This window comes from Herpailurus yagouaroundi, unplaced genomic scaffold, assembly GCF_014898765.1.
Source record: "Herpailurus yagouaroundi ecotype Mexico unplaced genomic scaffold, PumYag 139, whole genome shotgun sequence".
NCBI classification, from domain to species: domain Eukaryota; kingdom Metazoa; phylum Chordata; class Mammalia; order Carnivora; family Felidae; genus Herpailurus; species Herpailurus yagouaroundi.
Window position 1 is genome coordinate 59,183,785 of NW_024412394.1, and position 144,179 is coordinate 59,327,963.

General features: G+C 40.7%; 1 protein-coding gene and 1 non-coding gene across 4 annotated transcripts; both read right to left on the reverse strand.

The window, feature by feature from the left end:
* Positions 1-51,010: 51,010 nt before the first annotated feature.
* SIM1 (SIM bHLH transcription factor 1) lies at positions 51,011-121,423 on the reverse strand. 3 transcript variants are annotated; one of them, XM_040474256.1, is made up of 12 exons: positions 121,118-121,423; positions 119,795-120,411; positions 110,332-110,414; positions 106,812-106,901; positions 106,195-106,303; positions 105,965-106,050; positions 105,104-105,303; positions 104,802-104,908; positions 103,993-104,140; positions 80,900-81,068; positions 59,281-59,683; positions 51,011-56,848 (listed from the first exon to the last, which is right to left on the reverse strand). In XM_040474256.1, exons 2-12 carry the CDS (start codon positions 119,967-119,969, stop codon positions 56,118-56,120), a joined length of 2,301 nt encoding a protein of 766 aa, XP_040330190.1. In that variant the 5' UTR covers positions 119,970-120,411; positions 121,118-121,423; the 3' UTR covers positions 51,011-56,117. The 3 variants fall into 3 exon arrangements, with proteins under 3 accessions (XP_040330190.1, XP_040330191.1, XP_040330192.1); XM_040474257.1 differs by lacking the exon at positions 110,332-110,414 and having other exon boundaries at positions 106,195-106,299; XM_040474258.1 differs by lacking the exons at positions 110,332-110,414; positions 121,118-121,423 and having other exon boundaries at positions 119,795-119,900.
* Positions 83,592-83,695, reverse strand: LOC121030104 (U6 spliceosomal RNA). The gene has a single exon (XR_005790056.1). It is a non-coding gene; the product is annotated as a U6 spliceosomal RNA (small nuclear RNA).
* Positions 121,424-144,179: the final 22,756 nt, after the last annotated feature.

The window sequence follows — 144,179 nt, forward strand, 5'->3', positions numbered from 1 at the left end:
CCAATGAATAAACAGTCCATTAACACATATTTTATATGTTATATACATTATATGCTGTATACTTACAATAAAGTAAGCTATAGAAAAGAAAATGTTATTAAGAAAATCATATGCCAGGGAAGATACATTTACAATCCTGTATTGTACTGATCAAAAAATATCTGTGTATAAGGGGACCTGCACAGTTCAAACCCATGTTTTTCAAGGGTCAACTGTATTATACTTACAAAAGTTGTACTTTAAATACAATGATCCAAAAACCTTCAAAGTATATGAATTTTAAAAAATATATTCCATGCAAGTATCAATAAAAATAAAGCTTCTATATCTATAACAATATCAGACAAGGTAAACTTTAGGGCAACAAGTATTATTAGAAATAAAGATATTTCATAATAACAGAAGTGTCAACTTAACAAGAGGATATAACAGTCCAAAATTTATATATGCCTAGTAACAAATCATCAAAACATGTAAAGAAAAACTAACATTAAAAAGAAACAATAAACAAATCCATGATTATGAGATATTTTACATGCCTCTCAGTGACTTATAGAAGAAAGAGACAAAAACATCACTAAAGTTGTAGAAGATTTAAACATGATTAGCCAAATAGACCTCATTGATTTCTAAAATGCAGAAGAAATATTTATCAGAGGGGTGCTTGGGTGATTCACTTGGTTGAGCGTCCAACTTCAGCTCAGATCATGATCTCGTGGTCCGTGAGTTCGAGCCCTGAATTGGGATCTGTGCGGACAGCTCAGAGCCTGGAGCCTGCTTCAGAGTCTGTGTCTCCCTCTTTCTCTGTCCCTCCCCCACTCATGCTCTGTCTTTCTCTCTCTCTCTCTCTCTCTCAAAGAATAAATAAACATTAAAAATATTTTTAAAAAAAAGAAATATTTATCAGAATTGGCCATATACTAGGCCATAAAGTAAGCCCAACAAATTTCAAATTATTGAAATACACAGAGTATGCTATCAGACTAAACTATAAAATTATAAATTAATAAAAATGCTAATCATAATTACTTTAATGTCTAAGTCAAGCTAGGAATCAATAACACGTTTGGAATTTATTTATTTATTTATTTTTTAAATTTTTTTTTTTTCAACGTTTATTTATTTTTGGGACAGAGAGAGACAGAGCATGAACGGGGGAGGGGCAGAGAGAGAGGGAGACACAGAATCGGAAACAGGCTCCAGGCTCTGAGCCATCAGCCCAGAGCCTGACGTGGGGCTCGAACTCACGGACCGCGAGATCGTGACCTGGCTGAAGTCGGACGCTTAACTGACTGCGCCACCCAGGCGCCCCAACACGTTTGGAATTTAAACAATATTCTAAAAAATAGTGATCAAAAAATAAATGACAAAGATAGTTAGAAAATAACCTAAATATAATAAAAATGCAGCATATTATAAGAAACACGAAGGAAGCAGCAAAAGCTATGTCTATATCAGGAATTCTTAATCAGGGACTAAAATTCAGGAGATCCATGAAATTAGAAGAGGAAATGCACAACTTCATTTCAACTAATCTCAAATAGAAAAAGCAGCTATTTCCATTATGAATAGCAATGAACTATATTAGTAATGGTAACTTTGGGAAAATTTGCAAGATAATTACAAAATTTACATGGAAATGCTAATATAGAAATAATGATCAAGGGGGCGCCTGGGTGGCGCAGTTGGTTAAGCGTCTGACTTCAGCCAGGTCACGATCTCGCGGTCCGTGAGTTCGAGCCCCGCGTCGGGCTCTGGGCTGATGGCTCAGAGCCTGGAGCCTGTTTCTGATTCTGTGTCTCCCTGTCTCTCTCTGCCCCTCCCCTGTTCATGCTCTGTCTCTCTCTGTCCCAAAAATAAATAAACGTTGAAAAAAAAAACCAAAGAAATAATGATCAAGGAGAAGAAAATTAGAGGACATACACAACTAGATATTAAGACATTATAAATCTATAATAATGAAACAATGTGGTGTTGGAACAAAGATACACAAATAGACTAGTGGAACAAATGCTTGAGAAACAGACCTACACATATATGGTTATCTGATTTATAATAAAGGTAAACTGCAATGTGATAAGGAAAGGACAATATTTTCCATAGTTACAGATGGATCCACTGGAAATACATACGGGGAAAAAAGGAAATAAAAAAGAAGTCAAAGAAAAGAAACTTGACCCCTATCTTGCAGTATAGAGAAAAATCAGTTCAAGATTATTATAGATGACACTAATAGAAGAAAAGAAAGACAAATGTCCTTTTACTTAAGATAGGCAAATATTTTTTAAACAGAACACAAAAAACACCACATAGGAAAAGATTTATATAATAGAATTTATTAAAATTTAGAACTTTTGTTATCTAAAAGACATTAAGAGAATGAAAGGCGTGCCACAGATCAGGAAGAGATATTCCCAACATAGGTCCAAAAAAATATTAGCCAACAAAGGACTTTTATCTAGTATATAAAATAAATTCCTAGAAATCAATAAGCAAAAGACATACAACACAATTTTTAAAAACTGGGCAAAAGATTGAACAGGAACTTTATAAAAGAGAATATCCAAATGGCCAGCCAGCATATGAAAAGGTGGTCAGCATCATTAGTCCTCAGCAAAATGCAAAAGAAATCCACAAGATACCACAACACACTCATTAGATTGGCTAATGTTAAAGAATCTGGGGGCACGTGGGTGGCCCAGGTGGTTGAGACTCGATTTTGCCTCATGTCATGATCTCATGGTTCTTGAGATTGAGCCCCGCATCTTTCAGCATGGAACTTGCTTGGGATTCTCTCTCCTTTTCTCTCTCTGACCATCCCCGACTTGTGTTCTCTCTCTCTCTCTCCCTCTCTCTCTCTCAAAGTAAATAAACATTTTTTTAAAAAAAATCTGAAAATTCTAACCATTGGTGAAAGTATGGTGCACCTGGACCTCTTGATTAGAGTTGATAGTAATGTAAATTGATACAACCACTTAGGGAAACTGTTTGATAAATCTACTAATTCTGACCATACTTACACCCATGATCCAGCCTTTCAAATAGAAGTGTATAGATATGTACACCAAAAAATCTGTACAAGAATATCCATGTGCAATTAATTAAATTAATGAAAAATAAAGACAGCCCAAGGATCAATCAATAATAAATAGGCTAAATAATTGTGATATATTCACACAAAGGAGTACAATTATAGCGATGAAAAAAGGACAATTTATGGTTACATGAAAAAACATAAATGTTGAATAAAATCCAGACCAAAAGAAAAGTACCGTATGATTTTACATAAAGTTCAAAAACAACTAAAACTAACCTATAGCAACAATAATCAGAAAATTTTTTACCTTTGGGATATATCTAACTGATAATTTAGTCATCTCCTAAGTAGCTTTTAAACTTATCCTCTCTTCCCCATTTCCATTTCCATTGTTTCAGTGCAAGTTCTAATTATATCTCACCAGGATTTTTATAATCATGTTCAACCATCTTTTAACTCGTGTTGCCCCACTGCATCAAAGCCTTCATTATGTGGCTGAAGCAATCATTCTAAAATACAAATCTAATTATGTTTTCTCCATTGCTTCAAATCTTTAAGTGGCTCTCTGTGACCTTCAAGATAAAATCCTAGGCTCTTAGAACAATATACAAGACAGTTTATTTTATAGGCTCTGACTATTTCTCTAGCTTCACTTCCTATTCTTCGTATCTCATGCCTTAGACATGAAGTTTCCAAATCACACCCTGTTACATGTCTCTGTACCTTTGAATGTGCTGTTCCTCTGCCCACAAGACCCTCTATTCCACTCCTTCTCTGCCTGGAAAACTTACACATCCTTCAAAATGTATGAAGCTCAAGGATCACCTCCTCCAGGAAGCCTTTCCACCTGCCCTAAAACTAAGGAAGGTAGGTGATTCTTTCTGTGAACTTACACTTGCCTCTAATGTAGTTGTGCTCGTACTGTATCTAATTATCAATTTACTCAACTGATTCTCCAACCAGACTACAAGGAATTGAGAGCAGGCAGTGTGCCTTTTTTTCCTCAATACTGATTAATCACACAAAGCCAGCAACTAATAAGTGAAGAGTATTCATTTCCATTGGTTCAATGTACTCCAGTTAGTTACCTTCATCTTCTTTCTTGACTCTAAAGAGGACACACCATTTATTTTTCTGTAAATTAAAAGCTTATCTATAGATAGGAAAGATATTAAACAACTAAAATCATTTCTCAGAATTTTACAATTTTTTGCCCATAAAATTGGCTATTGTATAAAGCAAACAAAAAATGGAAACTCAAACTCCCAAATAGATTTGAATCCCATGTCTACAGAAGTTAAGGCATGGGCTCTGGTGTCTGACTGCCTGGGTTCCAAATTCCAGTGTTATCATTAGCTAGCGATTAGCTATGAACTATGTATGAAACAATTGCCAAGGTACTTAACCTCTCTGTGCCTTAGCCTCTGTTTCTGTCTCATACAGTTGTAAGGATTAAATGGGATCATACATCTAATGTGTTAAGCACAGTGACTGGAAAAATGAAATGTTTGATAATATCTACTGCCAATAGTAATAGCAACAGCAGTGGTGGTAATTTAGATAAATGTCTGTATAAAATGGAAAGATTCTAAAAAAATTGTGTGACAGAAATTTGTGGCTATAAGGCAAGAAAAACAATTGTTCTGTTGGTGCATCACTCCCTGAAATATTTCCAACCAAACCATCATCACTTTTAAACTATAACTTAGAAAGATACTCACATAAAAAGTTGAATCACTGTTATAGTAATTATGCAAAGCTATAGGTGTCTCAAAAATTCTTATGTTTAAAAAAAGATGAAGGTAAATTGACATTATATGTTTTTGACTTGTGTTTTCAAACAACTGATCAATTCGTTGCTTTCAATATATAATATCAAAGTCTTAGAAAGTATAAAACCCATTATTGGTTTAAAATTAAGATCATGCTGGGGCGCCTGGGTGGCTCAGTCGGTTAGGCGGCCGACTTCGGCTCAGGTCATGATCTCGCGGTCCCGTGAGTTCTAGCCCCGCGTCGGGCTCTGTGCTGACAGCTCAGAGCCTGGAGCCTGTTTCAGATTCTGTGTCTCCCTCTCTCTGACCCTCCCCCGTTCATGCTCTGTCTCTCCCTGTCTCAAAAATAAATAAACGTTAAAAAAAATTAAAAAAATAAAATAAAAATAAAATTAAGATCATGCTAAAATGCTGGTCCAAGAGTTGGAGTCATTTTTATGAATAAAAATCATTCTTTCACTTGAAAAACTAATTCATGTGGAATTTGATTAAAATGATCTGCAAATAAAATAACTTTCTAAACCCAGAATCACAAATACCTTTTTCCTCCTGCATTTCATACTAATCTTTGTGTCTTTATACTGAATAAAATTTTCAGAGACCATAATCTTATAACCATTTCCAGCAATTGAGGAACTGGATTTCCTTTAGGATTAGAAATGTGTAGTAGTAAAAGAAATCTTGGTGATACAGTGGCTTCTAAATGGTAAATGGCCTTCAATTTTCACTTTTGGAGATAAGACTTTTGAATCGGTCATAATATTATGTGAGATGTATAAAGAACACAGTGACTTATGGTTCTGAAGGAAACAGAAAGTATAATTTTCGACCAAAATGCATAGCAAAATGAACCTGAACTTAAATTTGATCTGTTCATTATTTCCCACAGGGCTTTTAATGACAATACAAAAAGTCGAAAACAAAATATATATTTAACCTTAATCCTGGAAATCTACATATCTATAAACTTAAAAACAAATCTTCTGCCTTAAAATCCAAGTAACAGTTTCACCATGCTCATTATCTATATGATGTGAAATTCTTCCACCAATTATTTTCTGCCTTCTTATTGAGACAGAAACAAACTTAATAATAACTATCTTATTTTTACTTACTTTACAGTATATACTTAATACAGAAATATGTTTTATTATTTTCTTGATTTATTGTTGCTTCAATGTGATATCAGAAAAGCTCCTTAAAAGTTGAAATATTCAACTGACCAGTTGCTTTGGTTAAAAATTTTCTGACAGTTGTTTCAAATGATTTGGTTACCAAATGTATCGCTTTGGCATCTTTTAGACACAAGCTAGCACTACATAATTCTGTCTTCTTTTGCCAATAGCAGAATATATCTTGGAAGTCAATGAATTATTACCTCACATGTATGTAGTTGTAGCTATAGCAGTTGATGAGTATTATCTTTGAAAGTTGGCATTGTTTTCAATTTAAAAAATCCTATTTTACTATATGGCAAAATTAAACAATATTCCTTCCAGATATTCAATGTATAACTATGAAATGGAGAGAATAAGAAATAATAGTAGATGTTATTTAATGACACCCAAATGACACTGTATAGTATCCACCGCAGAGCTATCATATTACACACAAATTCAGACGAGAATGATACGCCAAGCAAACGTAATGTTCCAATGAAACAAAGTTGGCAGAGAAAATCCTATCTCTTTAAATAACGCCCAATACAGGCAATTCCTATAGACTATAGAATTTTCCTATACATGACATTCTACTTCCCAAGGAGTTCCCAAGCCCATCAGCGGCAACTAGGCAATGTCACTGCAAGATTTCAGTATTATTTTTTTTCTAAAGAAAGTCAACACAAAAACAACTAAGTCAAGCAAAGTTCTGATCATCAAAATAGCCAGATATGAAACTGTATAGCAAGAAGTAGCACACATTTAAAAGATATTTTTAACCATGTGTCACTGCTCTTTGGTCTGTTTCCTAAAAGCCAAGTAACAAGGTGGCCAAACTTCAAGTTTTTAAAAAATATACTTAAATCTTCTGTACTTGGGAAAAAAATTACTAGCCAAAAAACTTTAATACAGGAAAATAGGAAAAAAAAGAGAAACGGTACACAGTTTCATCCAGGATATGTATTTTAATCATTGATTTAAAAAAAAATAAGGATAGAGCGCACATGGTTAAAAAATTCCAGCTGTTCAGAAGGGAAACAAAATAAAAAGTAAACATCTCCCTCTTCCCTCACCCCAGCTACCCTGGACTTTATCTAAAATCATTTAAAACTTTCTAGTATATCCATCCAGAAATGCATGTTTATATGTGTACTCACATTTATGAATACTCACCTACCATGGTACAAGCATATTTGTGATGTTCTTCTATTTCAAAACACAAATGCAGCAACTATTCCACTCTAAGCATTAGAGAATATTGCTGTAGAAAAATGTAAACATTATGATTACCTCACTACATTTTGTAAGAAGCATGATTCTGAAATAAATTCATGTGGTTTGTTTCACGCTGTCACAAGTCCCTGTCATTAATCCTCCTGACTCAAAACATGCAGCACATCCAAATCTCCACTAAAAGTGACAGGGAGAATTATCCACATAATTCTACACAGGCTCAAAGGAAAATGGAACAACAACAAAAACTTCAAATACTCGTATTTTTTTAAAAATAAAAACCTTAAAAGAGAAACAAGTCATAAGGAAAATCTACACTAATTGTCGGATTTTAAATTTCTTGTATAAACTAATACTTTAAATCAATTTGAAAAACCTAACTTCAAAAATCTAACTTCTATTGCATCGATTGAACATAGAAAGGTACAGAAATGAAGTAAGAAATGCACATATTTTAAAAATTGATATTCTAAAATCCACATCTATTTTAGATCATACATGTGAAAATAAGTAAGACCCTCTTTCTAAAAACTTCCGTTTAGGTTTTTTAAAAAGCAACTGAGGGGCGCCTGGGTGGCGCAGTCGGTTAAGCGTCCGACTTCAGCCAGGTCACGATCTCGCGGTCCGTGAGTTCGAGCCCCGCGTCGGGCTCTGGGCTGATGGCTCAGAGCCTGGAGCCTGTTTCCGATTCTGTGTCTCCCTCTCTCTCTGCCCCTCCCCCGTTCATGCTCTGTCTCTCTCTGTCTCAAAAATAAATAAACGTTGAAAAAAAAAATTAAAAAGCAACTGAAATTAGGACAAAAACCCTCAATTTTGTCATTTGTTTTGAAATCTCATCAAACTGAAACTTTATCATCTGCCTACTACATTTGAACATATTTTTAATATTTTTAATTAAAATAATTCATGGTCCTGTCCCTTATTTTTAAGTTCTTAAAAAAATCCCAATTCTGTTTATTTACATGAATAAGAAACAATTCTTTCCTTTCAACATATTCTGATCTGAAGCAGAATTTTTTATCTATCCCTAAAAACTTCATTTTTTTAAGTTTATTTATTAATTGTGAGAGAGGGAGAGAGAGCACAAGCAGGGGAGGGGCAGAGAGAGAGGAAGAGAGAGAATCCCAAGCAGGCTCCACACTGTCAGCACAGATCCCAATGTGGGGGCTCAAACTCATGAAATATGAGATCATGACCTGACCGAAAATCAAGAGTTGGACGCTCAACCAACTGAGCCAGCAGGCGCCTGTGAAACTTCATTTTTAATTAAGTTTCATTTTAATGAATCATATGATTCCCATTTTCATTCTTCTACAATTTATCTCATATGAGAAAAAATACCCTCCAAGTAAATCTGTAATTTTTTGTTATTTCAGAATTATTGATCAAGGTATCTCCTAACACTAGCAAATCTTGTCAATATCAGTACCATGATTCATGACGGAGTGAAAATCAAACTTCTGAATTGACACTCATATTAGAAAACACGTGGGGAGGAAGCTATAATTCAAATTGATCATCCAATGGGTGGAGAGAGCCTCTGAAATTTATAATCAACAGACAATTAAAATTAAAAAAACACTGCATTGCAGAGTATGTTTGGGAAGCAGATTCCATGCATTTAGTCTGCATAGTTCAGAAGATTTTGAAATCTCTTTCATAATTAGTAACGGCTTGCCTTCCATCAAAAATGCCCTTGCTGTTGGGATACAAGCGCATTTGAAAGTCAGAACACTTGCTTTTAAAAGTGCGAACTTTTTCTCCCCCGCCCCATCCCTTGTCTCTTTGGTAGCCAGATCCAACACCTCCTTCTCATCCCTCCAACTGCTGCCAGCAAGGGCCACAATGGAGAAGAAAACTACAGTAATAAGCCAAATTATTTTACCAACTTGACTCCTCTAGACACATTCATCATGATGAGTCCTGACAACCACTGATGATTAATATTGTCATTTGTAGTCAATGAGATAGATTCTTTCATCACCTTCAAAGCTGTACAAAAAAGAAGACTGGGGATGTATGGGCGGTGGGAGGCGATTTGTCTTTTATAATTTACAGAAGTGATACATTCAGCAGAAGAAAGGAAATATTTAGCAGTTAGTTAAGGGGCTCTGTCACAGGGCAAATTGAATCACCGGCTGTTTACAACAAGTCCCACACCAATTCTGCCTAGTTACCTGGCAAAATATTTCTAATTCTGATGCATTCTCATACAGAGTCCCTGCTCACACCTTGGCTGGTCACATTCCAGAGCAACTTAGAGACTATTTGCTCAGTCTTTGCAATGAACCATATGTTGCGGGCAATTTGTCATCAGTTTCAAGACATCAATCTCCTTGGCTTCTTTCAAGTAGAATTGATAGAGAAATCTCTAACACCATAAGCCAATATTGTTTCTGATACCATGATGTCTTTGTTAATTAAAATAATAGCAATAAAGCTCTGTGACCAAAAATGAATGACTTTCCCTCTTGTACAATTACATCCCCTTCTCACCTGTGTTTCTTCTTTGGAAACATAAAAATCTTCTCTCAGGTTTAGAGTCGTCTAAAATCAGCCCTTAGCATTATTCCTTTGCCTTTTCTCCTTTTTTGTCCTGAGTGAAAAATTCCTCTGGAAAACGACATTTTCTGCCTGAATTGATAGCCCAACCTTTTAATTCTAACATTTCAATACATGGACTAAGGGAGATTATATATGTGTCTTGGGTTTCATGGACTTGGGGTTGTGATAATTTAGGTTTAGATTGCTGATACTATTGGGGCATTATACAATATATAGTCTGACAGTGGCCATAAAATGGACATTTGTTACTGCAGTATGCTCCGTGCTGCTTAATGGTGTCCACAAATATTTGCAAAACATAAAAAATACTGATATTTTAATGATGCAGTAGGATTACATCAAATAAAAAGCACTTTAGCTATGGCTGTGTGACAACAAAATTTACTGCACAACAATGGCAACAGAATTTAAATGAAAAGTTCTACAGAAAAAAATAGCCTGGTTTTTTGAGGTTTATACGTGTGTGTGTTTTTATTGGTGTGCTAAATTGATTCTATACAGTAAATGGCATCATTGCCTTTACATAGCATTTTGATAATTTCCAGATGGTCTGTGTTTTCATTTTACATTGGAAATTATGAACATAGAATCATTTTCTGAAGTTTTAAATTTTTTTTTCAACGTTTTTTATTTATTTTTGGGACAGAGAGAGACAGAGCATAAACGGGAGAGGGGCAGAGAGAGAGGGAGACACAGAATCGGAAACAGGCTCCAGGCTCTGAGCCATCAGCCCAGAGCCCGACGCGGGGCTCGAACTCACGGACCGCGAGATCGTGACCTGGCTGAAGTCGGACGCTTAACCGACTGCGTCACCCAGGCGCCCCCATTTTCTGAAGTTTTAAAATGTGACATGTTTGCAAATCTCAAACCTAGGTAAACCCTATGACTATGTGAAAACACCTTTTCCATATAAATGTAACATCTATAGACCTATTCTCTACTAACTGTACAAAATCACTTTGTGCCTAAAACTAATAGAACTGTTGGCAATGACTGCATCAAAGACAGCCATTGGTGGACAGGTTATTTTATATCCCACCCATTCACTAATATCCCTTCAATCAACGCTAAAACTTCCCTCAAAAATTTTCTTTCGTTCTTTCCTCTCTTCCCCTTCCCCACAACAAGACTCTTGGCCTGGAAGGAATTTTTTCATTGCATCTGATTTCCCACAAGTCCACCTCCATAGACTATCATTTGATATTAAATCGCAGTGTTACTTCTGCCCACCCTGCTTGTGGTGATCTCGTTTCAGCTCAGTGCACGGCCTGCATTGCCATCCATTCTCCACACATGTCCTCCCCAAATATCTTGTGTTGCAGACAGCTTTGCCACAGGGTAGGCAGCCTGGCCGAGTTCCAGGAGCACGTTGTGGGTGATCCTGCTTTGCGTTTCATGTTAAGCACGGCTGGTGGATGATGCTGAAGGAATGGCTCAAGAAGCCAGATGTGACATCTAATGAAGGTTGGACCCTACCGTCATACCAGAGAATTTCCATTTGGTATGGAGCTGGATACCATGTTGGTTTCTGGCAGTCTTCAGTTTCACAAAGCACTTGCAGCTAGTATTCTTGATGTGATTATCTTTGCTGGGGAAACTGAATTAATCCAGGTTGTAAAATCCATACTGTGTCTCTAATATACTAAATAATATCATTTGTTTCATATTTGCATTTAAAGTCATAAAAAGTATATGTTTCCAACAAAATGAAAACATTCGCTCAATTAATATTAATCGAATCCCTGTTTTATGTCAGGTCCTGGGCTAGGCATGAGGGATGGGGCAGAGAGCAAGGCACCTAGAGTTTACCACTTACCATTGGATTGTGTGTGTATTTCTTTCCTTCTTCAGTGAATTGTTTTGGCACTGAAGAACTGATTCCAGAACGGTCTTCCATTCTGTTATTAATGAAAATGTTAAAGATTTGGGTATATGCCAGTATCACATCTTAACCCTGAGTTTGTTGAAGATATATCTAATTAAACCATTTCTTTTCTTGTTTGGGGTTAGTTGTCATATACCTAAAAATAGTCTTGCAAAATTGTCAAACAAAAAGAATCATACAGTGCAAAACATGTGAATTTCTGTTTCACTGCCTTTCATGCCACCTGCCAAACACACATACACATCCATACACACATGCACATGTTCACACGTACTCGCCTATTCCCCTTCCAGAAGTGACTTCTGTCAATAGTTTGATATGCATGCCATGCATTTACATACATATGTGTTCATATCACAATTATACTCCATGTCTTTTTTGTACAAATGGAATTATTTTATTGATCCATGCATTTTTTACTTAAAAATATGTCTTAGAGATCTTGCCAAGTCAATATGTGTAAGTCTACCTCTTTCTTTTCAACAGCCAAATAGTATTCTTTACCAAGGATGGACCATGTTGGATTTAACCCAGATCCCTATTGATGCATCATGGCACCATTTCTGAGCTTGAAGGAATAGCACTTTATTGCCAATTTTTTTTCTATTTTAAAGAATTTCTGCAGAAAAGCTACACCATACATATGATCTCCATTTTCAGTTTGCTATTCCTTTTCATTTGTAGTGTTTGAAATGTAGCAAAGCTCCATAAGAGAATTCTGGGTCTAATTCTCTCAGGAGTCTTCTCTGAAGTACTCATTGCTTGGAGGCATAAGTTTCAAGTTATACATTTGGTGGCAAGAATAATCTCATGATTACTTCACACTTACTGTATTTTTAAAGGATATTAATTAGTTTATGGTATCACAGCATTGAAATTTAAAACAATACGTTGGGAAAAAAATAAAATGGTCTTGTCTCTATATGACTTGGAAAAGAACATATCTCAAAAAAGTGAGAACAATAGTACAAGGCATTATTCACTTGATTGAATTCTGAAAATCTGGTCCCAGTATGAAGGAGGATGAATCAGGGTTAAATCTGTGTGCTTCGATTATAACTCTCACAGAGACCCAGACATATAATCTGCCCCTTCAAACTCCTTTTTGGCAAAGATATAAATAAATGTTAATGAAAAAATACATTATTGGGTAGGGATGATGATGTGGCTTCAAATAATTCCAAACAGCAATTTCATCCACATTGACTGTTACTGGTTGACCTTTGTCCCCTATCACAGATGATAAGCTGCTCAAAATCACTATTCTCTGGCAATCTCTCTCAGGTTGTGAGCTTTCTGATATCCCATTAGGACCAAACATGTCAGTACACACATAAGCATCAGTGATGTTTCAGAGAATGGAGTGAGCGGGGCGTTTTGTGAGAATTTCTAAGTGTAACATCATCGTTTTTATCATCTTGTGCTTGTCTTTTAAAGATCACCTGATTGAAATTATGTTCCCCTTATGTCTCTACATATTTTTACCAAGTTCTGAATAAAGCAGTTAGTTTAATTTTCAGGGTATAAGGGACTGGCTACACAAAGATTTTAGGCTCAGAAATAAGTCCCTGACCATCTATGAAGCACTTTGGAGAGTGAAAGTTTGGGGCATGATTATCACTGATTCCGGAGTATCGTCTTCTTGTCTTTTCCTTAACCCCTGTTCAGATTAGCCAATAGACTGGCGTTGTCCTTTCTACTACCACATCCCTAATCCAAATGTTATCCCAGCACACCAAAGCTGAGCAGAAATTGAAGGGGAGATCATTGTCCGACAATGGTAAATATTCAATTCCATCCCCTTTGTCCCTGGGTTTAGGAGGCGAAAGAGAGAGTCAACCTGGGAAGTGGCATTCTGTATTTAATAATGCAACCTCTATCAGCACGATGAGAAAAGCAATCATTCAGCCTTGGTGCACTGCCTCAGGAATGTTTGCCTGCTTCTACAGGCTACCTGCAGGCACCCTGCTGGTCTCAAAATTTCCCAAGCTGCTCGCGATGCTAACGCTGCCTCCAAGGCCGCATCTGATGATGTCTGGCGGCCTGTTCATTTCAAACAAATCAAAATATTCATATTTTGTGAAATCATCTTACATGATAGAGTCTATTTAATGTATTTTCAATTCCAGTGCAAAGTATGATTTCTTTTTAGCTTCTTTAATTTCCCATTATTTTCATTACAAAACTAGAAATTAAATTTCTATTATTTACTTTATACCATTTACCCTTATTTTTGATCTAATATTAGAAATTAAATTTTACCGCCTGGTTTTTACCCAAAAACTGTATAAAACAATCATATTAAAATTAAATGACCAACCACCATGACATACCGGTTCACATCTACTAGAATAGTTAAAATTAAAAAGACTGGGGGAACCTGGGTGGCTCAGTCAGTTAAGCGTCTGACTCTTGATCTCAGCTCAGGTCATGGTCTCATGGTTCATGAGTTTGAGCCCCAAGTCAGGCTCTGTGCTAACAATGTGGAGACTGCTTGGATTCTCTCCCTCCCTCTCTCTGCCCCTTCCCTGCTTATGTTCTCTCCTCTCTCTCTCTCTCAAAATAAATAAATAAACTTTAAAAAAATGAAAAAGACTGATTATACCAAGTGTTGGCAAAAATATGGGGCAATTGGAGCTTCCATCTATGGCTAATGAGAATGTAAATTGATAAAACCAACTACTGGAAAACAGTTTGGCAATTTTCTAACAAGTTAAATTTTTGCTTTTCCTGTCACCCAACAATCCTACTTCTGGATAAATGAAAACATATGTCCATATAAAGACTGCATGCAAATGTTTAGATCAGCTTCATTCACAATACCAAAAAATTAAAATCAACCCACATGTTCAAAAATGGATGTCAATTAATAAACAAATTGTAGTATATCCATACAATGGAATCCTACTCGGACAAACAAAACCAAAACCAAAAACAAATTAAACAACATGTGTAAATCTCAAAAATATTATGCTGAACAAAATAGGGCACACACAAAAAAGTTCAGACTGATGATTCCATTTATATGAAATTCTAGTAAAACTAGCGAAAGTAAATTGCTGAAGACAGAGCAGTGGTTGCATGGGTCCAGGGATGGGAGGTAGACTGCTTAGGGGCACAAAAAATTTTTGAAGAGCAGTGGAGATGTTTTATAGCTTGATTCTGGTAGTGATTACATGGATATATAAAATTGCCAAGATCTATTGAATTGTACCTAGGTGCATTTTATTTGATATAATTATACCTTAGTGAAGATTATTCTTTAAAAAATGGCCAATATTTAAAAAGAGAATTTCTAAAGTAGCAAGAAGACCCTGAAATGAACATACAAACAGGAAATCTCCCCAATCAATTGTTGGGTTGTGAACGTTGGCAAAATTTGGGGGAAACAATTAGGTCCAAAGAAGTCTTTGTACCCTTGAGCCAAAAAACATCCTGAAAATATTATGTAATCACTAGGAAAAAAAATCCATATATAAGAAAATGTTGACTTTGGTAGGAGAAATCCGTGTTATTTAGAGGAGCAGCAGTAAAATTTTAAAAAGCAATCGTCTGAATTCCTAACAATGAGAAAAAGATTCCAGAAATTTTAGCACATCAGTACAATAAGACTTTGAAGGTCATTTAGCAACACGAAAATGTGCATATCATGTTAAAGAATATAAAACTGTGTCTCCACATCACATATCAAAAATATTTTGTTTATATGTAGACAAGAATGGAACAGAAATGTGGGGAAATAAAGTTATATTTGCAGAAGTAATGATACCAGGGGAGGCTGTTCACTTATTTATGTTTATGTTACCATGTTCTTAGAAAAAGTAATAAGCAAATGTTAGAGGACTCAGGAGTGCCTTCTACATGTCTTTTTTTTTTAATTTAATATTTATTTATATTTGAGAGAGAGAGAGAGAGAGAGAGCGCTGGGGAGGGGCAGTGAGAGAGGGAGACACAGAATCTGAAGCAGGCTCCAGGTTCCAAGCTGTCAACACAGAGCCTGACCCGGTGCTCAAACTCAGAGCTGTGAGATCATGATCTGAGCCGAAATAGGATGCTTAAGTGACTGAACCACCCAGGCACCCCTCTAAGTGTCTTAAAAGCATCACAAGCTACTCTGTGGACCCTGTGCTGCTCATACAGCTGGCAAGGGGACAAATCAATGTGTCCAATGGTCTTTCGGGTACAGTTTGTGTACAGTTACCCATGAGTGAGAACGTAAGCCAGCCTTTTCTCTTCGTAGTCTGATGTCCATACTTGCTGATTTGTCACCAGTTTTTCTTTCATTTTCCCTCTATCATTTATGATTTAATGGTAATTGTGTTAGTTTTCTTCTGCTGCATAATAAATTATCATAAATGTACCAATTTAAAACAAAACACACTTATTATGACCATCTGTCATGGTTCACCATAACTCCCATGTCCCTCATTAAGTCTTGTTGATGAACTAAGTTTGGGGTTGACCACAAGTAACCCTCATATCTCCCATATGTTCCAAACTGTCTTTCAATTAAATATTCATAGGACACAGTAAGTATCTGTGTTCTTTTCTGGAGCTTGGGATCCTCTTCCAAGCTCATGTGACTGTTGGCAGAATCCATTTCCTTGAAGTTGTCGGATCAAGATCCTTATGTCCTTACCGGCTTCATTTGGGGCCACTCATGAGGCTCCTAGGGGCTGCCTTGGTTCCTTGCCACACAGCCCTCTCACAACACAGTAGTTTACTTACTTCTTCAAGGCCAACAGGAGAATTTTTCTCTGTAGGAAGGGCCTAGTATGTCTTTTTAATAAATTGGGCCCACTCAGATAATCTCCCTTTGGATTAACTCAGTCAACTGATTTGGGTCCTTAGTTACATCTAGAGTCCCTTCACCCTTGAGGAAATGTAACATAATCACCAGAGTGATATCTCATCATATTCACAGGACTGCCCACACTCATGTACACAGGTGCACTCAGGTAAGCATCTTGAGGGCCATCTTAGAATTCTGCCTACTGCAGAATTCTGTAGTATCTACAGTATTTGATAAAGAGATGATTCCTACAGAGAGTAAAACTAACCCTACATGTGTCCACTATATTTCCTGAAAGTATTGTCTGAAAAACAACAGAACAACAATGGCAGCACACACAGAGACACACATGAAAGAAATAACAAGAAATATTTCTTGCAGAGCTGATTTACCCATAAGCAAAGAAACCACTCACCTTCATATATAAACATAACAAGGCTCTCCACTCAAGAGATACGTTCTTGGCAGAAAACATGAATAGACACTTCTCTAAAGAAGACATCCGGATGGCCAACAGGCACATGAAAAGATGTTCAGCGTCGCTCCTTATCAGGGAAATACAAATCAAAACCACACTCAGGTATCACCTCACGCCAGTCAGAGTGGCCAAAATGAACAAATCAGGAGACTATAGATGCTGGAGAGGATGTGGAGAAACGGGAACCCTCTTGCACTGTTGGTGGGAATGCAAATTGGTGCAGCCACTCTGGAAAACAGTGTGGAGGTTCCTCAGAAAATTAAAAATAGACCTACCCTATGACCCAGCAATAGCACTGCTAGGAATTTATCCAAGGGACACAGGAGTACTGATGCATAGGGGCACTTGTACCCCAATGTTCATAGCAGCACTCTCAACAATAGCCAAATTATGGAAAGAGCCTAAATGTCCATCCACTGATGAATGGATAAAGAAATTGTGGTTTATATACACTATGGAATACTACGTGGCAATGAGAAAAAATGAAATATGGCCTTTTGTAGCAACGTGGATGGAACTGGAGAGTGTGATGCTAAGTGAAATAAGCCATACAGAGAAAGACAGATACCATATGGTTTCACTCTTCTGTGGATCCTGAGAAACTTAACAGGAACCCATGGGGGAGGGGAAGGAAAAAAAAAAAAAGAGGTTAGAGTGGGAGAGAGCCAAAGCATAAGAGACTGTTGAGAACTGAGAGCAAACTGAGGGTTGATGGGGGGTGGGAGGGAGGAGAGGGTGGGTGATGGGTATTGAGGAGGGCACCTTTTGGGATGAGCACTGGGTGTTGTATGGAAACTAATTTGACAATAAATTTCATATATAAATAAAAACAAAAAAAAAGTAATAAAGCATGAATAAAAAAAAAAAAAGAGAGATACGTTCTTGGGTTAAGATGAGGGTGATTAACACTAGCAGCAATTTCTCCAGTCTCCATCCGTGTCTGTGACAGACTTCACTAGCAGCCACAGTGACTGCTCACACTGTGCCCAGCCGTGGCTTCAGAATTCTTCTCAGCACAGATCTTCAAAAATCCACAACAATCAGTAGGAGATGACACACAATATGAATCCTATTTACCATCCCTGGGATGAAGTAATGTTTTCAGAAAGTGCCTATTAAAATCAAACAAATTTGAGTGCCAGACATGACACTTCTAAGAGCTTACACTCTCGTTTGGGAAAAATAAAGATATTTCATAATCCATGTGGCTTTTGTTTTTACTCATATTAACATTTACTGGGTATTTTGAAGAAAAAGACTAATTTCCTACCACTTAGATCACAAGCTTAATTTGATAGAACAAAATAGATAGAAAAAGTGACAAGTTTTTAGCTGCTAAGTGTGATCAGCAGATAGGAGTTAGTTTCTTTTAGTAAAAACCACACCCCCCGACAACCAAGAAAGGTGTGAGACAAGGACTCAGATATGAGAAAGTGCTTCAATAGAATTATTCTGGCTATAAGTAACACTAATTCACACTGGCTTTAAATAATAATGTACATCACATAGGATCAGCTATTTTGTCTGTTACGCTCTCAAGGTCTCAGCTTCTTTGTATCCATCTGCTATTCTGTCCTTAACAATAGCTTCTCCTAAAAAAATAGCTTCTCTTCTTCTTCTTCATCCTTTGTGTCAAAAGATGACTGTGACAATGACAGTAAAAGCTACGTCTTCATATTCGCAACACCTTTGCTTCAGTCCTATCGGGCTTCTAGGGTCATGTGTCCATTTCTGGGCCAGTAACAGTCACCAGAAAATGGCCATCATTTAGTAATCAATTCTCACTGGAACTTCCTGAGGGAGCCAGCTTCCCCAGGAGAACATCACTCAGTTGGGGAGAGGAAATCAGAACAAAATTAAGTTTCTGCTTAGGTCGGGGAAAGGGAAAACAGAAGTCAGATTGGCAATCAAAACTGTCCGCTTCAGATGTAGCTTCTGATTGCACCCAAACCTAACCTCCCTCCCTCAAGCTATGGGCCCTCCTCTTTTCTTTGGCCTGGCCAGATCTTGGATCCACCAAGCACAAGCATGGTGAATCATGCATCATGGAGTAGCAGCACCAGGCAGATTTGATACAGGGTCCAGACACTGCCTGCTCTGCCTAACCTGTCAACAGAGGCTCCCACTGGAGGTGAGACACCATCCATCAGAGGGCCTTCCCTCAAGCCCAATAATTTCCTGTTGCTGCCATGACAAATTACCAACTTGGTGGCTCAAGACAACAGAAATTTATTAATGTATAATTCTGGAGATCAGAAGTCTAAAATGCCTTGACAAAGCTGTGCTCCTTCTAGAGGCTTCAGGGGAGCATCCACTCCTTTGCCTTTATTACAAGCTTCCTGTATTTCTTGGCTTGTGGCCCCTCCCCAACTTCAACGTGCACCACTGCAACTTCTGTTTCAGTCTTTATGTTGCCTTGTCTTTCATCTTCCTGCCTCCCTCTTAGAAGGACCCTTGTGATTATACTGGGCCTGCTCAGCTAATCCAGGACAACCTTCTCATTTCAAGATCCTTCATTTGATAACATCAGGCAAATAAATGTTCCAGGGACTACGACATAGACATCTTTGGGGGACCATTATTCGGTCTGCCAGACCCAATTCCACCAATGGCAGGGTCTGTTCCTGGGCCTGGCCCAGGGATTCTGAAATGGCTCTTCTCTGTCCAGGAGGCCTGTAGGCCTGTTCCCACATAATTCTGCCTTTGAAAATCTACATTTGAGACTAAACCTCAAACTGGATTGCAAAATGAGCCTCCTAGAGATGAGGATGGTTCCAGTCTTACATTAACCCATGACCCTTCCATTCTCTTAATGGCCCACAAGCCTGGAATAAAAAAGGTGTGATGCGGACCAGGTTTAGGACAGGTGCCACAGATACCCTCATCACCACCATCACAGTGGGGATGGAGAAGCCAGAGGGCAGTATGAGTGCCTGGATGGAAAACAAGAGGTGAAAGTATAACCAGGTAAATTTTCCACCAGCGCTGCTCTGGGCTTGGTCTTCCGGAAGTATGCACAACCAGTAGAAAACAATCCATCTGATATATTCCACACCGTGGCTCAAGATGCTTTTTCCAAAACTCAGAAAACCACATACCACACATGTTATTGTTTTTCATAATAGTATGCAACTCACTTTTTTTTAAGTTAAATACACATATTTTAAAGAAAACTATGCATTTGCAAAGAAAATATGTATTTAAAGAAACCTCTGTGTAGCATTATAAAAAGGAAAAACCAGTACTATAAACAGAATGTATCATAAAACTAAATACAATTAAAAATGAGTAATGTCAGTAAGTTTTAGCCAGATGCCGTAATCTGTCAAGGCTCTGAGCAGAATGCCCAAGCTTTGTTTTATTAAAAAGGATCATTAGCAAGGTTAGAGGCACCATAAAGTCATGCCAATACCAGATTGAAACTTTCCCTTTAATATAACTTAACTGAAAAAAAAAAATTGAGAAGGGAAGAAGTTTCTCTTACTATAATTCAGTTTTATGTAATGTGATACTGAGGCACAAACATCATCTCTTGTGCCACCAGCAGAAAGACACCCACACTTTGGGAAATGCTGGTTGCAGGTATACAGCTGCCAAACCAATCTCTTGCTCAGGGAACACAGTGAGGGAAGGGGGTTCTACTATGCTTGGATCTTATGGACCATATCTCAGTCATGGCACATAAAAAACATAACAGCACTAATAAAGGAACTTGCTTTGGGTTACATAGCTACACAGCAGCCTAAAGAAGGCTTAACCCCAGGTGATCTGACTCCAAAGTACAGCTTATTTTGTGTCTGGAGAAGATCCAAATAAGGAAATAACTGCTTTAGGCTTTGGGCTAGAATGGACTCATTCAACTAGTTCCCTTTTTACGTGCACGTACATGTACACACACACACACACACACACACACACACACACACAGAGGGTCTAGAACCCAAGGAACATTTAAGCTCTATTCCAAATGTTCTTACCTTCTAAACAAGGGAGAGTGTCAAACTTAGCTGCCCATTGAAAACACCTAGGAAGTTTTAAGAACTACCGAGGTGTGGCCTGGGCATCCCCAAGAGTTCCAGTGATTCTGACGTGCAGTTGAGGCATTAGTCTGTAGAGGCCGTGGAGATCAACGGGAAGTGGGCTCTGTGGTTAAACAAACCTAGCTCAAATCCTGGCTGCTGTGCTTAACAGAGAAATGACCTTAAGTCATTGACTCTTAAAGCATAGGTGGCCCAATATTCCCTGTGAACATGTTAGAAATGCAAACTCTCAGACTCCACCCCAGACCTACTCAATCAGAAACTTCTGGAGTTAGGGCCCAGCCATCTGAGCTTTAACAAGTTCTCCAGGTGATTCTGATGTGCTGAAGTTTGAGAACACCTGGTATAGGCAGGTTTTCTTTCTGGGCCTCAATCTTTACAAAATGGAGATAATATCCTCTTTTGCTGTGTTGCTGTTTAAGCTCTACAAGATAATGTGAAAGGATCAAAGTTCTTGGAATACAGTAGGTGATCAATAAATGCAATAAATGTTTTTTATTCAAAGAGTAATAATTTTGAAGGGACAATCCAAATAATCTGGATGGCCCTGGAGCCCATCCTCTGGTGTGTTGGATTTTTTTTTTAATGTTTATTCATTTGTGTGTGTGTGTGTGTGTGTGTGTGTGTGTGTATGAGAGAGAGAGAGAGAGAGAGAGAGAGAGAGAGAGAGAGAGAACGAGTGGGGGAGGGACAAAGAGAGAGGGGACAGAGGGGACTACTATCCTAAGTAGTCTCTAAGCAGAGAGCCCAATGTGGGGCTCAAACTCATGAACCATAAGATCATGACCAGAGCCAAAGTTGGATGCTCAAGCGACTGAGCCACCTAGGTACTCAGATTTTTTTAAGCATAATTTTCATCTAGGATCTTCAGAAAATACATGGGACAGGTGGGGAGGGGGAAAGTGACAATGTTGTGCAATAAAAGATCCTAAAAATCCCCTCTCCCATCTCTGCCATTCTCCAGAGTCTCCTTACAGAAAGCATTTGCTCCCCACAAACCCTCTGATTCCATCCCAGCTTCCATCCGTTCACATGCCCTGAAACACTCCACTTTCCTTTTTACTCCTCTACACCTGACCTGCCTTTTATCCTTACAGACTTCTCTCTCTAGTGAACGCAGGATTTGGTCCTTTCCAATTCCTGCTTCAATGAAGAATTTCCATACAAAGGAACTAATATATTATTTACTCTGAGGTATTGAGATAAGCAACGTGCTGATAGATTTGAACACACTGAGATGATGGAAATATTCATGCTGTCCAGGTATACCTACAGAACACACATCTTCCAAAACTTAAGCACGAGTTCCCAAAAGCATGGACACAAATTTTCCAAAGTCTGATATTTCCTCTTTTACAATTTTGCTAAATCTGACTTTGAACACTGATCTAATAATTCTTTAGCTATGTATAAAATAAGTTCACACTTTCTGACCATTTTTCACAAGAAAAACTGATTGGTGGGGCACCTGGGTGGCTCAGTTAAGCGTCCGACTTCAGCTCAGGTCATGATCTCATAGTTCATGAGTTCAAGCCCCCACTGGGCTCTGTGCTGACAGTTCAGAGCCTGGAGCCTGTTTCAGATTCTGTGTCTCCCTTTCTCTCTGCCCCTCCCCGGCTTGCTCTCTCTCTCTCTTTCTCTCTCTCAAAAATAAATAATAAACATTAAAAAAATCTTTTTTAAGAATAACTGATTGGAGCCTTATACCAATTCTACAGGGCTACAAAACTGTGTATTGTCATCTCAATTCCATATGAGGCATTCTTTGCTCTTGTAGAGCCATGAGCATGATAAGCAGAACGTCCGATTCCTCTGCAAATTACAGCAACAAGTATTGAAAGTTTATATACTTTCAATATATAACAGTGAGGAGACTACATTCAAGAACATATATATTAATTTAAGATGCATATTACATCATCTATAAGAAGTAGACATATAATACATTATGCATCTACAGAGATTTATACTTTAGGACACACTTTCATATCTGCTCCTCCATGGTGGAGGCTGTCTTACTTGCTTTGTCCCCTGTGACCCTGCCACACTGGCTGGCCCTGCTCAGATCCAGCTGCTACCTGGCAGAAAGAACAATGCCTGCAGCCATGCACCATGCTGGATGGCACCTCACCAACCCATTACAACCCTAGGAGACATATTATGAGAGGAGTTCTGGGTGAAGCAGAAATGGAGAACAAATGGAAAAGTAAAGAAGAAAGGCCAAGCCACAGGAAGTTCAACTGATAGAGTTGCTCTCTTGTCCCAGAAAATGTCCCAGTCCTTACGGAGGTCTGGCTCTTCAATTCTGAGGCAGCTTCCCAGCTATGGACTCTTTCAGGTCAGCCCCACCACCGAAGAGCCCAGGACATTTTATTGTCCTTTAAGCTTGAAAGAGCCAACATACTGGTTTTATGAAGTGAAATGGTATTGAACTTTCTCCAGATTAATCAGAAAAATCCAATCTTTTCTTTTATAATTGAGAAAGAGATGGTAAAAATAATAAATATCAAGTGTTTCAGTATTGGAAGGGAATGGTTTTATTTTCCTGAACAAAAATTCTGTTTTCCACTACTGAAGGAGAGAAAACCTTTGGAGAGAAAGTGCTTTCAGCCTCTCTTCTCTTCCCCACCCTAATTCAAATATCTGTGTAACAAACAGAACAAACAACACAGTGTTGGCCAGAAAAGGACCAAGTACACAAGGTCTATGCAATTTCACATATTGGTCAGTTTTATTTAGGCCACTTTCGATTTTCATTTAAAACCGATCACATTTCATTTATTTTACCATTATTTCATGTACTGTATCAACATGCTGCTAAATTTGCTGAGTCTAAACAGAGCCTGTAGCATCCAAGGATCGGGGGCCAGATACTAGGTTCAAGTAGACCTGGCAAGTGTGGCTTGATATCCAGTGGCCTCCAGGCTCAGTGTTAACTTTCCAACACAACTCACTCTCTGAGTCAGCTCCTATTTTGTGAAACCATGATTTATGTTAAAGTCACCCTCAAGGCTTTGCTGCCCCTGCAGGGAAATATACAAATAAATATGAATACGCAAATCAGTAGGGAATAGACCATCTTGTACCTAAAATGTATATGACCCATGTGTATGTTTTTCTTCTGTTCCAGCTGGTTGCACGTGTATTTGGAATATGTGAATAATGAATCAGGAAGCGATGGTTCTTGTTTTCAAGGAGGCAAAACATCACTTCTTATCCATGTCCGTGTCTAAGACGTTACTTATCGATAAATGTTGCCACTTAGCATTCTGCCTGACCCCATGACAGCAGGCAAAGTACCTCCTTCTCCCCGACCCGTACTCACACCTGGGTGTAGGAAGCTCCTACGTGCCGTTAGTTGCAAACACGGTGTCTGTTTAAAAGATGATAAGTGAGTTATTCCAAGATAGGAAGCTCTCCTTTCCCCTCAACACCTGCATAAAAGTGCCAGGGGTATTTAAAACAAGTGGCTTGGTATTTATTTCCAAATAGCAATAGAATTACTGCTGCAGCTAGATAAATACCACGTGATGTGAAGGATAACAAACATTCTGCCGTGGCCTTCGATAGATCTGAGTTTACAGAGATTAAAGCAGACGACACTGAGAAACGCAGGCAAGTGAAGAACTTCAGATGCTTTAGATGTGACTTCCTCCCAACAGTGTGAAAAGCAGTGGAAAATTAAAAAAAAAAGTAAATGTCAAAAGCTTTGTAAAAATAATTTGGAGAAAATACTAGTATAGCTGTTAGTGTTTAAACACCTCTGGAAGTGGATTTTGACTCAGACAATGAGAAGTGGATTTTGGAACTGGGCCACTGAGACCAGTCGTTAAAAGTACATGACATTGGTGGTAGCAGGCGCGGATCTAGTAAGATTTCAGGGGCATTGCTAGCTGAAAGGATCTCTCTTATTTGCTGTTAAGTAAAATTTCTCTGTCACAGCTTTATTTCCATGGCTTATAGTTTGCTTCTCATTAACAGGCCTACATCTCTGAGGAAAATGTTATTTACCCTTTGGTGAAAATTATCTTGTTATTTCCCCAGGATAACTTTCAACTGGAATGTGGGAGGAAAAAAAGAGCAGGAGACTGTGTCAGCTATTATTTAAGCAGAAACATGTCTCTTTTTACATTGCGATCCCCAAAATAGCCATCATAGTTTAACTATGGAAACTCATTTTTGCTAAAAGTTCCATTCTTACTGATGTACATTCACAATTTCTGTTACCACCAGGAATGTATAATACTTAATGGAATGCAAATGAATAATGAAATGAAAAAATTAACAATACATTTTCTGGGGCTCTAAGATTGCACCATAAGTTAAGAGGGGAAAATCCAACGTTGGGGGTCAGGGCCCTCATTCCAGTTCCGGTTCTGTCTCAAAATGACCACAGGCAAGATTTTTTTTTCTTTTTTTTTTAAAATATTCTTTTCTACGTTTATTTATTTTTGGGACAGAGAGAGACAGAGCATGAACGGGGGAGGGGCAGAGAGAGAGGGAGGCACAGAATCGGAAACAGGCTCCAGGCTCCGAGCCATCAGCCCGGAGCCCGACGCGGGGCTCGAACTCACGGACCGCGAGATTGTGACCTGGCTGAAGTCGGACGCTTAACCGACTGCGCCACCCAGGCGCCCCACAGGCAAGATTTTTGATATCTCTAGAGCTGAACCCTCTCCTCCCTATAAAAAATAAATAAATACATAAGGTTTTTATGTCTTTCTGCTCTACCTGTCTCCCAGGATGCTGGGAGAATAAAAATTAACACAGAGTCACAAACTTTGAAAAGTTAAAAATACTATCCACCTGAAAAATGACTTTTATTAAAACCATAACTTGGAGTGCACGCTCTTCCAGAGGGCACTCTGGCTTTTGTGTTTCCTGTTACCAAAAGACAAAGATGACATAGCTGTATTTCTATGAATTTTCATCTGTTCTTATAAGAAAACTGAGACTGACCAACATTTTCATACAGTTAGAGATGGTTCTCTTTTTGAATCTGTATGACCAAGAAATCTAAAATATTAATTTGACTCAAAATCTTGCAGTGTTTCAATTCACATCAAAAATCTATACAGAGCAGGGCTTTCATTCTTTGAGGAAATCTTTTCTGAATGCCTGCCATGCACTAGGCTTGATGCTGAGCTCTGGAAATAGAGATACTATAGGAGGCATTCAGTAAGTGTTGCAAATTATTTGGACCCAAATGGGAATGAAAGAGCATTAAGAGATATTGTGAGGGGTGCCTGGGTGGCTTAGTTGGTTAAGCACCCGACTCTTGGTTTTGGCTCGGGTCATGATCTCGCAGTTGGAGAGTTCAAGCCCCACATCCAGCTCTGTGATGACAGCCCTTTCCCTACTCATTCTCTCTCTCTCAATCAAAAATAAATAAATAAGCATTAAAATAAACATTAAAAATAAACATTAAAAATAGAGAGATTGTGAATTAGTAAAGGTCTTCATTGCAGACTACTTTTTTAAATTTTTTTTTTTTTAACGTTTATTTATTTTTTTGGGACAGAGAGAGACAGAGCATGAACGGGGGAGGGGCAGGGAGAGAGGGAGACACAGAATCAGAAACAGGCTCCAGGCTCTGAGCCATCAGCCCAAAGCCCGACGCGGGGCTCGAACTCACGGACCGCGAGATCGTGACCTGGCTGAAGTCGGTCGCTTAACCGACTGCGCCACCCAGGCGCCCCAGCAGACTACTTTTTTAAAAAAGAGTTTATTATTTTCAAATATGACCGTAACTCAGATTGAGCTAACAAAAGTAACTGTTAACTATTATCAGAATTAAACAGATGTTACACACAATTAGGAACTCTATTTGAACATGTATATAAATACTTTTAAAATAGTCAAGAAATATTTAAAATAGACAAGAAACTTTACTCATCCACCATTTTGTCCACACTGTTAATTTATATATTCTTATAATTGACAGAGAAAAAAAAATTCAACTGTTTCTACCTAAGTAATCAAAATTTCGATATAGGTAGAGACCAAACCAAATCCATACATCCTGTTGGGTTTCTGTGTCTCTTCTACACTCTGCTCTTCGATTCCATTCACATCACATTGAGAACTTCCTTCTTAGTTATGCTTGTGATTAACTGTGAAGCTCCCTGGACATGAGAAGTGTACAGACACTCAGTGCTCCCATCAGAAGACTTCCTCACAGTCCAAATTATAAACATCGACGTTCTCACTTAGAATGCAAAAGAGGATGAGTGAGGAATGCAATTGAAAATAACTTAAAGCCTTCAGGGCTTTTTAAAGCTTTGATAGTTTCTTTTTAATGTTTATTTATTTATTTTTGAGAGAGAGAGCACGAGAGAGAGAGAGAGAGAGAGAGAGAGAGAGAATCCGAAACCCAGCTCCAGGCTCCGAGCTGTCAGCACAGAGCCCGACGCGGGGCTGAAATCCAAGAACTGCAAGATCATGACCGGAGCGGAAGTCAGACCCTCAACCAACCGAGCCACCCAGACGCTCCTTTAATGTTTAATAATTTTAATCATTATGTTCACAGAGACCTATAAATGGTATCAGCACCAAAGAAGATCCTGCCCTATATCATTACTTTATTATTAATAAACTTTTGTTTGTTGAAACTGTTTCGTGTAAAAATAATTGAGACACAGCAGGCCGTCTGCGATTTTAACAGACATTGTTTTGCTGCTGGAAGCTTCTGCCAGGATGTCATCTACACGTGACCCACAAGTACATTTTGTTACCGAAGGAAGAACGGGCATCGTGTTAGGATCCCCCTTCTCGTGGACCCCAAAGAAGGAGGAAAGACTTCTACTGATTTAGAAGTTTGAAAGCAAGTGAAAAAAGCTTTTCACTCCCCAAAGCATTCTTCTTGTTTAGAACACGAAGCAATTCAAATTCACGCCCCAGAATATCAAATCAGATCATTTAAGAGGAGGGGGGAGACAATTTAAGGAAAAAAGTCTGAAGGAAGCCATGTGTCATTAATTCAGTTATAAATTATTAGCCAAAAGCAGCCTCTCAGCATTTGTATTTGATGAACAAAAATTGATTGCTTCAAGGGCATTTCAGTCCTTTTGATGTTCCCATCTTTTAGCCCACCGCAAATCTGAATCCTTAACAGAATGATTATAGCATTATAGTAATCCTGAGAGCCAATACGAAAGGATTTGCAAGAGCAACGGAGATCAATAGTTTGAAAAAAGAATGTCTTTTTGAATCGACAGCGCTGTCTCGCCTGATCGTGAACCTGAACAAAATAAGTGGGGCCTGAGTACACAAGCCGTTGCTCTGGCCGAGCAGAGCTGCCCCAAGGAGCCGGGGCCCAGCGTGCTTGAATAGGCCTGAGCGCTGAATATTTCTAAAGGATTAAACTCCAACTAATGGCAACCCAAAGATATTTTGCAAACAATCGGCCTCTCCCCCAAATAGTTAAGATAATACATTATGGGTCCCAGTTTTGTATTCAAAAGACTGGGTTCAGCTACAGGTTCAACATTTGCTTTTGCACAGAGTTTGAGATTATGGGAAATTGGATTAGAGGTAACGTTGTCTTAATGGCTATCTCCTCTGGGCCACTTTGAAATCAAGGATCCGCCGCAGTATTTCAGGGTAGACTGGAGAGAACCCTGTCCTTAACACGCAACATATTAGAAAACCCAATGGGCCAGAATTGTTTAAAGACACAATCGCCTGCTTCTATGGGACTTCCAAGTTGTAACATCATTTGATACCTCAAAAGACAGAGAAAGGCAGCTGACTGTTCAAGGCTCCTTGAACAATTCGAGGATTAGCATAAAATTATACATAAAGGAGGGTAAGTACAGCAGTGGCACTTGCTCACCACAGTAGGGGCATTGTTAGGAAACGCAAATGGACTCAGTGAAAGTGTGAAGGCATCTTAACATTGTCTGAGGACCTGCATGTTTTAACATTGATGTATATATCTTCCAGTTCTTTGTTTCCTCAACAAGAGGCCAGCTTAGTCCACTGGAGAGAGGCGTCAGGAGATTTCAGATGGCACACATCTGGAGAACATCCCATGGAAAATTGTGAATGGCTAAGTAATCTCTTTCAGTACCAAGACAAGGAGTGGTAATTTATGGTTTAACAGACTACGAAACCTGACATTAATTCTGAATAACAAACCTTAAACCAAATGATTTGGAAGAGTAGAATATACCACAGTGATTAACAGAAGGAAGGCAATTATTCCGAATGACATGAGTTTCACATTGTCTCAAAGAGGGAAAAAAAAAAATCTTTTCTCCGTCAGAGCTCATGTTTTCGGCCACTCCATGGGACGGCCTTGCCGGCCCCGCTCTGCTGTGATGGCATTGATCCGCACGTTGTCCGCATCTATAAGAGTGGCTCAAATTAAAAGCATGTTAAAGTCACAATCCCCGAGAGGTGTGCTGGAGCAGATTACACATTTTATTTGGAGGCTATGCATGATAACATGTGATCCTTAAAGTTAACCTTTTTTTTTTTTTGAAGCCGTTTAAAATGTTTTGTAGCTGTTCTTGTCTAAACGAACCAAAAGAAGGATAAGCAGGAACTGGCATAAATAATAGCTGCCTTAAAAGGGGGCAGCAAAATTGATCGTTCTACAAATGGCAGCCACCTGTACCAGGAAAACTCAAAGAATGAGAATAAGTATTTGAAGAGAAAGAATAATTGGAGATGTGACAGCAAGGAATAGAAATCACTCCCCAGAAGGTGTTTAAAAAGCTCTTCTCTCTCCTACTTAATCACTGTTCCCTGAGGCCCATAAATTAAAATGCAGTGCATATGTTATATGCATTATAAGTATGAATACTTATGTTATCTAAAGCATCTTAACTTTGCCCAGCTTGTTTTCATACTGCCAGAGTCAATTCCATTAATGACCTAAGAACAACAAGATCTTCCAGGGAACTGTTCTGCATCACATCCTCTTACAATTTTATTAAATTAGCATATTGATGGTCTGTTACTTAAGGCCCTCTTATTAATGCCTAAGCAAAATCTTGAGTTCTCTAACTAATATAGATTTAGAATTCTTTCCTTTAGCAAGGGTATAACAGATATTTTACTAAATTTTGAAAGAAATTGGTAAAAAAAAAAAAAAAAAAAAGTAAAGCTCTTGCTGGCAATTTATCTCCAGGAATGAAGACGGTGCCACTTGAGGTAGCCAGTTTAGATCTAGCTTTGTTACATTAACACACATGTTTTAAAGGTATCTATGGTTAGGAAAAGAAATGCAGCTTCCTAATTGTTAAAAGGACGAAAACTATTTAATTCTAAATCTTCAGCAAATTAGGAGTTCAATTCAACCACTATGATAGGCATCAAAAGGCCCTGTCATAGAGATCTGAAGGCGAAGGAGATATTTCAAGGATTTTGAATTTATTAGGGTAACCTATGTGTCCTCAAATGTGCCATTAGTACTATTACTTCATTATCGCCAATGTCACCTAAAAGCTGGTACCAATAAAAAAATATGTGTTATTCCGAAGGGATTTTGGCAGCATTCATAAATGGAAGAGCCATATGGAAGCAATGAGAGAGCAGGACAAGCCAAGCGACACCAGGCAATGCCAATCTTCCCTGAGGACTTCCCTTAGGACAATACACCCAGGATATGTGTCATGGAACACTTGTCCTGAAAAACGTTCTCCACAGAAAAAGGATTCCATGGTCAACTTGTTCAGGAATGACTACAACTCTACACCAATTGGAGAATCACAATGTGTACCATTGTATAAAGTCTTTAAGACGCCTCAATAAAGAAAAGAGCTGAACTAGGTATAAATCCAGTATTTCACAGGATATTTGAAAATGGAACTTTTTTTTATTCATTACACTCATTAACATCTGAAAACAAGAGTCCTAAGGAATATACTTTGGGAAATTCGGCGATAGCCACCCTCCAGACTGGGTTCGGGGCTGACCCAAAGTGAGGATTACTCTGCTTTGAGATTCGACTTTAGTTGATACCAGAAATGTTACACAGTTTCTTTCTTAAACATGAATTAGCTCTCTTACAAATATTCTTCACTGAATTTGAACCATATCTCAAACACTGGGTTAGAAATAAACGAATGTAATCAATCCTCATTTATTAAACTTTCAGCTCAATTATAAAATTAGACTAATTCTAAATTTACATAACTAAACCAGATGAAATGTTCCAAGTGTTCCAAGTGTTTAAAAGTCCTGTTTGGGGCACCTGAGTGGCTAAGTCAGTTAAGCGTCTGACTCTTCATTTTGGCTCAGGTCATGATCCCGTGGTTGTGAGTTCCAGTCCCATGTCAGGCTCCATGCTGAGTATGGAGCTTGTATGGGATTCTCTCTCCCTCTCTCTCTCTCTCTGCCCCTCCCCTGCTCATGTACTCACTCCCTCTCTCTCTCAAAATAAATAAATAAACCTTTAAAAAAATCTGTTTGAAAGATACATGGAGATCAAGTTCCACTGAACCAAAAATGAATGAATGAATGAATGAATGAATGAGTGAATGAATGAGTGAATGAATGAATAGCAATAGAATGACAGAGGTCACAGGTGAGCAGTGGGTGCCTTTGGGTTGATGGTAATGGGCTTTTGAACTTGAATTGAAATCATCACTGGTCAGAACAAAGAGTCTTTAAGGTATTTGATTGCTATTCAACTACCTTAAGTAAAAGCTGAATTAATTATATAGACAGAAATGTTTCATAAAACTGAGGGGCAAGAATACAGCTGGAACTGCCAAATCATCAGGAATTCTGTAGGTCAGTTCTCTTCAAATCTCTCTGAATCACATCTTGTCTTTCTTTGCTCCATTTTTTTTTCTCTCTCTGCAGTCAGGCTTTTTCTACTTCTCTGCACCAATGATCCAATATGCCGGCCCCATGGCTCCCAGGTTTACATGTTACAGTACCAGCCATATGCAGTGACTAAAAGTCTTAGTCTCAACATCAAACTTTTGAAAGAAAGAATGGGATTGGTCCATTTTAGGTAAGATGTCCTGACAGCATTGACTACAGAGATAGGTGACAGCATATAAGTATGACCACCAAAGGCCTACCCTGTGGAGCTGAGAGAGGGTTCCCAAAGAGCCATAGATAGCACAGGGGTTAAGGAGTTGGCATTGTGAATGGTTTCGCAACGTGTCTTGAGAAATCAGGCCGTACAGTCCTACAGATGCAGGAAGATTACCAAATGCCATTACTAATACTAATAATGGAAAGGCCTAAGGAGCAAATTAAGGAGCAGAATTGCAGTGGTTTGTAGAATATCATAACCTCACTTCCGAGAAGAAGATGTAATGAGCAACTTCTTCCCCTTCTGTATGACTACATGAGCCAATTTTTAATAAGAAAAATGCTTTAAAAATCATCTTTTAGATATGGTCCCACTTAATACTAACTGCTAACATTTTCTGAGACACTGTTCTAGGTTTTTTAGGTGTAATAACTCAATTAATAATCTTGACAACCCCACAGTTAAGTATTAGTTTCATCCCCACTTTACAAACTGTGAAGCTGAGGCTTAAAAAGGTTAAGTAAATCTTCAAAGGTCACATAGCTAGCAAATGGCAGAGCTAGGTTTTCAACGATGGGAGTCACAGTGGAGCCCTCAGACTAATCAGTCTGTTCAATCCAGAGGCCAGGAGAAAACCAGCACAACCCCGAGCTGAGTCACATATAACTAAGTGCCTCTTCCATGTAGTCTAGATATCACCCACCTTTCCCATGAAGTAAAACAAACACCTTCAAACCTAAAAATGCGGTTTAAATCAGCGCACTAACAAAGGCTAGGCAACATGTAAAATTCACCAACAACACAAGACTTTAAAAATTACTGCCTCCGAAAGCAGTCAGGCACACCCTGTACACCATATGTAGAGAAACACTCAATCCACGGGTCCTGGGAATTAGATTTTCCCTCGTTCATAAGAGTTGAGGAAGGATTAAAAGAGTTTGTGTTGGGGGTAAAAAGCTTTCCAACCAGGTTCGTTCACTGGAGTTAGAGGACAGTTAATTTTAAAATATGTGCACTTAAGAACAGTGTTTGATCTGCCAACAAGTAAACCAAGAATTTTCAATAAAATGGAAAAAGTTTTAAAATCTGGAAGTGATATAAAATTGTCATGAAAAATAAAGTGTTTCAGTTGTGTGATAGCAGCTTGGTGCCAGGTCTGATAGACACTGCAGGATCCAGAGGTTTCCCAAACCAGGGGCATATGGCAAAGAATCGTCACGCCTACTGGTCCAGGTATACTAGACCAGCCTTTTAGCATTCAACAGCTGGGAGGTACTGGAGTATCAGTTCTCCTCTAGCTTTAGATGGAAGGGAGAGACGTTCAAGTAGTCATGAAGGGGTACCGGTGAAGCTCTCCTCTGTGTTTTTCAGAGTCATTGCTGCAATCCATGGACACACTGCCAGGTGACTTGGGTGGGATCTCGCTCGGATGGCCTCACATGGCTTTCAAAGAGCACATGTGCTGTCAGTGAACACAACGGTTTTCGAAGAAGTGACTCTGCTCTTGACTGCACGGTTTTGTTTATGAACTGCAAAGGCAACAAAAGATTCAGCAGCTGAGATGGAAAAACAAAAGTTGAAAGATTAGGAGGAAGGAGGGCAGGAGACACATTCAGGGAGTGTGTTCCTAGGACAACACAGAAGCATCAGGTGAAAGCGGAAGTCAGGGTACGATTGGCGCGGGCTCCCTAGAGAAGAGCCTGAATGGCAAATGGGGGCAAGAATGCGCAGCAGCAAGAGTGAAAATTCACTTTTCCTCTCTGGTCCTCAACAAACAAGCCTCCACATCAACCCCAGAGAACATAACTAAGTATTCTAGAAAGTTCCACTTCAAGACGAGGAGAAAGAAGTGCTAGAGAAACTCAGAGTTCCTGGAGTATAAACTATTCACAGCCTAATTAGAAAGTCCTGATTTAGAAAATACCATGATTATCATATACGTGTGCTCTAAATGGGTTATCGGTTTTCAAAGATATGACTGCAAAACATTACACTCACTGCATTACATGAGATACACTTCTTTTTCCCTTAACGGTGTGGCAGCCCGTTGAGAGTCTCATTCTGCTTCAGGCACATCATTTAGCACCATTTATCATTCAGCTGCAGATGTGTGAAATTGCTAGTTAGCACCATTCCCTCTGATGGTCTGTCAGATAAAAAACCAGCTTTCACTGTGTGCAATAGGTGTTCTCTATAGAAATTAATACATTATAACTGGAGTCAACCCACAACTAATATTGGTAGGTGAAGGACCCCTAAATACTCAGGAACTCCGTGCTTCAGGCTTGTACAGATAACATTCACGTTAACTAGCTCCATTCCTCCCTCCCTCTCTTGCCCCTCTCACCCTTTTTCTTCCTGACTAAACTTTTGAGTACTTTTCCATGTTATCCCTTTTTAATTTGGCGTGCTTTCCTTATTATGCTTTCCTTATTTTCCCATGGATTGTGGCATATAGTCTCTAAATATGAATGTAAAACTCAGCCCAGAAAGAATTGTTTGATAGAATTTGATAGAACTACTACTGGAAAGACCTGGGGCTGGAGAGGTAGGGAGTGGGCTGGGGTGAGGGTGAGGGTGGGAGGGAAGGGAATGATTTAATGCTTTGCAGAAAAATCATTCTTCTCCACAAGCAGAAAGTATAACCCATTAGCATTCCAAGCAGGCTGTTCAAAGCTTTCAAATGGCAAGGCTGAGCTGGTCTTGTCCTCTCCCCAAGCACACACATCCCAAGGGTGCATCCGACCTGGAGCCTCCACACACGCGGCTGGCACAGCATCTGGGATTTTATCACCACTGCAGAGAGTGAGTCTGGACAGACCCACTGCTGGTAACTCCAAATTTTTTTCGTGACTGAATGGCTTGATATGCATTAACTCGCATGGTATTCTTTGTAGTTGTTTTTTGCAGATATTTGCTCTTTCGACACGTTTGTATTACAAAGAAGAACATATGGCCCCCAAAAAAGCTATTTCTGTATGTACAGGCCCCAGAGTTTTCAGCTATTTTTGTTTCTGATTTAGCTTTACAAAAAACACCCCCCCTTTTTTTACACTTTAAAGGTGTTTGTTTTTTTCCCTCTGCAAGGACCACATACAATCATACTTTAAAATTCCTTAAGGTCAATGGAGTTTGAGTGTATACATTTTACTTAGGAGATAAATAATGATCTTCAGGAGGCTTAGCAAACAAGTACAAAGAATGGATTCTCACGGAGCAAAAGGTAGAGGGCTACACACAGCCACCTTGCCCCTCCTCAGGCATTTCTCCTGGCCTCCACCAGCCAAACTCACACAGACTCCTTCCATCATCATGACCAGAGCCTTGGCAATTGGGATTCCGAGGCTATACTCCCTTCACAGCTGGAGTGCAGAGAGTAACATGGGAGATGTAGAATTAATGGGAACAAAGAGTAACCCTGCCAAATCAAAAACAGAAAAGTGGGTAGATTCTATTGTGTAACATTTCAGTTGAGGTATCCTGGCCCAGGTTGGGAAAAACTATAAAGTTGATGCATATGTGTTTACATTGTTATAAGTGCTGAAATAGGTACCAGTGACCTAAGGACTGAGGTTTTCAGCTATGAAAATTAGTTACTTGTAGCTACATATCACAATATTTTTTATGATGATTGGGTAAAAAAATTATTTGAAGCTCACTTCACCCCATGATTTACCTCTAAAATGCAAAAATGATTATGATCGGTGCTATATTTCAAAGACAATATCAAAATTAAATGGTTAAAATGCATGAGCCTCAAGATCATTCTATGCAGCTTTCAATCCTGGTTCTATCACTCACTAGTGATAGCCTGATAACTTACCCTCTCTAAGCTTCAGTCCTTGCATTTAATTAATATTCAATAGATGTTACTCACTATTTTGAATCATTTCTATATTGGTAAAGAAGCATTTATACTAGCTGTTTTTGTCAGGGTAAGCAATGTTAGCTGGTATAACAAACAACTCCAAAATTTCAGTGAGCTTAACACATTCACGTCACAGGACAAACTGTGGGGGTAATTCTGCTCACCAGTGTGGGACTCAGACTCTTCCTATCTAGTGGCTTCTCCACAGTCTATGGCCTTGGGGTCCATCACTGTATCCTCTCCATCTAGCCTGCAGAAAGAGAGTTCAGGTAAGTGCAGGAGATTTAGAGGGCAGGCTTAGAAGTAGCCTGTGTCACTTACGTGAATTTTTATGGGCCATCTGCCCCCAACGAGATGCGAAGGGGCTAGAACATGTAGCATAGCATCATGAGCAGAGGAAAGGAGAACACAGTTCTGCAGAAACAAGGCATCCTTATTCTTACTAGTCATCCTTGATACATCCTTAACATTGTTTTAAGCTCACTCAAGATGTAGAAATGAGGGGCGCCTGGGTGGCGCAGTCGGTTAAGCGTCCGACTTCAGCCAGGTCACGATCTCGCGGTCCGGGAGTTCCAGCCCCGCATCAGGCTCTGGGTTGATGGCTCAGAGCCCGGAGCCTGTTTCGGATTCTGTGTCTCCCTCTCTCTGACCCTCCCCCGTTCATGCTCTGTCTCTCTCTGTCCCAAAAATAAATAAAAAACGTTGAAAAAAAAATTAAAAAAAAAAAAGATGTAGAAATGAAAAGAGAAAACAATTATTTTATAGTCTATCAAAGTAATGCCATTATTATATATTTTATAAATAATATTTATACAGTAATATATGTTTATGTACATATATTAAATATATAATATATATATAGTAATATATAATAAATATATATCTATTAAATGGCAATTTATATATAATATTTACCTAGTAGTACCATTGCTATATGGCTCAGCCATAGTAGGTGCTCAATAAATGTTAGCAGTTTCATTAATTACTGTATATGAATTTACAAATGTTGGGCACATGAGCCAAATACTCTGTGTGAAACTTTAAAATATTCTTTCCACAGGTCTCTCATAACTTGTGTATATATTTCACATTCTCCTTTTTATTGGACTCAGAGGAAAATAGAATATTCTTCACAGTAGAAAGACAAACCAAATTTCCAGAACAATATCAGGTTCTATATATTCTAATAATCCTACTACTTATTTCTCCTAGACCTCATCTCTGCTTCTCTTTGTTATTTGGTTGAGAGTATAGAGAATGCAAAAGGGTAACGGTGTAGAGGTGTTTTATGCAACCTGATAATGTTATTGTGTTATCGGTTAAGAACATGATCTTCACAATTTACCTATCTCATAGCTCTCATTCAAAAATGATCTAGAATTTCACCTATTTTGCAGAAGATCCTGAAAATCATTCAAATTGAGAGTATCATTTTAAAGAGAAATAAGTTTATGCCAACTAACCTTCACAAAACATAAACCTATAAATAGAAAATATTATGTGATTTAAATTTAAAAGTGACTTGTGTCTGTCAGGCCATTGAAATACACTAGCAAATTATTTCTTCCCTGGTGATACCCTATAAGAGTTAACTCAGAAATGTGTCAGAAGTGGGGCGCCTGGGTGGCGTAGTCGGTTAAGCGTCCGACTTCAGCCAGGTCACGATCTCGCGGTCCGTGAGTTCGAGCCCCGCGTCGGGCTCTGGGCTGATGGCTCAGAGCCTGGAGCCTGTTTCCGATTCTGTGTCTCCCTCTCTCTCTGCCCCTCCCCCGTTCATGCTCTGTCTCTCTCTGTCCCAAAAATAAATAAACGTTGAAAAAAAAATTAAAAAAAAAAAAGAAATGTGTCAGAAGTTATGTTTATTTTATAGAGGCTATAGTTATCAATGGGGGAGATTTTTCACTCCAAAAAAGAACACGAGTTGGTTTTTACAGAAAATTTTACTTTTTCAGTCTAGGAGAATTTGTTTCAATCATTTTCCAGCAAGAAGAATAAGCTACCTATATAATGTTGACAACATGGTGTCATGAAATAAAATTGAATTAAGCTTTCTAATACCTTATGATAAGAAAATACCAGCTAACCCATCCTGAATACTTACTACATGCCAGATAGTTTCTAGATCCTTTAGGGGAGGCGCTATTATTGTCTTCATTTTACAGTTGGGAAAATGGAGACCAGGAGAAGTTAAGCAAATTGTTTTAAGGTCACAGTGCGAGTTTGGAACAAAGCTGGAATTTGAATAGGGAACCTTGCTCCAGGGTCCAAGTGGTCAACTGAAACCAGTCCTAAACAACTAAGGGATGTAGAGTTCTCTGAAACTGACAGTCAATGTAATGTGTTAAATATTTCTCATTCCTTTTCTGTGTTGAAAGATTACCACTTGGTACTCTAAGCCAATAATTGGTGTCTACTCCTAAACAAAGGAAAAAGAGTTATGAGAATAAGTTACTTATTTACTAGTTATTTCCTGCCCCTCTCCTCACCAGAAAACCTCCCTCTAAAAGTGACTACATGCTCAGAGCATCGGACCGACTGAATAGTGTGGAAGGTTGGTGAGGGCAAAAAGAAACTAATAACCCAGTGTGTAATCTCCCAAACTGGGTTTGGGTGAGAGAGGATGACAGCACCAAAGGCTCTTCAGAAGTTCATGTTCACATGCCTCTTGAAAACAGCATCTCCTCTCCAAGATCCCTGATCCTACTTTCCATGGAGGAGTTGGCTTTGATGTGAAGTTGCACAGCAAGCGCCCAGGAGCAAGAGCCCCACACAGCCAGCCTCCTGGAGAGGGCGGGGAGCTGCTTCATGGAGGATACTCTCCCTCCTCAACACTACTGACACCGTCACCACCACCCTCCCCCCACCAAGTATAAGCAAAGCTCAAGCTTACAGGCAAGCCACAGAGAGGATGCACATTCTCCAACTCTTGTAGTGTCGGGTAAATGGATAACGGATGGATTGCAAGAGAGGATATTCAAATGTTCTTGGTTCTTTTTGCTTTTCTCAGTTGGTGCTTGCCATGAAACGAGTGAAAACCTTGTTCCTTTTTATTTTTTGCACACTGAAGGGTATTAACCTTTTATGGAGGGGAGATGGATTGGTCTTTTTGAAGTGCTTGCTTTGCTATTATAGCTCAAAGAAAGAAATCAGTTCCGCATTAAGCCGAGTCTCTCATCGTAGACTGGGAGGCCAGAGGGACATCATGTTTCCACTTTCTGAACTTAAGACACACAGCTAAGGGAAAGTCTTGGGATATCTCAGGTCTTCTCAGAGCCACTTGCAAATTAGTAGCTATAATCGGATCAAAACTAGCCAGCTGTTATTGGTGGCTAAATGGGTGCAGCAAGGAGAAGCCCTCTTGCCCCCAGCGGTAAAAATGCCTCAGTCAGACACAGATGAAACAAAAGTGAGATAATCTCTCAGGCCTTACAGTCTGTAGCTTTTACTCAAACTTTCCAAATTGTGGCGTAATGAGAAAACTTGGAAAACCACTTGAGAAATGCACCCAGACACTCAGATTGAATGAGCAAAGCGCTGTCCTCCATTGGTCTTCTCCGTCACCACGGCTGAAAGCTCTGCGCGTTCCTTCCTTCAGCTGTGCAGATTAAGTTCCACAATGAGACACAAACTCTTCCTGTTCTCTCTCCCACTCCCCTTCTCTCCCTCAAAACTCTCTGGCCACCCACCTCACACTCCCACTTTGATCTCCTCACAGCCACTGTGAGAGTGTAGCTTTTCCCAATGCACCCGAGGGGCAGGGCTCACCACCCTGATACATGTCCACAGCTTTAATCACAACCCAACTGTAGTAGTTCATCTTTGGTGCCAAAAGAAAAGTCTGGGAAGTGACCTAGAGTAAGTCATTTAAAAATCTCTGAGCCCCAGCTCCCCCATCTATCAAATGAAAATAATAAGGTATAGGAGGAAAGCAATCATGAAAATCTATGACAGGTTTCTGGGCTTGTTGTGGTTCCTCTTTCTTCCGTCTATCAGGTGGCGATGCACTCCACGCTCTGAGCACAGTAGAGTTCTGCTTGCATACTGGGCCAGTTATCCAACCAGAAGTGTTCACAGCTGTGAAGGACACCCCACTGAATCGCTAATTATCTATAAAAACTTAAATGTTCATTTGCTGTCACATTTCTTAAAGCTTTTACTTTCAGCAGTAGGGGAACAAATAACATGAAGATAGAAAATGGGTTGATGACATCATTACCCCAAACTTCATCCCCTCAAAGGGTTTTGTTCATTGTTGACATCTTGGCCAAAGAACAATATATCCTTTAGAAGAGGAGGAGACAATGATAAGTGACCTACTGCCATTTCTCCACTTTTTCTTCATGATGGCTCCCTGTCCATCTTTGGTAGGAGGCTACCTCTGGGATCCCAAGCAAAATCCTATCATTAGAGGTAGAAAACAGTAAATTTCTGTTTCCACTCTAGGCATCACAACAGCATATTTTATAGTGGGCTGCAGATGCTAAATTATTTGAATCTTCGTTCAGATGTTCCTAATTTACATTGTCTGTGGCAAATAAAAAGATAAGTACAATCCATATTGCAAATGCATCATACTATGATAAATCTGTAGCCTTCTTTCTCTGGGTCTTCTTCACCTCGTGGAATTTATATTGCAGTCATAATAATGTCAGATCTACACTATGAATATCTTCCTGCTAATTATGCCTAGTTTTTAAAACAGTGCCCATTTATGAAGACAGTATTATGGCATTCTTGATTATACCCTAAATAATTCTGTAAACATAAAACATGCTGAATAATATTGGAATTCCACTAAAGAACTACAATAAAAATAAAACTATCACATACATTCCAACATTGTTTTCTTTTTATGAAGAATGCTTTTGATGAGATGCAATGTCCTTTAAAACTCCTGAACTAAAAACATCCATAAATATTCATTCTGACATCAGTTTAATCCTAGAAATATACATTACAGAATTTAGCTCAAAGAACAATATCAAAATAATCATGACCACAATAATCATAGTACTAATCATAATAAATAATATTGATTGAGTACTCAGCTAATTATGCCCTAGGTATAATTAGGCCATACTTCCCTGCTTTGAAGATATTATTTTTTAATCCTTTTATCAATCCTTTCAAGGAGGGACTCTTCTTTTCCCCCATTTTATGGTTGAGGATACTGAGACTTGGGGAGATCAAGCACTTTGCTCAAGGTCACATGGCTGGTGTGATAGAATGTGATTAGCAAGTCTTGGCTTGGAGGTCTATTTAAACTGCTTGTTTTTGTGAGTCCTCAGATTGCAAGAAAGAGCAGAGATGGTGGAGTGTTTCTCCAGCTAGGCTTTCAGCCTATCTCATCAACTTTTTTTTTTTTTTCGTGCATGTAAAAGACCCAGAAGGCAAACTTACACTGTTGGGTGTTGCAGGCAGGGTCTCAGTGGCTACAGCATTAATATAACGTAAATGTCAGAGAATCAGGCTCTGATTCGAGATCAGATGCGTTGGTATACAGGATACAACTGGATGACCTACAAGACTGCTTGTTGTTTCTCTCCTAATGGTCCTAACAACCCAACCCTGTCTCACTTCACATACTGTCACTGAGTTCAGAACCTCTCTCTAAGAGCTTCTCAGAACACTGGCAGCAGCAGCAGGGTCCCCGCCTCCCCTGTCTCTTCAACATGATCTTACGAAACCAAGACAACTGATGAGGATGTTCTTCTGACATTGAAAAATTTTTATTCAATTTCCAAAGCTTAATTTATACCCGTCTTGGCCAAGGTTATGATCCTAAAGAGAATGTTCAGACCAGCAGCATGGAACAGAGTCGGGGGTGGGGGAGGGGATTGTTACTCTGCATCTGTGATGGTCACCAGTACCTACGACATGCATGTAAATCTGGAGCAGTGCTGTGGTTTGACAGGAAAGTGGAGAGTGGGTTCTGAGTACTTGGAATTAAAAGTATTCAATTTCTTTCAAGTGAACAATCCTAAACCTAGTGAACAACATTAATAATTAAGATATACATGTGCTAGCGACACTAAAATGTAATTTACTCTCTTTGACATTCAAAATGTAATTTACTCTCTTTGATGTTACAAAAAAAGACAATCCAAATTTCCCTATAATTTAACTTTTAAAATCTAATGCAGTAAAAAACTGAAAGGCTAATAGCTTCATTAAAAACTACATTTATCCCCACAAAATTATCTCAAATCTTAATGTAATCAAGTGACCTGGCAACTTCTATACAAGGCAAGTTGCATGAATAGCCTCTGTGCTACTCCACACTCCAGGACATCACCACAAATAAAATCTTACACTTAACGAAAAGAGAATGATTCCATGTGCCTTGGGGAAAATTGGAAGCATTAGCAGAGATCTGTGCAAATGAATTTTTTTGTGACCAATTATAACTTATTAAATAGGACTTGGTCTGAAATGAATATTGCAAGGTTTGGGGTACACTAATTTTTCTTAATACTTAAAAGGTTTATATCCTTCACAGATTTTTTTTCCAGGGGATAAGTGAAAACGAAAATCCAGTTCAATTCATTTCCTCCGATATAGCACACTAGGACTTCCTCATTTAAACCGCAGACGACATCCTCTCTAGTCTCCTCCTCCCCTGAGCCTGAATAGAGGGATACTCTCTCAATGTATGCTCAGCCACCAGCTACCACAAGTCACTTAAGTAAACACGGAGGCACCTTGGTGAAAGCAATTGCATGGTCTGAATACCATCAACTGACACTTCTATTCAGTGACCCTCTCAGGTCTCAGAAATGGTCTTTTCAAATTCCGGGTCTTGAGATATTGATTTCAATCAGCAGCTTTTCCTAAGAGCATCATTTCAAAAATAGCCCTGTCACAATTTCTACTATCTCATCTCAGTTTCATCTGGGTTTTGTATTCCTATTTGAAACCATTCAGCGAGATGACACCAGAGGGCTTTACTGAGGCATTGATTCAACTTCATGCATAAGCAATCGAATTTATTCTTCTGTATATGAGAAAACATTAATATTTAAGTTTATAGAAGGAGCTTTCAGGTTTGAACAGGCCATTTACTTTTTTTTCCTCTTCTTGTAGAAATAAAAGGGCCAAATTAGACCACTCTCATTATAAAAATTCTCAAGCTTGCTGTTAAGCTGGTGACTTAACAAATCAGCATCAACTCTGCCCTTTCAGAACATATTCGAGATGAACTGGGGAAACAGCAAAAAAAGATGTGTGGGATGTGTGCCCACATGGAAGTAAAGCAGAAACATGAAATAATGAATTCTAATTTCAATATAAATTTCTTACAGATGGGTCCCTGACATCTATCCAATATTAAGTTTCTCTCAAGTTGTAATTATAAGCTGTCCAACAAATATTTACTTAATGACAGTAATCAAAAGAAGGTTGACATGCATCATTTCACTTTGCAGTGAGAATGTGGAGGCTTAGGGTCACCCATAATCGTATCAGTTGGAAAACTCTTATATGGCCCTGATAACTCTCCCATGACAGATAAATTCAGGTTATTTTTCTATTTCAAAGGGAAAAGGAAAAGAGCCGATCTTAATTACTTTCTCTGCTCTAGCCCTGTGATAAATACTTGATATATGTTCTTTCATTTCATCTTTATATAGACCTTTAGAGGAAGTAATATCACATTTTACAAATGAAGAAACAGACTGATATTAAGTGTCAGCTTGCATCACTTAGTAAGAGGTGGGATTAGGATTTGAATCCAGTTCTTCAAAGCACAAATAGAGGCATAGTTTTAGCATCTACTACGTACCGGGTGTTATGTGAGATGAGGGGCATTTACAGCTGAACAGCATTCGGTTCCTGCCCTCAAAGAGCCCATATTCAAATATGGACAAATGCAAGAAGCTGAGGACCACTGAAAATACAGAGGAAAAGTTCTGAAGTTAAACATTAGCACACTGAGTACAGAGTATATGAAAAGAATAATGTGAGCAGGTTTCAGCCAGGAATGCAGGATTTTTCAACATTTGAAAAAATGTTTCAAATTAGGAAATTAAGAAAGAAACATATTATCATTTTAAATACCAAAATAGCATTTGATAAAACTGAGTATCTGTTATTGAGGTTTACAAACTTACTAATATATTAAGTCAAAAATAAATAATTACAGGGGCTCCCGAAAGGCTCAGTCTGTTAAGTGTCCAATTTCGGCTCAGGTCATGATCTCATGGTTGGTGAGTTCAAGCCTGGCATCGGGCTCTGTGCTGACAGGTCCGAGCCTACAGCCGGCTTAGGATTCTGTGTCTCCCTCTCTCTCTCTGTCCCTCCCCTGCTCGTGCTCTGTCTCTCTCTGCCTCTCAAAAATGAATAAACATTTAAAAAAATTAAAATTAATTAATTAATTAATTGCAAATATAGAAAAATAAATATTGTCAAAATCCAAAAGAATGAACTAAAAATTATTAGAAGTAATGAGTTAAATATCATTAGTATAAAATATACAAAAATTAAGCACTTTCCTATACACTATCAATTCCAAATGAGAAAAAAGTTACATAAAAAGATCCATGTGTTAGTGGATCACAAAATTATTCAGTATCAAAGAATAGAGCCAAGAAATACACAAGTCCTATTTGAAACAAGATAAGAAATTGTATTAAAGGATGAGAATATAGTGTCATATACTATTGGGGGGAGAGTACACTTTTACAACATCTGTGGAGGGAAATTTGGTAGTATTTATCAAAATTGAAGATACCCTTTGACCCAGCAATTTTACTTTTAAAAATCTATTCTACTGAAATTTGTTCACAGATGCAAAAGGATCTATTTGCAGAGATGTTTATTATATATATGTATATAATGTAAAAATAATAAATAAAAATTAGAAAGTAGATCTCTATCAAAAAGAGAATAAATAAACCATGGCACATCCATACTATAAAATATTGTATGTCCATTAAAAAGAATAGAAGAGATATATAGAAACTGACATTGAAGGGTGCCTATAATACATTGTTGAATGAAAAAAAGGAGTTTGCAAAATTGTATTCTCTTTATTACTGTACACATTTCTGGATTATGTCAATTTTTAACTATTGTTTTCATAATTCAAGAAATATCCTATAACTCACAGTATGTTCTATAAATATTGTAACAGAAATATGAACCAAGCACTGTGTGAGCCCAGAAAGGAAGTGTAAAACTTTCCCAAAGGGGAATCAGGCTTCAGGCATCGCATGAGATCTCAGTGCCCTGAAGGGTGAAGAGGAATTTTCCCAATAAAGATTAGTTATAAAGCAGTCCAGAGAACAGCCCGTGCCAAGGCCTAGGGGGGTGAAAGTCATGGCACATTCCAGGAAGAGGTAAAACTCAGTGCAGCAAAAACCTAGGGTATCTGGGGGGCCAGATGGAGCAATGACGGAGAAGGTAGTTTGTGGTTCAGTTGGGAAGCACCTAGCGTGACAAACCAAGGAGTTTAAATTTCATTCAGATATAATAGGGACACAAAAGAGCTTTCTAGGCAGATGAATGATATATAATCTGTAGAAGACCCCGCCAACAGTGTGAGAGATACATTGTAGAGACAGGAGGAGGGAAATTGGAGGGAGAAGAAAGGGATTTTGGAAAGAGAGTAAGGAAGTCACATTGTGGTGGTATCTCATACAATGACAGGGGAAGATCTGAGAAAAGTGTTTTTAAAAATGGATCTGTGTCATGTAATATGTAATATGCATCAGAAATACAGAAAGAGACCTAGAGGCAAATCAGGGGGAAAAGTAGATTGGCGGGGGTGGAGAGAGGTGGGACACAAATGTGCTCATACTTGCCCTAAGCCAGGAACTGATACAAAGTATCACACGTATATCATCTCCTTTAGTATAGGAGTCATAGGAAAAAATCATTACGTGGATGAGGCTGTTCAAGTCTCAAAAGCAGAAGGTTGAAAGAAGTTGCAAACCCCCTCACCCCAAGAAAAGAGAGAAAACATGAAGCAACTCTAACGATGTTTAAAGGATCCAGAGCCTTAACGTTGGGTAGCACCAGTCACAGGAAGTTTAATAATAACTGTGTTACTACAGTATTACAGAGGCGCCTGGATGACTCAGTAGGTTAAGTCTCTGAGTCTTGCTTTCCGCTCAGGTCATGATCTCACGGTTCCTGCCTTCTGCGCCAACAGCGCCACTGGGACCCTGCTTGGGATCCTCTCCCTCCTTCTCTCTCTCTCTGCCCCTCCCCCACTAGCGCGCACGCGTGTGCACATGCGCTGTCTAAATAAAATGATAATAATACTGTGGAATAAAATGAAATAACCTGAGATACATCATCGTCATCTCCAAAGGAGCATTTATTCACTCTTCTGACACATATTTACCATGTTTCTATGATTCATGGGACACAGTTCTGGGGCCTGGGGCTGCAGGTAAGTAACACAAGGACAGGGTACAGTCCTTGTTTTGAGGGTCTTTGCTGCTAATGAAAGGGCCCAGACAAGCACACCAGAGAATGTGAGGGGGTAACTGCCAAGTTGGCTAAGAACATCAACATGGGAGTTGGGGATAAAGAGTCCTGAGGTGGGAGGGGATTGCGCTGGGGGTCAGGCAAGGGAGGTCACAGGAGGCAGGCTTCAGTGGAGGGGGAGTACTGGAGGAAGTAGAGGAGTGCAAGGGCTCTGGGATTCTCCCTCACCACCGCCCCAACCGTGAACCTCTACATGTGTTGTTTGTATTGGCAGTGGCTAGCTGAATGTCATACACGGAGGCACATGCTAAGTGTTAATTGGACGCTGACTGGATGATGAATGAGAGGAAGTGGAAAATGGCACAAGCATATTCTCAGAGCCAACATCTACTGAGCAGTTGCTCTGCGCCGCGGGCTCCACGGGCATGGCTTCTTCCAATGCTCAGCAACAGCTTGTGGGGAATCCAAAGCCTTAACGTAATCTCCTCATTTGACAGAGCAACGTCACCTGGTTCATGGATAAGCAGGCAGAGAAATGCAAAGATACAGATATATTTTGAGATGTGGGGATAAGAAATTGAGATATTTCAGGAAAGCAAGGACCCCAGAGCCCTGGGTCTTCAACTCAGGGTAGGATTCAGATTGCTCTCCGAATTTAAAACAGCAGCTGTGAGAGGTGAGCCAAAAGTAGCTGAGCAGGAATGGGCTGATCTGGGAGTGTGTGTGTGTGTGTGTGTGTGTGTGTGTGTGTGCGCGCGCGCGCGCGCAAGCGCGCACGTGCACGCACATGTGTGTGCACGTGTGTGTTTATATACCTAAGTACGTGTGAAAAGAATACTAGTATATGTAAAAATCCAGGGGAGGAGCTGGGAGAAACCAAAAAGGAAAAGAAGGAGAGGAGGGTAAGTAGATAAAGAGACCTGTGGATGGGTTGAAAGAAGGGTCCAAAGAGGCATCAAGACCGTAAGACATAAGGGCAAAACTTCATGCTTGATCTCCATCTCTTCCTTTTAAAAAGTGTCACCTAAGAAATTATTGTTAATTTTTGTAGGTGTGCCAGTGGCATGACTATACATATATTTATAAATATAAATATATTATTTATATAAACTATATATATGTGTACATATATATATATATATATATATATATATATATATATATATATTTAAAGTCCTTATTCAGAGAGGAACCTGCGTGGCTCAGTTGGTTAAGCATCCAACTCTTGATTTCAGCTCTGGTCACGATCTCACAGTTTGTATGTTCAAGCCCCGCATGGGGCACTGTGCTGACAGTGTGGAGACTGCTTGGGATTCTCTCTCTCTCTCTCTCTCTCTCTCTCTCTCTCTCTCTCTCTCTCTGCCCCTACCCTACTTGCTCTCTCTCTCTCTCAAAATAAATAAATAAACTTAAAAAATTTTTAAGTGCTCATTCAGAGATGGTCACTGAAGCAAAATAACATGTCTGTGAGACGAGGGAAGCTGGAGACAAAAGTAAAAATTCAGAGCAATGCAATATGCCATAAAGTCTCAAAAGAAGGAGACCTGGCCATAAACCAACCAAAGGGAATGTGAAAGGGTGCTAGAACTTTTCAGGCATCTTATTTCCTTTTGGGAACATTAAATGGAACAGCATCAGTGTCCGTGAAAGAAAAATAAATTTCAAAAATAAAACATTCTATGTCTTACATTAAAAGCCACCTTCTACATATTTTAATTTTATGCAGGAAAAAATATCAGGGTTAATTATATAGCAGATGTAGGTATTTAAACAAGGTATACAGGTGACTGAAAGAGGTTTTTAAATGACGTAAAAACTTGCTAGTTTCTCCACTTGTTCTCTTCGCCACCCTGAAAAAAAATTTCTTAGCTATTGATAAACTTTAATTATATAACAGAATTGCAAATGCTTATTAAAAATGTGTCTCTGACCTTTTAAATTAAAAGGTTTAGCATGACGCCATAGATAAACCTGTCTAGCCTAACTAATGGGGCATGCGACTAACACAAGGGCTGAAATTAGAAATGTAGAAACGACTGAATAACGAGCCTCAATTACTGTCTGAATGATTCTTCTCACATTAGATCCCAATTATATGTTCCCATGTGAACTCTGAAGACTTTATCCATAAAAAGACTCTTTTGGTTCAGCTTAAAAAAAAAAATATATATATATATATATATATATATATATATATATATATATATATATATATATACCACACAAAGCTATCAGAAAATCCTCACCAGAAACTGAGAATGATTTCCTTATGGCTCAGGAGATACTGCCAAGATTTCCTTTCAGGTTGACTTAGATGGCACTCAAGTAAGATTCCCATATGGAATTACTCCCCACACAGGAGCCTGACCTGGGGGAAGCTGAACAAAGCAAAGATTATTTACAAACTCCCAAAGCAGGGGCTGTTTTACATTTCTCCCACCCTGGATCTAATTCCATAAGTAAATACAGCACATGTTAAGTTATAAAGCATAATTATGAAAAGGCCAAGAAGGGCTACAAAGGATCGACTCTCAGGACACTGTGAAGCAGAGGCCAAGGGCCAGGGATGGCCATACAGGCTGCGTGGGTTGCTGGCACCCGGGAGTTACTACCATCATCATCAGAGACAGACTGATCCCAGCAGGCTCATGCTGGTGCTTAAAGACTTCTTATAGGAATCATCTGTGTTCTGAGAGGGCGGCCTTCCTGTCAGATCACTTTTGAGCAGTTTCCTTCAAATGAGGAAAACACATAATGTGGTAGTTGAAGCAGCCCAGTAAGCAGTAAGCTCTACCCTCAAAGTACCCTCGAAACCAGGCCCTTAAATAATACAGGCAATACTGATGCATCTGTTCTTGATGGTGTGGGCTTTGGTCTTTATGCAAAGAGGAAGGAAAATTTTTCATGAAATAAGACAGAGTATTTAATGACAATTATGAGTAATACTTTTATTTTGGTGCATATCCTGAAAATATTGGGTAAAAAATGTATAGTTTTTTTTAATGTATAGTTTTTAATTACTATTTAAGCCACTTGTATTTTATTGAAAAAGCCTCAAAACATTCTCAAATAATAGGAAATCTGTTAAAATACTTTACCTGTAATTAATTGTGCTCTAGACTTTTCTTGGTATCACGTTCATGTAAAAGAAACATCAGAACGTTCATATGGCAGGAAGCAAAGTATCACATAAGGGGGTAGCGGGCTTGGCCTCTGTCTCCTTCAGGCTGGTCATCATGTGTCAGTGGAATGATGGAGAAATAGCATCCCCAGCCCTAAGACCATACATGGGCTACTGGAGCCACCCTTGACTGAAATGAGTGGTCTGTTTTGTGCAACCACCATTTAGACAATGTTTCCTTTCACTTATATTTTAATTACATAAGGAAAGCAGAATTAAGTAAAGTAAAGTTCTGGAGTAAACCTTCCTGGGTTCAATTTTCATCTCCATCACTTATTGCTTGTGCCACTGAGTTACTTAACCTCTCTGAGTCTCACTCTCCTCATTAATGAAGTGAAGCATATTGATATTTCCTTCAGTGATGGTCTCTCTTCAGACTTCAGTGATAATCTGAGCTTGGTTCAGTGTCTGTTACATGGTGATTCAATAAATGCTTGTCATTTTTATGATTATGTAAAGAATTTACAGTTTCAAAGCACAAAAGGAAAGTCAATAAGCCTCTATATGTGCTTTGCTATAATGCTGTACAATGAGGAAGATTCTTGGTGTCTATCCCATTTGAGGCATATACTAGTATCCCATAAATGTAGATTAAATTCAAATAAAGTAGGTGAAAACAATTTTACTTTTAGAAAAAAACGTTAAAACAATTATTTACAAAATCATGTTGGAAAATATCTGATAAATGCTATAATATTAATGGTGATGATACTTGGGGCAACTTTGTCAAAAAAAAGTTTTTTGAAATACAAACAACATTTCTATTGAATTAATAATATATTGTGTAAGTTTGTCAAATTGGCTAAGGTTGACAATTTCTAGAATACATCAAAGTGTATCAAAAATCCCTGAAAGAAAAAAAAAAACATGTCAGGTGCTGTGAACTACCTGGAAATTTATTTCTGTTTGACCTAAATTACTAATTATAGATTTAAAAAGTACTTTGGATTCCAAAATCAAATTATTCAAGATACGTTTTTTATATGTTTTTAAGTGACAGAAAACTAAAAAATCTCCTATTTGGGTTTTCTTTTCCCTTGAACATTAAAAATGTAATCTGTACTTTTTGGGATGCCTGGGTGGCTCAGTAGGTTAAGCTCAGGTCATGATCTCGCGGTCCATGGGTTCAAGCCCCACATCAGGCTCTGTGCTCTCAGCTCAGAACCTGGAACCTGCTTCAGATTCTGTCTCTCCCTCACTCTCTCTGCCCCTCCCCTGCTCACACTCTGTCTCCTCTCTCAAAAATAGACATTAAAAAAATGTAATCTGTACTTTTAAATTTCTTGCTTTATTTTAACAAAGTGGAGACCAAAGAAGTCCTTCTTAAGATGTTCTAAATTGAGAAATCATTTTCTAGTATCTAGTGAAAATCAGACCCATTACTTAATAGTTAGTGTGTATATATGTAAGCTTCTATTGCTAGGCTCCTAAAGTGTGTGTGTATGTGTGTGTTACCTGTTCCAACAGAATTTGGAGCTCAAATGGTTCTTATTTCTTTACAGTTCCATCTTCTAGTTGACAGTCTGTTTTATCCTATGGACTTATCATGCAATGAATAATCCAGACTCAAACTGCATATTGGTAACTATATTTTAAACCAAAAAAATTCCTCACATAATAAATACATTTTATGCACATTAACTTCGAATTTACTTCAGAAAGCTATTTACAATATAAATAATTATAAATGGGAACACTTTGCAAGATATCATTGACATAGCTAATATTTTCTACTTTACATTCCAAAGCAAAAGTTCAAATTACAGATTTATACTACGATGTCACTAAAAACTATACATTGCAAGATGGTACTTGAAATATCGGCAATCAGTATCTTCTTTCACAAATATAAGCCTTTTTATAGCATGTCAGTCAAAAAACAAACATAAAATATTTTATCTTTTTTTGAAGTGCCTACTCGTACATTTCATTTTTCTTTCTGAAATAATTCCCTTTGGAAAAAAACGGAAAAAAGTTACAGTACTTCTAAAACTTTTTCCACGCCAATTTCATTTCTTTTGAAATGTAAACACATCAGGGTTGTTGGGTGTAAATTCAACTGTGATTAAATGTGTTCCAGATCAGCAAACTAGGACAAACTCTCCACTATGTAGGTGTATGAAAGCAAAGTCCCATGCAGCAAAATTGCAATAAATAAAATTATAAGTGTTTGGTTTGAAATTATTAGGATTTCTCATGTGAACCATCAGTTTTTAAGGAGCACAGTAGAACAGAATCTTGTTACTTGCTTTACAATTGTGTGTGTATGTATGTGCGTGTACACACACATACATACACACATACATACTCACACGTATGGCCTTTCTGCATACAGTGCTAGAGAAGGAACTCTGAACAAATCCCCATTTGGATATGAGCACAGTATCACGTTTTAAGTTGAGCGCTACCCGTACAACTTTTATGCACAAGAAATGAGCACCACATGGAAATTTCCCCCAAGAGTATTTTCTACATAACATACCCTTTACATGTGTCCATAGTTGTTCTGTTGTTCATTTAAAGTTTAGAACGATAATTTATCTGCAATGCATGTCCCAATAAGAACTAACCAATAGATTTGCTGTCTTAGAGTCAAATTCCTATTCACAAAAACACATTTACATTAAAATTGAATCACTTACTTGGAGAGCCATAGGATTTACATTCTTTGTTAAATTATTCAGAAAATAGAATGTATATCTATGTTCTACGGTTTGAGTTGAACTGGGGAACCAAATCTGGACATTCAAACTTTTTAAATCAAAGAAAGTATATTAAAGTGTAAGCTATTCCACTGGGAAAACTAAGTGACCCCACCCCCCAAATAGCCAAATCCTCAATTTTCCAAATATCAGCATTCACTCTGTCACTTCCAAATACTACTAGAACTAACAGAATTGCACTGACTATCTTAGTAATGTCCTACTCTTGAAAGAGAGAGAGCTATAAAATAACATATCTGTATTCAGAATGTCTCTTCAGCTGTAGTGTCTTCTATCAAACTTATTTGGTCTAGGTCTTGGGGGGTAAAAAGCCTTTCATTTTATTTTAAAATAGCTATGCATATTTTCCAAATGACCTTTTATTGAATAGATCCTTATCCCTCATTTAAAAAATAAAAGAAAATGGAGCATATTATCCTTTTCTGGACGATCCCATTAAAGCTCATTTTAAGTGGGATTCTCTGCCCAAAGGCAGCATGTGGCAGCAGGGTGTAGAGAGAATTAAGAATAGTACCCGATGGAAGTATTCTAGCCCTATAAAATATAATCAAGAGAGAATAAGTGGGTTTTCTGTATAAACACTGAAGGCAAGCAAATCATTTATTGCATCCTGTCTCATTTTGAATGTCACATCAGCACTGTGTCATATTATCCTGGATCAGACAATTACAGCTTAGAAAAGCTATCCCATTATATTCAGCACAGTATGTCACAAGACTTGTGAAACTGAAGTACACTGAATTGTCCGACCTGTAGTGATTATAACATTATTATCATGCATCTAAAAATAATACATCACATCTGTATATTCTCAAAGGTTTTAATGGAATTTTCTCAAGAAACATTGGGAAAATATTTATTTATTTCTTTGGTCATCCAAATTTTTAAATTGGGTATGACAGGTACGTAAAATGGGCAATAAAGATATTCTTACTGCTCCTAGAAAGCATGAACTTTGTATCCTCTAATGGAATTGCCACATATGATACTAATAATTGGATATAGCACATTTTTATGAATTCCAAAGGTGGTATAAAAATCAGACTTCTCTATTTCAATCTAGTATCATGATTCTCAACATTTAGCAAAGTTATGGAAATCAAGGATTAAAACTAAAGCCAATTTAACTTTAAGTTATTGGGAACATACGCATTTTACATCCCATATCTCAAGAAGACACAGATGCCATCTTCATTAGGAGGAAATATGTTATTGGACAGGACAAGATAATGCAGATTATAAATAAATTTGAACACATTTTTGTGTATATTAAAAAGGTACTTTGTCATAAACTGTCTCATCTTATTTTGAGGTCATTTTGTAATAATTATGCCACATTGCAAAAAAGGTAAGCTATATAATATTATGGGCCTATAAGGCATTATATGTAATGTAATAAATCTGCTACTATAAAGTTATTGACCTGTAAACTAAATAAATGCTTTGTATTTAAAACTGGGCCAAAATTTTTAATTAAGATCTAATGTAGTTAATTTTGTCTTCACTTAAAAATATGGGTCATATCATTTTAAAGAGCATTATTCCTTCTGATTACCCCCATTTGTAAAGTTCATAATTTATTTTTCATTACTTAACTATATCATTTTAAAATTTAAGTGAAATCTCTTTAATGACATTCTTTTCTTTTACATCAGTTCATTTCCCTTGATTCTTAAGGTTCTATTTATTTTATAGCATCTGTCTCTGAAATTTTTGGTAGAATGTATATCCATCAATAAAACCCATCTGTATAGATTTCCTTTCCAAAATACACCATATTCTTCAGATACCTGTGTCTTTGAACCATTTACCCATCTACAGAATTCTCCAAACATGTTAGCATTCCTACTTCATGCTTCAAATTGAACAAAAATGTATTTTATGTATTCCAGGGTTTTTTCATAAATATTTGTCTCAAAATTACTGAACACTTTCGCTTCTATGGTCCAAAATGTCATTTTTATTGTTCTTTGAAGTTTTTTTGACAGTATATATGATAACCACTAACTTTCTCACTTGTGAGAAACTTTTTCCATTTAGAAGACAAATGTTGCTATGTCATACCCAAGAAATACTTACTCAATTTCATGTAGCCTCTTTTCTTCTATACAAACATCCCGGTCTTCTTCTCTCCAATTATCATCATTCAGATTGTCACCTACCCATAAACTGTCAAATAACTGTGTTAAATGATGAACATAGAGTTCTAATCCCTGAGTGGTCAATGTCATGTTCTGCCTTCAAAATTATAAGTCAGTTTCTTCCAATACATTCCCCTCCTTGCATATGGCAAGAGTTTGAGAAATGGGACGCCCAGGAAATACTACCTATGAAATTTCTCTAATCACTTGTGTCACTTTGCTTTGATTGCTAGAGAACAGCGCATTAAATAAATCGTACTTTTTTCCTGCTCCCTCATCAGTTTCTACCATCTACATTTTGGCTGAACCAGAAAGTTGATCACAGCTATACATGCTTAAAAGAGCCCCTGTACCTGCTGAAGTTACAAAGCACCTAGACCTCTGTACGAGGGCAGAAAAGCCAGAGTGATCAGTCTTGACAACTGACAGCACAGAGTTAACTGGTTAACAAGTATACTTCTGCTGCACCAACGACCCACAAAACCATGAAACATCAGAATAGCCATACAGACAAAGAAAGTAGGGCCCAGGCATCAATATTCCCCAAATGGGTTACAGGTAGTGTCAAAACTGGAACCCAGAGATCTTGCATTCCAGTCTGCTGGTCTTTCTACCGTATCACACGAACTTAACACCAAGCTTGTTGTTTTTGCCATTTACAAACAATAAGGAAAATGAGCGCTTTGCATGTTCTTTCAATCGAAGTATACTCGTGCACTTTTAACCACTTGTCTATCAGCCCATGCTTTTATCTGAGGCTCTTTCCTGAGGCTCTCCACATGTTGTCATATTTGCACATCTGTGCTTTGAAATGTTTTTCAAACACTTACACCGCTGCTATGTAGCACTTCACTGGCTTCCCTTACTTATTTTCTGTAGTGATCGACCTTTTTTTTCTTGGTGAATTGGTTTGAGGATTTTATTCGGTTGGTTTCATAAGCCTCAAATATGTTGATTACATATTCTGAGCCTTAAATTGTTGTGTTGAGATATCATTTCATTTCTTATGCCTCTGGCCTTTCCATCTTTAGTAAACTATTTCCAGTTAGGCACACTAGGTTTTTGAAGTGTGTCCCAACATCTCGGTGCTTTTACTTAGAAAACCCTCACTGCTATGTCAGTGTGATCCTGCTCCTTGTCTAACTCAAAAGTAAGGTGAAAAATCACCACTTCCTGATTGCTTATAATGGATACCAGGTGGAAACTCATTCTTGTACCATATCCAGAACCATTTCCCTAATTTATGCCTGAATCAAATGAGCTGGCTGGTCAAAACCACAATTAAGAAACCGGTTTACAAGATGTATCTCTCTCTTTCTCAGTTATTTTAGGAAGGAAAATTTCTTGAATACGCTTAATGTGCTAAGGTTAAGAAAACTTACCCGTTTGGGTTGTATTTAAGGTGTATAGTCTATATTTCTGCATGCAAAGTGTGCACAGCAGTCTGTGGATCATGGTTGGTCTGTGTGTATGAGGTTTACTGGATCCTCACTATGCAATGCTGTCCTCCACCAGTCTTTCATGTGGTGTATATGCTCACTTAATCTACAAGAGTACTTTTCAATTCAAAATTTATGTATTCTGGCTCCCATATAATTAGAGGGGCAATTTATGTATTCACTTTAGCTCCATTATCTGTGTGTAACCCTGAACGCAAGTGCTCTTTTCTTTGATTTCACAGGAACACATGTCAAATACCCAGTAACTTAAATTATCCTCTCTAACCATCTGTGGCATAGTAAATGCTAGTAATGGGGTATTAAACTATAAATATGTTTCAGAGATCCTTAAAGAACAAAATATTTTGGAAAAACATCAGCTTCCATTGGTTATTATAACAGATGTTCCCTTGTGTCCTTGTGCTGGGTCTGGCTGCATCCTTAGATGGGAAGTTACATCAAAGTGTGAGCCATTACAGCCCAAGGAATAGTTTCTAATGGTTTCAGTGTCATATAAGTGCTCCAGGGCATATCCAGTTAATGTGTAAGCATGCTTATCGAAATACTGCCGGTGAGAACCAAAGCAGTTTGGAGAGACGGCGGGATGGTCTCCCGCGGTCTGATGTGGAGACATTTCCGAATGTAGATAGTCTTTAGCTAGGATCAAACTGGATTTTGAAATGCGATCCGAATTGGGACTACTTATTCGAGACAGTGCAGTGGGACTGTTGTCATAGTCATTTTCGTGGGGGCTCAGCATCTTTCCCTCTCTCTGCTGGATGTGGTCACATGGTGAAGTGTTGGCAAGAGCAGAGCCGTGGCAGACTTCCCCTGTTGGTGGGGGCTGTTGATAGTTTGCAAAACAGAGGGAGTGTTTTTTCCCAGCTCCATTAATGGAGGCCAGTTGGTCTGGGGGGGCTTTCCTTAGCTGCAATCTGTTCTCTTCTTCTTTAATCATTTGCTGGGTGGCTCTTATCAGAGTTTCAATTTTGCTAGGTTCATGTGGGCTACTTTGATACTGCTCAGTGCGGTATCGGTCACCTGATTCGCTGGCAGATCCAGGGTCTGGAGAACTCACCACGCTATCTTCATCCCAGTGACCTCGCCCTAGAAATTAGAAAAAGTAAAAAGTGGTCTCAAAATTCACCCCCCAAAATGCAAGGGCATTTTCTTTTTCCTATTAAAAGAAACCTTCATCTTTCATTTTAACTATATGCACCAATATTTGAAACAGACACAGGCTTTCATGACAAACAAAGCGTCAATCTATCATCCTGGCATTCATGGTTTTCAGCGGCTTTTAAGTGGAGAGGAAGTTTATCACAAGTTTTTTTAGAAGGTAAACCTTGTTCATGGGTTGTGGATGTCAATTAGCAAAATGGTAGCGTGTTTATACTTCTCCATGTATGCATATCATTGGACCTGCCTGACTGTAAAAAATAAAATTAAAACACATAGCATTTGGTTTATGTTATTTTCTAAAGAAATGTTATGTTAAACTGCTTTTCATTGGATTTGAGGAAGACAATGATATAGGCTGGACTACTTTCCCAATTCTAAATAAATCATCTAAAATGTTAAAATTATTACGTGTATCATAAGTAGAGTTACAATAAAGCTCTAATGCTAGTTTTATAACTATTTGAGGGTCAAATATATTCATATGTGTATGTAGGGATATATATATATATATATATATTTATATATATACATACAAATATATCTTGTCCCAATCAAAAACATAAATATCTTTTTCTCAAATCTAGAGGTATATATCTCAGCTTCACATATACTCATACAGTAACTCTGGTATCTTAGATTGTTTCTGAAATAAGGTGAAGAATAAATGCTAAGCAAAATAAGTCAGTCAGAGAAAGACAAGTATCATACGATTTCAGTCATACTTGGAATTTAAGAAACAAAACAAAACAGAGGAACATAGGGAAAGAGAAGAAAAAAAAGATAAAAACAGAGAGGGAGACAAACCATAAGGGACTCTTAAACACAGAGAACCAACCGAGGGTTGCTGGCAGGGTGTTGGGTGGGGAGATGGGCTAAATGGGTGACGGGCAACAAGAAGGGCACTTGTTGGGATGAGCACTGGGTGTTAGATGGAAGTGATGAATCACTGGGTTCTACTCCTGAAACTAATACTACACTGTCTGTTAACTAACTTGAATTTAAATAAATAAATGTTTTTAAAAAATAAACAAATAAATGTTTTAAATGTTAATAACAATCTGTTCTGAACCAAGGAGAGAGATCTAATATAGAGGAATAATGCATCCAAAATATATTCCATAAATTCCACTAGTCTCAAAGCATTCTGAAGTCAATATAAAAAGAGAGAAGAAAATCAGGAAGGGGCATACGAAAGCTGTAAACTGCTTAATGCAGCAGAGAAGCCCTGGATCACACTATTCATTGCTTTCCTTTTCCTTTTTCTTCTTATTTTATTTCTAATATTTTCTTCCAGACCATGTAGGTTAAGCCAGGATTTTCACTTCACTCCATTCTTTGGCAAGCAATTGCCCTTTGCCCTGGGGTTCCATTACCAGTCCACCATACTAGAGATACTCAAAGCAAGAGCAGAAAAATAAAAAAGCAAAAATGGAAACAAATTAAAATCCTTCACAGAAGACAGTCAGTGCCTGGGTGGTATCTGACAGGAGACTATGGGTGAGTACAACATTGTCTAACACATTTCTCATCCTAAAGACCCAGCAAGAAGAGTAACATCATCGTGTCAGGTCAGTCTAAAGGACACTGACTTGTAATGAAATAGGGAGGGTGTCAGAGACCTGCTTGGACCCACACTTGGAATGGAAGGGGCTTTCCTTCACCAGTGAACTTTGAAATGAACAAAGAAGAGCATTACTGCCACTGAAGACTTCAACCATAGTGCCCATTTCTGTGTGCTCGTAAAACTGTGTCATAATCCCAAGGGGAAATTTTCCATGGGTTCTCTCTATCACTTCATCCTTTACTCACAGGGACAAATGGGTTGTCCTAATAATGGGGGAAAGGGGTGGTTATCAGTATTTAATGCCCAGAGGACCAGGAAGGGTAAATCACCTGTGAAGTGAGTGACAGGCCATGAAGCAAAGCCTGGCCTCCCCAACAGTGGTGTCCTTATTGAGAAGCACTACTACACGAGCCCCAAAACTACCGAGGTCCACATCTGAAGCATCAGAGTACAGAAGAAACTAACACGCAAGAAATTTAAGTGCATACCAATTATAAGTTCAACAGACTTCCTAAAAAATTGGCCTTAATTTCTACACTTTCTATGATACTTAAAATGGGAATCATTTTTACTCACCTGTCAAAAATAAATGCATTTGGCAAACATTACCAAAAATTAATACACTTCAAATGAGTGGCTCTGGTTTGTAAAACCCCCCTAGTGTGAGTTGCTGGTGTGTAATTTCAAAGGAGAAGACCACTGGGTGAGTCACTCCAGCGTCAAACCTAGAATATTAGAAACCTGCCCAGGGGCTCAAAGCTGCCGGCTCAGGAGTCACTTCAACTACCCTTACCGTGGATCCTGTGCACTGAAGCGATGTGAGGCATGCTGTTTTCATAGGCTTCTCTGCTTTCTGGGGAGGACTTGGTCAGGGGCAAGGCTGCACGAGAGCCCCACCAGGGCTCCCTCCCGGCCTGCGGCGTTCCCAGGAAGTACCTGCCTGCCTCACACCGGCCTCCCTCGCAGGCCTGGGTGTGGAAATGCCTCTCCTCCACCAGCCTGGAATGGTCCAGCGCAAAGCCATAGCAGAGAGAGCTGCGGTCAGAGAATTGTCTGTAGGCGCACGACGCGTCATGCTGAGATCCTGGCCTCTCCGCGGGGTCCAGGAGCTGCGGAGAGGCTGTGTCTGTCAGGGGACTTCCACCCCACTGGCTGTCGTGATCAGATTCAGATCTTTCCGTGTGAAATCCCGAATACTGAAACAAAAAGAGTGAGGAAAGTACATTTCAAAAAAAAAAGAAAAAATAGCCTTTTTACTCTGCAAGCACCACTAAGGTCACATTGGGCTTAAGGCACCAGGTTAAGCTCTATGAACTCTAGCACCACACTGGGCACCTCTGACTTGGAATCAGTTAAAGAGCCATAGTGCCTCAAAAGAAAATCCTTTTGGCTGCTGAAAGGAGGAGATGAAAATAATAATAACAAACAGGGGGGAACTAAATACCACCCACTGCTGGAAGTACTTCCTGTGAGTGACTTCACCTCGTTTTTTAATATTAACCCTTTCATGAAGATATTGGTAACCCATTGCATGAATAGAGAAACTAAGGCCCAAAGAGAAAATGATTTGTTCAGGCCCAGGTTAGTGGGTGGCAGTCAAGATTGAAACCCAAGCTCTTCATCACTACCCAAATGGGAGTGCCAAAGGGAGAGTCCAAGAAAGCTCTATATTCTATTTCAATTTACTGTTCAGAATTTTTTTCTTAATTAAAAGACAAAATGAAAATAAGGTTTAAGTTCCAAAGTGCTGCACCCTCTTCACTCTTCATGCCAGACTTAGTGCTCTGAGGGCCATGCTTGATACACAATAGGATAATTAATAAAGGCCTAACTAATTCAATGGCAAACATACTTTTAAAAAGCCTTGCCCATACAGACTGAGTCTATTCACTAGGATGTGTTTCTTGCTTCCTAAAGTAAACTTTCAAATATGCATAGGATTGTCAGGGCAAAACAGCCACAGGCAATACTGTGCTGGGATCACACTGTTCACCTGTTGCCAGAGTGTGTGATCTGGTGTTGAAAGAAAACGTAAATGGTGTGACAGACCTCCCTAGGAGGTATGCTCAATTTGAAGTTCCTCATGAGCCACTAAAGAGTAATACGATTTCTACCAGTTTTTGCTTACTTATGCCAAACACAAATCTAGGTGCCGTGTAGAGATTACCTGCCAAGATCATAATAGATGCCATTTATTGAGAACTTACAGTGTGCCTGGCAATTGCTAACCATAGTACATACATTATATCATTGAATCCTCACAGCCTCCTGGACAGTAACATATCTCCATTTCCTCGATGGGGAAACTGCGTCACTGGGGGGTTTTAACAAGATGGTATGGCCACCCCACAGTCTATCTGGTCTCAAAGCCTGCACCCCAAACTATGATTTTACCCTTGAGAGAGGACACTGTCAAGGAGAGAAAAAAGGATCCAATGTTAGATTTCCAGAAAAGTGGCAGGAACCAAAATACAGTCTCAGGAACTAAAATATGAGTCCACTTACATGTTATTTCTTACCCCAGAAGAAAGAGGGATGGATGTGTGGTGCTGTGGGGGAGCCTAGGAGAAATTCAGGCAGCTCTGCTTGGGGCTCTTAGAGCCAGGGAGATGAGGTACAGAGGTTCCCCTGGGGGAAATCCAAAGTATGCTAATAACATAGCAAGTTCAGGAAAGAGTGCTACACAAATTCTAAGCTCAAGATTTTTCTATTACCATATCTAATTATTATTTTAATTATTTTCCAAAGATACACATGGACTATCAGCATATTCCACCAAGAAAAAAAAAGGTAAATGCAACTTCTCTCCCTGTAGAACCATAAGATGAGAACAACAAGGGATCCTGAGTGCCATTTCCCTACATCACACCTCCACCTGCCATCAGTCTTTTCTCCCCATGCATGCCAGCCTCTCTTTTTCTAAGACACCACATTCACCTTCAGCAAGTGAGGGTTGGCACACGTCTCCTTACCGAGGGGGGATGAGAGTGCTCGACACTTGCCCTTTGGTAACACCATTTGTGCACTTACCTAGGAAAATTTCAGATCATCAGTGCTCTTCCAAGGCAGGAATTGCCCAGACTCTGCTTGTTTTGATAAAAGTATAAACCAGGTCTATTTCTGAAGTACTCCAGTCAAGACTTTTGAGCCTTGTTGAGAGGGGAAAAAGCTTTCCCTGAGTGCATATGGGGAAGTGCTATTGGCGCAGCAGAGAAGAACATTCTGTCCTTCGCTCACAAAGAAAATTCAACACAAGGCAACCCCGGCATACATGAGGTATACATTTCATGAGCACCCAAAGATGAATTTGATGGATAAGCCTCTTGTCAATAGTGAGGAAACCATGACAGCAGGCGTACTGCCCTTGAAGCAGGCAAAAGTTGGGTGGTTGAGTTAGACCGAGATCTCACACTGCTTTAGAGGCACAGAGGAAAAGCCTAACTGCAAACCTTTGTTTCTCAAGACCTGTATACTTGCACCTGTGTGCACCATCAAATCTCTGAGCCACATTCATCCCATTAAAATGAACTGCAGTAGGTGTCAACTCTGTGGAGAACACTACAGACCCATAAATTGATCTGAAAAATTTCAGGTGTTCATCAAGTCTTAGGGGAAAGAGAGAGAGCAGAAAGGAAGGAAGGCAGCCAATACGTGCAGAGCATGCTGTACAATCAGTGAACGCTGCATAAGAAGGCGAGAAGCCTCTGGGTCTATCCTCACACCATTTCATGGAAGAGGAAATAGGGACAGGGAGCCAAGAGAACCTGGTTCCAGGTCCACCCTGCTAGTAACTCTCAGAGTAACCTTAGGCAAATTGTCTTTCTTAACCTCGCCTGAAGAATGATACATTGGATTAGATTAGATGCTAATTTTTCTTTCAGCTTTAAAATTCTATATGATATAATCATCATTTGGTATCCTTTCTAGTGTTAAAATGGAGGATTCCTATGCCTGTCCATATATTTCACTTATTTAAAGAATATAAATTATTTAGAACTATAATCCAAGTCCAAGAATTTTTATTGCCATGGTATAAAAAGAAAGTTGTTATGTAAGTTTTATTTTACTATTATGTCAATTTTCCCCCAAGTATCCCCTTGTGGCACAAGTTTTATAGGGACTACATGATGCCTTTTGGTCAATAAATTATTATATTCTAGAGTCTTCTGAGTATGAATGAGCATATGTCAGCCATTTGAATATGTACCTCTTTGCCCATTCTACCCCCATACTTATATGGTCAACAAAGAGCACAAATTGAATCACCCATGACCCATCCTATTGGCATTACAAGGAGGCAGAGAATATGCTAAATGTCAAACTATTTATTAAAAAATAAGAATACAAAGTCAAACAGCAGCTGCTATGAACCTGCAGGTGCAGAGAGTATGGTAAGGGCAGGTGTAAGAGACTCCAAGAAACACAGAGAAAGAGAGAGAGAAAGAGAAGCTTAGGACATTGGGAAAACAGACAAAATCACCTGCAGAAAGAAAACAGTTACCACAAGTAAGTGCCAAAATAAGAACAGAAGTCAGTATCTGGTAGTTGACAGCACTGGCCACAGGAAAGGGGCTCAAAATCAAGCAACATCTAAGGTGGCAGCTCGAGACAAGTGTCGTTTTCATAAGAGAAGAGTATAAATTGAGAATGGGTCATGTCCATAAAACAGATAGCAGTGAAAGGAAAGGAGGACACGGAGGAAATCATGGGTCCAGAAGACAGGAAAGAAGAACAGTAACCGGTGAATCCCATCTTCCTCTGTACCCTCTCTACCAGCATCGTCATCCATTTACACAATTGTATTTGACAAAACTGACAAGACAGAGTGCTTTTTAATTAGTAACCCAACTCATGAAATGCTAAGGAGTAGGGAGAAAAAATTAAACTCCCTATAAAACTCCTGTAGGAAAAAAACATGAAATGGAAATAACCATCTCATCTGATAAAAATTCTCATCAAATAACCGACTATGCCATAAGGGAAAGTTGTAAGACAACACACCAAACTGAAATAAGTACGTCCAACAAGACACACGGATGTGCACACACCCAGAATCAGAAATTTTGAAACTAAGAAATGGGCCCCAAACTCCACCCAACAATAACAACAACAACATCAAAACAGGAAAAAATGCAATGAAAACTGACCAAATTCAAAGAAATCGAATAAGTGAAGAATAAGTTACAAGCTGTGAAAAGGAGAATAGATTTGAATAAAAATTTAATGGGGGAGATTGAAGAAAAGCTGGAAAACATGCAAGGAAACAAAATTGGAAAGAGCAAATTAAAAGGTCAGAGAAAGTGACTAAAAGGAGACAGAAAAGTTTCAATAAATGCATAGTGTTTATGTAAAAGGCAAAGGAACTAGAATTGTTAGAACAATTTGAAAAAGAAGAGTAAAGTGTGAGAGAGAATCTGTCTACCCAACTTTGAGACTCACCACATAGCTATAGCTATCATAACTGTGTGCTATTGTTGGAAAAATACATGCACGGATCAATAAAAACAGAATCCAGAATCCAGAAAGGAACTCCATACAAATATGCCCAACTGCGTTTTTATGAATATGCAAAAACAATACAACAAAGCAAAGACAGATTTCTCAACAAACAGCACTGAAGTACTTGGACATCTACAGGCAAAAATAAAATGAACCTCAACCTAAGTCTCATACCTTATATAAAAATTAACTCAGATGAATCATAGCCTTAAATATAAAAGGTAAAATTGTAAAACTATCAGAAAATGACAACAAAAAAAGAAAATCTTTAAGATCTGGGGCTAGGTAAAGATTTCTTAGACTTGATACCAAAAACACAAAGCATAGAAGAAAAAATTGACAAATTGGACTTGATCAAAATTAAAAACTTTCACTCTACAAAAGACTCTGTTAAGAGGATGAAAGGACAAGCTGTAAACTGGGTGAAAATATTTCAAAGCCACATATCCAACAAAGGACTAGAATCTAGAATCTATAAAGAACTTCCAAAACTCAATAATAAAAAAACACATGGGCAGAAGACATGAAGAGACATTTCACCAAATAGATATGCAGGTGATAAATAATCACATGAAAAGATTTTCAATATCATTAGCTATTAGGGAGATACAAATTAAAACCACTATGAAATATCACCACATACCTATTAGACTGGCTAAAATTAAAAATAGTGACAACAGCAAATGCTGACAGGAAAACTGGGTCACCTATCTATTGCCGATGGGAAAATGGTACAGCTACTCTGGGAAACAGTCTGGCAGTTTCTAAAAAAAAAAAATACTGAACGTACAACTACCATATGTAATCCTGCACATTTTTCCAGATAAATGAAAATTATATTCATACAAAAACCTATATACAAATGTCTAGAGCAGTATTTTTTTTTCCACTTTCTGGTCCTTTTTAATTGTTATTGTGCTCTTCCTTTTATTAAATTATTTTTAACTGTGGTAAAATGTACATAAAATTTTCGATCTTACCAATTTTAAGTGTACATTTCAGTGTCACTGAGAACATTCACATTCCTGTGCAACCATTAACACCATCCGTCTCCAGAACTCTTTATTTTGCAAAACTGAAACTCTATGCCCATTAAACAATAACTCCCTATTCTCCCCTCCCTGAAGCCCTGGACACCACCACTCTCTCTTTCTGACACAGGAAAAACAAATGAACCCCAGGAGCCCCCAACATCGGCTAGCATTGGGTATTCCCAGAACCCGGCTATCTCAGAGACCTTTCTGAAACACTTATCTAATCACACCACTGTCTTGTCTAAAACCATTTTTTATGTCTTTCTGTCTACGCATCAATTAGCACAGCAATACCACCTATATAAAGAAAAAACTATAGAAGATACAAGGAGAAATAGGAGACTAAGAAACCACTCTCAGTATAGGACAAGTAGATTTATAAAAAAAATTTTTTTAATGTGTATTTATTTTTGAGACAAAGACAGATGGAGTGCAAGCAGGGGAGGGAGAGAGAGAGAGAGTGACACAGAATCTGAAACAGGCTCCAGGCTCTGAGCTGTCAGCACAGAGCCTGACGCGGGGCTCAAATTCACGAACTATGAGATCGTGACCTGAGCCAAAGTCGGACGCTCAACCGACTGAGCCACCCAGGCGTCCCTAGATTTTTTTCTTAAAGACCACAGAAGACTTAAAAAGAATAATTAGTTAACTTTTAGGGCTATCTATTGAAACTTACACACTGATAATAAAGAATAAATCTTGGTGTACATGACTAATCATCAAAATTGATCAAATAGTAGTTCACAAAGAGAGTCTCAGTTAATTTCACAAAGTATAAATATCACAGATAACATTGAAAACGATGAATAAAAAATAAATTTTTTATAAAGCTCTTTCACCTAAAAAAAATTATTCAGTAACTCTTGGGGGAAATAGGCAAATACAAAAATAAATTATAGAATTTCTGGGAGAAATAATGAAGATATTATATATCATATACATCCATATATATGATATATATCATATATATTATGTATAATAATATATATGATGTATTTATATATATTATTATATATCATTATATATATTATTATATATCATATATTCATATATATTATATATCTTCATTTATGGGATACACAGCTTTAGACACCTAAATTCATAAAAATGAGAGAATCAAAACAAATTCAATTTCTCAATTCAAAAGCTAGAAAGAGAAAAAAAAGCACAATGAAAAATGATCAAAAGCTATGAATGGACTACTCATGAAAAATATAAAAATAACTCTTAGACATATGAAAAGATAGTTAACTTCTTAATAAAATAAATGCAAATTAAAACAGCACTGAAGGGGCACCTGGGTGGCTCAGTGAAACTCTTGGTTTCACCTCAAGTTGTGATCTCACGGTTTGTGGGACTGAGCCTGAGGTGGGGGTCACTGCTGTCAGTGCAGAACCTGCTTGGGATTCTCTCTTTCCCTCTCCTCTGCCCATCTCTCTGTCTCTCTCTCTCTCTCACACACACACACACACACACACACACAAACAAACAAACAAACATTTAAAAAAACAGCACTGAAATACCAATTCTCAGCCATCAAATTAGCAAAATTTCAGAAGCTTGACCATACTGGCCTGGCAGAGTGTGGGGATGCAGGCATTCCACATATTGCTGGTAAGAATGGCAACTGATACAACATCTAAGGAGGGGAATTTGGCAATTCTAACAAAAGCTGCAATTTCCTACTTCTAAAGAATCACTATACCAAGTAATACACATTGAAGTGTTAAGGTTTAAGTAAACAGGCATCACATATGGAACCTACTATGAAAGGATTCAGAGAAAACAAATGAGGGAAGATAGAGAAGAAAACAGAGAATGAAAATAATAAAGCAAAAAAGCAAAATGTTAAGTACTGGTGAGCCTAGGTTTAGTATACAGAAATAATTCCTAGTCTTGCAACTTTTCCTTATGTATGAAATAATTTCAAAATAAATATTTTAAAATAAAAAAAGCCCTATATAGCACATTGATGCCTCATTAGAAAATAGACACAAAACCATTAAATGAAATTTTTTTCTGAAGAAAAGGAAACTTGACCCACAAAGCTGTAACTTAATTTTATAAACATCTTTGTTGTTATTGCTGACTATTAATATTCTATGCATTAAAATGTAATTTAAAATTATCAACTATGGAGTGCAGTAGAAAAAACATTGGACTCAGACATGGAAGGACCCTGATGTACTATCATGTGACTATGTAGCAGTATACCTATGCACTACTGTGTGGCTTGTAGAAAAGATCACTTTCCTTGGGTCTTGATTGTCCCATCTGCAGAATAGCACAGACTATCTACATTATGGGATTGCAACAAGGATCAAATAATATATATCAAAGCACTCTTAAAATGCAAACATGTTATATATGTATCATGTAAATGTCTTTAATTAATAACTTTCATTTGGGTAAACAAGAATGTTTATCACATCACCATCTTATAAAAATGATTTTTCCCCCGAGACTGCATTATCTACAGGCCATATCTTTCAGTACGACCCTACAGTTATGTAAGAGATAAAATATATATGTTAAAGGATAAAGAAATCAACCTCCCAAATGCAAAAAGAAATCAGGCCACTGGCCAATCACCTAAACACTAGGGCCTTTTCTTCCAAATACTCTGATTTTCAAAGCTGAAGTACATTTTGGTACCACTGGTTTGTTTGTTTGTTTAAGTTTATTTATTTATGAGAGAGAGAGTACAAGTGGGGGCGGGGAGGGGCAATGAGAAGGAAGGAGAGAGATTATCAAGCAGGCTCCGTGCTGTCAGCGCAGAGTTCAATGCAGGGCTCGATCCCATGAAGTGTGAGATCATGACCTGAGCTGAAAGCAAGAGTCAGACCTTTACCCAATTGAGCCACCCACCTGCCCCACAACTGGTTATTTTTTTTCTTTTCAGTTTACTTATTTGAGAGGGACAGAGCACAAGTGGGGGCGGGGCAGAGAGGGAGGGAGAGAGAGAATCCTAGCAGTCTCTGCACTGTCAGCACAGAGCCCAGTGTGGGGCTGGATCTCACAAAGATCGTGACCTCAGCCAAAACCAACAGTCGGAGGCTCAACCGCTCAATCGACTGGCCCACCCAGGCGCCCCAGTACCACTGGTTCTTATTGCTCAAGCTTTGATTAAAAGCCCAAAGTTGTGCTTTAAGGGTGGAGAGATAATGGGATCATGATGGATGGGAATACATGCAAGTCCTGTAGATGATTCTTCCAGCGATTGTTGGCACCTACACTATCTTCAAGTAAAACAAAACAATGTTTTAGGAGCTATAGAATATCTGCTATTCTTCCTTTGAAAAAGTAACAGCACTTTTTCCTATATTTAATGCTAAGAAGGTGACTGATTTAATTCCCTATTTAATCAGTCAAATGAAGAAAGTTTACTGAAAATTAATTTTTGGTTAATTTTACTGAAATCTCTGTTTCTCTTTTTTAAGAAAATCTGTCATCATTCTGAATACTCTGCACCTTAATTTATCCCTATTTCTTATTTAAAATTTAATTTTCAAAACAGGCATTGATGTTGGCAAACTGAAAAATGAGTCAAATGAAAGATGCCCTTGTTCTCATGAAACATGAAGCCAAATGCCACCCACCAAAGGTGGGCTAAAGCTGGCAGGCAAAGAGCTTGGACGACTGCCAGAAATGGATGTCAAAGGACAGCCATATCCCCCAGGTCCCCTTTGGGATTCAGCTCATGAAAGAATCATCCCTTCCAGAAGAGACTGATACCTCATCTGGTTAAAGGTCTAAGCCATCAGCTGGGACTTAATGTGCATCCAATGGGAACTTCTTGCAATAATTCATCCTGTGATCCATTCTATATTTATTGAGTGCCTACTATTCGCAAAGCAGTATGCATGATGATATGAGAAATACAGCCCCACCCTTATACTAGTGAATAGAACATACATAGTGCACAGAACACAACTTTAATGCAAGTTAGACAATGACCCAGCCCTGAATGGAAAGAAAAATGATATAGCTTAAGAGTTCAGAGAGCCAATATGCTCTATTAATACTGTAGTTGCTTAGGAAGGGGAAATGAACTGTGACTGATTAAGAGGCAATTGACTATGTGATTGGCATTTGCTAACTAATACCCATAACAATGATAGCTAGTATTACTAAATACTTGCTATGTGCCAGTCACTATGCTGAGATCCCACAGACACTATCTTATTAAATGCCAACATCTTAAAAGTAGTATTAATCCAGGGGCGCCTGGGTGGTTCAGTCAGTTAAGCGTCCAACTCTTGATTTCAGCTCAGGTCATGATCTCACGGTTCATGAATTTGAGTCCTGAATTGGCTTCTGTCAATGCAGAGCCTGCTTGGGTTTCTCGCTCTCCTTCTCTCTCTGCCCCTACCTCATTCCCTCTCTCTGTCTCTTCTCTCTCTTCTCTCTCAAAATAAATAAACTTTAAAAAAGTAGTATTAATCCATTTACAGATGCAGCAAATGAAGCTAAGAGAAAAATTTGCCCAAGGTCACGTGACTATGAAGTTTAAGAGGAGAGATGCAATTCCAGAGCCCTTGCTCCTTCCAGTTCCCCAGACTCATCTAGACATGTGTATTTAGCTACCAAGACAACAGTGTCCTACCCTCTAAGCAGTAATGGTCCCCAAGCATGTTTTCACAAGGAGGCTGTCTTCAAACCCTACAGTAAACTACCTCCACACACCCTTGGGTGATGTCTTCTGATCACAGAGACATTCTTCCACCACAATCACACCAACAGATAGTCTCCCTTTAATGTCATGAGATTCATTCCTGCCTCAACAGGATGTTCCAGACAGGTGCTCTGCATTCATCTGGATGTGGCAGCAATGACCCAACTCAGGAAAGATACCAGATGTTCCAATAATAGATGTTACAGTTATCTATTTTTATTCTGGCAGGTCATTGAGGTTTTTATCATTTTTAGCTGTAAAATATAGAGAGAGACCCTCTTATGGTAAAGTCCTGTTTTCTATGAAAAACTTTCACTCTATCAGGCATGAGAAGCTCTCCTCTTGATTTGTGTCTGAACCATGAGAAAAAACATCACAGATGCAGACTGCATTGTACTAAGAACATATGCATGCTTTTAAATCACTTTTATCTTACTTTTTACTAATGTAACCCTGAAACATAAAATATGTTCTTTTTTTCATTCACTGTTATGGGAAGAACAGATGGTAAAAGGGTTAGATTAAAGTAATACAGCATGTCCATTAAAAGAACCCCCACTGCTGGGGATGCTTCCCTCAAACAGGAGTTGTGTTTACTATAAAGAATGACTTTGGCTTACACAAATTGGAGATTGTCAGGGGTTTTCTCAAAGATAAACACAAGGGTAAGAGAAAAACTAACATCAAAATCAAATGCATTTTAAAACTACAATTATGCAGGTTATTTTGCTAATCTGAGAAGCTGACTGAAAACACGTGCCTGTGATAATGTAACAGAACATCAGGGAAATAATAGAATCCGTTTTTAACTTGAAAAATTTTACCACCCAGAAGTCATAACTAACTGCAAAGAGGACGTCAAGTAGGCATTACTTTCTACATTCCTGCATTCCTACAAGTGGTAGGTAGAAATTTCTTGTTCCACCTTTTCTAATTGATTGTCATATTAATCAACAGTAAGAATAATTTCTGTATTGACTACATATCAAGAAAGGCTAAGTATAACATAATTTGTACACAAGTAGCAAAATATTTAGCATTGGAAAACAATCTTCATGATTTTTTCTTATGATATCCAGCTTAACTGCATATAGCTCTTAAAGAGTTAAGCTTTAAAAAACTTCCTCAAGAAAAATTAGAGAATGCATTAAAAAAATATATATCAATGGAGTCACATCCCAGAGTCAAGAATGGTCTTACTGGAAGAACTGAGCAATAAATATTTCTATTCATACCATAAACAATTAGAAAGCAAGCACTGACTCAAAATGCAATTTTAGCAATTTTAAATATTTTGGCCATTTCTTCCTTCATTTAGAAAATAATATAAATTGTCAGCTTCTCAAAATCAATGTTTTAAAAATGTGTTCACAAGATTTTCTCTCATTATTTTTATGATTTGTTCCACTTATAACTATTACTTATTGTGATATTGCTTTTAACTTCAATCCACATTTTAGTTGTTTTTAGCTCAAAGAATATTCTGGTGAGAGATATTTCGTACCTGTAAATTCCCTTATATATTTCATTAAGTAGAAACATGGGAAGTTTTTAAATGTGTCTCAAGTATGGTTTGAAACGTCATAGGTCTTCTCTTAATCCACCCCCCACAGTTATAAAAATGTTTCTGGGATCTGGCTCACTCGTTTTTCTCACAGAAAAGTAACCATAGTTGACATCTCATTAGCTGTCAGGCTGATGTGCAGCTGGAAAGGAATCAGCACCCTGGACCGGAGGCCAGGTTTCCTCCAATGTAATTCTATAAGGAATCTCCTATAGGGTTCCATATGGAGAGAGCTGTTCCCAAACCATCAAATCCACAATCCACATCCTTTTGGAAATCGAAAGGTAAAGTCCTAAAATTTTGCAGGCATTTTCATTGGACTGAAGTTTTTTTTTTAATGTTTATTTATTTTTGAGAGAGAGAGAGACAGAGACAGAGAGCAGGGGAGGGGCAGAGTGAGGAAACACAGAATGTGAAGCCGACTCCAGGCTCTGAGCTGTCAAGCACAGAGACTGATGCAGGGCTCGAACTCACAAACCCCGACATCATGGCCTGAGCTGAAGTCAGACGCTCAACCGACTGAGCCACCCAGGCACTCCTGCACTGAAGATTTTCAAGAGGTAATAAACATAGAAGAAACATTTGATTAAGTCCTTTATGTCATGGCATATGTAGCTGTAAATGATCAAGAATATCCCAATTTGCTGGGGCACCTGGGTGGCTCAGTTGGTTAAGTGTCTGACTTCAACTCAGGTCATGATTTCACGGTTCGTGGGTTTGAGCCCTGCATCGGGCTCTGTGCTGACAGCTCAGAGCCTGGAGCCTGTTTCAGATTCTGTGTCTCCCTCTTTCTCTGGCCCTCCCCCACTCGCGCTCTGTCTCCCTCTGTCTCAAAAATAAATAAACATTTTAAAAATTAAAAAAAAAAAGAATATCCCAACTTGCACAGTCAATACAGAAATAGTTCTAGCCCACTGGGTAAATTCTGGGTTTCCAGGGCCAGTAACATTAGTTTTAATGGTGATATTCCTCCATGGTGGACTTCGGACATGAGCCAGAATGACTTCCATCCCCATGCTCTCCCTCACCCTCTGATTTTTCACCTAGAGCTGGCAGATTAGATGGGCATGAATTAGATGGGTCCAGGTGGTGCCACCTGCTCCAATCCCTTACTGCAGCACTGTTGGGTCTTCTGTGGGTTTACTCTGGGTCTGGACAAAGGACTGGCTGCCCAAGATATTCTTGGCAGTGTCACAGAACTGAGCCAACAGATTGGCAGCCATATTACCTACTTTCTGTTCCCTATAATAAAAAAGTGCAAATTGATTATTAAATGAAGAGTAAGAGAGTGATGTAGGAAGTATCCACTGATCGTGGGGACTGAGCCCTAGAACTAGGGCTGACTCTGTAAAGAAAGATAGGTCTCTGAGATGAGAGACATTCCAAAGGTATTCTATGTGCAGACACAATGTCAATGAAATTATTTTGTAACACACACACACACACACACACACACACACACACACACGCAAATATCAGCTGTCACATATCTTCATTGTTGCATTGAAGATGACAGTGGGGACATGGAGACTAGAAAGTCTGCTTGAAATGTGGATGGTTCTCTGCTCCTGGAGTGAGAGCCAGAAAATGCTTATCCAAAGTGTTAGTCTTGCAACGCATCTAATTTACTCTCCTACATCTAATTCTTCCTCAGCACCTAAGTGTCTGATTTGTGCTGCAGGATTTTGCATCTGTGAAACTATACTTAGGCTGTTTTCATGTCTATCTTTTTTCTCTTTACGTAGGTTATAAATTCCTTAGTAGCAGAATGTTTTCCCTCCTTGGAGTTTTTATACCTCTACAGGCAACCAACAAGGTAGCCCCACACTTTTTAATGTAATCATTCATTCATTCATTCATTCCATTAACATTTAGTGAGTAAATATGTGGAAGACACATACTAGAAGCCGGGGTGGGGGTGGAGTAGACATGAGAAGATACAATATATCTAGAAAGGCAGTAAAAGATAAATTATTCTAAAAAGAGATCCAGAGGAGAAATATAATCCAGTTAAATTTCATGAAAGAGGTAGCATTCAACCTAGGCCTTGGAAGATAGGAAGAATTTTGAAAAACAGAGGCAATGCAGGCAGAAATAAATACACAAGCACAAGCATGGAGGCAGGAAAGGACAAGGGGTCCAGCAAATAGTGAGCAGACTGATCTGGCTGCATCACCGGGTTCAGGTAATTTAGGACCCAATTACAGGTGACCTTAAGTAATAGCTAGGGCTTTGGCAGGTCTCCAAACACTGACATGATTGGTGGTCTTTTAAGGTCAATCTGGGAAGCAGGGCAGACTGTAGAGGAAAATGTCCCAAAGTCAGGGGTGGGGGTGGGAGTGGGAATTAAGATACCACTGTAATCCTCCAGAGAGAGGGAACTCCTAGGACACAGGAAACGCAAGAAGAAGGGTAAATGCGTGAGAGGATAGAAAAGCACAGCTGGGAGATCAAGCATGGGTCTGGTCCTTGAGGGAACACCCATGAGGTAAAAAAGGCTTTATTAACTGTCATCCCATAGCCCCATTGCAAACCTTGCAAACAGGGATACATTTGCACCTGCTGATAACTCCTCATGACACGTGAGGTCTCTAGGCCTAGAGGCCATTGGTTCTCTCACTGGCAGCTCCCAACACCCACCTCCGGTCCACTGCTGGAAAAGCAGGTCAGACCTCAGTGCACATCACATGCCATTTTATACTACACCGGGTTTTAAATACCTTTTTACATTTTTATCTCCCCCAATGAATCTGTAAGCAGTCTCTCTGGGGCAAGGACTGTATCCCCAGAACTTGATATGTCTCATCACTGCCCTATTGTTTTCTCTACCTACTCTGTTACCATCATGGGCTCACCCATCCATTAATCCTGGACACCACTGTGCTCTTGTCTCAACCACGTGCCAAGGGAATAAAAAGGCAGAAGCTGTGGCCGTAGGGTCCCACAGCTGACAATTCTTCTCTAAAATGTTGCCCTGCCTCCCCAGCAAGACCATGCACATGTTCCTTAAGGACCCAGCTTTAGCATTTTAGTGTACATAATAGTTATTTAACTAAATGTAAGAGTTAGTAAAAACCAAAGAACAAATCTGTAACACAGAGGTCTCACCTTCCTGAGCAGAATTTTTTCTAAAATAATACTCAGAGTTTCATTTATGAAGAGGGTCTAAAAATACCAAAAAGTTCCACTCTAATATTCTCCTGATATTGCTATAAGAGAGGGAGACTAATCTCAAGTTTATACATGGCCAGAAAATGTGAATGAGAATTTCTAGGAAGATAACCTCATTTATTTGAAAGATGCATTGAAAGCTTTTTGCTGTTCATGGTCAAGGATAACATGTTTTCGTGCTACCTATAAAACATGAAATGAAGGGATGTCTATCCTGGTAGTCATAAAAGTACTATACTTGAGAAACCTTTGGTCCTTCTTTTCTCTGGAACTGAAAAAAAGTCAGGTTCTTGGCATAACAGTCACTGGTGCATTTTTGAAGCTAGAAAGAACCTTGGCAGAGAGAGAGTTTTTACCTTTACCAAAAGGAAGCCAGATTGCTGGCAGTGAAAATTAAGAGGATTCTGTGGGATTATTTAAGGTAACAGATGTGGAGTAAAACCTGCAAGTGTTACAGTGTATCTGTAGCAAGCCATTAAATACTTTCAGTTTTCAGAAGCACACGTAGTCTTACGCATGCCCTGTTATTACAGAATTATATAGTGTATTGGTTATTACTGACTAGGGAAAAAGCAAGAGGAGGGCAGGATGATGCAATAAAACAAGAGGGCACACACTGTCTATAATAAACATAACAACTATAAACATGCCATAATGAGAAGTTTAAAAGGAAACTGGAATCAGGAGGTTGAATGGGGGGGGGGGGCGGTATAGGGACTAAGGAGACAATTTATTCATGATTGACATGATTAAACCATGGCAAGGGAACGTCCAACTATATTAGAGTAGCCATGACTCGTTCCATAAAAACAGGTGAAAAACATTGTAGCAATCGCTAACAGATAAGGTCTGAAAAATAAATTCCATAAACTCTACATTTCTAATTCAACAGAACCATAAAAACAAGTTGTTATTTTCATGAATATAAACCCAATACCAATAAAATACAACTGTCACAATGTATCCCCAGGACTTAACAGAGTTGTCGCTATACAGAAGCACAGTAGCTCTGTGCAGAATCTTTGGAAATTAACTATAACATTGCCTACAACAATTTTTCCAAAACCATTCAAAACAATTCTGTTTTGACCTTTCTTGTCCTGAGTAATACATAGAGGTACAAAGGTGATTGAGTCATTCATTAAGTGACTATAATATAATCAGGTCTAAAATCATTCCCAAGAGCATCTCATACCAGGAGGGTACTGAAGGTTCATCTATTACTGCAAACTGGGTGGTGACAGTGAATCACAATTTATGCATGTCTCACATGTTAAAAGAAGGTGCCTACATAATTCCAAAAAGCAGTGTTACTGATTGACGTTCATCAGACATCTTTGAGAAATTTCTAGATATGCCTAATACATAAGAGAGCAAAGAGCCTAACAGAGAACATTGATAGAATCATTAAATCACCATTTACATAACTAATAAGAGGAGCAAGAAGTTACCCCGTGAGCTCAGCTTTCCTCTGGAAACTGCCTCTTGAAAATTCTAATGAGAATCTGCATGCTAAAAATATATGAACATGGAAATAACATTTTATTTTTGAGAAAAGGGGAATAAGTATTTAAAATTAAACACAGAAGCTTGATCATTTAGGAACTGAAAATGCATTTATTACGGCTCTGTTAACCCATGAAGGAAAATTCACTATAAGTGTGTCACTAACTACAAGAAACAAGCTTTAAAACACAATTTCAAGATAAATCTTTAATGATCAAAATATCTCTACAAGGAGCAGAGGTACAAGCAGCCAAGGATACAAAGAATTTCATCCATTCTTCCTCTATAATGCCTTTTACCTCCGTAGAGAACTTTAGTTCAGACCTTCACAGATGTGCGTCAGGATTATTTAAATGAGGAGTGTGCCTTGTTTCAGCCACCTTAATGCGCTCATTTCCTGTTCAAAAACCTTTACTTACCAAACTCAACACCCCAAAAAACAAATAATCCAGTGAAGAAATGGGCAGAAGACATGAATAGATACTTTTCCAAAGAAGACATCCAGATGGCCAACAGACACATGAAAAGAGCCTTAACATCACTCATCATCAAGGAAATATAAATCAAAACCACACTGAGATACCACCCCATTCCAGTCAGAGTGGCTAAAATGAACAACTCAGGAAACAACAGATGCTGGCGAGGATGTGGAGAAATGGGAACCCTCTTGTACTGTTGGTGGGAATGCAAACTGGTGCAGCACTCTCAAAAAACAGTGCGGAGGTTCCTCAAAAATTTAAAAATAGAACTACCCTACGACCCAGTAATAGCACTTCTAGGAATCTATCCAAAAGATAAAGGAGTGCTGATACATAGGGGCAAATGTACCCCAATTTTTATAGCAGTGCTTTCAACAAGAGCCAAATTATGGAAAGAACCTAAATGTCCATCAACTGATGAATGGATAAAGAAGATGTGGTTTATATGTACAATGGAATACTACTTAGCAATGAGAAATAATGAAATAATGCCATTTGCAGCAATGTGGATGAAACTGGAAGGTATTGCACTGAGTGAAATAAGTCAGTCAGAGAAAGACAGATACTGTATGTTTTCACCCATATGTGGGTCTTGAGAAACTCAACAGAAGACCATGTGCGAAGGGAAGTGGGGGGAAATAGTTACAGAGAGGGAGGGAGGCAAACCATAAGAGACTTAAATACAGAGAACAAACTGAAGGTTGATGGGGGCATGGGGGAGAGGGGAAAATGGGTGATGGGCATTGAGGAGGGCACCTGTTGGGATGAGCACTGGGTGTTGTATGGGAACGACGAACCACAGGAATCTACCCCAAAAACCAAGCGCACACTTTACACTCTGTGTGTTAGCCAATTTGACAATAAATTATATTAAAATTTTTTTATTTCTGTCACTTAAAAAAATAAAGTGTGTATAAATTGGTTAAAGTAAAAAAAAAAATTTACTGGTTCTCCCCAAAACAAATTAAATTCCTTGGTTTGGCAGATATTTGGCACCAATCAGTGCTTCCAAACATATCACCCTGCGTCCTCATCCCCAGGGACAAATTCTTCCCCACTTCACCTCCAGTCCCAATCACAACACCTTTCTGTATTTCTTCATAATGTTGGTCTTTCTGAAGTGTCCTCTCCTTTCCCTTATGCCTGTCTACCTGAATCCTACTCTCAAAGCCAGGTCAGGCACAATGCATTCCCCCATCATCCAGACTATAGTCCACGCAGCTGACATCATTCATGAAGCCCTTTGTGTACACCATCTCTTTCTTATACGTTACTTATTCTCATGTGTTATTTCTGCTGTACTGCAAAACATAACGACATTTCTTACACCACTTCTTTATATTCTAGCACCTTTCACCCACCTGCTACCCTTGTTCACCACAATGGCCAGCATAGCATCCTTCAGTGCTCAGCTAACATCTACTGAGCCAAAGACACATATTAGCAATGAAGCATGAAAATTAAAAGCTAAGTATCCCTTTATTATATAAGAATAATTTGAAACAAATGAGACTTTTGAGTAGCTAATCTTTTTTCTTTAACATTCCTGAGGATTTGGAATCCAAGATGATACTACCAAGTTGCTTTCTTCCAGCAGAAACAGTGATGAGTTTGCCCTGGATTTCATGCTTTGCTGATGTGCCCCCGGGAGACCCTATGCTCATCCCCATGACAATTCACTGCAAACGTCTGTTCCTTCATCTGTCTATAGAAGTGGCTCCTAGAGCATAAACTGTGAGTTCCATTTCTGATCTCTACATATTAGTAGCCCATACAGTAGGAACTCAGTCAGTGATTGACCTAGCACCATGACTATCTAAAGAAACACAATTAAAGAATAACCTTTACTAGGCACATAAATGGTAAGTAAACTTAATTCATGACTGTGATTTCAAATGAGACATATGGCCAAAATTACAAGGACTACATATATGTAAGTATTAGCCACAAAAATGAACACACAACATAAAGAGAAATCCTATACGGACATTATGTGTGTGCATTTGCATGATTTTTATACATCACAGAATACTTCTAGAAGAAAGTGCATTTTTAGAGAGGGAAAATGAGGCAAGAGAAGTGTTTTTTCTATTTTCAACTCTCCTGTATTACTTTTAAACTAGGGAACATGTATAACTTTCTCATTTTTTGAGAGAGAGAGAGAGAGAGAGAGAGAGAGAGAGCAGGAGAAGGGCAGAGAGAGGGGGAGAAAGAATCTTAAGCAGGCTCCATGCCCAACGTCAAGCCTGATGCAGAGTCCAATGTGGGACTCGATCTCATGACTGTGAGATTATGACCTAAGCTAAATTCGAGAGTCACTTGACTGAATCACCCAGGCACTTTCAAATTAATTCCTCCCTGACCACACATGCAAAGAGAAGTCTACTGACAGTTACAAGATTTAAAAAAAAAAAAATGAGTAGTCTACCATTAGAGTAAACTAATAGACATTTTAGACGTTAGAGCTGTGCATGCAAGAAAACTGAATTCAGGGGCACCTGGGTGGCTCAGCTGGTTAAGTGTCTGACTTCAGCTTAGGTCATGATCTCACAGTCCATGAGTTTGAGCCCCGCATCAGACTCTGGGCTGACCACTCAGAGCCTGGAGCCTGCTTTGGATTCTCTGTCTCCCTCTCTCTCCACCCCTCCCTTGCTCATGCTCTCTCTCTCTTTCTCTCTCAAAAATAAAGTAAACATTAAAAAAAATTTTTAAAAGGAAAACAGAATTCATGAGTTTTTGGAAGTCCAATGGGGGGACTTTGTTTTTGCACCTTAATTACTGTGTAAAAATGGATAAATTTCTTAACTTAGCATTTCCTAATTTAAATTTCTCTTTCCTCTGTGTGTTCAGCACTCCTGTATATTTAAGGATGGAATTACCCAAAGGCATAATCCATTCTTCCAAGTAGTAAAAAGAGACAGTGAAACTTTTTTCCCCAAGGTACAAGATTGTAATAAGAAAACCTTCTGAGATGTTTAACAAAAAGAAGCAACTCCTCCTCCACAGTGACTTTAACTAAAATGTACTTTTTACATAAAGTGCTCAGTCTTCATAACAGAGGGTGCACACTGAAAACTATCTGGGTATCACATACCTACTTTCTCCCTTTTGTCAGAGTGAAGAGATCTGGCTTCTGTGAGAGATTTTAAACTGTGTGACATAAGTCTCTTGGGGCTCATGATCTTCTCATCTTTATATACCAAGCTGCTAAAATAATCTAGCAAATAGTAGCTTCTTAGTGAGCATTAGTTCAATGAATGACATTTTCTCAAATAGTATATGTATTTGTAGAAATCAACAGAATAATAGAGCTCTGATAAGTAAGGAAATAACAGTTTCTGTAACCACTAGTCATTTTTTGCTTAAAAAATACATTTAAAACATAAATGATAAAGACCACTTTGACAAAATGACTCAAAATCCAGTTTAGCTTTATATAAGCCCAGCAATTATCTCCTGAGTTACTCCAGCGATGTGGCACCACAGAGAAAAGGAAAGAGGCAAGTGGCACCTGGGTGGCTCAGTTGGTTAAATGTCTGACTTCAGTCAGGTCATGATCTCATGGTTCATGAGTCTGAGTGCCATGTCAGGCTCTGAACTGACAGCACAGAGCCTGGAGCCTGCTTGAGATTCTCTGCTTCCCCTCTCACTGACCCTCCCCTGCTTGTTCTCTCTCTCTCTCTGTCTCTCTCTCCCTCCCTCCCTCCCTCCCAAAAAAAAATGAATAAATAAACAAAAAAAAAACAGAAAAGGACAGAGGAGGTGAGATGGTCACAGGGTCCTGGCAGTAGGGGATCCCCAGTTCTGTCCTACTTCTTTCAAGCCAGAAGAGAGTTGTGCATATATCTTGAGACTGTCTAATTTCTACATCTCAGTGACTAATCAGAAAAATAATTTTTTCCTTCCAAGAATACAGACTCATCTTTGTACCTTGCATTGTTTCTGGAATACCTCCTCTGGGTCTTATCTGCTCATCACCTTGTACAGATGAGAGGAGAGTTTCTTTTCCTATCCTTACCCCCATCTGGTAGACTATTTCCCAAAATAGTTCTCCTGTGCTCAAATCTCATGGTGAAATGCATCCTTGATTCTTTGCCTCCACCTCTTAATTTCCTTCTACTTCAGTCCCTGTCCTAAAAATCAATTTGACTATGTCAAGCTCTAGTTTTCCATATTTTGCTTGAGGGGAAATTTTTAGGATAAATCTCCTTGAAATAACAGTTATGGTTCCGACTACAACTGAGTCTCTCATGATCTTCATATAAAACCAGTTAATCACCAGATCATTTCAAATTTTTACTAGCATACCTATTTTAAAGGAAGAAGAGAAGGAAGAAGATAGTTTTAGAAAGTTTTCCAGATATATAAAGTTTTAAATTTATTACAACCAGATAATTAATTACAAACCATTTTAATACTTCCCCAACTTCAAGACCAAACCAAGTTACAAAAAAAAGAAAGTTGCAAAATGGCAGTGCACCGACCTGAGGATATGGGGAAGTCCTGGATTTTGACTTTGAGCCGGAGAGCCTGGACTTGACCCCCTTCCTGTTGTCAGTCACGGTAGGGGTGGAGCTGCTGGTGTAGGAGAAGGCTGGTTTAGAGGCTGAGATCTGATCCAGGGAGAGCTGCAAACCTTTGTATTCCGTGTCCCTGCAGGGTGAGAGGACACAGCCCTTAATCTGCCACCACAGGAAATGGATACATGTGTTCTCTCACCAGGAATGGCAGTAATCCATATTTGAAAAGGGAAGCAAACAAAAGTTAGCCATATAACTGGTTGCCACAAACACCTTGATTATTTTAGAAATGCCTAACATTTAACTAACGGGTAGGGATGTAGCTGCCCCACGTACCACAGCCAAGTGATACAATATGCTCATGAAATTGTCTTGATTTTAAAATACATTTTGGGTTATTTTTTAAGTAGGAAATAAATCTGTAATTCAACTTCTCTGAGCTTTTGTGTCCTCATCAGTGAGGTACAGATTATAAACTCTACTCTCAACATTTTCTGTGTAGGGTGAACTCAGCAGATAACTGAGTTGTGTGGTAAACTGATCCTATCTGATTACTGGCAAGAAGAACATCAGCTGTTTCAAGATCAATCATTCTGGTAAACATTCCTAATATTTTTATAGCTAGCAAACCAGTGAGACCAGGCTTGTAAGTAGTTAAAGATCTCTTTTAAGCACCAGTTCTTTCCACTCCATCTTCAATATATATCTACGAAGCTCTTAATATATGCCAGGTTTTGTGCTATGTGGAAATGAAAGATAAATAAGATGCCTAGAGTCCCTGCCCTTCTGCAGATTACAAGCTATTTGGAAGAAGAAACAGTAAACAAATATTAAACATAATAACTGAAGGCTGTGATAGGAAGGGGATAAAGAGTATATCTTAGAGAGTTCATTATAAAGGTATTGCTTGAGGTATTTAGGGGCTGAAGATGACAGCTTGGCCCTGCCCAGCTACCATCTCAGCCTGCTTCCAGGCAGCAGAGAATGTTGTCTGACTCCTCCATTTTCATAAGAGGGTATCAACCCTTCCCACTGGCAGCCAAAAAGAAAAATGTTTCATAGTCTTCTTTATGAGGACTCGTGGGAGAATTTTCTCTCAGGTTCCAGAACTAGCTGGGCTGCTTGCTCCTGGGTAATTGATTTCTTTTTATCTCACAAACACCGTGAATCATCTAACTCACCATGTTTCCCTCTTTCCACTGGAAGTCAAAAGGCTCTGAGTCCCAAATCCGATTTGTAACCACCTCTAACAACTGTACCAGTCCTCGTGGCAGGTGTTCTGTGCAGCAAACACCACCGGCTTCCTTTATTTTTCTTATTTTATTTTTCCTTTTCTCTAATGGGTTCACCTTTTTAAAAAATTTACATGCATTTTTAATACCCTTTGGATTAAGATATGTATATTAAATGTAATAAACTAATAAAGTTAGATATGTTAAAGTGATTGGTAGATTTCCATAGATCAGCAACCATTCATTTATCTTCTCTTCCTTTTCCCTGTTTGTTCTTCTACAAAGAGATCAGGCAGAGGCAAAAGGATAATTCAGGCAAGGAGTCCCTCAAGTGACAGGGGATAGAAATCAGCTAAAAGAGGTTCAATAATATCATGGCCACAAACTACAGTGTAGTGGTATATGTCAGCAAATTACAATGACTTCATATCAAATAGTCCATCAACTCAGTGCAAGTAAAAAAAAAAAAAATTATCCTGCATAAGCAGCAAAAATTTAGAAGATGGGCATGCAATTTGCCTTCCAAGCTTGGGAAGTTGAATCACACTGATGGTCTACTTTCCTACTCTAATCACCCCCTAAGGAAAACACACAACACGGATTCTGGGCACTCCTTGGTCAGAAATTCAATGCTCTCCAACATGTGGCTCCCACCTATTTTTCTGACAGTATCTGAAAATTTTCCTTCAATGGCCCTTCACTTCACTCAAAATAGTTCTCCCCAAACTGACCTTATACTTTCCTCCCCTGCTCTTTCAACACATACCTATAGAACTCCTCTTAAAAAGAACTATTTTAAATCCTACTCGCCTCTAACCTCATTCATTCCTTCAATACTGAGTGTCTCTGTGGAGGCCCTGGGGAGACATCAATGAACAGAAGGACTAAGTTGCTGTGCTCATGAAGAAGACACCAGGGCCACTTCCTGAGGGAAACAGGGAGGGGACCAGAAACTCTTTTTTTCTTCTTCCAACCTTATTTTTCAAGTGACAGTGTCTAGTCTTTCCTAGGGGTTCTGAGTTCCTAGAGGGCAAGAGTCAAAAGATATTTTGTTATATTCCAATGGCGATTTGCACAATATTTCACACATTTGGAGGAGGAAGAAGACAAAGACACAAATCAGAAAGGGCTGTTTTCCTCAATGACTGCTAATAACCAGCAGCCTAGAAGTATTTCTCTGATGGAAAAGACCCCTTTAGGCCGTGAGTCCCCTGACCCACCTGCCCTGAGATCATGTGCATGTGACAGTGAGCAAGGTGGGCTCTGACAGCCTCCATTCTTGGGTATCTCCTATGTCATATGGGCTCTTGGTAGCGGAATATCCATTCAGTCCCTGCCCAACAGGACTTACTTAGACTTACTTTAGACAAAAACATTGCACCCCTGAAAATATGGCCAAATAATTTTTAAAACTCATTCTTTTTTTTAATATGGAATGCTTCACGAATTTCTGTGTCATCCTTGCACAGGGAACATGCTGATCTCTGTAGCCTTCCTATTTTAGTATATGTGCTGCCGAAGCAAGCACTAAAACTCATTTTGAATGCAACATTTCAGCACAGGGACTTCATGTCAAGAAGCAGAGAACAAACCAGGATTCCTCCATTTTTCTCTTCAGACTCCCAAAGTATGCATCTCAACTACTGAAGAAGTCTTTCCAAAATTCTTGCATAGTTCCCAATGATAGAAATACTCCAAAGAGGCTTAAATAAAGATTTAAAACCAACAAATGATTTGAATTTCTACATATTCACGTGAAAATGCTAATAAATATAAAAAGAGTTATACTCTTGATAAAAAAATTAATATTTTGATGCACATCTAAAAAGATCACAAAGAATCCACCAGAACTTAGCAAAAGATCATGAGGTCAGGTAGATCACAATTTGAGCCACTTACTGTGTAACAACCCCATTCAAGACCTCTTTTTCCTCTTTATAACTCATGTGGATGTGCTAAGGTTGAGAAAAATATTATGTGAGAAATTCATGGCACAGTGCCTAGAACTTGGTAAATGTTCAATTAATACTAAGTATTATTTCTTCACCTCCACAGTTTGTGGCCCTTTTTTGGCACCTGATTTCTCTAAGACAGTAGTTTCACTTTGGTAGCAACTGTAATACATTTCATTACAAACATTTCCTTATGTTGTATTTCTTTCCTTTCTACCTCTAACTCATTGTAATGCACTCTGTTGCTTCTTAGTCTCTAAACTCTAATGCAGTGTGGCCAAAATACTTATTAAGATGAGCTCTTCATTGTTAAGTAAGCAAATAGAGACCTTGGAACAGTACAGACCCGACACTCTGAGAGGAGCTCAGCCTTCCTATTCCTCTAACAACTTGAAAGATGGGTTAAGATGAAAAGCACAACAACAAAAAAAAAATACCCACTTAAAGACATTTCAAGTACAGTTGATGTGGTGCCAAGAGCAACTCTGAATGGCAGATTCACTAAGAACAAAGCATTTGTTTTACTTTTAGAATTCTATTATACTATTTCATTTGTATAGATTAAAGGTCTAGATGCTGATGGGAATCACATTATGAGTTCCATTTCCCTCCAAACTCAGACATGCCCTCCCTTCCCCCGAAGTGAGGCACATTCTGGTATCACACACACACCCATCCTCTAAAGTTAGGTATATGTCTAGTAAAGCTGTTTGATGTTTCCCTGTGGAGGGGGACAAAATGAAATACTTGGGTGCCCAGCACTTAGACTCTGAATGAGTACAGTGAGGAATTGGACTTAGCTGACTTTAGTAAAGGAGGGACAGGACACAGCCCTGCTCTACTTCTAAAGCCTTCCTGAAAAGTGCCACACAGACCACGTTCAGGACTCCACAGGTTACCCTCACTAGGGCAGCTCACTCTGTTCTCCCAGATACGACTGGCATATCAAAAAGAGGAACTGTGGCATATGCCCTTTAGCATATTTTTCAAAATGGCTATCGATATCAATTTACATTTGTTTGGATTTTTTCCCCCCTTGAATGACTTGTACTAGAACTGCAGACATCCTCAGGTACCTCGGCTCTGAAAGCAATGTGAAATAGGTAATTTGCAATCACTAGGACTTGCAGCTTGTCAATCTCACTCGTATTTGCACAGACCAAAGTAATCCTCTTATTCCATTATGGACAGTCAGAAATCATTCAATTTGCAGAATTAACCATCTGAGTCTACTCTAAACTTTATAATAGTCATGTACATATTTGGAGTTACTCAAATTCCAATAGAATAAAAGGGGCCATTTTTGCACCATTGGCCTTCTCAGCCTTTCCTTCAGCAATATGCCATGATCACTCATGAGGTAAATGCCAACTTGCCATATGGGAAGCTCAGGGTGATGCCCTTGCAAAACAAATAAAAGGTATTTATATCACTAACAGGTGCTTTTAGCTTCAGAGAAATGCATTAATATGATTTCTATCATTTTGACTGGAAGACTGGTGTCCTCATGATGCCAACAGCAGCACAACCATACATACAACCTTCAGGTGAGTTGGAATAATTATACAGATAAACAATCAACAGTATTTTATCACTTGATGTTGAGTCAAGATTCTCTGCAAGAACTTTTCTTCTTCGACTCTGCCATATCCTATTGCACTTCTATTTTAGACAACTGAAGTTTTGCTTCTGTCATGCCAGTTTTTTAAACTGGTCATTCTGATGTTTCTCTATTGGTTTTATGTTATGTGGCAATTCTTAAAAGATATTGCCAGATTTCCCAATTGAGCTTAAAAAAAAAAAAAACAAACAGCTGTAGGTGATCAAATTACCAAGGAAAACGTGGAAACAAAGACATGCAATTGATTTGGCTCCAAAGGCACTGACTGCAATAAGCAGAGGATTGCATTAAACTGTGATCGGATTAAGTAGGAACGACTGCGTCTTATACTAAACTTTTTAATTGGATTCTAGAATCACTGTCACACGAAGTGCATGACCTTCTTTATATTCTGGCAGAGTTACCACCAGGCCACTAGGTAAACCTCTGCAGCAGAGAGACCTAGTTTATGTTTCATTTTCAGGCTCCCATGGAGCCCAGCAGAGATAGCTGATAAGGAGGATTCCATACTGTGAGAGGCTCACAAACTAAGACATCTGCTGGGAAATTAGGCTAAGGCACCCTTGGAAATATAATAGTCTCATACTAATAAGTGGATTTGTGTTTGCTCCTTGTGGTTTTCTCCATTTGCTTTGGTGATTTTAGTAGTTCCCAAAAAGTCTTTGGTTTTACATAAACACTGCCTCTGCCTAGAAATATCTTTCTCCTCTATTTTGTAGGTCTCATCCAACATGCTATGGAGTGGATGGCACCACAAGGGTAAGGGATGGCTTAGGCACAAAGTTTACCATCACATTGTGATTTCAAGAAGCAAAGACGAAGGTCTAAACATAGGTAAACAACCAAAAACAATAGGCAAACAATAACCAAACAAACAAAAAAAAACAATACAGTAAAAAACTGTAATATATTTTGGTAAGATGCAGCAAAGTCAACCATCTGCATGATAGGGATTGTGAAATACCTGTCTACAAACCCATGACACATGTTGAAATATAGCTAAGTCCAGACCTGCCACAACATGCATCTGACTTTGCTTCTCTACCCACACAGGCCACAGTGATTTCCTGCTCCCTCCTCTCAGTTCCTACACTGTCCACTGCCTCTAACATTCATGTAACACACCTAAGTTCCTGTCGCACAGTGTGAATGGTGTATTTGACAACAATCTCCTTAATACCTTCTCTTTTGATAGTCTCTACTTACTGTCTAGCACCATATCTTATAGAGAATAGATTCTCACTTGCAAGTGATTAACAAAATAATTCTCACTGCAATAAATTTTTATTCATCTCAAATACAAATGACCAAAAATTCAAAAAACTAGCAAACCTCTCTACATAAATAAGAAAAAAATACCTACTAAGTAAGCAAGTTTATGGGAGGGATTCTTAAATTCCCAGATTATAATTAATAATGATCATTCTGATATTCTGTGAGATCCTAAATTAAAGAAACAAATCATGTTATTGTTTTAGTGTTATATTAATATGTTATTGTTTTAGTGTTATGTATATTAATAAAATGCACTTATTTTTTGTAAAGTTACAATTCAGGCATGGCATATGGGATTCTTAAACAAACTGGAATACTAAATTAATTTTATCCTCAACCATTTATTTGAAACTGTTGCAACTGTATTGAAAGAGCGAGGAGGAATAGTGCTTTAAACCCCCAGAGAAAGAACTTCTACAAAGCGATAATAAATACAGTATCTCTGAAATAGAAAAATATAAAAAGGATGTAAACAATGCACAAATTGCTGAGAAACAATTTTTAAAGGTTTAGCCTCACTAGTAATAACCTATACAAATTAAGGTTTCTTTTTTAAAATTTTTTTTTTCAACGTTTATTTATTTTTGGGACAGAGAGAGACAGAGCATGAACGGGGGAGGGGCAGAGAGAGAGGGAGACACAGAATCGGAAACAGGCTCCAGGCTCTGAGCCATCAGCCCAGAGCCTGACGCGGGGCTCGAACTCACGGACCGCGAGATCGTGACCTGGTTGAAGTCGGACGCTTAACCGACTGCGCCACCCAGGCGCCCCTACAAATTAAGGTTTCTATCAGATTCTTTTTGTCACTTTTGTCTTTCAAATCAACAAAGATTTTATTTTAATGACAAAAAAATCTCAATGAAGACAAGTTGAAATAAATGGGCATTCTTACATACCAATGATAAGAGAGTAAACTAGCAGTGTTTATCAAGAGTCTTAAGAATGTTCATTCCTTAAATCCAGTAATTCCACTTCTAGGAATAGATCTAATGAAAATAATCAGAGATAAGTATCAAAAGTCTATACACAAGGGTACTTAGCATAATTTCTTACATTTAATTGTAAGTAAGCAAATAAAAACCAACAATAGAACCATTACTTAATTATGGTGTACCCATGTGATAAAATATTAGGTAATCATTAACTTTTTTTACTCTAGTGATGTGAAAAACACTAGTGATAAAATGAAAAATGATCTCTTTAAATTAATATGTACTGTATATGCATATACATGTAGTGGGAGGCAAAAAATTAAAATGTCAATAGTGAATATCTGGAAAATAGATTAAACATGTTCTTTATCTTCTCTTTATACCTCTGTATATTGTTAATTTTTTCTATAATAAACATGTATGACTTTTATAATCAGAAAAATATTTCTTGAAAAAGAAACTCTAATTGGAGCAAAATTCAGGTATTCTCACCTCCAACTGAAATGGCTCCCAGTTTCTCTGCCTTGTGTTTTCAGGGTGTCTTCTCTATGAATATTATTAAACTACAGAGGAGAGAACACCACTAAATTTCTTTTCCCATAGGTTCAACTTCTCATGAACACCATTTATAATTTTTAAATGTCCAAATGTCCATATGCTCTCTTGGTGCCTATATATTTCACTTACTTTCTAATCTATTTTCCACCCTTCCTACCTTACAGAATTATCTGTCTCTGAAGGCTTTCATGTGAACTATGTGACTTTGTTTCCTTCTTTGAATAATATAACTTAAATTATTACTTACAATTGAAAACAAAGAGTCTTGCCATGTAGTTTCTAACAACGGCTTAGTTTCCTGCGAGTTATAGATGACGTATTTGTCACTGTTTAAATGGAGTAACCCTACTTTCGGGACTGCATCTTTTGTTCTGAAAAACTTATTTTCTTATGCTCCAAAATTCATTCTATATCTATAGCTACTAAATTTTAGGTGTATTTGTAAATCCCACAGATCTAGGTTCCAAATGCTACTGATCTTATAGCTTTTTTGTTTCTTATTTTCTTGAGGTTGGTGAGGTGGGGGGTGGTTAGGGAGGTGTCGGTCTTTAAAAGTTAGATCTGAACAAATCAATGCAGAATGTGCTGCCTCTTTCACCAAAGGCATAAATTTTTAAAATGCCAGTCTCCTTTTCCACAGTCAAGACTGCTAATTCAATGCACTTCTGGGGGGGGGGGGGGGGAAAAAGGCAAAAAAAAAAAAAAATTCATACATGCTATTCTGGCCTCTCTTTTCCTTCTCACCTCCCCACCCTCTGTGTCCATCCCCCTAATCTTCACTGTCATTTCATTAAACTGCTGTTTTTCAAATATATGTTCCCCTTAGAATTCTTTAAATACCTAAGGTAGATAAGTGATGGGGGAACCCATTATCTAACACCTTATATTTGGTTAAGGTTCTGTTTTCACAGGAGTAGCTTTCTCACTCAGTTCTTTAGACCCATACAAAACTGATTCCTAAACCCTAAAACTAGCCACTGGCAGAGAAGGTAAGAAGAACACACCTCCTATTCTCAACTGCTTACAAACTCCTGGAACAGAAAAAATACTTGTCATCACAAACAAATAATCTCCCCACAACACTGGGAAATTTGCATTCTGTACTCAAGACCAAAGTGTCCCCAAAACTCTCCCACATACAGTGGGGAGACCCCGCAAGGCCACACCTCATGGCACCTTTGAGAGCTCTGCCCTTTTCTACACAACACAAAGGCACTGGCATTCCTGCAGATAATAGAAAAGTAGAACCTCAGGCTTTGAACTCTCTAGGAAAAAACACAGCAAAAATGATGGCATGGCACGATGTTTTCAAAGGCACAAATCTCCATTTGTTTAACTTAAATATTTTAAAATATGTCCTATAGCATTTATTCTTGATTAAACCTCTTCTAGATAGTTAATCATTAATGGTTTCTTTACAGTTACTGTGCAAACAGTTCATTCATACCTATGACATATCAAATCTCACAGACGTGTTCTTTAATTGGATTCATTTATTTCTAATCTCCCTAAGCCCTTACTACTGTAATGCTTGACTAAATATACATTAAACTCCATTATTTAAATGGCTAAAATAAATTTGAGATGTATTTTATGAATAAAAATTCACAATTCAACAGACATTCTGCTATTATTATTATTATTATTATTATTTGTTTTGCTATTGAGGCATTATTTAAAATTGTCTGGTAGATAAGTTGTGTTTCAACAACTTTAAACATTTTAAAATAAGTTGTGATTTATCATTAGAGATTTTGGATTGCCCACCAAAATGCCAAAATTTTCATTGCCTTCATATTTGGAGTCAGAGAGCTTGTATAATACTACACAGAATATATAGTTATCAGTAGAGTTCATTACCAAAGATACAATAGGCAGCTGCCTGAATTTATGACTTGTGGCTTGAGAGGTTTCCTTGGTCCCCACAAAGATGTCTCAAGAATGGTCTACTGGTTTATGCTTAAAATCTACTGCTAGATATTTATTTCTTAGGCTTTAGCCAGATGGCTCAGAAAAGGTTAACGGAGTAAGCCTCATCCTTATTTTTCATTGATTCAGTTTTTTCAGCTCCTTTCCCTAGAGCCATGGTTCTCAAACTTCAACGTGGCTTAGAAGCCCCTGAAGAGTTTGTTAAAATGCAGCTTGCTGGGCCCCACCCCTTAGAAGTTCTCATTTGTAATTCTAGGGTACAGACCACAATTTGCATTTTCAACAAGCTCCTGGGGGTTGCTGATGCTGCCAGTCAAGGGGCCATACTTTGAAAACCAGAGCAGTTGTTATTCTGGATAAGAAAAACTAAAGCTATCAGGTGAAAGGGTACCATAGACAAGATGGATTGCCATTGAAAAGGGAGGGGATGTTCCAAAGACAAACTTCACACTTTCCCCAGGGTACAGCCTTACTGCATATCTCACCAAACTACTCGCATGCTGATCCCTGTTCACTTCCTTTCAGTCTCTTTGGGGACACTGCCTGTTCCCGCAGATCCCATAACACTGGAGAGCTACAGGGCTTAGTCTACAGGCTGCATCTCAGTTATTGCTCACTCTCAAGGGATCTCATGCACTCTGCTGGCTTTAAATTTCATATTGATGACCCCCAATCTCCAGCCCAGACCTCCCCACTCCATGACACCCAGATTTAATTACCTGCCTGACATTTCCACTCAAATGAATGACAGGCATCTCAAACTAAATATCCCCACACACAACCCTTGATTGTTGCTCCTGCCTATGAATCTGCTCCTTCCCACCATTCACCCAAATTACTCAGGCTAAAAACTCAGATGCTGTCCTTGACTCCTCATTTTTTCACAGCTCATATCCAATCCATCTGCAAACTCCAGCTGTCTGCCCTCAACACATCCTGAATCTGACCCTTCATCCCTACCTCTGTCTTTAAGCCATCATCTTCCCTCACCTAGGCTATTGTAATCACTTTCTAACTGGTCTCCCTGCCTCTACCCTCTACCCTTCCCAAAGCCTATTTTCCACCCCATCCAGATGACCATTTCATAGCTTAAAGCAGTTCATGCCATGCCTCTGCTCAAAACTCCAGTGACTTCCCAAAGCCTTCAAGACCCAGCATGGTCTGACCCTGCCTATTCTAGCATCAGCTTCTTGTGCTCTCCTTCACCCCTTCTCTCTGCTGCAGTGACAGTGACCTTCTTGTTCATCAACTTACTTACCAAGCTGGTTTCTACCTCGGGGCTTTTGCATTTGCTCCCCACTGCTGAGAATGCTCTTCTTGTAGGTCTCAGCATGGCTGCCTCCCTCCCTTCATTCAGGAGACTTCAGAGAGGCCCTCCCTGACCACTCCCATCTCTTTGTCCTGCTTGATTTCTTCCTTTCAGTTCCTGACATTGTATGACATATTTATTTGTTTATAAGTAATGTCTATTTCCTCGCACTAAAATTTACCCTCCATGAGAGTAGGGACCTTGTCTGTCTTGGTAACACCATTAACCCTCCTATAGACTCTGGCACCCAGTGGGCACTGGGGAAATACTCTCTGGGTGAATGCAAAAACCATCCCATTTGCTGAAGAGAGGACTACACTCTACAACATCTCTTACTATCCTCTTAAGTATAGCAACAGAAATTAAGCTAATTCTAATGATAGAGATTTGTTTATAATGGAGGTCCTATTGAGTCCATTGGGAAGAGACACAAATAGAAAAGAGATTATAATGTAAAACACCATGTAGCGTATCTAAATATTCCCCCCCGATTTTCAATTATCCCTCACAATAAAATGCTACCCTGCATTTTGTTATTTCTTTACTCTAATTGGAGGAATGAAACAGACATGCACTCTGCCCTCTGCTTTGTGGGCTTCATCCGTCCAGCATTCCTGAGCTGGGACCCTGCAGGATTCCATTACCCAAATCCAGTACAACACATGCTTCACTTTGCCAGGCCTATAGTAAGATTTCAACAGCTAATAGAAATGCTATGACTTTCAACACTATTAGTCTCTTAACAGCTTATAAAAATTAAAATGAAAAACCCTGTGTTGCATTTGGTTAGTTTTTTGGGGGGGAAAAAGCTGCTCTTTTCCCATCGTATATTTGGACACCAATGTCAATTAATGGTAGTGTTGAAAGAAGTACATCTCATGGGTTCTTACCTTCAGCCACCAGAACACATTATAGTCATCACAAGTGCAAAGAGTAAAATGAATGACTGAGGAGCAGCAGCAAGCCATAACCCCTAAAAATGCTCGGAACCAGGGATTCTATTTTTGTAATGGTTCTCAGTGGGAGGAGGCAAGAGACAGCACATTCTCAGATTGCATTACCAGAGAATGTTGCTATTCTCAGAGAGATGTAAAAAAGTGGCAAGGGACTTGGGTTTAAAAGTACAAACATAGAGAGAATCCCACCTTAATGGGTACCATTATGACATCCAGTTCAATATAATGAGGCTATTTCCACGATCTGGCCAGCAGCCCATGTTAGCACGGCTTTACTGATGTGGATACAACAAATTCTGTTTGAACAAGAAATCCCCAGGAAAAAGAGAGAGAGTGAGAGAGAGAGAGAGAGATCCTTTCACAAGCTCTAGCCATTTAGCAATCAATCAAAGGAGAAATACCCTTCCAGTAAAGACAGCAATGTCCATTTGAATCCTGGTAATATATTAGACGTTCCAAATAAAATAGTGTTCCATGGGTAATACTTACGGATTGCTGTTTTGCGAAAATATCATAACTGTTGATGCTGAAACTGGTGAGGGGGACATGGTGTTGGGCCCAAGGGGTTAAGCATGTTGCATGGCAGCTGACTGGGTTCTGAGCACACCCAAACTGTGAAGCAATTGGGTCACTTTGTGGAGACCCCATATTGAAGTCTTGTAGCAAACTATCCATAGACTTTTGCAAAATCTCTTCAAAATGTCCCATTACTTCCCAAATATTAGGTGGAATCACAGGAAATCACCACTATCGAACTGCTTTAATGCACAGAAATGGCAATTACATACGACTCACCCTAGTACAATGTTACCAACTTACAGACAGCAGGCCAAAGAGGAAATCAGGTGGGCTTGGGAGTCCTGTCTCTGGTTTGGCATGACTACTCATTAGCTGTGTTATATTGGCTAAATGACTTGGCTTCTTGGAGCCTCTGGCACAAAATAGCAGTCTTTCAAATGTGAGTGAATCTTACTCCCTGACCTTTCTAAATATGGCAGCAAACAGAGCACCTTCCCACCACCCCCCCTTCACTTGCAGCTGACAGTCACCTCCCCGTCTCTCCAGGGCAGGGCAACAATGCCGTGAGATTACCCTTTACAAGAGAAAAGTTTAAAATATTACAAAAACCTAAAAATCACTAGAAACATTTTTTTAAAGAGAATAAATGTACAAAGACTATTTGACTCTAGTGTGATTCTTCCATTTAAAACTAAGATTCCAAATCCTATTAGAAGTCAACCCCACAAAAAAACTCCATTCAAAGCAGAGCAAAACGCAGCTCAATATCATTCCAACAGGACAAAAATCACCTTGGCACACACAGCTGCTCTCTCTGGCTGACCTAATGAGATGCAGAGGCTCCACCCAGGGAAACAGCGATTTTGTAAGAGTTAAGATGGACTCCTTGGTCTGCAGCCAGTTTCTCTGCTGCCAGTCTGGATCCCCCTCACGCCCCCACCCCCAGACACACACACACACACACACACACACACACACACACACACACTCGCACAGCCCTCCCCAGCAGCTCTGCTCCTCTTACTGTCTCCACTCCCTCCCCACCATCTAACCACAGGGAATCTGAGCACACCTGCAAGCTTTTTCTCCAGGGTTGACCTGAACAGTGCCAAGGCACTCTGGGCCTGCTTCTTTCTAGTTGTGAATGGAAACACTCCCCTCCAGGAAAGAACCTGTCATCAGCAAGCCCATAGGGAGGTCAAGCTGGGGTAGAGGTTGTCCTTGCACTTATTTCCTTTTCCTGCAGACGCTGTCTCATTCATTCTGATATCTCCAGAACCTGGCACAGTGCCTGACACCTAATAGGTGCTCAAGAAAACATTTATGACTGCCTCAAGGCCTACTAGTCCTAATCATTGGAAGTAGGATCTAACAATCCTTTCCAGATGTACCAGAATGATTGCTGATTTCTCATTCTTGGGCATCCCTCTGCCTTCCTAAGACTCATGCTTTCCCTCCTTCAGCCTCACAGACATTTATTTTGTTTATTGGAAATTAAATAAGAACTTATTTGATCTAATTTCACTGCAATAATTTCACCCTAATAATTCACATTTACTTGGTGTTACTTTGTGTCAGGCACAGGGCCAAGAATCTATCTCATTTAATGATTACAACAACTCTATGAAATAGATATTATTATTACACATTACACATTTTACAGATTAAAAAACAGTGAGGCAACAAAGTTAAGCAATTTATCCATAGCCACAGAGATAGCCAGTAGCAGCCCAGGAATCTGAATAGGCAATACACCCATAGCCCAAGTCTTAACTAACATGCTATGATGTATAATAAAGTAGTGATATTTCATTTCATATCTCATTTTACAAGTACCTTGTAATGCATTCCTCTGGTTATCAGGGTTTGAAACATCTAGCTAAAAAGTCTAGGGATTAGACTGCATCATATTCTAAGAGCAGTAGGATAATGATATCAAACACAGCACTGAGGAGGCCTTCTGGCCCTGCAAACCTAGAACCTAAGAGCCAGGTTCTTTGCACCCCCATCTCCTCCAATCTATTGATGTTCCTTATGTGTACCTTAAATTTGCTTTCTAAAAACCATTTTGAAATACAACCATTATACATGTGGCAACACTGTGTATTCATTTCAATAACATTCTACATTCCATTCAGAATACTGACATCCTCAAAACTTTAAAAACTGTGTTCTATGCTTAGATGCTAATATATGTATATGTGTACATGTATATATTATATATGTATATATTATATGTATGTATATGTATATATTATATATGTATACATGTGTGTATGTATATATAAATATATATAAACATATATATAGTCATATATATAAACATATGTGTGTATATATATATATATATATATATATATATATATATATAAAACTAAGGCTAGGTGAACATGTTCAAAATATATACCAGTACTAATCTGAGAAAGGTAAGAGGCTTAGAGAAAATAGTTTCCATTCATGATGAAACACATTCAGTTCCAACAAAAAAGTTCAGGGTATAAAGGTAAAAGAAGGAAAGAAAACCCAGCTCATATGAGAACAGTGAGACAAGCACTGCTGAATCTAATTTGAAGAGGAAACTAATTGTGTTATGTTATTTTCTCATGAAGAAAACAACAATGAGACAAATGAGTATATGTCACGGTTCCATCTCAAAAGACCTTACTTCTGCTTCCAACCCTTAAATTCTCCCCCTTCCCTAGTAGCTCCACCATTCAAGCTTCTTTGAATTCTGTGCTCGCAACAAATAGCCCAAGTGCACCATATCAGTTTGAACTGAGCTAATCTGAGTTCTTAAATATTTAGTTCCAACTAAATTGTAAACTACTCGAGAGATGCAAAGACCTCTGCTTCATGTATTCATGCAATAAATAACTGCCGTTTGCCATACTCTCTGAAACACTGTTGATTCAGCCACACCTAGTACACACAGAGTAAAGGGGAATAGACTGCACACCATCAAAAATGTCAGTGTTGCATGTTTTATTCACTTTAAGTTATAATTACTGACATTGGGAAAGTTGACAAAACACTGGTTCCAACTAAATTAACTTTAGAAATTGGATAAAAGCTTGGTTTCTTAGAACTTTCTTTTTCCCTGTAAAGCACCATGTACAGCACCTTCCATTTTGCCTGGGACAAATAAGGTACTCAATAAGTATTGGCTTCCTTTCCTCCTAGCACAAAGCACAACTACCTGTAGGGTACACAGTGAGAGCAGTGAAAAATAGGGCGACTTAACCAAACTAGAAACAGCCACCCACAAAGAGCACAATGCTTGGAGAAATGTGTGGAACTGGAGGGGGGAGAAGGTAAATACTTAAATTTGTGGATTTGAAGATTTAGCAATTCAAGTTAAAAATGGAACCACTCCTCTCTTTTCAAAGTATTTCGGGTGACATCACATAATTATCAAGAGCTAATAACAACAGTTATTTTGAGTATCTGCTGTCTGCCGCACTCTGTGCTATATATACATTATCTCATATAATCCTCCTCAGTCCTTAAAAGGTGGGTTCAAATATCTTGATTGCACAGATGGGAAAACAGAGGCTCACAGGAATACAGCTATGCTCAAAATCCCATAGCTATTATGCAGTAAAACGTATTCAAACCCAGAGTTCTCTAACGCCAAAGCCCATACCTTGCTCCTTCAGGTTGCTTCAAATGATACTGTAGGTTTTCATAAAAACAAAATCACAATCCTACTTCAATATAGCCTCTCAGAGTAAAAGTCACAGATGGTACACAGATGGCCCAGACTCAGCCAGGCCCTATAAAAGTAAGTTCCCTTCTCATCCCCCTTAGCCCTGCCATCACCATAGACCACCTTTCTCACCCTTGCCAGCTCCCTGGACCTCAGAATGCCTAAGACAGGGGAAAGGAACTGGGGAAGTTACTCCTTCAGACAAGACAGACTGTGAAATTCCTCTACTGACAGGTACTCAGGCATTTCCAGGTGTCACCTAAACTCCAACCAATCCTTTTTGCCTGACAGCTTAGGCACAGGTACAGCCCTTCAACCCAGATGAAATTTCTATCACTACCTGCTCATCTGGAGAGATGTCACAAGCCAGTGGGAACAGAGAACAGAGAGGGAAGCCCTGGATAAGTGCAGCCTTTTACTAAATTATCAATATATGCATAATCCTCCCCATCCACACACATATCCACACCTTGAACCAAACCTAGCAGTGCTCACAATGCAAATAGATGAAGTCAGAAGATGAAAACATATTTTTCTGAAGTTCAGGTAAAGCTTCACTTGAATTTGTCCATTCACAGTAACATGTATATCCCCACCTCCAATGAGGGAATGATCACGTTTTTCTATGAAATGACTCAAAGATCAGAACTCTTTCCCTTGCAACAGCCAAAGAAGAGTGGTCAGGATCATCACTGAGCACATACCATGTGGTCTCCACCTAAGAACATTTTAAAAAAGAGGTCCTGTGACTCAGTTGCCCTCAGCACAACAACAAAGAAAGGTGCGGAGGCCAGAGAGGCCTGGGGAGATGGAAGCAGCCAGGTAGCAGGATTGTCAAAGGGCCAGAGGATGACACACCTGACCAGAGCATGCTGGGAGGCCCTTCATCCCTAGCATCCCCCACCAACAGAATCCCCAGTGGACAACATTTCCTGCCATTGTCCCTCAAACACAGAATACCATCTAGGAAATAGCCCACTGCCATGAAAGGTAATTTGTGTCCCAGCTGATAAAAAGGATGACCTAGCTTGCCAACCCATTGTAGGGTACACAATGAGAGCAGAAATTTGTTTTAACACATTTGTTCAACAAAAACATAAAATATTAAATCTGGTTGGAGAAATGAAATAATTAGTAATAGCAATAATGTATCTATGAAATCTAAAGGTAAGCAACTCAGGGAAAACTAAAATGTTTGCAGGCCACATTTTTTCTTACAAAATGAAAATGTTCTTAGTGAGACTTAAGGAAAAAAAAAGATATATTCTTAATTGAATGTTCTTGAGAAGACAGTGTTGCTAGTTTTAAACCACCAAATGGTCAATATCTGTTTTGTGAAGATATTTGTGAAGCAGCAACAAAGAGGCAGCTTTTTAATCTTCCATAATGAGACCAGACGAAAGCCTATCCAGAAGTTGGGTGGGCTGAATACTACAGGCCTTACCCATTTAAATCCATCCCTCTTTCCCTGACTCCCACCCCAATACAGAGGAACCTAGGATACAGTAGGAGTCAAGATCCCAGGCTTTAATCCTGGCTTCCCCACTTACTTAGCATATCTGATGTCAGTTTCCTCACCTGGAAAATCCCTGCCCGAACCCTGTACAGAGCTGTCAAAGGAGCAAACTATGTAATGAAAGTGACAGCACTTTGAAAAAAATATTTAGCATTTGTAATGATGCTGTATTTAGCATTTGTAATAGTAAAACAAAATTTGAACATAAACAATGAATTCAAAACTAAATACAGAATATCTTGATTAAAAAATTACAATAAGTAAAAAGGATATGAAATCCTTTTATATGTATTACATAAGCGAGTACTAGTATTACTATGTACTACAAAACAGACTAAATACCCCAGATCTTTCTTTTTATTTTTATTTTTATTTTTTTTTAATTTTTTTTTTCAACGTTTATTTATTTTTTTGGGACAGAGAGAGACAGAGCATGAACAGGGGAGGGGCAGAGAGAGAGGGAGACACAGAATCGGAAACAGGCTCCAGGCTCTGAGCCATCAGCCCAGAGCCCGACGCGGGGCTCGAACTCACGGACCGCGAGATCGTGACCTGGCTGAAGTCGGACGCTTAACCGACTGCGCCACCCAGGCGCCCCCCCAGATCTTTCTTTTAATAAAGTGTTTTGGTAGTTGTAAAATCACTATTAATTACTATTAATAGCTTCAGTTGTTATAAATTACCATTCATACAAATGTGTCTTCAATTCATCTCTATAATGATTCAGTTACTTAAAAGATCACTTGAAAAGGACAATTGGGGCTTCAACGTTCAATATTATTATAATAAAGATTAAACACAATTAAGGATCAAATCTAATTTACGGGTATACATTAGCGCATGATTATTATTTTTAATGATCAAAAAATTAAATCTATGCAACAAGTGTAACACAGATCCAAGGCATGAGAATAAAATCATTTTATATTTTGCCATAGCTTGCTAAGTCAAAAGGCACTTCATTTGACATTATTTATACTATGAAAGAATGCTTTTGCTAATCAGAAAAATAAAACCTATTTTTATAACTACACATATAATTGGTCAAGTTTTTAAAAAGCGTTTTCTAAAATTTCCTGGTAGTACTAACAATAATATCACTGGGGCTTTAAATTAATAAAAAAAATACTTTTAAATTTAAATGTCAAATTAACTCAGCACTATTAATATACTTTAAAGAGCATGCTAATATGAGCATATTTTAATGTTTGCTGCTATGTGATAAGGGTACATCTGACTTTACATTCATAGAATATGTTAAGACTTAAAAACTCTTTTTAATTGTGGGAAATACAATGGTTTCATACAAAGAAAAACAAAAATTATAGGACCTGCAATAATTATAATACAAAGACCCCTTTGTTTTCTTTCACACGAAGGAAGTATGTCTCCTTTGGCATTTGGCCCAAACTTTCAAATTCAAAGGATTATTTAGTAGATAGTAAGTGTTACATAAACCACTAATGCAAATTGTCTTTTTTTTTTTGTTGTTCTGCTCTTTGTAACACAGACATAGAAATTTTAATGTAGAGAATCCCTTCTATGTGTTCAGTGAATCACTCTCAAACAGCATGTGAGATTTTGCACCAAAAGAATGTTCCATCCTAAACTTGGGAAATAAGCAGAGAAGCCATCTTTCCAAAAAAAAAAAATGGTTGAAGATATTAAATCTGTCTGATTCCAAAGTTACCAAATCACTCTCAAGATCTCTCTTTTACTTTCCAGAAAAAATAACAGAATTTTATTAGCTTACAATTCTCATTAGAAGTCTAGGTTAAAATACGCTAACTTTTACAACTATATCCCACAGATGTCCGCTCACAAATATCATCAGTCAACCTAACTAAGGTCATATATCAGTGAGCTCTTGATGAATGTTGGTGACAGATTGTTTTTAATGGTGTCAGTAAACTAGATCTCATGTATACTTTTGCAACCTTCTACACACAATAATTTTGAACCCTTTAAATGTGCCATCATAAATATGCAGTGGCTACATAGGAGAACATTATTTAGGGTGAAGTCTGATGATGTCTGTAGCTTACTCTGAAATAATTCAGTGGAGAAAAACATGTACATACAAATACACATACATGTAGGTAGAAAGAGACAGAACAAATATGGCTTCTGTTATAGATGATGTGTACACGGATATTCATTGTAGTATTCTTTCAGCCTTCTATATATTTGAAAAATTAATGTTTTTAAATATTTTAAAATGAGATGTTTATACTTCATTGGTTTATTCTTAAAAGTAGATTTTATAAGTTTTATTTATATAACATACTAAGTTTAAAAACATAAAAAGAATCAAGACTCTTTTCTAGAAATTACTTTTCATAGTTTATTGGGTGTTCCACATTTTCAATTTTCCTCGCGTTAAGTACTAATGTTTTCCATCTGAACTGGCTATGAATAATAAATACTACTAGTTAAACAAACTCAAGAAAATATGATTTCAAGACAATTACTCAGTTTTTACACAGTATTCCTTGTACTGTCCATACTTTTCTGGAATTTCCCCCAACATTCACTGTTACCAGACACTACCTCCATCCATCTATACTCCTGAAAATAATCAGGGAGCAGGGCCTGTCATACTTAACAAATATTTCGAAGCCTGTGGGCACTCAAGATTTGTAAGAATTTTTTTTTTTTTAATGTGGAACGTAAAGCTAACAGGTTATGTCTTACAGAAAATCATGAACTGGTTAGTCTTGGTTTGAAAGGAGTTTTTTTGTTTGTTTGGGTTTTGTTTTTATGTTTTTGAGTTTTCATGAAAAGCTATATAAGCTTTGGGAACCTCAAGCACCCAGAGAAAAGGTAAGAGAATTTCAAAAATTTAATCATAGTCTCTTCTTCTCCTCTCTAGATTTTTCAGAATGCCAACATTTTGTATGATGGTCATACAAAGGCTGGTAAAAGAATCACCCGCCTCTAAATCCTTATATTTGCAGTTGTAGGTGCTTATTAGAACAAGGTTACCAAAGATTTATATTCATCATCGCTTTTGTCAGAAAATGATGACCAGTATTTCTAGGCATATTTTAACTTCAACAATAAATTTATCATCAGGAAATTTGAAAAATGATTCTTACGAATGTAGCTTCCATCAATATACCTTCATTTAACCAACGCTTATTTAAAATTCTCTCTGCTTCCATGATATGAAAATCTTTTCAAAATGTATGCTATTAAAATGTCTAAATTTGGAAAACATCTGGCCTGTCAAATTATTTGGGGGGCTTGTGGTTTTAAGTACATTGTTTGAGGTGGCATATTTGGAAAGAATTCACTTATCATTCTCAGGCTTCATAGAGAACTAGCCTTGAAAACAAATGTATGTGGTAGTTCACTGCTACCATAGAGAATCAATAGCCATCTATTTAATTTGCTAAGACAATGTAAATTAGTAACTTCCAGCCAGATGTGTGATATACACATCAAACAAACTGCAACCTGTTCATTATGAAAATCCTGTCAACACACACAGAGCCACTTGATGGCATTTCATCTAAGGCAGTTTCCACATTTGCAGCTATAAAAATCGTCCTAAGAATTTTTATACAAAGAATTGAAGTTGAGACTCATAAAAGGGTAATCAATTTCAGCTTTTTGTCTTGTGTGCTTCTGTTTGTTTATTTCTATTTTCATTCAGAGGTATAAAACATTTAGAAAAATATGAGCCATGCTATTTTTCCTTCTGTAAATCACTTATCCTCATTACATCTTTTTAATCTTATGTAAAGTTGGTAGCCTAATCCTGCAGCTCTAAAGAAGTGTGTGAAGTGAAGAAGGACATGGCCAACAGCAGAAGAAAAGTACACTTATCCACCGGAAAACAAAACAGAATATTCCAAAATGACTCCAAACATAAATTAAGCTTACCCATTGGGAGGTCTAACTTGCATTCTGATCATTTGTATGGGTCTGTGTGACTATATACCCTGCTGTTTGATAAAAAATGATTACTAACCACAGGCACCCACCAGAGAACAGAGTGTATGTATAATGCCTGTGATGTCTCAGACATACAAAGCGCCTTCTTAAAGAATGTCCGTTTCCTCTCCGTGGTAAGCAGACATAATTTTTCACTCTTTAATACTTCTGCTTCACAGAGTGGCTTATTTTATGAAGTATGCTTTGCCATTTTCTCTTACGTTTATTTTAATAATACAAAAAACTGCATTCATAAAATAGATGGTTTTGTTTCATGATACCCAAAATACTTGTATCTTTTCTGCTCTGTATTAAAATCCACAGCTTTCTTGCTATTACAAAAACCTAATAGTGTTTATTTTAATACCATTTATTGAATGAAAGGAATAAAAAAGATTCCTCTTAATAACCAGCTATTATTCTTGAATATTGAATCCTCATCTAAACCAAATTCATTTTTCCAAGTCTATTGAATTAAATTTTCTTATTAAACAGGGCACAGAGTAAATAGTCTTATTGCCAAGCATAATATTTTCAAGCACTACATTTTTAATTTGGCAATTTAAAACAACGTGGAATGAATCTAGTCCTCATGGCCTGTAGGATAGTCTGATTCCAAATAGTACCCCCTTAACCAATTTCCTAATGTGAAAATAGCATTTCTACTAAGTGCCGGGCGTGTCAATGCTTCCAAAGTAAATAACCCCTGAGGTCCCCTAAAATCACAAGAATTTCAGCGACTACCAAAAAAAAAAAAAAAAAAAAAAAAGGCAACCGTGCACACAAAAGAGTTCTTCATAAAGGCTTCAAACCACGGCAATTCAAACATTATACAGAAGGCGCTTTCTTCACCAGCCGCACACCAGGCCACGTGATCAGCCTGCAGTGCCACACCGAGGGCCACTGACGATTATTGTTTCTAGAAATAAAGCTCAAACGCGGCCGCTGCGGCCGCCCGGCCGGCTGTAGGTGACACTGCCAGGCCGGCTCCTCCCACGCGACGCGGTCACACAACGCGCGAGGCCTGGGCGCCGGCGAAGACTTGCAGCCTTGGGTCGGGTCCCTTGGCTTTCTGGAGGTTACAGTCAAACCCTCCTGGTCACTTAAACCCTCTTTGTGGTTCAGCCTAAGAATCACTCTCTCAGAACTCGTAACTTTGATTGGAGACTCTGGTTAAAATTAAGAACTTCAAACCCAGATTTGAAAAAGTGAAACAGATGTCCTTTTTGTTAACCATAAATGGCTCCGTACGTCCTACCCTTTCCTCTTTCTCTCTCTTTCTCTCTCTCTCTCTCTCTTTTCTTTCTGCCACATTAAGTTTTATTTAATGCAGAGTTCGCTTAAAAGGTTAAAAGAGAGAGCAGAAAGCAAATGTAGACTGTGGGTGGAAAAACTCCTAAATCTTTTCCTAGAATGTAACGAGGGAAGCCTCTTCATAAAGATGAAAGTGCTCAAGCTGCAGTCTCCCAGCACAGAGTGCACTGGGGGAGGGGGGGGGCAGAAGCGGTATCCCAGGGGGCCCCAGCCTTGCCTAACCAGCAGTGCCCACCGCCCGCGCCCTCTCGGAGACCAGGGTTGCCTAGCGTGGGCGAAGGTCCCAGACTTGCACTCACGTGAGGACATAGTTGACGCTGACGATACAGTGTGGCCTGGACGAGCGGCTGTTGTGGACGATGGTCGCATAGCTCTGCACCCATACCCAGCCACCGTGCTTTGCCAGGAACCTGTAGTACTTGGTGGTCACCTGCCCCTTCACCAGCACTGATGGAAAGACAGAAGGCAGCTGGTGGTGAAGGAGCCGGCTCCTGAGCCCGCCCAAACACAAACCCTGGCGGTGGGAGTGCAGGTCCCCCATGGGCCCTAATGACTGCCCCCAGGCAGGAGGGAGAGACAAACGGTAGGTTCCCAAATGGATTGTCTCTCCCCTGAATTTGCATCGAGTTCTCTCGCCCCTGGAGATTAGCAAAGGGGTGGGGGACACTTAAAATTGGATTCCTCCGCTCAATTTTCTAAGGAAGGTACCGTCTGGGCAGCTGAACTCCGAGGCTCATATTCCCTGTTTCTGGAAATTAAGCTAAAAAAAAAAAAAAAAGCTGAAGCAGGTCTGTGCATATGAGCCAAATGGCCGGCCTAGCCTCAGTTATCGTTCCCATGTTCAGTGAGGCTTGCAGAGGGTGGGAGGTGGGGAGCATAAAACCCCTCCTGGGGGAATTTCCCCAGAAACTCAGAAACTCTCCCTGCGGATATTAAGGAAACAAGGTGGGGCTCAGTGTTGGAGCAGCCACAGGGAAGGGCGTCACCTACCACCACCACCCGGCTACCAGGGCTCCTCCCCGACCGCTTACTGTGGACGTAAATCACGCCCTTTCCCCTCCCCAGGCCGCGCGAGGGACGTCCTGTGCCGGGAAGAGTGGCGCCTTACGCAGGTGGTGGGCGCAGCGCAGGTGGAAGGTGTCACAGCCGTGCACGTGGTGGTACAACGTCTTCTCAATTAGGTCCTGAGGTTCGTACCCCGTCAGCTCCGCCACTCTGGGGAGAGCAATCCTCGAGGGATGAGCGCAGGATGCGGGGATGCCCCCCACCCCACACGGTCCTCTCAGGCTGGGTGCCCGCCCTCACTTCACCTCATCTGCAAAATGGGCTCAGAAGGTCGAGGAAGAGCTCTCGGTCACCGAGCAGGGCCATCCTCCTGCTAGGGTGATCCTTTCCCACCTGACCACCCACCTGGAGTCCAGGAAGATGAGCTTCATGTCCAGGCTGGCGCGGAACATGAACATGTTGCTGTGCAGCTTGATCTCCGTGACGGCACTGGGAGGCAGCGAGTGGCCCACAGCCACCAGGCCCACGTTCTGGTAGCAGCCATCGAAGGGGGACATGTCCAAGCTGTATTGGCGGATCTTCAGGTAGCCGCTGCAGTGAATGACCTGCAGAGGAGGATGAAGGGGTGAGACTCAGCCACCGCCAGGAAACATCCCAAAAAGGTGGGTAAGCGATTGAAACATTTTGTGACTCCCTTGAGCCACAAACCGCCCTGCGGGCCACGCCCCTGCACTGAGTTGTCCAAAGTTATTGGTGTTCCAAAGTGTCTCAAGGAATGTCTATCCTGCCACACTGAACTCACCTGGGAGCTTGTAAAAATACAGAGGCATGGGCCTTGCCATCATTAACTCATCAAAATTGCCCATGGGGCCCTGGAACCTGAATTGGAGCTAAAGCTCTGGTTCTTAACCCCTCTGGGGGTTGGAATCTGATGCTGTGAGTAAACTCTAAGAATCCGCCAAAATTACCGACCATTTCAGACGTTTTACACAGCCCTAAGGTCCATTATGAGCCCCAGATTAAGAGTCCCTGCAGCCCAGCAGTATCCCAGATAGTGAAACCAAGTCTTAAAACTTAGTAGTCCCCAAGTGTTCAGGAAGTTCAACAACTCTTGAGGTGCTCCCAGGCAGACAGAGCTTTGATGCCTGCAGAGGACGCCCTCGGGGCAGTCAGGGACTCAGAAATGTCCCTCCCACGCCCTCGAGTTCCTCTGGTTCTGCTACTTTCCCCCACACGCTGCTAGGATCATCCCTCTCAGCCACACACCTTGTAGCCACCGCAGGTGAGGCCCGCGTTCCTCTTGGCCAAGACGCACTTCATTCTGAGGAAGAAGGAGCGCTCGATCTCGTATTCTGGGAGAGAGGGGAGGAGGGAGGCGAAGGATGTGAGACGGCTGGTGTGACTCCAGGTCCCACCTTGGCTAATTGGGGAAAAGCCAGAAGCAAATGGCGGTGGCAGCGAGGGACCCAAGTAGTGCAGGCGAGCAACTGCCTTACCCTGGACGAAGTGAGAGTGGTAGGGTTGATGAGCTGTAAGCACCGCGGTCATCTCGTCGTGGTCGGCTGGGTGGATGTATTCATAAATGCTGTTCCCAGTCAGCTCTACCTGTAAAGAGGGGGGTATCACCTTCTCCAACCCTTGTGGGGCTGGAAGATTGGACCAGGCTGTCTACAGGCCTGTGAGGACAGGAGCCAGAACTTTAGAGTCAGCCCTGAGTATTAATTCCAGTTCTGCTGCTGGCTACTTACTGCAGTCTAAGCTAGGTTTCCTCATCTATGAGAGGAAATAATAATATAATAGTAATTATAATGGTAGTAGGAACAGTCGTAGTTTCCCGGCAATGTTCTGGTAAAAACATCAGGCATTGGTATGTAACTACCATCCATGGTGTTTGACTTATGGTAGACTCCAAAAGACAGCATTGTTTGGGCTCAGGGTGGAAGCCAAAGGATAAGGGAAGTAGAGGAAAAGAGAGAAGCAGACCTGCCAGCTGAGATATTTCCAGTCCCAGAAATGCACATACAAAAGCTTTGGGGAACCACCACCCCCTTACCTCTGGCCTCCAGCTCTGGCTGTAAGCATTGAAGGCTGGAGGTGTGGACCACTCACCTACCTGAGAAAGACCCAGGTGGACTGAGGCTGTCTCTGAGATGTACATGATCTTCCCATCTGGGGCCACCACAAAGATGAAGCCATCCAGGGTCTGGGGAGATAGAAACAGAGTTGAATGGAGAGCCCTCTGTGGGAAGAAACTGGGGTAGGGGGCAGAAGTCAGAGGTGTTCAGCCAGAAGAACAGAGACATGGAGTAGAGAGAAGCAGACAGGAAATAGGGCATAGAAAATATGCCACAAGAGCCCCTCTTTTGTTCATTCCAAATATGTAAGCATCTGGGACATGCAGCACACTGGGAGACACCCAGAGAAAGTGGTGGGCAAGGGTACTGCCCTCCAAGACTCATGACCCACTGAAATGGACAATACAGACATATATCTGTAGCATACACACACAAATATAGGGGGCAGAGGATCACAGCCCATTATAAGAGGTAGGTTAAGTTCTTGGGCTGATGGTCCCTGAAAGAAAGAATAGTTTCCTGAGTCGGTCTTGGAGGACTCCATAGTGGTGGCATCCTATAATGGAAAGAGTACCTGCAGGGTTTAGGAAAGGGGCACTGAGCCATATGGAAGTGCTGGTAGTCTGAAAAGTTTTTAGACAGAAGGCAGCTGGCCAATAGCTCCAGAAAGAATCTGGGAGAGGCAGGGTTAGGAAATGAAAATTTTCTGGGTAGCAACTACAGAGTAGTTCCATAGTGTGTAGATGTGTGTGTTTCACTGATGCATCAAACTGACAGGCTTTCCATGAAAGAAAATCTTAGACTTTCACTGTCGCTTTATCTCTGTGAATGAGGCTTCAGTCCAGGCAGTGGAGACATAAGGATGAGTCAGATCCTGCTCTCAAGTTGCTGGAAGTCCAGCGGCAGAGACTGGCTAAAGACAGATATAATGACCGCAGAGCTGAGTGGACAGTGCTGTGGGGGCCCAGAGGCCTGGAGGAGAATCAGAGGCCTCAGAGGACCGGTTTGAGCAGAACATTGAAGAGGAAGCTTGAACTGGAGATGGGAGGAAAGGAATCCTAGGCAGAAGGAATGACGTGGCAAAGGCAGGGACTGGTGGGGGGTAGGGTACATCTGGTGTACTCAGGCTCAATGAATTTGGTGTGCCAAAGATAGGCTGAGAAAGTACACTGATGCTGGGTTTTTGGAGAGTTTGAGATATCAATCAGAAGAATTCAGAGATGCTCCTATAGGCATCAGGGTTCCAGCAGTTTCTAAGCAAAGCAATATCATGTTTAAATGTGTGTGTGTCTGTGTGTGTGTGTGTGTGAGTTGTTTTTTGTTTTGTTTTGTTTTGTTTTGTTTTTCAGTGGTAGAATGTGAACAATGACCTACAGGAGGAAAAAGTGGGATGAAGAGATCAGAGATGGTTGAGCCTAAACTTGGGTGGTCACAGGGTGATGAGGAAGAGGGAGAGTTTAAGTCAAAGATGGTTCTAGCTGTGGAGTTTATGGTGGCAGAGAGAGAAGCTGAGAGTGACTTCAAGGTCATTGAGTAGAGGGTAAGAGCATTAGCCAAGACTGAAAATTTAGGGAAGCGTTGTGAGTTTTTGTAGGAGTGGAAGTCTGGAGGAGGGAGGTAATTAATTCTTGTCTTGGAGATGCTAAACTTCAGGTATATGCAGATTTCCAGTTGGCAGTAGGAAATAAGTCTGAAGCTTCAGAAGGGTGTCTAGACTGGAGAAACCAGCTGGAGTCATGCAAATGTAGGAATGAAGTTGAGGTTGTGGTGTTGGCCCAGATCACCCATGAGGCCCTGAAGCTGTGAGAGGAGAAACAGAGGTGGAACCTTGGAGGAATACCAACATTTACAGCCAGACAGCAGTAGGCAAAACAGAGGAGCAAGTAGAGAAGGAGAAGAATCCAGGAAGTTGCGCTACTTTAGAAACTGAAGGAGAGAGGGTGAATGTCAAGTAAGCAGTGCCACCCTGTCAGGTATTTACCCAAATGTCACCTTCTCAGTGAAGTCCTCTGCAACGTCCCCATTTTAAGTGGCACTACTCACAGTCCCCACCCTCCCCCTTCTTATTTGTCTCCATAGCACCTACACCACCTGTTATACTATGTAATGTACCTATGTGGGTTTGCAAGGCTGCTCTCCTTAGAATGTGAACTCCATGGGGGCAAGGCTTTCTGTCTGGCACACAGTTGGCCCTACTATATTTGTGCAATGAACAAAGCCAGGTAGGATAAGAGATGCGCATCTTATGCTGGATATCAAAATGTGGTGGAGCCTGTACAGAGCACAACAGTTAGGAGAGATGCCAGACGGCAGTGGTGTGGAAGTGAGGGCAGCAGGGTGAATGATGGAAATTGAGAGGGTAATGAAATTCTTCCAGAAGTTTGGGATGAAGAAGAGGAAGAAGACTGGGCAAGAGCCAGAAGGAGAGAAAGATTGTTTGGGTTTTGTTCTCTTGTTTATATGGATGAGGAAAGTCAGCTGGGAGTATGGAAAGATTGGGGGCAGGGAGAGCATTGCTGAGAGACAACTGATGAAAAGTGTCCCTGAGAAAGGAAAGTGATGATGCCTTTCTATTTGAATTCAGATGTATGAAGACCAGGCCTATGAGGGAATGCTTACACAGGCCTTTCTTTGCTCTGTGACACTAAAATCTCTTTGGCTTCAGGCACTGAGGGAGGGACAAGGTAGCCATGGGACAGGGAAGGCCACAGCACTTCTGCCATGGGATGCTGGTCCTGTCTGGCCCAGGAGGAAGAATTAACTCAGATTCCCCCGCCATGCTGCTTAGGTTTGAGGCTGCCACAAGAGGATCTGGGGGGGGGGGGTCGGACAAGGATAATAATAAGGGGGTGGAAGGTGGGAGACAAGTGTCAAGCCTAAAAATGCCACCGGGAGTTTTGCTATTTTAAATATTTGCTATGCGACTTAAGCGGGCAACGGGCAATTTAAAACGGGGCGCACTGCAAACAACGCGGTAATGGGTGCCTCCGCCCTGGGTAAACTCATTACCTGGGGAGGTGTTATGTGTGTACGCGAGGGTCTGTGCACGCGCTGGGCTGGGCTGGCCTGGGGTGAGAGCTCATAGAGAGACAGGGGAGATCCCGCGAACTACAGGGAGAAGATGAAAAGAGCTGCACACGCAGCTGGCTCTGGAATGTGTGCGCTTAAAGCACTGATGGGCATTTCTACTAGATTCCCGTTATTCCTGTGTAAATCCTTCATTTCTGGCTGTTTTGCAGCCGGGCCCGGCGCGCTTCGGTTCTCTCAACCGAATGGTGTCAAATGGCGCCCCCTCCCTCGAGACGGCCGTCCTGATTTGGGGCCTTGCCGGACTCCCCTCTAAAGCCAACGTGCCAGTTCACCTTGCCTCCCTCTCCGCCTCGAGAGGCGCCATCTGCACCCAACGAGGTTAAGAGCTCAGCGTTTTAATTTTCAAGGGGCTGTAGGGGCTGCGAGAAGGCTACGTCTGGGCCTGATCCTATTTTCCTAAGAAACAAGAAGCCCAGCGCGGGGCCAGGCACCTGAGCCCTCGAAGCTTATGTGCCGCCGCGCGGGTACCTGGAGCAGATGGGAGCCCAGTTCTCTGCCTACGTTGTCCAGGGGGCTGGTGCGACTCGAGTGGCCCCACGCCTCGCCGAGCCCTGTGGAGACACAGAGACACCCTTTAGCGATGGGACTCCGACCTGGCTAGCAGTTTGAGACTAGTGCCGCGGTTATGGCACGCACGCAAGTTCGCGCGCACCACTGGAGTTCCGGGCACCACTACTGCCTAGGATGCGAGCCTGTGAATTTCGGCCCCTCCCTCTCTGCTTTTAAAAGGACTGCGTAGAGGTCAGACTCCCTCTCGGGGGGCGGGTGAGAGCTTCTCAGGGAGGGCAGAGCCCTGGCTGAGCACCCCTCTTGGCGGTACCTCAAGTGGCGGGGTTTGAGGACGGCCTGTGTGTGCCTTGCAAAGGCCGAAGGCACCCGAACGGTAACTTTTGCGAAAGTTCACCACTGTGCTTAGAGAGGGGAGGGACTATTTCTCCCCCAAAGCTTCATTATCTGCCTTATCACGAGGCCGAGGATATCCACGCCTCCAGCGAATGCCGCGGCGAATACCTGAGGCTGTGAACTGAGTCCAGCTGGTCCTTGGGCTTTCTTTCTCTTTGGCTGCGGGGCTCTCCAGCCAGTTACCTCCCCTAGGCCTCTGCCTTTAATCCCCTTCGGAGAAATCCGTTTGCTTGTGGATGGCTTCCAGCACCTACATCCCTGAGCAATGCTTATTCCTCTGCTTCCTCCCCACTACCCCTAGTCTTACACACCCTACCTAACCTCGCCCCTCAAAACAAAACAAAACGAAACAAAAACAAAACAGTGTAGGCTTTTTTTTTTTTTTGAAGTTTACTTTCAGGTGCGAACACCATCTTGGCAATATTTTCGTTTCCTTTTGGATATAGAGAACCGTTCAGTTTCTCTAGTCTCCACGTATCTTCTATTAACAAAAGTATCATCTATTAACAAAGACAGCCCCTTCCTCTCCTCGATGTTACCACGTCGAGATCTTTCCAGGCTTTGCCAGAAATTTCTCCTAGTGATGCCTAAAAAAGAAAATTCTCTGGAAAAAAAAAAAACCTTTTAAAATAATATTCTCTGGATACCCGTAGCTGATTAAAAAAAAAAACAAAAAACTAAAAGGGAGTCTGCTATAGTACATGTTTGCAGAAAGAAAAAAATAATAAGGCAGAAGAAACTTGAGGAAGAGGTTGTACTACCCATAACTACTTACAGGTAATATTTTTTAAAAGTGTTGCTGCTGAAATTAATTTAACCAGGTAAACTCTTTTACACCATTAAACAAGGTTTAACATAACAAAGGGGGTGTGATTTACTGATTTACTGCTTTAAAGTACGAATCACTATGAAGTACACAATGACAAACACGCTCGCATTGTAATATGGGGGTGAGGGCGGATCTTTCAGAATAAAACATGGAGTTGGACTCTTAAAATGTGTTGGCCAGGAGCTGCTTCCAAAGCAAGCGATCAAAACCCTGGTAACGAGTAACCATGAGCGCCCCTTAAGCTCGAATCGGGTCTTTCTGGATGTTTGCACATCTAAATAAATCTAACGATTTCCCCACCGCTCTGCAAACACTGATGCTCCCCGCCCGCGGCTGCAACTCCTCTCCCTCCCTCGCCTCTAGTCAATCCCCCCTGCCTCTTTTAGCCCGCCCTAGCCTCCCTCCCTGGAGTGACTCCACTGCCCTAATCGCTTTGGTCCTTCTGGATTGTTCGGGAGGGCCTCCGACACAGCCACCTGTACACACCCCTTCGCCTTGTCACCTTCCCTTCGCTCCTCGGGTCTCGGCCAAGCTATCCTCCTCCGGGTTTCGGGCACCGCGCGGTCGGTCATTTTTTCATTGCAGCTCACACATACCCACCCAGAAGTGGCGGGGGTGGGGGGATTGGTTTGGTTGGGGAGAGCCAAACCGGGGAAGGGGGATAGGATCCTGCTGGGAGAGCTAGGGACGCGGGTGGCGCTGGCCCGTGGACACCCGGCCCGGCCGAGGCCTGAAAGGGCCAAGCTTTGCGGGGGCGGAGGGCCGGGGCGCTCCCGCCCGCTAGGAGCTGGCCGAGGCCTCCTTGCATCCGGAATCTTGTCTTCCAGAAGGGTGCGAAGCCTGCGCTTGGGGCCAACAAATGCCCTTATTCTAAAATTATGAAGTCCTCCCAAATCGGCTGGAAACAGCCCGGGACCGGCCTTCCGACCCGAATCATCTGACAGTCCCCGAGCTGGGCTCGGGGTTAAGTATTGGTTCCGAACCCCCAGCGCCAGCCTCGGCTGTTTGTTGTCTCAGGTTGCGGCCTCATTAGTATGCGCCTACCGGGGAAAAATAAGACTTCCCAGTAGGTTAATAAACAGCCGGCCTGGCGCAGGTTACTAAGGGCCGCCCTCGCCCTCTCCTGCCCCCACCCCCACACCTTTTAAGGAACCTTTTGCTTTCACGGAGCACTGCCTTCTCTACGTTCTCTGTTGAAATCTCCGTCACACGGTTTTGTCTGGGTTAATGTTTTATAAGGCACTGGCTGCCTTCGTCTACCTGCCAGGCTTTCCTGACCTAATCCTAGGGCTGAGCTCGCCCTTCAGCCTGTCCAGGACACCTTCTGTAGCCCCGGTCAAGGGTTCCGCCTCCCGAAAATCCTGGAGTGGGCCAGAGACCCCTCTCCCCGGAACCGTCACCTCCGGCCTGCGGTGACGCGCTCCCGCGCCCAATTTCAGTTGGCGACGGGGGTAAGCTGAGATTTCGTTTCTGCACTTGACCTACCGCAGAAAATTCACAAATCCTTTGATTGTCTGTTTAAAATGAGGAGGAAACCAGCTCCCTTTGCGGCAGGATTACAGTGGGAACAAGATCTAAAGATTCTCTTGTAATTCGGTGAGGCCGAGGGAACGGGGTTTTGCAAAGGAGAAAAGGAGCTCTGTGAGGGAGGCGATAACTAAATCGGGTTTTAGACAAAAGGATTTTCCCCAGCTAAAGTGGCCGAAGACAAAGGAAAACATAATCTATTTTGGAAGATTTCCAAGATATGCCACATTAACCTTAGCAGATAAATTTTGCTTCTCCCCACCCCCCCATTCCCTTAAAGTCTGGTTTATCATATTTACATAAGTAGCATTAGAAGGGATGTATCTATTATGGATCTAAAGGGCTAGCTCACATTTCATGTGAAAACCCGGGCGAAGTTTCACTCTTACCCTCAGTGCGCGGTTGAGCCATTTCCATTTAAATACCCCCTGACCCAAGGATTACCTCAATGGACTGACTGCACGGGTTTTGTAATTTCCTGAAAATGAGATTTCGATTTATAAAACAAGAAACCAATTAGTAACCAAATGAGGCGAAGTAGATCCACTAAAATTGACCTAATCCCACAGGCACAATTTAGGCCCGTTCTTGGCGAATGAATGATGAGCCCCAGTCTAGCCTGAGCTCAAAGCATCATCCAGCTGTGTTATTACAAGCAGCAAAAATAAATTGATCGAGCATTTCCTTCGGAATGAGTTTCATACCCTTGACAAAATATAGATTACAGACCTGGCATCATCGCCTCTTTCAGTCAGACAGGAAGAGGAGGAAGAGAAGGGGTTGTTCCACTGTTCTCCTCCCCCCCTTTAATAAATAAACACTCTATCTCAATAGAAATATGTCCCCCTTGTAGTAGTCCCCAGAAAGGTTCGTCAGACTGACAGACTGCAATATACCTTTTAGGCAATACGAGGGTGGGTGGGAGTGGGGCTGGAAGAGCAGTCCCGGGATCTGACCACAACTTGGTGACTGAGGTGGGGAAAGCCCTCTTCGGGTCCCAGAGGGGATTGTTCAGTCGCTTGGGTTTTCCGCAAGGCCAGTGGGTCCTCGCTGAGGGCATGTTGTCCAAACCTCCCCCCACCGCACCTGTCCAGCAACCTAACAGCCTCCGTGTTAGGGGCCTGGCGGCCTCAAAGGCTCTGAGGAAGAGAGGGACGGAGATTGGTCACCCTTAGACTAGACAGCGCGCCTGGACCGGTCCCTGAGTAGGAGGCTGCTTCTCGCGTCCACTGTGGGCGCTGTGGCCCTCCCCGCTCAAGGCCCTCTCCAGCCACCTAGCGGGTGCGGCGGACCTCGTGGTGGTGTCGATAGCTGCGCGGGACCTAGCTTTGTCCCGCGCAGCAGCCCAGACCCCTGCACTCCCGTGTGTCTGCACTCCACAGTGGCAGTGTGGGCTCTTCTCTCCCCTGTGTGCCCCTGGCCGCACCCGGGAAATCCACTAATGTTAGTACTAAATCTGGGGTGGAGAATGATGGTCACAACACTGACTCTGCACCCTCGCTGTGCTTTGGCGCTGGAGCTAGGCTTCCAGGTCGGGAGCGAGCAGGCCAGCCAAGCTGTCGGCGTCTGGCCTGCAGCGAAAAGAACAGGAACAGCAGTAACGAGGGACAGGTGTGTTCCAGCCTGGTCCCAACTAAACCGTGGGACGAAAATGGACGCGGGTTTGACAGCAGTGCCTTGCATGACGCTGAAAAACGTCAAGCGGTGTCGCCCCAGGGATCCAGGTCTTCAAAAGTGGCCGGGAGGGGCAATGCCAGAGCCCAAAGGCAGGCGCAGGTGGACGGACGCGAAAACCCCGCTGCGCAGGGATCTGCCGCCCGCGTTCTATTTGGCTGCGGGCTCGGGCAGGATCTCGGCTTCAGGTTTAAACAACGGCCGGTCCTTGGAGCAGTGGCCCAGGTAGCACTAATGACGGAGGGCACACGCCCGCACCGGCCCAGCTTCTGCTTGGGGTAGGCTCGCTGAGACGTCCTTGAACCTTGGGAGAGCAGAGACCTGGTCTGGACCATGCGGGGACCTCGAACTGGCGCACCCTCAGCTAAAGCCACCCGCGGCTGGGACAGAATGAGCCGCCCCGCGCGGGCTTGGCCTGCGGGCAGCATGATAACGTGCTTCTCCCCGCTGCGTGCTTTGGTGCGTACCAGAAGCGCGGTGGAGTCTTCTGTAAGGTTTCGGTCTCTGCTCCCGAGCGCACCACCGAGGTAGAGCGACTCCGCGCTGGAGGACCCGCCTCCAGGATGGGACTACCCGAAGAAAGTTTGTCCCGCACTTCTCAAACACTGTTTTAGTACTTTCTAATTAGCAGGCCCATTGCTAAATCCTTGAGGGTTCCCTTCCCCCACGCAAAATTTAAAACTCCATAAATCCGAGACTGGCAATGGGTGGACAGCTAAAAGCATAAGGTGTTAGTTGGGTCTAAACCTCATTCTCTTGAGAAATATCTGTGCCGATATAGAGAGGTGCGGCAATCATCCATGGGTTCGAATTGTGTCCACTTTTGTGTCAGCAAAAGCTCCAAGGTGCCAGGATTTCCCCAGGATTGAAAAATAACTCTTCTAGAAAATACGTTTGTCCTCTGGAAATTTAACCCGATTTTAACTTAAAGTATGTGATTGTAGCCTGCTTAAAAGCATCCCGCTATAGCTTACGGGATTGTTTTTGCTGTATTGGTTTTATTAGTGATCGTTCCCTTTAAAGAAAGAAAAGTGTTTTTTCATTGATCTGATCTACAATTTCTAGCACATAAATCTGCCTTGCAAATGCTCTGTGCAGAGTTTAGTTCTGCACTCTACATTTTAAGTCAACATCAAAACTGGAATTAAACAGAGAAAACCAGCGTGGAGGGTAAACTGGGCTTAAAGGCTTTTAAATGAGAAAAACTTCTGTAGGAAAATAAACATGGAAACCTAATGCTCAATCATTTCCCCGAGCAGCAAGAAAAACAGCCTTAAATCATCCATCCACGTGGGAAATGGGGCCTCTTTTTCTCTTTCAGTTCCCGGCCTCGAAAAAATACAAGGCGATTAAGGATTTCAGTCTTGAGGTGAATATTATAGAAAGGGTCTGTGGAGGTTTGTTTAACCATCCTTGTCCTTCCAGCCTTTGTAGAGACTCTTTCCTGCACAGTTACTAATTTCAATTCTGTGATTATTTTTATTTTCCCAAGACATCTTGACAATGATATGGCAGTGTGATGTTACCAAGATTCTGAATGGTTATAGATTTGAAAACATGTCTGATCCTTTCAAAGGTTACTCAGCAAGCCGCTACACCCTTAGCCAAAACTGTATTCTATCTGGATAGCAAATATATATTACTTTGTAGTTGAGTTTGTCCAATATTGCACATGAAGTCACACTATCTTTTTTTTTTGTTTTGTTTTTTAATCCTGCCTTTCTGGCTTTGGTAACACCAAAGACTTACACATTTCTAGATGCCTCAAGTTTTTTCTTTGCAAGGCTATTTTAGAATAGGATATGTTGCCAATGGAAGATACACAGTTTTAACGATTTCACAGTAATCTTCCTTTCTTTTTTTTTTTAGTATGAAGTCTCCAATCTAATGCTTTATTTTTAATTATTTCAGCTCTGTTTCCACCCCCTCCTTTCATCTTTCTTTCAACAGCTCAGTTTTATCTACTCAGATAAGTAAAAACTGAAGTTTGCCCAAAGAATCTACCAGAACCCGGGGGGTAAACTGTATGTGGTGATGGAGAATTAGCTATATTTTAAGAATATTTTGTAAATTTTTTCAAATATAAGTATGGAAAGATTTCTCTTTGTTGATTAAGCCTCTTGATATTAAAGGGTATTGTAGATGAAATGTAATCTGGGTTGAAACAGTGGGGTTTTATAGTCATTGTTGTGCCTGTAACTAAGATGTCACCAGATTTATAATTATTTTAGATTATATACATTGCAAAAATCCATGTTACATGTGACAGAAAGCTTACCATGATGAAAGAGCTGTCTTTACTCCATCCTTAGGACAAAATTTAAGACCTACTATGTGCTGGAATGGCATCTAGATAGGTGTAACAATGGACTACATCTGCAAACAAATTCTTTCCATTTCTCATCACTAAAAAGATAACCTTTACATAAAATGCTCAGTTTCCCCCCACTGCCATGGACCCAATCTTGTCTACTCTCCTCCTTCAGTCCACAGCTGAACCCAAATTTGGCACCCTCTGCAGGTTGTGCCTGGTTTTGCTGTTTGTGATTATATCACTCCTTTGAAAGATGTTGGGTTTTGTGTGTGTGTGTGTGTGTGTGTGTGTGTGTGTGTGTGTGTTGTTATTGTTTTATATTTTAAAGGGCTGTGTCTGGGTTTTGGATTTTTTAAGCTAATCTATCCTCACTAAAACCTCATCTCTAGGAGCCAGCTGTTCGGATGACCCCGTCTAACTCACCGGGTGGAGGCTGCCGGTGAGTTATGAGCTCAACAGTAGCTGGAGAAATAAATGATGTGCCCAGAGTTCACACATCGTCCATCCCCTCCTCCCCATAAACTCACACTAGCCTCTGAGGAAGGGAGAAGAGGGAGGGGCCTGGGGCTCCGGAAGAAGGTGAACGGGGGCTGCAGAAAGCACAGTCGCGGTTAAAGTAGCCACAGGGGATCAGCCCAGCCACCAAGGGGACTCCAGGGGGAGTCTTCGCCAGTGCTCTCTTTACAAATGAGAAGTTGGCTGAGAGAGTTTACTTTCTGTTCCTCTTATTTATCACGCGATTTATAATTTGTGGAGTTCGCACTCAAGTAAACAAGAAAGCTTGCTCTCTTAGAAAACAAAATCAAAACAACCGAAACCAACCCAATACCCTGCGGCCGCGCCTGCCCGGGTCTGCACGACAAAGACGGGCGCCCCTGGCCCGGCGACTCCCCGGGCGCTCCTATCCCTCTCCCGGTGCCCGCCCTGAACGCCGACCCGCTATTCTCCTCCCGCGATTACTCGCAGCCCCACAAGCAACACCATATGCTTCTTCTGATCAAACAGCGAGCGACTTCGGCACCGATAATTGACGAGACCCGTTAGAAATCACGCAGAAAAGGAACCCACTGAGACCGCAGGGGCTGACAAATCACTGCTAATAATCCTGTTAGGAACAGCGCGGCCAGCCGAGTTCGCAATAGCTTTATTTTTATAAAGTAGGCGCTGACAGTATAAAAGACAAGGAGATCTCTTTTTTTTTTTTTTAAACAGAAGGCAGTGTGGCATAATAGTTTTCCCACTAGCAATTCTCAGCACAGTTTGAATGGGAAATATGGTTTTTAGTATATAAATTCCCCCTCCTTTCTTTTTCTTTAACTTTTCAGGAACTTTAGGTTTTGATTCCTCTCCTCCTGTGGTTTCCACGGTTAACTGAGATTGTTCAACAACTATAACACTATTTGTAGTTTTGGGGTAAAACTGAACTATGATTTGAAAGTTTTCCTTTACTGCTCCTAATTTGTCAGCATGATTTGCAAGATTTTGATTCAGATAATAACTCCTAGTCAAAATCAAACAAAGTGAAACTCCAAGCCCAATAATGACTATATTTCCTTCCCCCTATTTCCTTAAAAGAAAACAACAAACCCCAAGGACCCCAAATCAACAATAACATAAACCTCTGCGGGTCAAATAAGACATTCCGATTTGTAAATAAACAGGGTTCTTTTGGAATTTTTTGTTTGTTTAGGATTCTCTCCTTTGTATTTCCCAATCTCTCTCCTCTGACAAAGACACATCTAAATTTTTTTTAAATTTGTTCATATTATTTGAATGTGGGTAAAGGAAAGGATGGGGAAATGGAAGAGGGAAGTGTCCTTTTCCTAGTGAGTATAAATGGACAGTGTTCTTTGGAGGCTGCTCTGTCCTCACACTGTGAATCTTTATAATCTAAATACATGTTTTAAATCATGCCAGCTCAGCTGTTCTTCCTTCTGGGCCTTATAATACAGTTTTCCCAGGATCAGTTTTGCCAAGCTTCCACCTAGAAGATATTTTCTAAGCGGGCTAGTCTTCTTAATTCAACCTTATGTGTTTGGGTCCTAGCCTATTATCTCAGAGATAATATCAAGCCCAGAGTTGGAAATCACCAAGCCCCAGAGTTAGTTTCAGAATCTGCGAATGAATGTCTCAAAACCCAGACTAAATTTGCTATAAACAATCAAGAGACTGGGTAAATTCAGGACATAGTTGTTCACAAATATGCCTGGTGCTCAAATGCATAATTGTAAACATATAGAGAAATTATTGTCTGGCTTAGCTCCATGTACGTGGGTCTATCTTTATGTAGCAAAAATAGAAGAATTTGGCAATGTTCCTGCTTTCTGCTAGATACAATTCTAACAAGAGGAATAAAAAAAGAAAGTCATGTTTGGATTAGTTGTACTTTCAATCGAGCTCAGTATCTGAAGTGTTGACAAAAGCACTGTTGGGCTGCTTCCCAACCAAACATATCCGATGGACTAGAGAGAAAGTATTAATGGGGAAGTAGAAAGAGCCACAAAAAGGCAACAGGAATTCTAAGTTCAGAGAGGTCCACAGTCAAGCAGCCATGCTAAACTTCCCTTTGCAGAGAGTATGTATGCATGTGTGACCGCACTTCTCTGTTCAGTGGTGTAGGCTCACTCACTGGCAAATCTCTACTCCTTCTGCCTTTGAAATTTCATCTGGGCAAAGTCACTTACCTTCTGGGAACACTACTCTCATTTTGAGATAGCTGGTCGTGAGTCTGATTATGGATGCTTTGTCCAGCTGTGAGGTGATAGCCGAGGGCAAAGGCAGTAATTTGGCCAGTTCATAAAATTCACTGTTTTCCTTCTCCCTCCTAGTCCGGGCAGCATTTTTGGACTTCTCTTTCATTGTGTCTCGTTCCCCCTTTCTTCTTACAACATGAGCTCCACAGATGCATCCAAAAGCAAAAATAAACTTTCAATTAGAGATCATATTTGACAAAAATATAAGGCATACTTTGAATGAAGAGGCTGAAATCTTTGCTTCAGGGTATTGATGGCAGTAAAAGACCAACGCAGCGAACAGAAAATACTTTTCTTTAAAAATACGGGACGAGAGTGTAGGAAAGTTGCTGATCCACGCAATCGGGGCAATCCTAGGAGTCTCTGGATATCAAATGCCGGCGGGACCCCTGAGGAGCCAGGCTTTTCTTCTGTTCCGCGCGACGGAGCCCGGGCCCCGGAAAATCGACATAATAATCCCCGACGTTTGCTCTTCAGTCCCGCGGCATTTGAGGCAGCTCCGAGCCCCTTTGGGAAGAACGGGAATGCCGGACAACTCTTTCAGGCCACTGTGAAGACAACAGCATCAGAGCGTAAGAGATCTGCAGCTCCGCAATCACTCATGCACTCGCCTGAATTCCGAAAAACAGCCGGGTAGGCGCCTGTCCAGGCTGGGTGTGTTTGTTTGTTTGTTTGTTTGTTTGTTTGTTTGTTTTATAAGAAATGGAGGAATCAATAGCGAGACTGAGCCTCCTGCGAATAATGCTCGCATCCTCTCATCCAAGCCAGCCACATTCTCCAGCCCCCCTGGGAAGTTACCCAAACAACAAAATGCATATTTTTGAAGACCCTGAGAAGACCCTCAGTCGCTGGTCCCCGTGCCCGCGCCCAGGCCAGGCGCACGTCCCAGGAAAGCAGGTTTCCGCAAATCAGAATTCCTCCACAGCGCTGGGGCCGCCTTTCAGTCCCCCCGCTTTGGCAGATCTGGAATTTGGCTACCTTTCTAACTTGGGTCTCGAGTCTCAAGGATTCCTCAAAAAGTGGCGCTTACACATCAAGTCCCTCGGGACTCCCAAGGCGACCCGGGGCTCTCCCTGCCCAGTGGGGGCGGCAACACGCCGGGCACGGCAGCGCCAGGTTAACAGGTGGCACATTCACGACAGCCCCTCGCAGGCACGGAGAGGGGGGCGGTGGGAGGCGTCCCGGCCTCTCCCCCACCGCCGTAGAGCTGCGGGTGCCTCTGGGCGGGCGCAAGGTGTCTTCCGCTTCACCTACCTTCAGTCCCCGCTGACTGCAAAGGGTGCAGAGGCGTCCACCTCTTAATTGTACTCATGCCTACCGTCCAACTCCGCCGGCCTCTCGGCTTCCCACCGGCAGAGAGGAGCAGAGCGCGCCCCGGCTCCCTTTTCTTTTCTCGGTCATGAATTGGGGGAGGGGTGCGTGGGAAAAGGAGGGAAATGCGGTCTTTGGGACGGGTGAGGTGGTTTTAGAATCCTCCTCCTCGGTAGTTGCTACGAAGCCAGTATTATTCCTAATTGGAAGCCGAAAACGCCCCCCTGTAACTTCTTTATAGCTCACCGGGTTTAGCTTCAACTTCACTCCCGGGCTCCCTCTCGCCCGCCCACCCTTAATGCCACTCACAAACTTCCTCGCCTCCGATTGGCTCGGCGTGCAGCGGGGCGACGCGCTCATTGGCCGGCCGGGCTGAGTGACGCGAGCACGCCCCGCATCTCCCCCTGCGCGCGGCTGCTCCCGGCTCGCCTCTCAGCTCCCCGCGTGGCTGCAGCGCTCCTGACAAGCCCGGCCGCCGCTGCTCCCGGCTTCCAGGGGCCTCGCGCGTGTTGCGCAGGACCCTCGCCCCCCTGCTCTCCCAGGGGTGGCGTGGTTGCGCACTCAGCCCAGAGCGCGGGGCCCACTGTGACCCGCGCGTCCGAGAGCGGCGGGCTGCGGCCTGAGGCCGCAGAGGTCGGGCCAGGGGGCTGGGGCTCCCGGCGACAAGGCTGGAGTCGCCCAGACTGCGGGCGCGGGTGGCCCGGAGGCCGACCTGGCGGCCGCGCCGTTCCGTGGGCAAGTGGCAGGGCCCACTGCTTGCGCGGGGCCGGTGTTCACGTTTCTCTGAAACCACAGCGACCCCGAATTCGTCGCCAGAGAAGATAATATACACCTGTCTTTAATCCCAAAGAGTCTTTTCCGAAATGGCTCGAGTTTGGGGGCTGATTTGCTCACCGTGGAAAGCTTAGCCGTGGAGTTGTCCTATGGGACGCAGATAGGGGACTCTGGGGGGAAAGAGGTTACATTTCAGGCCAAGATAGGATCAGACAGAGTGGTTGATACAGAGATAGATATCTCAAATGAGAGCGAATCCTTCTTTGTTGGGTTTTGTTTCAGGAAGCAAAATTGGATAAATGAATGTTCCTTGCATGAATAAATCTACAACATTCACAATTCCCCCAACAGGACCCTTTAAACAAACGCTTGTAAGTATTACTGCTGACACATTATATTTAAGAGACCCTCTAATTTGAATCGCCCTTTTGTCTGTCATCTGAGGAAAGACAACACCTAGAAACGGGGGGGAAAGTTTATTTGCTCCCCCCTCTCCAAATAATGACTTCTGTTTGGAATCACTCCCTACACATGCGATTCCCCGCTTTTTTTTTTTTTTTTTTGTTTTTTGTTTTTTGTTTTTTGGTGCTGATGGTGACCACGGTTCTTCTCCCGTGGGTACACTTGGGGGCAGTTGTTTCATCGGTGACAAAAGACAGTAAGAACACCAATAATGTTGCACTCGTCCTCTCGTTTGTGGCAGTAATTGCCGCCGAGAAAACACATACTCTGAAGAAGGGTAGGTGCCATTTTTTCTGATATTCGGAACAACTTTAAGAGTGTTTGTTCAGAAATGCAGACATCTGCCACCTCCTTGCCGCCCGATGGCAGTAAGCTCGCAGGACGACAACGGGAGCTTTCTGGAGATATTTACACATCTGGGAAACACCTGGCTAGAAGAGGTGAATGGATAGAAAGAATAAGGAAATACTAAACATACAGATTTTATAGGTGTTTCAAAACTGGAATCTAGTTAATGGGCTCTAATTTAGAAGGAGTTATTTCTTCGGAGGCTGTAGCCACTTAGAGACCTGGCCCTGCGAGGGTTCCCTCTACCTAATGATAAGCTCCTAGCAAGAGAGGAGGAAGAATACAGAGAGAGGTACTGTGGCTCTCTTATACACGACATTCCAGAAAGACAGGATAAAATGAAGTTAACCACTGCATGTAGATAGAAAAGGTGCGTGTTTGCGGAGGATGAAAAAACCCCTTCCGCGACCCTTCTACCCCCGACCCTCAATCTGGACAGATCTTACTGGTAAGATGGAGCGGCCAGGCGCAGCCATGGCACTTTAAGGGTAAGAAGCAGTTCCTATTCCGACTGTATTCTGGAGACAATTTCGGTTAAGTTACTGGTTGCTGTAAACCCTACCTGCCCTTCAAACAGTGTGCAGGTGTGTTAGTGCTTCATAAGAGTCTGAAACCCTTGCGCACGGCAGAGAAGCGCGGGGGAGTCAGGAGGTGCCGGCTTCCTATACACAGCGCGTTTCACCGGAAGAAAGGCAGTATTTTGCCTTCAGAAGCAAAATGGATAAAATGAGTGTGCAAGTTTTCACACCAAACATAACATCCTGGGGGGCCAAGCGGGCTGTCCCAGGGTCCCAGAGAAGCTCAGAAGTCGATGAACCGAGTAGATGTTTAATAAACGAAGTGAATGCACGGCCATGTGGTGCCGGCCCCCTCGCTAAGTCCTCCGCACACAACTGTCTGAGCCGCGTTTACCGAGTGAGTGAATTAGCATGGCGACGTAACACCTGTTTTTCTAATCTTTGAACCTAGGCTGAAGCCGGAATGCGGCTCCTGCTCGCCCTCCCCCGCCAGGGCGCAGGGACCCGGCCTCACACCCTCCCGGCGACCCCTCCCGCCGGCCCTGCAAGAGCCTCAGGCCAGCGAGGGGCGTGAACTGGAACTGCAGGTGCCTCCCACGTGTTCTGAAAATTTGCGTTCGCTTCTAGCGTGAGAAATTTTAAATTAATTTCTTGAGTGTAAGAAGTTAGCCCTACCCACCTCTTTGCCAAGGTGAGGGGGAAAGCCCCAGAAGAGAAAGAGATGGGCTCATGCCCACCAACACCAAACAACTCTTAAGAGGTCTAGGCCTCTGCCTTCTTGCGCGGATATCTCAAAATGTAGCCCTATGGCCCCGGGGCACTGTCTAGCAACCCCGGAACGTAATCCTAATACTGGAAGAAACCAGAGCAGATCTAGAAACAAACATCATCCTCCTACCCTCGACCAAGGAAGGCAAACTACCTAGCGTCACCGCGACCTTGTACCCCTGGGAGTCTCTTCTGCCTCTGGGTCGACTCCGGATGCTGCCCGCTTGGAGCCCTCCCTTAGCCCGCTCTGACGCCAAGACCGGCGCCGCCCAAGGCTCTAGACTAGGGGGCAAGGCGTGCCCGCGGCGGCTGATCTGAGAACCAACGCGCCTGTGCGTGCGGAGTCCCGAGCGCTGCGCGCTCCCGGAGCCACAAGGAGGGGGCCTCCGAGGGCCGCGGGACCCCTCCCAACATCGGGCAAAGTCCAAACTAGAGAAACAGAACCTTTGGGTTGGAAAGAACCAGAAGGTCCAGCGGAACTCCGGTGCAAACGGTGGAGCTGGGTTTCAGTGTAGCGACTCCCTCCCGGGCGCATTGTGACGCCGACCTTGCTCGGGCACAGACTTCTATCCTGCCTTTTGGTAACTCTTCTCTGAGCCCAGCTGCTCGAGTATCTTAGCAAAACTAGAGTCATTTCTGTCGCGCCTTCCTCATTTCCGTAGCACACTTTTTTTGTTCTGTTTTGTTTTTACAGACTGCTAGGAACGCATCCATGCACTTCTACAGGCTTCCACAGGCTACCACATACACACAACGGTACAAAGCGCACAGGCACGGATTTTGCTCATTGGCCAAGGTCAAGATGAATGCTATACTTATAATCAAGATGCAAAATCTGAAGATGGTCAGTATATTATATCCAGATGTTCACTCTCTATCACTGAGAAGGAGAATTTAGGGAAATACTAACATTTTATTCCATGTATGTAAGTAAACCCTGCTCTAGTCCCATTTTATTGTCACATTTAGGCATTTTGATGTTGAGGCACAAAAAAGGGCCCCTTACAACTTCGACTGGACGGGACAAGTGGGCTAGGAAACAAAGAATAGAAGGAACCTCAAAAAAAAAAAAGCCATGTTTAATGTTTTTAAAATTTACAGTATAATTCACTTGTTTGATCAGGACGGTTTGGAAAGTATAAGATATTTTATGTAAAACAAAGCAGCCTTTTTCCTAGATACTGCTTCTCAGGCACCTAACTGAAATGACCATTGAAATGTTTAAAAAATTAGCTTCAATGGTTATATTTAAGAAGAAAGAAAGACAAGGAAAGGAAAAGAAAAGGAAAAAAAGGAAAGAAAAGGAAAGTAAAAAGAAAAAGTCACCAACCTGAAAAATGAAAGTGATGGATATTAGGTAGTTTCTCTAAGTATTCTGGATAATGTTTTCCACCCAGATTTTGAAACCACAGTCTAATAGCACCTTGAGTTGATCACTGCGAAACAAGAGTACTTCTTAAGCTGTGCACACTTTTTAATAAAAGATTTTATTTTTTTCAACTAATCTCTACACCCAACGTGGGGCTCCAGCTCACATCCTGGAGATGAACCTCCAGCTCCACCGACTGAGCCAGCCAGGTGCCCGAAACTGCACACTTGAAAAGAAACGAATTTTTCAAACATTAACAGTAGCTGGAAAACTCTGATGCGCATTCTGAGGACAGGAGCCTGTGGCCGCCTGCAGTCAAGGAAGCGCGTAGTTTTTACACTTCTTTTTTCCGGAAATTGAGCTGGGGGTGCTGTGTGTGTGTGTGTGTGTGTGTGTGTGTGTGTGTGTGTGTGTCTGTGTGTGTATTTCAGCACAGCTGGGCACAGGAGCACTGCCAAAAATGTTCAAGAACTGAAGACGAACGTTGGTTTGTGACTTTGGGTTGAAAGACACTTTGATTCCTCAATCAAAGTTTCTGGATTTCAGGACAAAACATGCTCTCTTGCACTTCAGGAGCTCAAGCCAGCCTGGGGCTGGAGACCTGGTGGCCAATGTGGGGGGTGGAGGGTGGAGAGGGGGTTTGAGTGGTGAGGCAGGACCGCTGAAAGAGAGCTGACTGGAGTCAGTGGCCTCGAAAAGGATGAGTGGCATCAGAATTGGGTGGATTCAGAGGGCATGTGATTCACCCTCTTCTGGCTTTGAGAGCCATCCAGTTAGGCTTCTGCAGAGTTTCCCCTTCTCTGAGCCCCAACTTTGCGCGTATTCCCTGGCACCTATGAACCCCGGGACTATGCCGGGAGTGCTTGAAGAGGAACCCCTAGCCCTGCACTCTCTAGTGGGTAAAGGCATTCTTGAGAGGGCACTCCCGTTAATCCGTAACAAATGACCGGCTTCCAGACCTGGCCAAGCCTCAGGGCCACCTGGGGTGGGAGGTGGTGACGGAATGTGGCTTTAAAAATATGGACTTTCGGGCGCCACTCCGATTTAGAAATTGGAAATCCCTGTTGGACTCTGCAGTTGACATTCTGTAAATTGTGGGAGGGGAGGGATGGCCCAAGGAGGAGACAGCTCTGAGAGTTGCAGGAGCAGGGATGATGAGAACGTGCTCAGAGTGAGGAGCTGAGGCACCACCTCCCACAGAGACTTGAGGGTGGAGGGACCCGTTCGGAGACGCCTGGGCTTAACTTTGCCCAACAGAAATCACTGCAGCTCACCTCTGGGCCCCAGGGACCTCGAATCCGCCTTTCAAAATCTGGGCACTCTTGCTCCTAACTGGGAGGTTTCGGAACTTGAGCTTGCATGGGAATTGCCTGGAGGGCCTGTTAAAACACAGGTTGCTGGTCCTCAGTCAGAAGAGCTGGGCTGGGACCCAAAAATTTGGTTTTCTGAGAAGTTCCCAGGTGAGAACCATTGCGTTAGTCTGCTTTTTCTCAGCTTATCTTTGGAGAAGACTGTCTGGGAGAGAAAGATTTGAAGTGATAGTCTTGTGCCAAGTAGGACCTTGGACATATGGTATAAAATGATGTGACTGGTTGAGGGTACAGGGGTCAGGCTCACAGCTGTGATAGGGTGGGGTCGCTGAAGATAGGTTATTAGGATGCCTCCTTAGGGAAGAGAATGATGGCCTCAGGATGAAGGAAAAGAGGTCCCGGAACCCAGCCAGGCCACTCTTCAGTGGAGAATTTGTCCTCAGAAGGGCAGGGAAATGCTCAGGGCATCTCCAGATGGATCCAGGGTTTCAGGGTTCTAACTGGGCTACAGAGAAGTCCAAAGAGTTTGGGTCCATCAACCAGTTTGGACATATTGGAAAAAAAGCAGATAAGCTTTGGTTCTCCTTTTGGCCCAGAAACTTCTGCCCCCAAATTTTGCCAGAGTACTTAAACATTAAGGGCCCAAGATGTGTGCAGTGTTAGTGCAGAGGAACTGTCCCTGGAGGAAGAGGCCTTGCCTGTACCCATTGGGTCTATGTGGTCTAGGCCTCCCCTCAAGTTGCGAGTGCTCCATCCGGTGCAGGGCCCCATGAGGACATTAAGACTTTGTCAGTCTTTGGTCCCATCTGTCATGTTTTATGGGTCCTTTCCTCCACAAAAAATTGAAGATTATATTTTACAACTGTGTTGGTATAAAGATGAATGTCATTCAGGCTGAATTCACTATCCTGTATTCATTATTCTTATATCTATCTTTTTCTTCTGATTGTAAAAGAAATGAAAATTAAAACATTCCATGGGCCTCTGAAACTACCATGGGCCCTATGCGCTGTGCCCACTGTGAGAAATGGATATGCAGTGCGTGCCTTTTCCCCGCTATGGCTCTTACGCCTCTCTGGGAAACCTAGAGAGAGGTTTGGTACAAGGATATGTACCTGTGAGTCACAGCTCTACTCCTGGTATAAAACTGGTTGGCTCATCAGTGTCTCCACTGCAGAGTCCTTCCACCCTGCTTTGGAGGGTTATGTCTGAGGTAGCACCCTAAAAAGGGGTGGAAGATCCAAACAGGTTATCAGCGCCATTTCTTAACATCTGGCCAGCTTCGCTTTTGTGCTTACTTGGATGTCAGATTATGATGTGAAATCCAATTTTAAAATGCTATGAAGACCAAGTGAATGCATCTTTGGGCTACCAGTTAGTGTCCACTGATGTACAACCATTTAATTTCTTGTTATCTTCTAGAGTTGCTTATGCATTTTCAAGCAAACATTAAGACTGGTATTTTATACGTTGTTCACCTTGATATTTTCACTTTCTATGACAGCTTCCTTATGTTCTCTTTCTTAAACATCTGTATAGCATTCCATTTTGAGAACATATGACTATAATTTATTTAACCTGTCACTCACTGAGGGTAGTTAGGTTGTTTCCCATCATTGCTATCGAAAACAATGAGTAATGGATAACACTGCACAGGTGCGATTTACCTGTGGACAACTGTAGCAACAGGACAGATTCCCAAAAGCCAAGTTGCTAGGTCAAGGGTACATGAATTGGCACTCCTAATAGATATTAACTAATTGCCCTCCACAAGAGTTGTGCCAATTAACACTCTTGCCAGCAGTGTGTGAGGGTCACTGTTTCCCATAGCCTTGCAATGAAGCACATTATAACTTCTTTTCTTTCTTTTCTCCTTTTCTTTCCTTCCCTCCCTCCCTCCCCCCTTCCTTCCTTCCTTCCTTCCTTCCTTCCTTCCCTCCTTCCAATCTGATAGGTGAAAAAAAATCAATCTATTTTTGTTTTTTTTTTCTAATTAGAGAGGTTGAACATCTTTTCATACCTTAAAGGGCCTTTTGAATTTCTCTCCTGTGAATTAACCTTCCAGAAACATTTGAAAGTGGGACCTTCTTGGCTCTGCAGTGAGTTAAGTTCCCTGGACAGGATGAAAAGCTGGGACTTGGCTTTTAATGGAGATGAGGCTTTCTTGCACCCCTGGTGGAGAAATACAGGGTCAGGGTTATAGCATCATCTACCAACATTTTTTTCCTCATATGAAATATTTAATACTCTTTAATGAAAACATAGAAGATAAATATGCAAATATAATTTTAATGTGTCTTCATCTAACAGATCTCTCAACTAATTATAATCAATTATATTGTACATATGTTAAAAATAGTGGTTAATTTATGGATTCTGTATGTTTTGAAATTCAGCTGTCCCAAGTTGATATTTGATCAACCTGTTTTTGTATTTTACCTACAAACACATGGGGACTTTACCACAAAAACAGCTCAAGCATTAACATATGGCAGCCAATCACTTCTCATGATTTAAACAAATAATTTGGAGGAAACGGGATAGATTCATCCTGGCAGTAGTTTCACAGGAGGAAAAGCTGTAATGGTCTAGTTAAAAATCTAAATGGAATGATACATAGGACAAAACAGAGGAAAACAAGTGCACTGCAAATGTGCAGCCTGTGGTGGTTTAGATCTACTTTGATATTTATTTTCACTCCTGGAGATTTGATAACTTGTTTGTGAAGATGAATGTCATATAACAAGCCATCATGTTTTCTCCCTGAATAATCGGAAACCACAGAAAAGAAACCATGATGGCAATGTGATTTTTCACTCTAAACCAGACAGCAGTATAAATGTGTGTTAAAGCTGGTATTAAGTCTCCTTAAAATTTTTAATTTCTTATTCATTTTAGGGCGTGAGTGCATTAGAATTATAACACCTAGTTTTATATCAGATGGCTCTCTCTCCCTTTCTGTCTCCCTGTGCCCCTCTCCCTACCATAAGACATGATAATCAGAAACTATTCCAGCAGGAGGAGCTGGTTTAGAAACAAATGGATTCCATGGCAACTCCTGACTCCACATGACTTCTAATAACCGGCATTTCAGTTGGAAATTGTCTGTGTGATATTCTGTCCAACACTGGTGGTTTATGTGGGGTTTTCCCTAGTTTACATCTCAGAAACTGTCTTAACCTCCAGTTTCATGAATAAGCAGCAGCAGCAATGTCACCACCTGTAACCATGATGTGGCCAGTGATTTGACAAATGTTCCTGGTTCCAATTTTCAGACTAGCTGACAGAGATGAACACTGAATGAGAACTGTCCAGAGCTGGTATCACATAGTGTAGGAAATCTGGGAAGTGTGTCCCATGGCAAATTGGACACAGAGAGTCAAATGTTCTCATTCAACTCAAGAGAATGTGTGCCTCGGGCTCCCGACAGCAGGTCAGGAGCCTTAGGCTGTGAGTCACAGACCCCTGCACTGGAAGAGGAAGACTAAAGGGGGACAAAGATAGCCAGAGTTCCCCGTTCCTCATTAAAGAAAACCAAAACAGTCTGAGCTTGTCCTAGAGGTGAGTGATCTGCTGGCCTCCCAAAGAGTATTGGCATCACTGTCATGGTGACAAAAAAAAAAAAGGAAGAAAGAAAGAAAAAGAAAGAAAGAGAACAGGATGGGTTTGTAAAACCTCTTAGCTATGTTTTATAATTTTTGCTGTGACCCAGGGAAAAATGTGTCACAAAAGCATAAAGAGACTGCTTTTAGAAACACTGAAAGTCAATGATGGAGTCAATGCAAAGGTGAAGAGGAGCTGAGCTTATGTTCCTTATGTTCAAGAGCTCCTGGGTCCATCTAGGGAGGTTGTGCCATACCTAGGCAGGCCAATCCTGAAATCTAGCCATGACTCAGTCCTGTGTCCCACCTAGAGAGGGTACCTTTTTATAACTTTCACCAATAGGGGCACCTGGGTGGCTCAGTTAAGCATCCAACTTCGGCTCAGGTTATGATCTCACAGTTCGTGAGTTTGAGCCCCAGGTTGGGCTCTGTGCTGACCCCTCAAAGCCTGGAGCCTGCTTCGGATCCTGTGCCTCCCACTCTCTGCCACTCTTCCTCTCTCTCTCTCTCTCTCTCTCTCTCTCAAAATAAATAAACATTAAAAAAAAAAAAAACTTTCACCAAAGCACTATATGGTGTAGTGCTCGCCCTGCCAACTCTACCCTCCATATTGAATCTAGGCTTGTGTGACAAACGTCAAGGAATGTTTACCATGATGCATTGGAAATAATCATTTAGGGGCTTCAGTGGTTAATGAGTGACCAGCAAATCATGCTTTATTTCCAGGGACTGTAAGACTGGAAATGACACAGCAAATTTGCTTAGTGAGAGAGTGTTCTAGAGGAAGTGGGAGAGTGAAAAAAGAATGTTACTGTGATTAAAAAAACAAAAAACAAAAAACAAAGAGAGAGAGAGCATATGCAGATGGGAGGCATTGAAGGGAGAGTTTTACAAAAAAGTTGACATCAACATGCTCAAAGTAGTTTGAAAATCTATTGACCAAATTCACGGGAAAATACTGTAATATATTTATTTTAAAACTGTATTTACTAATCAATTAGTTTATATATTTTTTTAAAAAGTAACTTTTGAAAAATCACACTTGCTTTGACTAATTGGAAATTTGAGGGAGACTGTAAACCCACTAGACCCATAGTATCTAATAGTATTATTAGCTACCAGTGATCCGATGGCCAGTAATGTTGTAGCTGATAGAGGACCTTCACATCTTTCTAGAATGAGCTGAAACCTAACCAATGAGACAGGGTTGGAATCACCTGTGCTGTGAATAGAATGTAGAAGGCACTCAGTGGAGGGGAGGCTCACCCAATTGTCACTTGCTCTACGATTTCAGCATGGAAGGAGTTCATTGGAATTTCTGTGGATTTGGCATCCTCAGAATTCTTTTATTTTTTTTTAATTTTTTTAACGTTTATTTATTTTTGAGACAGAGAGAGACAGAGCATGAACAGGGGAGGAGCAGAGAGAGAGGGAGACACAGAATCGGAATCAGGCTCCAGGCTCTGGGCCATCAGCCCAGAGCCCGACGCGGGGCTCGAACTCACGGACCACGAGATAGTGACCTGAGCTGAAGTCGATGCTTAACCTGAGCTGAAGTCGGACGCTTAACCGACTGAGCCACCCAGGCACCCCGGCATCCTCAGAATTCTTATGAGGAGGGAGACAGGTGACATTTCTCCAAGTTTCCAAAGGGAAGGCTGAAGAACAGAGAGTTGAGTATCTTTCCCAGAATTGCATAGGGATAACGTTTACCCAATTAAGTGTTTCCAGACTTTCCCTTGAAGAAGTGATTCTTTTAGAAAAAGACCAATAAAAATGTGTATTGCAAATAAAAAGAAAATATGAAAGAGTGTATCAAGGGGCAGACATCTCCATGAAATCAAGGAGGCAGAAACACATCTGGGCTGAAAGAAGAGGTGCTTACTAGCGGGCCTGGATTTCTTCTTGAAACTTAACTGTTCATTTTGAAGTAATTGTGGATTTACAAGGAGTTGCAAAGAAATGCACAGGGAAGTGTGGTGCACTTGTCACACAGCCTGCTCTAATGTTAGTATCTTGTATAATTGTATTACAATGCCAGGAAATTAACAGTGGTACAATCCACAAAACTTAATGCAGCCTTCTCCAGTTGTACACACACATATGTGTGCACACATGTAACCATCACCATAATTAAGATACGGAGCTATAAATCACAGCAAGTCTTCCCTTACAGCCACACATGTCCCTTATTCCCTGCCCCCTTCCCTAAATCCTGACAACTACTAACCTTTCTGTCTCTACAATTTTATTTCAAGATTATCTACATAGAATCATATAATATATAACCTTTGCGATTGGCACTTTTACTGTATAATATCCTTGAAGTTCATCCAAGTGTTTACAGACCTCACCAGTTCATTCCTTTTTATTGTTGAGTAATATTGTAATATTCTGTAGTATGGAAGTACCATAGTTTATTTAGCCATTCACTACCCACTGAAGCGCATTTTGGTGGCTTCCAGTTTTTTGATATATGTATAAAGCCACCATGAACATTTGCATACAAATTTTTGTATAACTATGTGTTTTTATCTCTCAGGGATAGATGCTCAAGGGTACAACTGCTGAGTTCTGTGAGAAGTCCACTTTTACACTTTAAAAGCAACTGCCAAACTATTTTCTAGAGTGAGTGTACCATTTACGTTCCCGCCAACAATGTTTGAGTGATACAGTTTCTCCATATCCTTGTCGGTATTGGGTGTTATCAATACGTTCTACTTTAGCCATTATAATAGGGCTGATGTCTTTATGCTGTTAATTTGCATCTCCCTAATGTTTAATGATGATGAACATCTTATTATGTGCGTATTTGCCATCTCTCTATCCCCTTTGATGAAATATCTGTTCATGTCCTTTGTGCATTTCCCAACTGGACTGTGTTGTTGTTGTTGTTGTTGTTGTTGTTGTTGTTGTTGTTGTTACTGTGGTGTTTTGAGAGTTTTTTTTATGTATTCTATATATGAAAGTCCTTCGTTGGATATATGACTTTAAATATATTTTCTTCCAAAGTTATCTTTTCATCTCCTTTCCAGGGTTTTTCTCATAGTAAAGGTTTTAAAATTTGATGATGTCCAATTTTTCCATTTTTCCTATTTGAACCTTATTTTAAAAAAGCCATAAGGACAACGTCATCCACAAGGGAATGTTTCCATGTGAAAATCACAGTTCCGTGAAGATGTTTCATAATTGCAACAGGGTGAGGAATGGCAATTGCAATTCGACTGACATTTATTAAGCATCTATTGTGTACCAGATACTGCTCTGTGTACTCAGCAAAGGGGCAGTTCACATAGAGCACCTTCAGATGAGGAGAGATAATGAACATAACAAAAAAGTTACATAGTAGGTAAGAGGGTTCTCAGGGCTGTGGGAAGAAAAAAAGGAGCAAAGGGTGCAGAGTGCTGGGGGGGTGGGGAATGTGTGCAGTGTGAAGAGTCCAGGAGGCTTGGGGTGTCTGGATGGCTCAGTTGGTTAAGCATCTGACTCTTGGTTTCTGCTCAGGTCACGATCGAGCTCTGCATAGGCTGTATGCAGCAGGGAGCCTGCTTGGGATTCTTTCTCTCCCTGTCTCTCTGTCCCGCCCCCACTTGTGCTGTCTCTGTCTCTCTCAAAATAAATAAATAAACTTAAAAAAACAAAAAAAAAAGAGTGCAGGAGGCTTTGCTGCAAAGGTGCAACTTAAGCCGACCTGACGGAGAAGGAGTTGATCAAGTGGATGTCTGGATGGAGGGGACTGAGGGAGCAAAAAGACCCTGAGGTGGGGGCACCTGGAGTGCTCATGGAATAGTAAGAAGGTTGGTGTTTGGAGCAGAGCAGAGTGGGAAGAGGGAGAAGAGAGGTGAGGGGCAGATCATGCAGGGCTTAGAGGCCATTGGGAGGACTTCACTCTGAGTGCAGAAGCTGTGGTGGGGTGTGGAGCAGTGGGGTGCAAAGACCTGACTTGATTTAACAGGATCTCTGCTTGCTGTGCTGAGAACAGTTGGAAGGAGGCAAGAGCAGAACCAGGGAGAAGTGTAGGAGGCGACCGCAGGGATCCAGGACAGAGCTGATGGTGGCTTCCACCAGGTGACAGCAGGGGAGACAGTAAGAAGTGGTGGGGCTTTGGACATATTTGAAGGCAAATCCAATGGCACTTTCTGATGAATTGGATGTGAAAGAACGAGGGAGAAGGAAGACTTCAAGGTTGAAGTTAGAATATCAGATAAATGTGACCCAGAGTATAGGATGAGAACAGAAAGTTAATGAGAGAGAAAGAGAAAAGAAGCGGAAAGAGTCAACAAAAAATGTCAGGTCAGCCTTTGTGGTGGGGTGGGGGGTGAGGGAGCAATTTGATGCTGTTCATAAAAATTTTAAATGTATAAATGCTTTGTTCCAAAGATTTTTCATTTTTAGGAATTTATCCTTCAGAGAAACTTGCTCATTCATGTGCATCATCATGTGTAAAGGGATTTCACCCCAGATCTGTAATAGTGAAAGGCTGAAACAACCCAAATACCTGCCTGTAGGGGAATGGATTATATACCACGGTCCATCCAAACTGTAACTTCTACAGTAAACCAAGGGACATACCTACATAAAGCTGTCCAAGGTCTATTGTTAAATGGAAAAAAAAAAATCAAGTGGCAGAATGATATATGAAGCGGGTAAAGAAAATGCTCTATATGCACACTTATATATCTGCATATATGTAAATACACAGGAATAGGTCTGGAATAGTATGTAGGAAACTTTTGAAAGGAGCAATGAGTGAGTTAGTTCTCTTTATATGTTTAATTAGACATTTAATATTCTAATTAAATACACTTAAAAAGATTGAATTTTAGGGGCACCTGGGTGGCTCAGTCAGTTAAGTGTCCGACTTTAGCTCAGGTCATGATCTCATGGCTTGTGAGTTCGAGCCCCACATTGGGCTCTGTGCTGAGCCTGGAGTCTGCTTCAGATTCTGTGTCTCCTTCTCTTTCTGTCCTACCCTGCTTGCGTGCTCTCTCTCTCAAAAAATGAATAAACATTAAAAAAATTTTTTTAAAGATATTTTAAAAAAATATTGAATTTTATACAATGATTTTTTTTTTTAAGTAGAACAGAAGGATTTATTTCTTGTTAATAAATTCGATTCTTTACTATCTTCCTTGGAGGTCTCAGGAAACCCAGGCCCACAATCTGGGAAACACCTCTCTATCCTCTGTGGTTAGCGAATGAGTTGGGGTTAGCCAGAACAAGGGCCAGGCTCTGGGGCAGCTGAGACCACTCTATTGTAAAAGGCTCTAGAAGGGACCAGCTGTCGTTCATTTTGAGAGAGAAACCCAAACAGAATTAGTCTTATCCCCAAATCCTGGATCATTTTGTCACCTTCTGCCTTATGATGGAGGCAGCATAAAGTGGCAGAAAGAGAACAGACTTGGAATCCAAGGAGCTGGGCTCCAGTCTCAGCTACCACTTGCCCCGTGTCTCTGAGCTTGTTTCCTTGTCTGTGAAACCAGGGACAAGAGCTCTGGGTAAATGAGAGCTGTTGCTGGAAGTGTTTTGCATGTAAAAGGCCACGAGGCTATCAGGGCTCTCAAGGGAGAAATGTGTGTCTGTTCCACTCCACGCTAGGGTGTGCTATGTTATTAGCAACTCTGGAAATATATTTTGAATACATGTAGTTGGTGCAATTCCATGAGGTGTTTTTTGCAGATGAATCCGACTGTTTTGTGAAATTATGTGGGTTTTTTAAATTGTAAGTTTATGTGAGAATGTTATTGCTGAATCCATTTAGGTTTCTTGTTTTCTTGCTTTGAATTTTACTTTCACTTCATCCCCAGTGACTTGTTTGCAAGGACGCTCAAGGACAGAATGCTAGCAGTATAAGTTTGCCACCTATAGGTGGACATTTTCATTACAAGTATTTTCCCGTGACATAGATAATGGTCTTAAAACAAAAACAAAAACAAAAAACCGTGATGCACAAAACACTTCCATGACTTCTACTTCATGTGTTCTCTCCGTATATTTGCTTTCATTTTTCCCATAAGCATTGGTATTAATTAGAATCACCAGCAATGATTTTTGTGACTACAAACCAGTCTAACTTGTGCTTTATGAAAATTTGTCTTAGGGGCACCTGAGTGGCTCACTTGGTTAAACATTGGACTATTGGTTCTGGCTCAGGTCATGGTCTCACAGTTTGTGAGTTTGAGCCCTGTGCTGGGCTCCATGCTGATGGTCTAGAGCCTGCTTGGGATTCTCCCTCTCTTTGCCCCTCCCCTGCTCTCTCTCTCTCTCTCTCTCTCAAAATAAATCCATAAACTTAAAATTTTTTTAAATAATAAAAGAAGAAAATTTGTCTTAAATATTTCATTGTATTTTTTCCCATCTGATCAAGGTAGTTTGGATTTTTTAATATAAATGTTGTGTTTCTTTAGACCATTAAAATGGATTTAGATCACTCTGCCCCACTGCTTGTAATACAGGTAAAAGCATGGGTCTTTACAGTGATAAACCATCATACACAGATGTGAACAATGCTGGGAAGTAAAGGAAAGAATACAGGCCTTGTTTTGTGATATCTGAGCTCCACCTGATCATGGCCTGATCTCTGATCGTCAATTTCTACATCAATGAATGAAGTGATTGGACCAGATTTTCTGTGTAGCTTCTTCTAGTCTAATAAGCTAGACTTTATGAGCTAAATGTAGTCATAACAGCAATATTGAACATTTATGAAGGCCTATATGACCTGTCAGGCCCAGGGCTACAGCACTATCTCATTTGACTTGTGCGACAAACCTATGAAATAGATGCCACTATTACAAGTCAGAAAACAGAGACTTGGAAAAATTAAATGACTTGCCCCAAATTACAAGGAAGTTAGTGCTAGGCCCAGAATTTGAACATGGACAACCTGACTTCCTAAGCCCACCGTGCCTTTAGCCACTGTAATATATATCCAATAAAGTGTCCCCTTCCATAGAGCCCCTTTGGAAGTCTACCCATACATTCTAATAATGCCACCACTACTGTGTTTGGAGTACTGTTTTAGAAATAACAAACTATTCCAACAAACTGGTTGGGCTAATTTGGATCAGACAAGAAAAGTTGGCCTTGTTGATGTTTGGCCTCCTTCAAAACAAGCAAGTGATTGAATCAACATTTCTTAGATCCATCCCCATCTGACATATTTGGAGCATCTAATTCTCCATATGGGATGGAGACAAGAGACACAAGCCCTGTAAGACAGCATGTGCTGTGTGGTAGAGATGGGGGAACCATCAGCGGGGGAGAAAGCGAGCTATCAACCAAGTCAAAGCATTCGCAGAGGAGGAGTGGGGCATGGGCAAGACAGGGTCCAGAATGTGGGAAAGGAGAAAGAGCTGGGGAACTGCAGGCCAATTTAACCAGAGAGGCTGGTTTGTCTCTGGAATCAGTGAGAAGGAATGTTGAAGTGTGTGGGGTCTAGTGGAGAAGGGCATTTTGTACAGTAAGTAGGCAGTAGCTGCTCAGTGCAAGGGTCTTGGAAGGCCTTGCCTGTCTCATCTTTGACCAGCAACCTCTCTAGTTGATACCTTTTGCTCCCAAGGCATCAGCTACTACCCCATTCCCATGGCTATCAACATTTCTTTCTGGACTTGAGACCTCCAGATACTCCAGATCTGTATCCACATTGTGTACAGACACCTACACCTAGTGGTTGTTTACTTTAGGGGCCTCAGACTTGGCATGTGCCCACAAAATGTATCGGTCCCTCCTGGGTTTCCCACTTAAGTTCATGGCCTCAACATGTTTGAAGCCAACTGGGTCAACCTCTAAAGGACATAATCAGATCTCCCCTCTTCTTCCTTTGCTGGATACCACCAGTCACCTCTCACAGGTGCGTCTTCCCCAATTAGAGTAAACAGGAGTTAGGGGTCAGAAACGCTTGAGTCCAAATCCTGACTCTATTATTATTAGCTGTGAGGCCTTGACCAAGACCCATAATCTAACTGATCCTCATTTTCAACATGTGTAAAATGGGTAAATGAGATAATGTATGTAAGAGAAACTCAGGGTCTGATGTGAATCAGAAGAATTATTAGGTTAATGTGCATCTTTGATGGTCAATAAATGTCCATTGGATTGAAGGTTTCTGAACAATCTCATGGTAGCTGAATGCTTGGTTATTTTCTTTTTTTTTTTTTAATTTTTTTTTCAACGTTTATTTATTTTTGGGACAGAGAGAGTTTATTTTCTATTTGCAAATAGATCCCTCCCACAGATCCATTCTCTGACCTTTGAATTCTGCTCTGTGCCCAGGTACTGAATCTCTACAGAGTGCTCTAGGAGGAAGCCGGGCTCCCTCCAGCGTCTGGTTGAGTTCAACCAGCAGACAGTACTTGGGGAATGGAGAGAGAATGGTTAGACTGTTTATGGTCTTTTCCTCATCCTGGCATGGCTTCTAAGTGGTCAGATTTCTCTATGTCCCCGCTCTGGGGGGGGGGGGGGAGTAGCCCCTCTTCTAAACCTGTAGCTTTTATGAGATTAGAGACCATCTCTCTCTCTCCCTTTGCCCTTGCAGATCTGAAGGTGGTAAGGGCTTCTTATTCTTGTTAGTTGCAAAGTGCTTCATCATGCTTTGGTGGTCCTTATAATCCTGTTCTAATTCTGCACATTCCCTTCATTAAACTCTTGTCAGCAAACCCTGAGCGTGCTCATCTGTTTCTGTAAGAGTCTGCCTGAGTCAAGGTGTACATGGCCTTTTGGAACAAACAATCTGGCACTGGCCCTCAGGGTGGATAGAGAGATGGAATCCCTCTGAAGAGAAAATATAGTTGAGAAACGGCTGGAAGAGACAGTGAAGGAAAGGTGGGAAGGAATGGCAGGTGGAAATATACTCTCCTCTTCTGTGAGGAGTGCCTACCTGTTCTACTGGCTATATTGTGGAAATGACGTGTATGTTCATTATCTGCTTCAGAAGCCAATGCCACTTTTAGAATTGGGGAATTGAAAATAAATCTGAGGAACTGAGCATCTAATGGGAAACCTAGAGCCAATGAAGCCCTAATCCTGTATTGTCTGCTCTGGCTCTGCCTAAGGTCTAGTTGCAGTTGATGCTGCATTTAATTGGGACTACATAAGTTTTCGTTTCTCTCCCAACAAAATCAAATACATACCCTCCATATTCCCATAGCAGTTCATAGACACCCAAATTTAGGACTGACTGTGTTGACTTTGAGGGCAGCTGGGTTTGGTTTTAATCCTCCAGTCTCCAATTCAGAGCCTGCTCACCCTGCCCTGTTGGGTGCCTGGGTTGGGGAGTTGCCTGTGATGGGTGTGGGTGAAAGTAAAGGATAATGAATTCTAAGCTGTGGCAGGGCTCCTGTCCCTGACCAGGGGCAGGGACCAGAGATGGCTTAGAAGTGAATGGCTTGTGGGGTTGGGGGAGGAGGAGCTACAGAAGGAAGTGGTAAATGGTGTAGCTGGGCATGCACCTCCCAGTGCACCTGGGAGGAGGGCAAACTAGCTTTCTGACCCAAACTGCTCTATGCTTCTTAGTCCTTCACATAATCCTGGTTCTGTAGGGGTAAACAATAAGTGTTACACTGGTAAATACAGGACATATTCATGCTATTGGATTGGCCAATAAATTATTTTCACAGAGAGACATTGGAATATTTTATTCATCTAAACACAGATGTACAGTTTTGAGTTTTGTCTTATCTCTTTTAGGGAACGTTAAGGATAATAGACAGCATACACTTTGAGTTGGGCAGGATCTATGATGAGTTTCACACTGAGTTTCCATAGGGCCTAAAGCACAGTAGGTACAAAATACTTGTGAAGTGGCTTGATCTGGGCAGCCTGGAAAATTAGACGAGTCTGTCAATGCCTAGAACTCTCCACGTCCCACCAAAGATGCCACCCTATACCAGTCACCTTTCCGATCACAAATTGGAGATTTGGTTTAAATGAGACTTTTCTAAGTGAAGCATGCTTTGCAGTCTGTTCCCTTTTCTCTGGCTTCACTTTGCCTTCATCCTCCCCTGCGTCGCCATGGCAGGAGCAGAGCTGTCCCTGGAATACGTGCAGGCAGAGGGGGAGCTGCAGGTCTGGCCATGGATTTTCTCCTTTGTGTTTGCTCTGGCTCTCCACTCTGCATTTCGGGACTAGGAAATGCATTGTAAAGACTACCCTAATCGATTCCTGGATTAAAAAGGATGGCCTGAGAATGCTGTGATAATCACAAGAGGAGGGAAAGACCCTGCCCCAAGTAAAGGCTTTCCTTTTTGTTTTTCATGCTTGATCTTATGATCTTTGACTAGGCTCCTTTGAAAACAATGGCAGCCTCTTCAAAGGGGAGTATCAATCCCTTTGAATGGGCTAATTCTGCTCCAGGTTCCCACCATCTATCCGCCCTTGACTAGCTCCAGGAGAAGTCAACAGGTGGTTGTCCAAATATAAATGAAAAGGCTTAACTCTAAAACATCACTGTCTGAGGGGATTTTTAAAAGACTTTACTCTGTGGTTTTGGCAGTGACCGTGGGTTTCTTTGCCAGCATACAGAGAAATTTGACCTGTGTCACTCAGGAGTTAGAGATTTGCATCACTACTGTCTCCACCTAAGATCTACTCACCCCTACTCTTCCCCAACAAACCAGCAAACTCAAATATAAAAAGTGAAGAGGATACAGGGAGACTGAGACAGAGAGAGACAGAGATAGAGAGACAGAGATAGACAGGGACAGAGGGGCTAAGAGAAGAAAGGAAAAGGAAGGACACAACAGTGCTTGGTGGGTCTATATTTTATTACCCGGTTGAAGTCCCATTTCTATGTGTCAAAAGCAAGGTATTTTGATGTGTGGGTGGAGTGGGAGGAGAGGTGTTTGACAAGAAGCTTTCTTTCACTAAAATTTGCTCTGTGCTGACAATACTGTGACAAATTATTAGAGTTATCTATACAAACAACGTCTATTTCAGTTAGTGCCAGCTTCTCAAGTGAGGATTGAGAAATAAAGCAACAGGGGGCAGAGGAGGGAAGGACCATAGGGTGTAACCTTCTAGTTTATCCTTGATTTTCCTTGGTGCTTTCTCTTTCTTTACTTCTTAGGCAGCCAACCACCAGAGGCAGGCCACATGATCCTGCAGGAAAATACTGACTCCCAGCAAACCCGTTTTCCAAAGCAGATTCTGTGCGTTTCAGAATGGCAGCAAATTTGTCAGTAGAATGACCATACAGAAACATTATTTTGAACTTAGGGATTCAATTTAGAATGTAACTTTGTATCCTTCATTGTCCTGAGCAAATGTTTCACTTGATACTAGTTAGAAGAATAAACTGTCGACACTTTCCATATTGATACGCTATCCTGGGTGATTAGTAATTCCAAACAACCACTTAAAGGGGATAAATATGCCTTTTTCTAATCTAGAGGCACAAAACTTTGATCATATAAGTAAAAGAATATATACTTCAGAGCTCACTTTACATATATGACATTACTAACTAAGTTATGAATCAAATAAAAATCCCCAGGTAAATATCAACAACAAAGGTAAGTACTCACATTAATAGTAGACCAGTGTGGAGTCCTTCATCCTGCTTCTTGTCCAGGGGAGAGAAAACCTGGACAACCCCGACCACATCCCAAAATATCAGGTTGGGTCAGTGAGTGGAACACCCACCATTAGGAGCTGCCATCTGAAAGACTCTTTGTGGGCACATCTCTGTGCCTCTTAGAGTTTTCTAAGATGCCTGAGGCTCCTCCTCCAAGCACTTTCCTCCGATATGGCCCGAGGGAACACACACCCTGTTCCAGCCTGATGCCAACTTTAGATGGGCTTGTGACAGCTGACCTCTGTAGAGCAGGCACCCCTGGTAGCCTGGGTGACTCCACTGTGTTCCCAAACACCAGGATCCCATCTCAGCCTGCTGTGGCTGGAGTCTGGGTGTTCTATGGAACAGGAAAGATGCCCACCTGCTTTCTTTTTAGTTGGATGAAAGGGGCAGCGTGGACCACAGCGGGGTTACAGATGCCACACATGAATCTACAGAGGTCATCGTTTCTCTTCCCATAGGCACCAATGATTAGCTTTTTCCAGCATATGGACAAAGTGAAATAGGAACAGAGCAAAAGGCATTTACAAACACTGTGGTTGTAGAAAGATTTTGTCCCTCAGCACTTGCGATGGGGTGGCACAGATTAGCACTCGATAACCTTGATGGGCGTGCACTTTTGAAACAGGTAAATGTCTCCCAATGAACTTTTAAATTAGAGAGGAGAGGAGAGGAGGCCTGGCTAGTTCCCACGTGCTACTGACATCAGAAACATGGTAAAGCTGCAATTTAGCACTAAACCTTAACAGTCTATGAATGCCAGAAAATGTTGAGAATGAAAGAATAAGTCTATCGAGAAAATCCTCAGTGGCCTTTCTACTAGGTAATTTGTGTGGGTTGTGTGGGTTCTAAGAGGACAATTTTCTACATCAGAAATTTAAAAAAATGACTGATCCCTGGTGGAAGGGGAAATAGGATCCTCAAGTTGTAAATGTCTAATTAAAATGTGGGGTGAAAACCTATGATATCTGTCTTTCTCTATGTGGAACTTGAGAAACTTAACAGAAGACCATGGGGGAAGGGATGGGGAAAAATACTTTCAGAGAGGGAGGCAAACCATAGAGACTCTTAAATACAGAGAACAAACTGAGGGTTGATGGGAGTTGGAGGGAGAGGGGGAAATGGGTGATGAGCATTGAGGAGGGCACTTGTTGGATGAGCACTGGGTGGTGTATATAAGCGATGAATCATGGGAATCTACCCCCAAAACCAAGAGCACACTGTATACACTGTATGTTAGCTAACTTGACAATAAATTATATTAAATAAAAAAAATAAATTAAAATAAATAAATAAATAAAAAAAATATGGGGGCGCTTGGCTGGCTCAGTCTGTAGAGCATGCAACTCTTGATCTTGGGGTTGTGAGTTCGAGCCCCACAATGGGTGTAGAGATTCTTTAAACAATAAAGTCTTAAAAAATATACTTTGTGAAAAGCAGCTAGCAGAAACTGAATACTGCAATTTAGGTTCGAAAAGGAAAAAGAATGATTTTCATATAGCTGAGTGAATATCCATCTTGGGAAGGCAAACTCCTATTCCAACAGGCTACTATCATGTAAAACAGCTTTCAAATGACTCTTTGGGAACTGGTTTCAAAGTCATTACTCTTGAATCATAATCTCATCTTTTTTTTTTTGAACAAAGCTGTCTTTACCTAGACTGATTGGGTTAATTTTTGGCCATTTCCAAAAATCAAATTCTCAGAGAACAAATGTTTGCCACCACTGAGGGGAAAGTTACCTCATGTTCTGAAGGGAATTCTGAAAGGGTGTTTCAAAAACTTGTGGGCAATAATACTGCATTGTTGAAATAAGTACAGTCTACCGAGATGATTACTTTGAAGGAACTAATATCTATTCAAGTGCTATTTTGGGTATTAGCTAAACTTCAGATTGCTCTATACCCAGTCCTTGCAAATTTGAGTATTTATATAACCAAATTCATGAAAGACATTTTTAACCAAAGAAAGGTTGTTGAATTTTTTTTACAATTTCTTGTAAGATATAAGAAGAGAAGACAAATTTTTTCTCTTCCCCTTTAAAACACACTGGTGTATTAAAGACTGTTTTTATGTTCTTAGTGTTTTTGAAAAGACCCTTACATCACCTGCCATGTCTGTAAATACTGGCTAAGAAAACCCATTCATGGTTTTCATTCTTTCTATTTCCCAATTATCCACAACCTATTGCAATCTTTGCTCTCTAAATTTTAGAGATTTTAACTGATTTTAATTTTCCTGAGATTCCTTTCTTTCTTGGGTGGTAGTTCTGAAGCAGCCAG

Bases quoted from the DNA above. Each gene is read 5' to 3' on its own strand.
- SIM1 (XM_040474256.1), bottom strand. From the start codon at position 119,969: ATGAAAGAGAAGTCCAAAAATGCTGCCCGGACTAGGAGGGAGAAGGAA. The intron at 106,902-110,331 runs GTACCCGCGCGG...CTATCTCCCCAG, and splicing joins TGGGCTCCCATCTGCTCCAG to ACCCTGGATGGCTTCATCTT. The intron at 104,141-104,801 runs GTAAGGCGCCAC...TCTTTCCATCAG, and splicing joins GCGCTGCGCCCACCACCTGC to TGCTGGTGAAGGGGCAGGTG.